General features: G+C 36.6%; 1 protein-coding gene and 1 pseudogene across 1 annotated transcript; both read left to right on the top strand.

Annotated features, from left to right (window-relative positions):
- The first annotated feature begins 26,465 nt into the window (after positions 1 to 26,465).
- Positions 26,466 to 26,987, top strand: LOC124077988 (M-phase phosphoprotein 6-like; annotated as a pseudogene).
- Positions 26,988 to 39,831: 12,844 nt separating this feature from the next.
- Sdhaf3 (succinate dehydrogenase complex assembly factor 3) lies at positions 39,832 to 117,617 on the top strand. The gene is made up of 2 exons (XM_046422596.2): positions 39,832 to 40,066; positions 115,382 to 117,617. The coding sequence occupies exons 1-2, from the start codon at positions 39,893 to 39,895 to the stop codon at positions 115,583 to 115,585; spliced, it is 378 nt and encodes a 125-aa protein (XP_046278552.1). The 5' UTR covers positions 39,832 to 39,892; the 3' UTR covers positions 115,586 to 117,617.
- Positions 117,618 to 144,179: the final 26,562 nt, after the last annotated feature.

Raw genomic sequence — 144,179 nt, 5'->3', positions numbered from 1 at the left:
TGTGTTTGAGACCCTTCTAAACCAAACCCTATGTACCCCTCTGGTTATTCATTTATGTCCCTTACAAATTCCTTTGTAATAAGAAGGAAAGTGTGAATGGAGTGTTTCCCTGACTTCTGTGAGCTTTCCTAGTAGATTATGAACTCAAGGAAGGTGGGTCATGGGACCTCTGATTTGTGGCCCATCTGTGAGAAGCACAGGTTACAAACTGGGATTAGAGATTGTCTTCTGAAGTATGTGCAGTTTTGTGGGACTGAGTCTTCACCTGTGGGATTTGATGCTATCTCTATGTAGATAGTGTCGGAACTGAAATGAGTCACAGGACACCCAGTTGGTGTCTAGTGGAGAATTGCTTAGGGTGTGGGGGAAGCCCTATCCATCTGGTGGCAGAAGTGTTCTGTATTGTGAGGTTGTGAAGGAATAGGGTGTAGGTGTTCACCAGCCTCTGTTGCAGAGAGAGCAGCTTTTCTCTTGGGGACAAGAAATAGTCATTCACTTATTACATGAACATATGGAGCCCTCTGGAGTCTCAGGCCTGACTGATGAGCTTTAAAAGAATGAAAATCTCAAAGGTAGGATTTTCAGCTGTTTTGTCACACTCAGAGTCCAGAATTGTGTCTGGCAAGTTGGTAAGTTTGTTGGGTGAATGAATGAATATTTCTCACACGTTGGGCTTCCATCAAAGACACTTTGGTATTCAGGATCCTTCTGATAGTACAGTGAGTAGGGCAATCCTTAGGAATGAGTATGATCTTCATTACTTGTTCAGCACCAAAGTGAAGAATCAGAAGCCTATACTTTCCACTGCTATGGAAAATTTGATTAGGCTTTAAACATATATAGCCTGCAATGTAATTTTAATGCTAACCACCTGGAACTGGTACATCACCCATAGGTTAAATTGCATGGTCCATAATGTGACTGTCCCCATCTCTGAAGCCAGCTACAAGTGGAGTTCTCAGGTCACCTGCGTTCTGAAACAAACTGCAGATTTGGGGGTTCCTACAAGTGTCCTCAAATAATTTGCTCAAAACATTTACAGAATTAGGCAAGTGATATAATTTGAACTGAAGTTTTATCATAAAAGGATACTAATCAGGAATAGTCAGGTAAAGATGGAACATGAGGCAAGGTTTGGCAGGTTCTGAATGCAGAGCTTCTGTGCCCTGCCCAGCTCAAAGCTCCAGCCTTCTAACATATGACTGATCAATCTGCTGACTATCCCTGATGCTGAGCCATATCATGTCTTAACATAGACTCAGGTGTGAGCCAAGTGGCTCACCAATACCAAAAACACTCCAACTACTTGGAAAATTCCAAGGAGTTAGTCCTTTTCAGGAGCCAGGGACAAAGGCCAGTCAAATTCTTTTTTATACAATAAGTGTCTGGTTTTAGAATAGAATCTTAGTTAAAAAGTCTGGGAAGAAACAAAATTTGGTCTCTGATTGAACAAAACTTAGTCAGGCCCCTAAAATTTCTGCTAAGCCAATATGTGAATTTCCTTGCAAAATGCACTTTTAGAAAGAAGTGCTAAAAGATCTGCTAGATCAATTTAGCAAGAACCCCAATTCTCTATATCTGATCACCCTCACTATCTGATTAGGTTTCTCATCTTCCAACATCTCCCTTGATGTCTGATCATCCTTCAGCAAGAATACTATTAAATCAGTTCAGCTGGAAGCCCGCTTACCTTTGATTTCCCTCTTAATAACTTTCCATCTACTAATCCACCCTTCTCTTTGACTATACATTATCATTAGTTCTTCTTATATTGTAATTAAACCCAATATCCATCCCTTACTGCAGAAATCCATTGCACTGGGCCCTATATGTTGCAATGGTCTTAAAGTCTCCCTTACCATGCTTTAACAAGTGTCATTGAATAAGTCCTGGTGTTCTATTGCACAGTAGGATGAATACAGTTAACAATAATGTATGAAATATTATTATATATTTAAAATAGGCAGAAGAGAGGGTCTTAAATGTTCTTACCACATATATATGTGTCAGATAAAAAGTAAAATGTTAAAAAAAATTTAAAGAATTTTTTCTTTAACAGAAACACTCAGATAATTGAGTGTTAAATAGACAAAAACTTAAAGGTTTATTTGACCAAGTCCAAGGTCAGAAGAATTGTCTTGGCATAAGGGAGCCTTTGTTTGTCAGTTTTAATTTCATAAGCAATTGATTCTAAATTGAATCTATAACATGTAAAATAAATGTTTATTTGATTTTAATTAAAAAAAATATATATATAGTTATAGAGGTCACAATGTCTTTATTTTGTTTACTTGTTTTTATGTGGTGCTGAGGATTGAACCCAAGTCTCACACATGCAAGGCAAGCGCTCTACCACTGAGCCACAACCCCAGCCCTTGATTTTAATTTTTTTAAAAAAGGATAATTTCAGTAATATAGGTGGAAGCAATTAGAGGACAGCTCTTTAGGTCATTGATAACAGGATAAATAAGCTTGAAAATTTTTAGTCTTTGTTACTCCAGATTCAGGCCTATGATTGGCCTACTCTGAATGACAGGCTCATTTCCTTAATTTAAGTCCACTCATGGTCATAGCCAATGGGTGAGGCATGGCTCTCCAAAAAACAAGTAATAGATGCTTAGTAGGCAAAAACAACAGATGTGTGCTTTCCCAAAGCATTTTCTTATACAAAAAATATGAAGTGTAGCATAAGTAGCACTCTTGTTGCACTATACACAGTGATTTTTTTTTCCCAGTGCCAGAGATCAAAGTCAGAGTCTTGTATATGCTACGTGAGTGCTCTACCACTAAATTCCACCTCAGCCCACAGTGACTCTTGAACTTGACATTTTGATTAAGATTCATGGATATGACACTGTGATATTCAGGGCTCTTTTATCCATCAGAATTTCATTCTAGATTCTAATTAATATGATCTAGAAATGCAGAGCACCCAAAGAGGCACTTCTTAAGCAGACAATAGTGTTAAATAAATAAACAGGTGACATGTTTACCTCTAAAATCAGAAAAAGATAAAATGGTCTTCCAGAGTCGCATGCTAAATCTTCCAAAAATATGAAGCACATTTTTTTTTCAAATTATGTATGAATTTGCACATGGGAACTATAATCATTTCGTAACTTGGAGGCTCTGGGGTCAGCCCTGAGCAAGAAGTGAGGCAGAGAGCTGAGACCATAGACAGTTGGAGTGGTCTTGTTGTCAGATCATGTCATTTTAGACTAGGATAGTGACAAAGGAAACAAAGAGAAATATGTAGTGAACAGACACTTTGGAATTCAGTTTTATGGATTCTGCATTGTAAATAATTTTATTTTTTTTTTTAATTTTTTATTGTTGGCTGTTCAAAACATTACATAGTTCTTGATATATCATATTTCACACTTTGATTCAAGTGGGTTATGAGCTCCCATTTTTACCCCATATACAGATTGCAGAATCACATCAGTTATACATCCATTGATTTACATATTGCCATACTAGTATCTGTTGTGTTCTGCTGCCTTTCCTATCCTCTACTATCCCACCTCCCCTCCCCTCCCCTCCCCTCTTCTCTCTCTGCCCCCTCTACTGACATTCATTTGTCCCCCTTGTATTATTTTTCCCTTTCCCCTCACTTCCTCTTGTATGTACTTTTGTATAACTCTGAGGGTCTCCTTCCATTTCCATGCAATTTCCCTTCTCTCTCCCTTTCCCTCCCACCTCTCATCCCTGTTTAATGTTAATCTTCTTCTCATGCTCTTCGACCCTACTCTGTTCTTAGTTACTCTCCTTATATCAAAGAAGACATTTGGCATTTGTTTTTTAGGGATTGGCTAGCTTCACTTAGCATAATCTGCTCTAATGCCATCCATTTCCCTGTAAATTCTATGATTTTGTCATTTTTTAATGCAGAGTAATACTCCATTGTGTATAAATGCCACATTTTTTTTATCCATTCATCTATTGAAGGGCATCTAGGTTAGTTCCACAGTCTTGCTATTGTGAATTGTGCTGCTATGAACATCGATGTAGCAGTGTCCCTGTAGCATGCTCTTTTTAGGTCTTTAGGGAATAGACCGAGAAGGGGAATAGCTGGGTCAAATGGTGGCTCCATTCCCAGCTTTCCAAGAAATCTCCATACTGCTTTCCAAATTGGCTGCACCAATTAAGCAAGACTCTGAAATGACTATAGTAATAATACTAAGCATTTGCTTTAATAATCATCTTACCTAGCAATCACACTTTTCAAAATAAAATAAAATAAACCTAAGTATGAGTAATATTATTTTCCCAATTCTGCCAATACAAAAAAAAAAAAAAAAAAGACCGGCATAAATCTGTGATTAATCCAAGATGAAAAAAAAAATCCTGTCTTTGTGCTGATTCTTAACTTGTTTTATATTGTGTTACAGCATCGGCAGCATCTCATTTTTCTGCATTTTTCTTAACTATAGGTTTTCAAGACATGTCCAGGTACCCTGCTATCTTAAAACATGTGTTCATCCATCTGCCATCTGCCTAAAAGCCCTCCCTCACTTGATGATGTTCGTTTTGGAATGGGTGACAACTGTAATGTGTTTTAAATGAGGGAATGGACAGCATATCACCAAAATCAGGACCTTTTCAAAATCCTGCTTGGAAATTCTACTCCTTTTATATCTATTTTGTCATATTTTGTTTGTTCTGACAGTAGTTAAGATGATGACAATTTTCATGAAAAAATGTTTGTTGGGAAGAAACCAATCATAATTTCTTTTTCCACATCTCTACTATGTGGAGGCTCTACAATTGCAAAAAGACAGATGGCAGAAACCGTGCCTCCTCCACTGAAAACATGAGGTTTCTTAGCATTTGTTTAATTAAATACGGCTGCTTCCACAGCTTCTGAACCAATGTTTTGAAGAAATAAACTCTTGTAAAAGAAAAACTTATTCATTTCACTTTATTTGTACAGTTGATGCCAAGTTTTCCAACCAACTCTCTTTCCAGAGCTATAATAATATCCAGGAGAACTCAGGAAAATATGTGAAAAATGGATTGACTATGGTGTGTTTAGAGCTGGGATTTGGGTTCAGTTCTGGGTGCTCACTAGTTCGTATTTAGCACTTATTGGTGGCATTTACAGTTTGCCTGATTTCTTGCCATTGGAATGCACAACCAGAAAAGTACAAGTGCTGAGGTCTGGTGCTTGTTGGAGAGGCTTAATGGGTTAGACTAGAGGAAACAGGACTTGGTTTCTGGCTCTGTTAGTGATAGTTTGTGTGCCTTCAGACGAGTTACTTAGCATCTTTGTGCATCCTCTCCCTACCCATCCAACATTTTTTTTTCTTCCAACAATGAAAGGGGTGGTGAAAGACAATGGGGAGGAAGATAGTAGTAACCTACTTTTTGGGGTCAACATAAGTAATTAAATGGATGCTTCATGATACTTCATATTTTGTGATCAAAATATAAGAGAGGATAATTAAGAAGACCAGTAAACTAAGAGGTAACCTTATATAACATGCTTCTTTTGTTTACACTTTCAAAGAAATCTTTTATTGTACACTGTCCTGCATTGTTGAACCCCAGGATTTCAAAATTCAATTCAATTGACTTTTCACAGTATTCATCTTTCTGACCCTGATAAAACTGAAAAGAGAGGTTTCCATTATTATTTTTGCAAGTTTTTATTCTATTTTACTCCAGACAAATTTTACTCTGAGGAAAATATAATAATGGCTGATGAGTCAAGATAAAGTATGCTTGGATATGCATTGGAAAAAAGACTTGACATTTTCATAAAATATTGTGCATGATAAACCTCCTCCAATACTTGCCTTTAACAGATGTCTTGTTCTGAAATGGAGCATTCTTTTTTGTATGTGAGCAGTTAAGTAGTTGACAATGAGTTATCTATATGCAAAAGGACATTCTGCCTTGTGCAAATGGTCGCTATGATTATGTGATTCTCAGTTCCCTTTAGTCCACGAGCATAGCCCAATTGAAAGCAAGTAAATCCTACAGGACATGATATGCCTTGATAGTTAGTCTCACTCAGGAACTTGCACTGGACAATGATATTTGTGGATCCAGCTCAGCTGGGGCTCACTTCCTCCCCTGGCATCATGGGTGGACACATGACTCAGGCTTTGAAAGTGAACATCATACTCTCTCCTTTACCCATGACTAATTCAGGAATGTATATGTCATCCTATGCAGGCCAGTCATAGTTTAAGAAAGAGAAATTCTTTTTTCTGGGATTGTTATGCTTGTAGGATATAAAGCCCAGGGATAATATTGCCCATATTTGCCATTATAGCTCATTAATTTTTTTGGCTGAGTAATATTCCATTGTTTATAGCTCATTAATTTTTATAAAGGGGTATAAAAAAGACAGTCTTCTAAGAGGATATTAAAAAATGACTAATAGTCATATTCATAATGATTAATAACAGCCATATTTGTACTAGAAAGAAATGCAAATTAAAATAACAACTTCTTGAGTTGGAAGATGACTAATTGATTAATTAATTGATTGATTAATTAGTGACAAATTTAACTATTGGAAAAGATGCTGAGAAATGCTTGAGTGTGTAGGGGTAGACATTTCCTTAATAGTTTTTGAAAACAATTTAAAAATATTTTACCAATACCTAGGGCCTTGTGCATGCTAGACAATCACTCTACTGCTGAGCTATATCCCCAGCCTTTCCCCCTTATTCTTTACCAATGTCATAGTCTTTGCCTCAATAATTGAAAATTAATTCTAAGGAAGTAATCCTAAATAAGAAGCATTTAGGGCACAAAACCAGAAACAACTAATAGCCAAGATAAGAAAATATTAAGTAAATTATAATAGTCCATTTGAAGTGATATTTGAAGATCAAGTAAAGAAGGTAGATATCAAATATTAACCCCAATAATCTTTTAATGCCATCTATCTTACAAACGATTTGTTATATTTGTCTCTTTGATATTTTCTTTTAAAAATATATTGTACAAAGTCACTGTGGTGAACTTCTCACATCTTTTCCCCATGCCCCAAGTGCTGCTGTACAAGAACTACAGCTCATGAGAACTACTGAGATACATTAGGCCAAGGAGCTCGAGGCTTTCTATCCCCAATAGAGAGCACATGGTACAGCAGTTGCTGTTCATTCTTCTAGGGCCTCTCTGAAATGCAGTTTTTATTCGGTGAACAGTTTGATTCACAGTGGCAGACAAAAGGGGTGCAAGTGTTAGTGGAGCAACTGTTTCCAAGAATCAGATATTAAAACTCAGCTTCTCTGAAGACCTGAGCCTTTAGAGAAATGGTGAGAGAACAAATTAAAGAGTATCAGGAATTAGGTATTGGTCCTTCAAATTTTGAAATTGTATAAAGATAACTGTAAGTTAGGAAAACCTTTTTTTTCCCCTGTGTGTGTGTGTATATGTGTGTGTGGTGCCACGGCTTGAACCCAATATCTTGCACATGTTAGGCAAGTGTTCTAAGTGTTCTGCCACTGAGCTCTGCCCCCAGCTCCAGGAAAGTTTTTAGAATCAGATTGCTCTTTCTGTTTGTCGTGCTAACTTTTAGGGCTCAATGCAAAATAAAAATGTGAAACCCTGGTCTCAAAATCAAGAACAAAAACTGTTTTTAAAGATACATATGAATTTAATTTGCTTCTATCCATGCTCTCTCTCTCTCTCTCTCTTGACCTTGTCATAGTGTTTTTTGTTTGTTATTCAATATCATTCTAAGTAAAGAAAAAGAACTAGATATTAAATGTTTAGGCTGGGCACGGTGGCACACCTGTAATCCCAGTTATTCAGGAGGCTGAGGCAGGAGGATCACGAGTTCAAAGTCAGCCTCAGCAAAAGTGAGGCACTAAACAACTCAGTGAGACCCTGTCTCTAAATAAAATATAAAATAGGGCTGGGGATGTGGCCAGCCTGAGTTCAATCCCCAGTACCACAAAATAAATAAATAAATAAATATTTTACACAAATTTGTACAATATATTTTTAAAAGAAAATATCAAAGAGACAATTTATGTTAAATATTTATTCTTTTATTGTGGTGTAGTTTAAATGCAAATATCAGAGTACAATATTAAAAAGAATGAGAAATTTCCTGCCTCCAGCTGCCAGAAGAGACAAATACAAATCATACTCAAGAAGGATGAAACAAAGGTTGCCCCAAGCATGGCAGTGAGGGCATTTGTGGAGATGAGCACAGACCCCTGAAGCTGCATAAGGGCATATGTGTTTGGGCCTGTCAGTTACTGGGTTTGGCAACTGTTAGGAACTGGAATCCATGCAACTGCAGGTGGGGTCTGGGGAAATTGAGGGTGCCACCACAATCCACAGGAAATGGGTGGTTCCCCGGGATCTTAAAATCTCACTGCAGGAATATACTTAGGATCTGGGTGAAGGTAGGGGAGAAGCTTGTCCTTGCCTAGAGGCAGCCTCTGGCAGGCTGTTCAGCAGATGTGCCATGGTGCAGAATGCTGAGCTTCCCCATGCTTCATCCTGAAATGCTTCAAGAGGACAGAGACATAACTCCTTTCCTCTCTGTGTCATACACAGGGACAGAGGAGAGCAGTTGTTGTGCAGCAGGGAAAGGGGAGATTACCTGGGCTGTGGGGTGATGGGCAGGGGGCAGGGAGCAGCTCAGGAAGAACCAGTCCTGTGGAGATGGAGGAAAGCAAGATGATGTGGGAGCTGAGGCTCCAAGATCCAGGTACATGCTCCATTGTCCATTGGACTTCACTTACCACATCCAAATCCAAAGTTTCCATTATAAAGCATTTCAAGAGTGCAACCACAGAGCATTAAGCCCCAATCTACCTGCGTTACCGCTCTGGTTTCACTGCCTGCCTGTGTGAAGGAGGCACTTAGCCTAGATAATCTCGCTGCAGTCTTCCAGTTTCAGGATATGTACGTGGTACTAGTCTAGGTCACATTTCTCACTCTCTGAAGGCTTATAGAGTTTAAGGATTAGATCACCTAATTTAGTCCGGTTAAAAAGATCACCCAAATATACCAACCAGACACAGATTAGAATATTAGAGTACTCAGCATGCTCAGTACTCTAGTGAACACTACTGCCATTATTGCGGGGAGTGGATTAGTAGTGATGGGAGTAGTTTTGTTATGAAAGTGAGCTCTCTTTTCTTTGTCTTGGGCATGCTTGTTTGCTCTTCTGCCATTTATAATGCATTAAAAAGACCTTTGCCAGTGCCATATTTTGGGACTTCTCAGGCTCCCAAACTGTGAGAAATACTTTTCTTTATAATTTACTCAGTCTGTGGTATTCTATGATAGCCATGGGAAATGGACTGAGACACGTGTATGTTAAGTTTGCTCTCAACAAATGAGACAGTTACCCTCTTTAGAAAAATAGACACCTCAGTGTTGTTCAAGAAATATTTGTGACTTCTTTAAGAAAAGACGTTGAATCACAGATTTTAAACCTGGAAGGGAGAAGGGAGATCACCAGTGCCTTTGTACAACTGCTCCAAAATCAAACAGCTTATTATAGAGAAACTAGAAACCATGTCTCCTAATTCTCAGTTCAAGTGCCCTTTTTAATACACAATACTGCTTCTGCTACAGTTTTATTTAGCAGCCTATTTTGAAACCTCCTATGTATGGTTGTACCATACATAAAGGAGATAAGAGTTAGCTGTATCTGCAAAAAAAGAACAAAATGGTAAGAAAGAGAGTTTGACATGTTAGAATACCATTCATTAGCAACTTGAGCAGGCTAATGAGAAAACAGAAATGGCTGATTCACATGATATGAATGATATTACTGTCTTTATTTTTCTGCTAAGTCTCTAATGAAGTTCATTCTTTGTGGTTTAGAAATAGAAAAATATAAATTCCAAACCAACTTCTACTGTCATTCCCCACCTGGCTGGCAGTCTGCCTTTCCCATCCATATGCTAATATTTACATTAATCTGCTGTTCTAAAAAAATAGATCAGTTAAGTTTCCCTATTCAGAGCAATTTACTCAACACATTTCTGCTGAAAACCTCACATCTTAGACGCTGCAAAGACTATGAAAATAATTAAACAAAGCCAAACAACCCCATTTTCAAGGAGCCAAGAAACAAAAAAAGGGGACAGGAGGTTTTTTTTGTGTGTGTGATTTTGTTTAATCCAGACCACTGCTACCTCTTATTATGACTAATTAAAAACTGAGATGTAATAGAAAAAAAAAAACTAAATACCCCAATGGGGAACCAGGAGACATGGAATCTAGTTCTTGCCTAGCTTTTAATTAGCTGTATGACCTTGGGCGGGTCATTTAATCACACTGGATCCCCATTTTTTTTTTTCATCTCTGAAATGAGAGGTTTGGAAGGGAAGTAATTTGAAAGCTCCCTTCAAAGTCTCAAATCCCAATTTATGATTACAAAACATTTATGTGAACTAAGCAATCATCTAATTTATTCCAGATTATGGCAAAATTAACTTATAATTAACCGATGTTCCCCTCACTTTAATTCAGAACACTGAATAAAATTGAAATTACAAATTGAAATCAAGATGAAACACAGCTTTTAGTGTTGGCAATGTTGGCAAGAAAGTCAGCAAAGTTCAAGTGACTATTATATAGTCTTTTTGTTTAATTTTTGCCTAATCCATAGTTGTTGTATGGGGAAACTCTGTTGTTTCATGTCTTTTCATTCTGATTTAAAGTATAAAGCTGAGCACACACACACAAATCTTATTTAAGGATGAAGGAAGGTACAAGAAGGTATTTTGACCCAGGGCTCACAATTCATCTACTCTTTGCACCAAATAAGAGTTTCCTCTTTCAGGCTGTGGTTAGTCCTGATATTTTTGTGGTGCATTGGGAAGGCTGGTACATATGCACATACAACTTAGCCACAGATCATGCTCAGAACCCCTAGCAGCTAAAAACTGTACATAGGTGGTCTTGATCTTCAGGACCCAGATTTGACAGGGTACAGTATAGAAGAACTCACATTCTTATAAGTGTCCTCAAGGTTTTTTTTTTTTTTTTCTTAATATATTTTAGCATATCTTTGCTTTCCTTTGATTCCTTTGAGGTTTAAGGGTGGTCACTGGCAGAATTACACAAATAGAGTGTTCACAGCTCAGCAGTTCTTGGATCCACATTTGGGCTCTACGTGGGTGGCACAGGAGTACATGCCAATAAGAAGCCAGGACAGATCTGTTAACAGAAATTAAATGACTCAGGATAGAGCCCTGAAAGCTTCCATTAAATATGAAAGACTTAAAAATCGTAATAGTAGAAAAAATGTTGATTTAAAAATTACTAGTAGTTTGAGTGTATTAATGTTTTCAAAAACATGTCTCTTTTCATATGTCCCTAAATTAGTATTTTTTAATGCTTCTAAAGTTATAAGTCATGGTAGCCTTTAGACTTGAGTTTTACTTCACATTAGAATTTTTAAAATTGAAGAGAGCCTACACAAGCCAGAAACAAAGTATATTTGTGTTCCTACTTTGGCAAAAACTGGTGAAAAATTGGAAGATAAGGAAAATATCACTTAAAACATAGCTTATGAAATACCACTCATGCTTCTCAATTTACATCTTCCTATGGGATCTTATCAGTTATCTTGATGAAATCAAAATCAATTTCACTAAACTCAACCTAGATATTTAATTAAATTTCCAGATTCCTAATTAGGGTAGTTCAATGATCTGTGTCCATCTCTCTGTTCTTTGAAAATATTGAGCTTTGTTGGCCTTACTATTAATAAATAGCCCACTCAAGGTTTTCACTCAAAATTCACAATTCATACTACACACATGAAAAAGCATATACTTTCTTTGAACAAAATGTTTTTGATTCTAGTCTTCAGGATAGCAGCTATTTCAGATTCTGCTTCTGTTTGGTTAGAGGTAGGATAAATGTCTGCATAGACAGTAAAATAATTTTCAGTATTTTCTTCTTACTGTTGAACATTGGAAGTAACCTAGGTCAAGAACTGTCCCTCCAGTTACTTCCCACCTGGTTGTCAGGCCACCCATGTTGAGCAGCCACAGAGTCCAATTTCTATACCAAGGCAATATTTTCCTTTAGTAGTCACCATACTGTACTAGAATTGGCATTCAATGAGGACCTCAGACATTGCTTTCCTGGGACATAGTTATGTGTTCTTCCCTTCTTTATTGCCAGGATGATTATTCTTGGGGAAAAGCTATTTCCAAAGGGATTGTAAGAGAGTTGCTGACTGCCAAAGGAGGGATTTTGAAAACGGCTGTGGTGCTGGAAGAAATGATCCTGACCACATGTGTTCCCTGAGATTGCACGGAGAGTAAAGCTCATAAAAGGAGGGCTTTTGGAGAGAGAAGAACTTTTCTCCTGTTTCTCCTTTTGCAAAGTGACAGGGATTGGCCCTATGGAGATAAAGAATAGAGATTTAGGATGGAAAGTAGCATTCTCCACAAATCTCTGAGAGGCCAGTACTTTGCATTTGTAATTTAACAAGCCAGAGGATAACTGAGATGTTTTGGAGTCTGTATTGGATCTTCTGGGGTTGTGCTAGAATAGTCAGTTAGTGAGTTATTATCCATTTCATGCAGCTTCAGGTCTTATAAGACCTTCATGAAGAAGGGCAGGAATGAGGAAATTAAGGCACAGGCTATGTTTACCAAATATCTTCTTTGGGAGGACTGTTCCCACTGTGTCCTCTTGACTTCCCAGCTTTCCTAAGAGTCACATAGGAAACAAGAACTGTATATTTTACTTTGTAGAAATACCCCCTTTCGGCATTTCTGTACATCATTGATAAATCCTCTGAAAGAGAAACTAGGAAAACTACCTCATTTTACAATAGCCTCAAAAAAAAATACTTGGGAATCAACTTAATGAAAAAGTTGAAAGACCTCTATAATGAAAACTACAGAACACTAAAGAAAGAAATTAAAGAAGACCTTAGAAAATGGAAATATCTACCTTGTTATTTGGATAGGCAGAATTAATATTGTCAAAATGAACATACTACCAAAAGCACTATACAGATTTAATGCAATTCCAATCAAAATCCCAATGAAATTTCTCATAGAAATAGAAAAAGCAGTCATGAAATTTACCTGGAAAAATAAGAGACCCAGAATAGCCACAGCAATACTTAGCCAAAAGAGTGAAGCAGGTGGCATCACTATACCAGACCTTAAACTATACTACAGAGCAATAGTAACAAAAACAGCATAGTATTGACATCAAAATAGACCTGTAAACCAATGGTACAGAATAGAGGACCTAGCGACAAACCCAAATAAATACAGTTATCTCATACTAGACGAAGGTGCCAAAAACATATATTGGAAAAAAAGATAACCTCTTCAACAAATGGTGCTGGGAAAACTGGAAATCTATATTCAGCAAAATGAAATTAAGCCCTATCTCTCATTATGCACAAAACTCAGTTCAAAGTGGATCAAGGACCTAGGAATTAGACCAGAGACCCTGTGCCTAATAGAGGAAAAAGTAGGTCCAAATCTTCATCATGTGGGGTTAGGCCCTCTATTACCTTGACAAGATTCCTATAGCACAAGAATTAAAATCAATAAATGGGATGGATTCAAACTAAAAAGCTTCTTCTTAACAAAAGAAACAATCAGTGAGATGAATTGAGAGCCTACAGAATGGGAGCAATTTTTTGCCACATGCACACCGGATAGAGCACTAATCTCTAGGATATATAAAGTACCCCCAAAACTTAACACCAAAAAGACAAATAACCCCAACAATAAATGGGCCAAAGAACTGAATAGACACTTCTCAGAAGATGATATATAATCAATCAACAAATATACAAAAAAAGATCAACATCTCTAGCAATTAGAGAAATGCAAATCAAAACTACTCTAAGATTTCATCTCACTCCAGTCAGAATGGCAGCTATTAAGAACACAAACAACAATAAGTGCTGGCGATGAAGTGGGGGAAAAGGCACACTCATACATTGCTGGTGGGACTGCAAATTGGTGCATCCAATCTGGAAAGCAGTATGGATATTCTTTGGAAAACTTGGAATGGAACCACCACTTGACCCAGCTATCCCACTCTTTGGTTTATAACCAAAGGTATTAAAAACAGCATACTATGGTGATGCAGCCACATCAATGTTTATAGCAGCACAATTCATAATAGCTAAATTGTGGAACCAACCTAGATGCCCTTCAACAGATGAATGGATAAAGAAACTGTGATATATATATATACACAATGAAATATTACTCAGCATTAAAAGAGAATAAAATCATGGCATTTGCAGGTAAATGAATGGAGTTGGAGAATATTGTGCTAAGCGAAGTAAGCCAATCCCCAAAAACTAAAGGCCAAATGTTTTCTCTAATATGTGAATGCTGATCCATAATGGGGAGGGGGGAGCATGGGAAGAATGGAGGAACTTTATTTTTTTTTATTTTTTTTTTTTTTAATTTTTTATTGTGGGTTGTTCAAAACATTACAAATTTCTTGACATATCATATTCCACACTTTGATTCTAGTGGGTTATGAACTCCCACCTTCACCCCATACACAGATTGCAGATTCACATCAGTTACACATCCATTGATTTACAAATTGCCATACTAGTGTCTGTTGTGCTCCGCTGCCTTTCCCATCATCCACCCTCCCCCCTCCCCACCTCTCCCCTCCCCTCCCCTCCTCTCTCTCTACCCCCTCCACTGTATAACCCTGAGGGTCTCCTTCCATTACCGTGCAATTTACCTTCTCTCTCCCTTTCCCTCCCACCTCTCATCCCTGTTAAATGTTAATCTTCTTCTCCTGTTCTTCGTCCCTACTCTGTTCTTAGTTACTTTCCTTATATCAAAGAAGACATTTGGCATTTGTTTTTTAGGGATTGGCTAGCTTCACTTAGCATAATCTGCTCTAATGCCATCCATTTCCCTGTAAATTCTATGATTTTGTCATTTTTTAATGCAGAGTAATACTCCATTGTGTATAAATGCCACATTTTTTTTATCCATTCGTCTATTGAAGGGCATCTAGGTTGGTTCCACAGTCTTGCTATTGTGAACTGTGCTGCTATGAACATCGATGTAGCAGTGTCCCTGTAGCATGCTCTTTTTAGGTCTTTAGGGAATAGACCAAGAAGGGGAATAGCTGGGTCAAATGGTGGCTCCATTCCCAGCTTTCCAAGAAATCTCCATACTGCTTTCCAAATTGGCTGCACCAATCTGCAGTCCCACCAGCAATGTACAAGTGTACCCTTTTCCCCACATCCTCGCCAGCGCTTGTTGTTGTTTGACTTCCTAATGGCTGCCAATCTTACTGGAGTGAGATGGTATCTTAGGGTGGTTTTGATTTGCATTTCTCTGACAGCTAGAGATGTTGAGCATTTTTTCATGTACTTGTTGATTGACTGTATGTCCTCCTCTGTGAAGTGTCTGTTCAGGTCCTTGGCCCATTTGTTGATTGGGTTGTTTGTTCTCTTATTGTCTAATTTTTTGAGTTCTTTGTATACTCTGGATATTAGGGCTCTATCTGAAGTGTGAGGAGTAAAGATTTGTTCCCAGGATGTAGGCTCCCTATTTACCTCTCTTATTGTTTCTTTTGCTGAGAAAAAACTTCTTAGTTTGAGTAAGTCCCATTTGTTGATTCTAGTTATTAACTTTTGTGCTATGGGTGTCCTATTGAGGAATTTGGAGCCCCACCCCACCGACTGTAGATCGTAGCCAACTTTTTCTTCTATCAGACGGCGCGTCTCTGATTTGATATCAAGTTCCTTGATCCATTTTGAATTCACTTTTGTGCATGGCGAGAGAAAGGGATTCAGTTTCATTTTGTTGCATATGGATTTCCAGTTTTCCCAGCACCATTTGTTGAAGATGCTATCCTTCCTCCATTGCATGCTTTTAGCCCCTTTATCAAATATAAGATAGTTGTAGTTTTGTGGATTGGTTTCTGTGTCCATGGAGGAACTTTAAATAGGGAAGATGGGAGGGAAGGAAAGGGAGGGGGCACGGGGATGAAAAGATGGTGGAATGAGATGGATATCATTACCCTAAGTATAGGTATGAAGACACAAATGGTGTGACTCTACTCTATGTACAACCAGAGACATGAAAAATTGTGCTTTATATGTGTACTATGAATTGAAATGCATTCTGATATTATGTATAACAAATTAGAATAAATAAATTTTAAAAAAAGAAAAAAGAAATACCCATTTTTTGATACACTTATACATTGCAGGTGGGACAGCAAATTGGTGCAACCACTCTGGAAAGAACTGTGGAGCTTCCTCAAAAAGGTAGGAATAGAACTACCATTTGATTTGGTTTTATTGCTCCTTGGTATATATATCCAAAGGAGTTAAAAAGAGCATACTATACTGACACAGCCACATCAATGTTTATAGCAGCTTAATTCACAACAGTTAAGCTATAGAACCAACCTAGATACCCCTTCAAAAGATGAATGGATAAAGAAAATATGGCATATACCCACAATGAAATATTACTCAGTCATAAAAAGAATAACTTTATGACATTTACCAGTAAATGGATGGAACTGGTAACTACCATGCTAAGTGAAATAAGCCAATCCCCCAAAACAAAGATTGAATATTCTCTTTGATATGTGGATACTGACACAAAACAAGGGGGAGAGGTAAGGGGAAGAACAGAAGTTCAGTGGATTAGACAAAGGGAAATAAAGGGAAAGGAATAAGAAGGACCGTGGAATGAATGGGACAAAACTTTCCTGTGCTCACATATGAATATACCACAATGAATCTTCACATCATGTAAAACCCAAAGACTGGGATCATAATTAGAATAAGATGTACTCCATATTTGTATAAAATGTCAAAATATACTCTACTGTCATGTATAACTAAAGAGAAAAAAATTAAAAAGAAATATCCCTTTTCCTTCATGTTCCAGGAAAAAATTGGGTAGTGGGTTACTTACTTTTGATAACTCTTCTGGTTATCTGTGCTGTGTAACAAACTACTCCAAAACTTAGTAGCTTAAAATAATATAGATCTTTTTTAAGCTTTTATGGTTTTTATGGATATATATATATATATATATATATATATATATATATATATATATATTTTTCTTTTTGTATCACAGATTTTATTGTGGTAAAATGTACATTTTGTTCATTTGTTCATCTATCAATGTTTGAGTTGCCACCTTTTGGATCTTGTGAACAATGGATGCAATTTAAGAAGGGCTCAGCTAGGCTGTTCTGGCTCTGGCATTTCTCATCTGATTATAGTCAGTGGTTAGATCTAGAATAGGAGGAGGCTAGAAGCGCAGGGAGCTGACCCGACATCTCTCTCTTTATTCAGGTATGGACCTTTTTATGTGGACACTCTGTGGGACTTCCTTTGGGCTTTGTTACAGCAAGTCAGACTCAGGGTGAGAGTTCTTTTTAAGGTGGCATCCTTGGGTTGTGCAGAAATGTTTCAGCAAACAGGTGGAAGTGTGCTGAGGCTGGAACCTCAAATATATGCAGCTTTGGCTTCACTGATTGGAAAGATTCTCTGCAGAATCCAGATAATCCCCTTCTACTCCCATTTTAAAAGACTTTATTCTTCAGAGTAGTTTTAGGTTCATAATAAAATAGAGGAGGAAATGCAGACAGTTCTCATATATTCTTCACTCCTATGCATATTTACTCTTCTCCCACCCCCAATCAAAATCCTAAACCATAGTGACAAATTTGCTATAATCAATGAACCAATATTGATACAACATTATCATTTAAAGTCCATTGTTTATGTTGGGGCTCTCTCTTGGTGTTGTACATTCTGTGGGTTTTAACAAATGAATAATGACACATTTTCATCACTATTGTACCACACAGAGAGTTTCATGGCCCTAAATATCCTCTGTACTCCATTTAGGTTTCCTTTCCTCCCCTCCAACTCCTAGAAACTGCTGATTTTTTTTTTTACTATCTCTACAGTTTTGCCTTCTCCAGAATGTCATATAGCTGGGATCATACAGAATTTAGGCATTTCAGATTAGTTTCTTCCACTTAGTAGTCTGCGTTCACTTTTCTTACATTTATTTCCATGGTTTCATAGCTCATGTATTTTTATTTAAGCATTAAAAACAAATGTATTTGACAAACAATATATAAGATGTCATAATTACTTTAAATTATGTTTCTAAGTGGAAAAATAAAGAAATGACAGACAATTTTCAAAAATTGAGAATGGATAACAATGTATAGCAAACGTTGCTTGACCATATCAACCAAAACAATATAAATACACAGCAGTTGCAATTTTGTTCACCTGACCAGGGGATAGCTCATTTTCTTTTTAGCACTAATTGATATTCCATTGTTTGGATATACCACGGTTTACTTATTCATTTATCTACTGAAGTACACATTGGTTTCTTCCAAGTTTTGGCAATTATAAATAAAAGCTTCTATGAGCATGCATGTGCATATTTTTAAAATTTAATTTTATTTTTTCTTTTTAGATATATACATGTATATTTTTATGTGGAAATGAGCATTGAATTAATTTGGGTAAATATTAAGTATGCAGTTGTTGGATTGTAGGAATATATTTAATTTTATAAGAAACTACCTTACTGTCTTCCAAAGTGGCTATACCATTTTGTATTCCCACTAGCCATAAATGAGATTTTCTGTTATTCCATATTCTTTCCCACAGTAGGTGTTGACAGTGTTCTGGATTTTGGCCATTCTAAATAGGTATGAAGTGATATATATCATTGTTATTTTAATTCGCATGGTCCTTAATGACATATTATGTGGATCATCTTTTCATATGCGTATTTGACATCTCTGTGTGTCTAGCGCCTCTGGAAATTTTAAAATTTGTTTAAAATTTGTTTTTTGTTGTTTTAAGAGTTTTTTAAAAAATATTTTGGGTAAGTCCTTTATCACATATGTCTTTTGCAAAAAATTTTCCCCTCTCTTATGACTTGTCTTTTCATTCCCTTGATAGTGTCTTTTCCAGAGCAGATATTTTAAATTGTAATGAAGTTCAGTTTATCAATTGTGTCTTCCAAAGATCACACCTTTTATGTTGTGGCCCAGGTTTTAGACATGATATGTTTTTGGAGAACATATCATATGGTAGACCAGTAAACAAAAATTGATGTCATCAGCTATTGGGTCATTGGTGAAAAGCAGAGAATATATGCATTCATCTGGAAAAAAGTGACATTTATATCTGTGTTTGACAAAAATAAACACAAAGTGTGAAAGGACAAAGTTTTGCAGTCAGTGCTTATCTTGTAGAAACTACAACTTGTAACTCAAACACTAGTTGGTCAGGGTGGTATTCCATGTCCATATTGTTAGTATATCCTTAAGCATTTACTGAAATAAATCCGACAGAAACCATGTCTGTTGCATATGCTTCCTGAAGAGAAAAGAATGTGATATAATCTAAGGTCAGAAATTGTGCTTCAGGAGTCTTTTTATTTTTAATATATTTATTTATTTATTTTTATGCGGCGCTGAGAATGGAACTCAGTGCCTCACATGTGTGAGGCAAGCACTCTACTACTGGACTACAGCCCCAGCGCCAGGAGTCTTATTTATCTATAAAATATCTGTATTAATTACAGGCTAAGTTACTTTCATAAATAAAGCTGAAAATGTGAGGGTTCAAATGGAATAGAATTTTTATCTTCCTCCTATAACAGTCCAGAATTAATGAATGATACAGACCATAAAGGTGGTTCTGCTACACAAAGTAATTCAGGGATTTGGGTTCCTTCTGTCTTGTTGCCATGTCATTCTCTAGGGTATTTTCATTTTTGAAGTTTTGTGGTGTGCTAATTTTGTGCTGTGCATTTGAATTTGGAACAAGGAAGAGGGGCGGGTGGGCAGGGGAGAGGGATAGAGGAGATATAGAAAAAAAGTGCAAGTAAATTTCCCTTAAAAGGATTTGACGAAGAACTTTCACACTTTTATTCCTACTCCATTAGGTGGAATTTAGTGATATGTTTCTGCCTAGATACAGGGAAGGCTGGAAAATGTAGCCTCTAGCTTGGCAGCCATATATTGGATCTATAAGTAGAAGAAGTGATGATAGTAACAGTGGACAATAAATAGTCTTTGTCACAAAGCTACCATGGAGTTTCAGGTTCTACTTAGAATTATCGGTAGAGGGATGAAGCTGATGAAGTTGCCATGATTTCCTTGCTCTCCCTCTTCTCACATGAGCCATTGCAACCACATCCGGTGTGGGTATCACTGGAGAACACCCAGAATATAGAAAGGGTCTGGCTGAGTGTCCAAAAGGGTAAGGAGCTGAAAAGCTGACCAGCTCCAGATACATATATATAATTTTTTTTTCTTTTGCTTGGAGCTACTTCTATGAAAACACTTCATTATTGTTAGGGTTGAATAAATATGAATCAATAAACACACATTTATTGAGCACCTAACATGTGCAAATCTTTGCCTTGCAAACTCTGAGGCATTAAAAAAAGTATAAAATGATCCTTGTTTCCAAAAAGCACAAAGCCAACTTTGGTACACTCAGTTATGAGAAGTTAAAGAGCAATGAGATCACAAAGTAATGACTTAACATTTAATTACCCATTATGTGCTCTGCAACATAAGAGGGCCCTATGTCCAATTACTTATTGAAGCTCTTTATTATATGGGCTGTCTTATGCAAAAGACAGAAGAGCCAAAGCAACAGTACTGAATGGCAAGGAGTCCTAAGAGCATACAGACTAGAGATTGATAACCGCAGTCAGTTATCTACCTCTGAATACCCCCATTCACGGCCCAATGAGTTCTATAGAGAGTACAATGGAGTTCAAAGATGGAGGACATTCTGGGGGTTGAAATCATTTTAGGGAGTTTTTGATGAAGTGAATTCCACCTGTCACTAAAGGATGGATAAAGTGGAGAAAAGATAGTAGGGATTAGTAGCAAGAGGGAAAAAAAAAGAGGTATTTCCTAGGACTGACTACTTATGCCACATGACTGAACTAAAAGGTTATGCAGGAATAAAATAGGAGGAACAAGGGCTGGGATCAAATCATAAAGGACTCTGAATACACATCAAGAGACCTTCTGAATGTGCTGGCTATTGTGGGAAAGGACAGGGTGAACCTGGCTACAAATGTTTTTAAATAACACACTATACCTAGACAATGAAGAAACACCATTTTACAACGTTAGAATTTAAATGTTAAATGGAAGTTGCTAATCACAGTGGTTTCTTCTAAAACCTGGGGCATCCACAAAAGTTCCATTTGAAGATCTATAGTTAGCTAGCTAAGCATTTTTATAGACTTTGGTCTTTTGAGTGTTTGATCAGTTTTTGTTTATTCTGTCTGATGAGGCTGGTCTCACACAGCCCTCCTTGGTGTCTTCAGAAGGGAAAGAGTCATTACTCATTGCTGCCTCCCCAGTCCTGTCCCTGCCTCAGAGGAGTGTGGGAGCTGCTCTACTAGTGCCAGTACTGGGAACAAAGTTCTGAAAAGATGGGCACAAAGCTTATATATTTATGTTTTTATGGCTGAAGGCAGTTGCCCCTAAGTTATTAGGTGACATTTCTTTCACTGAAGATCATAGCAAACTGATAAAAGTGCCTATTTAGAGCCAAGTGCTTGCCTGTAATCCCAGTAACTTGGGAGGCTGAGGTAGAAGGATCACCAGGTTGAAGCTAGCCTGAGCAACTTAGTGAGACTGCCTCAAAATTAGTTGGGGGTTGGTGGGGAAAGGGCTGGGGGTGTAGCACATTTGCCTAGCTTGTGCCAGGCCATGGATTCAAACCCCAGTACCACGAGAAACCTGCATTACTAGCACCCTTCCTTAGGTCAATAGAGAGCATTTAGTGAGATATTTGTTTAATAAAAACCTGTGATGCATGTTAGCAGAACATTCCCAAGACCAAGCACAGTACTTGGTACAGAGATGATTCTTACTAAATTATGTCAAATGATTGAACTAAGTAATCTATGCAAAGTAGTTCTGAAACAAATGCCAACAAGAATAATCTTTAATATACTTCTGCTTATAATCTAGTCTTTTCATTTGTTTGAAAAGACTCAGAAAAATTGTAAGGGCTGAGGGTAAAAAGAAAAGTATAAAGAAAACATAAAAAAAAACCCACATACAATTTTACTTTCCAGTGAACATTAAAGTGTATTTCTTCCAATCGTTCTTTCTATTTCTGTCTTAGTTCATGCATGAATTTTAATGTATTTATACCAAGTACATAACTGGGAGAGTAGAAGCATAAATTAAAGAATGCTACATGGGTTTTCTGAGTTTTCTTCTCTGCTATATAAATAGAGAGATGCAAATATATAACTATATCTTATGTGATTATGAGTTTAATTACACACATTGGGAGCTGGTTGTACCAACTCACATGCTTCATATTATGCATATACTCCTTTTGCTCTCAATTGAGCAGCATACAATTAAGATCTCATTAATACTAAAGTAAAACAAAACAAAATCCAAAAGGTAGATAAAAACACAAATTTCTGAAACCATTTGGCATCCTCATTTACACAGATGTATTTGCCACTTGTCAACCCTAGCTTTCTTCTCTGAGGCTTTCACAAAAGGAAGAGAAAAATTTAGGATTTATATGTTGCCTCTTGTTGGTTATTTTGCTAGCACAGGATTTCAGCAGCCACTGAAATTGGCTTATAGAGGAGCCTCCAGTCCAGAGATCTATGGTGAAGATAGCACTTGAGCCAGAAAAATATTTTAATACACTGGCATTACATAATTGGACACTATCCTTGTTTTTCATAAGCCTTGGAAAGCTGTCCACACACTTGGAGAAGTTGTTTAGAGTAACCCTCCACAACCTGTCAATGTTAGGTAAAATAATGGGCTTTTCTTCAACATGATATTAGGGGATTTGTATGAAGGGCCTCTATTGTGCAGTTGAGATGTTTTCCTCTTCTGTTTATTCTACTTTCCTATCTAGCTGCACAGGAGGTACAGTTAGGAGGAAAGGGGGAGGCTGGTATGTGTTCTGTCAACCCTTCACCACAAACCCAACTGCCAAAGCTGAAGCAGCCACACAGAGAGCTAAGGAAACTTAAAAAACTTAATTAAGGGGAAAAAAGCAAACAAAATAATACTATAGTGAATTTACTCAGTGCTGTAGCTTTGCCAGGGAAACCACAGAGTCTGCATTTATATGTTTCTTATATAAGACATATCTAATTAAAACAGGAGACGGGACAACAAGCTTTCTTCTAAGTTCATTTAAATACATGTTTATGTTGTGTTTAAATTCCCTGTGGGGTAATGTAATGACAATCCAAAGGCATAAAAGCAATTTGATTAGGCAGCTAGACCCTTCAAGAATACTTTTAGCCTTAAGTACTTAAGATTCAATCACCCTGCTATATCCAATACAAAAGTTATCTCTCCAGGTTGAGCAAGCCCCCAGACCTGAAGACCTAGTTCCCAAGCCTGGGCTGATTGACTTTCACCTTTGCAGTCTCTTTTCTCTACTGCCTTAGTGTTGTAATTAAAAGACTATTCTTGAGCTTTATTTTTGGTCCACTCTTCAATGATTTTAAATGAAGCTTCAATGGGCAAAATTTTGGTTACTTAAAAATCACCTAAAACCTCCACATTATATACATATAAATAATATGAAGGTAAAGTTGGGGGAAGCAACATGTCACTCTGTTAGTTTATCTATGGATTATGTTTTAGAACTATCCTTATTAAAAAGTGATCTACAGTTCTGAAGTATCAGCATCACCTAGGAGCTGGTTAGAAATGCAGGATCTCAGGCCCCCTCCTGGACTAATTGAAGCTGCACTTGTATTTTAACAAGATAATCAGATGACTAGTGAGCTTGTTAAAACATCAATTTAGGATAAAGGCCTTCTGGACAAATCATTCTTCCATCAGGCCCATCTTAAGATATTCTGATATATTAAGATATTCCAATAGGAGCACTATGGGAATCATTCCATGTGCTCAGGTTAGTTTTTTTTCCCCCTTGGAATTCTGATTTCCCTTTATGATCTGATAAATACCTTAGGAGATTGGTAAGTAGAATAAAAACAATCACAGCATAAATTTTTAAGCCTCTTCTTTATGTCTAAGTTTAACTTATAATGGTTATGGACTATGACTAGGTATATTTAAAAGTGAGTTAATTTTATACTATGTACATATTTTATGTATTTAAATGGATATAAATGAACAAAAACTTTCTTTAATAATGTGTACCTTTACATGGCAACATAGATAGATTCTCTACAGAAAGTTTCTTCTGCCAGAGTAATTGAAAGGGTTGTAATTCCATTCTATGTTCATAAAGGAAGAATGCACCTGTCTTCTTCCCCACTTTTTTTTTTTAACATAGATCCTATTTGACCTAACTTTGAAATGTATTTTCCATCACTGGCTGCATATGTTATGACATTCTTACATTTTAAAACAGTCTCAAAAAGAACTTTATTGTACTACCCACAAGTTCATTTCAAATCCAGTTAAATAAAATTATTAAATTAAAATTATTTTGTGATATTTTTCCCTAAAATTCAAAGACCTTATGTGCTAATATGTTTGTGAAGAAATCCTATAACCATTCGTTGCCAGAGTCTTATTTATAGAGGGAGAATAAATACTTATTTGTTACTTTTAGTGCAGCCCTACAAATAATTTTTAAGAAGTTACTCTTTCAGAATAATGTAGTTTCTAGGCCTATTCAGGCCCTACTCTTTATTTCATAAGTAAATAATCTCCTTTTCTTATCATCTTGTCTACAGAATAGTACAGAGAAACTAAATACCATTTTTTTTCACTTGTCAGTCATATTCAGTCTAATTCAGTAGGAGTAATAGTAATTTAAAGGCTTTCACAGGACAAGTCCAAGACAAAAAAAAGTTACATGATTGATGCTGAGAGTCTATCAGATACTACAGGATGTATCTTGAATCAGTAAGCTCAGCATGGATTTACAAGAGATTATTATTTTAAGAACAACTCTTGCTGGGCACATTGCCGCAGTCTGGCTGGGCACAATTCAGGAGCCACTTGTCAAAAGAAACGAACTTTATTTTTAGAACACACATACCACACCACACACCTCCTCAGGAAAAACCCTCAGAGCCCAACTGCCACCACCCGCTTCCCACAAGCCTCTCAACCTCCCCCACTCCTCCTGCTCTTGAGGCTGATTGGCTGGGTTGCGTGGGCAGAGCCAAAAAAAGTCACCCAATGAACAGCTCCGTGGTCTGAAAGGGCGGGGAAACAGCCCAATGAGCATCGCCGCAGAGGAGCCAATCAGTTGGCAGCTAGAAGTTTGCTGGGGCCGCTGTGAGCCAATCATCAGCTGGCAGCTGGAAGTTTGCTGGCAGCTGGAAGTTTGCTGGGGCCCCTTCAGCTGTGGCTCTCAACAGCACATGCCTGTAATACCAATGACTTGGGAGGCTGAAGCAGGAGGATTAAAAGTTTAAAGCTAGCCCCAGCAATTTAGTGAGGCCCTAAGCAACATAGTAAAAACTTGTCTCAAAATAAAAAATAAAAGGGCTAAGATGTGGCTCAGTGGTTAAGCATCCCTTGGTTTAATCCCTGGTACATAACAAAAATAACAACAACAAAAATCCCCAACCAACCAACCAAACAAATAAACAAAAAACCTTTTCTTGTTACTCAAAGGGAAACCTTCATGCTTTTGTATAGTAGGGGGCTTGGGTATAATCTCTGACTTAAGAATATAGATAGTTAAGTGACATCAGTAACATGGTAGAATAGGAGCTTTCCATAGTCATCTCCCTGGAGAAGCATTAAAATTTAACAACTACTCATGAATGAAATTATCTTTGTTGGAACCTGGAATAGCAGAGAAGTTCCAGAACATTATTGAGGCAAAAACAAAAACAACAAAACAAACAACCCCCCCCCAAGAAAATAAAAACAAGAATAGGCATAAAGAAAGAGTTAAAAGAACAGTTTCACTTTATCTATGTCACTTTGCCACCAAGGTGCCAATGCCTTGGTCCATGATTCCTCCCATAGAAGAAAGGGAGAGTACAAGAAGTACCCAGCTTCCCCAGCCATGTGGGATGCTGTCAAGGACCCACTTTTTTCTCACCATACTCAGAAAATTGAAGTGATAGGCACTGCTGAGTGGTTGGACAAGGCTGGAAATAGAAAAGAAAGACTGTGGATTCTACTAACCACTCTGTGGACTCCATTGCAGAGACTGCCAGTGAGCCACTGGGATGTTTTGTTTGTGGAACTCCCTCCCTAATTGGCCCATGGGTACCCCCCAAATGATCAATGCACCTTACTTTCTTCCAGTCTGGCTGCTGAACACCCCTCATAGATAGTGAGTGCAAGTACCCTGTAAGATAGCTAGTTCCACTCTGTGTGACTAGGAGAAGACACATGAACTTGAGCAGTTTAGGACACTTCCCTCAGGAAAGCAAGCAGGAGACTCTAAACACCTGGCCTGTCTTTTCAAGATCAAGAGAAGGCATACAATCTTAAGAATTCTCCCCAGGCTTGCGGCTGGAGCCAGCATGGTGGCCGAGCGCAAGACCAAGTTGTCCAAGAACCTGCTACACATGAAGTTCATGCAGAGGGGACTGTACTCGGAAACCAAGAAAAAACTAGAAAAAGAAGAAAAGAAGATCATTAGTGAAGAGCACTGGTACTTGGATTTGCCAAAGCTCAAAGAGAAAGAGAGTGCCATAATAGAGGAGCAGAGCTTCTTGTTATGTGAAGATCTTCTGTATGGAAGAATGTAATTCAGAGGATTTAATTCTGAAGTTGAGAAATTGATGCTTCAGATGAATGCTAAGAACAAAGCAGAAGATGAAGATGAAGATGAAATAGTAGAGTTTCATGTGTCAGATGAGGAAATGGCTAGAAGATATGAGACCTTGGTGGGAACAACTGGAAAAAAGTTTGCCAAGAAAAGAGACCGTGCCAATTATGGAGAAGATGAAAATGGAGACATAAAACCAGTTAAAGCAAAGAAGATGTTCTTAAAGCCCACGATTAAAAATGATGCCTTAAAATATGTCTTGGGGTGGCCATAAAAACAGACTTTGGAGCCCATCCTAGTGGCATCTTTTAGCTATTAATACTTGATATTTATTTGTAAAGAGATGTGTAATTTTAGAAATAGACTGTGTTTGAAACAGATGTGTAATGGATGTTATACATCCTTTTCCGAATCAGATTCATCAAAAGCAGAAGTTGAGCCTGAATCTTACAGATGTACATAGGCACAACATAGCTTCCTAAAGATTTTACCTCAGTTCTTTTTATATAGCTCTCCAGTCACTGACCTTGAATGGACTCCTATATATTAATGCAAGTGTTTAAATTGCCTTTAAGATTATATTTTACTTTAAATTGTTAGTCATATAATCATGTCCAGCCAATTCATACATTCATTTTGGAGTCAAATGTCATAGGAATTTATTATATGTACATTCACCAAGAGCAAACACGCCTCTCCAACCTGAAGTATTTTCATGCTACCAGGTCTATCAATTTATGGTATTGTTTTTTATTTAAGGCATTTAATTTTTAAAAAATATTCTGTAATAAACATCTGTTTACACACACACACACACAATAAATAAATAAAAGAATTCTCCCCAGAAGAGAACAAGAGGTGTGGAGCAAGTACATACATAAAAAAGGTCTTAGAGAGCCTTAGAATTCCTAGTCAGGCTGTTTGGTGAAGACATTTCTGTCCCAAAGCAAATCAATAAGAACTGGTGTGGGTGACTGTTTCTTCAAATGTAAAAATATTAGACTACAAGGAACATGAAATATTAGAAATATTAGACTACAAAGAACATGAAAAGCCTGAAACATGAAACCCTGAAAAAAACACAATGATATTCAAGGACTTGACTTCAAATAAATGAAGATAAATTCATTATCTAAAAAAGAATTCAAAATAATTGTTTAAAGGATTCTCAGGAAGCTACAAGAGAACACAGATAACACAATGAAATTAGAAAAAACAATACATAAACAAGTTTTGAAGTACAATAAAGAGATAGGATAAAAAAGAACCAAACAAAAGTTCTATAGCTAAAGAATATGATGAATGAAATGAAAATGAAATACAGATCACCAACAGAGGTTTGATCAAGCAGAAGAATCTGAAATTAAAGACAAGTCATTTTAAAATACCCTGTAAGAAAAAAAAAGTATAATGAAGATGAAAGAAGAAAGCCCACAGGAGTTTTGAGACACTATCAAGAGAGCTAATATTTGTTTTATGGGAATTCCAGAAGAGAGAAGGGAAGGCAAGGGACAGAGAGCTGATTTAGAAAAATAATGGCTGAAAACTTGCCAAAATTAAAGAGAGATATAAGCATGTAGGTACATAAAATTAAAAAATCTCTAATCAGGTTCAATCCAAAGAAAACTTTACCAAGACATATTATAATTAAACTGTCAAAAATCAAAGACAAAGAATTTTGAAAGTAGCAAGAGCAAAGAGGTTTATTGCACACCAGGCAATAAGGCCATCAACATGATTTCTCAGCAAATGCTGCAGTTTAGAAGACTGGGTTGATGTATTCAAATACTGGGGAAAAAATAAATTGCTAACCAGGAGTATTTTATCAAGAAAAACTGTCCTTCAGAAATTACTTATAGAAATAAAATCTTTCCCAAAAGAAAAATGGAGGGAGTTCATCATCACTAGACTTGCCTTGCAAGAAATGATAAAGGGAGTTATTTAAACTGAAATGAAAGAATGTTAGTTAAAAACATGAAACCATATGAAAGCATAAAATTTAATGGTAAAGGTAAGTATGTAGTCAAATTATTCAACACTGGAATAAAGGTATATAAATTATTTATGAATCTTATAAAGGTTACAAGACAAAAATATTAAAAATAAATATAACAGAGTAATTTATTCTTAGTTATACAGTATAAAAAAGATGTAAATTGTGACCTCAAAAACATAAATTATGGGAATATAAAATTGTAGTTTTTTATATACAATCAAGGTGAAGTTGCTATTGATTTAAAATAGACCATTGTTATGGTTTGGACATGAAGTGTCCCCTCAAAGCTCATGTGTGAGACAATGCATGAAGGTTTGGAGGACAAATGATTGGGTTATAGCCTTAACCTAATCAGTGAATTAATCCCTGATGGGATGACTGGAGGCAGGTGGGATGTGGTTGGAAGAAGTGGCTCATTGGGGGCATGGCTATGGGGTATATATTTTGTATCTGGAGAATGGAGTCTTTCTCTCTCTGCTTTCTGATCTTAATGTGAGCTGCTTTCCTCTGCCACACTCTTCCACCATGATGTTCTGCCTCACCTCCAGGCCCAAGGAATGGAGCCAGCCTTCTGTGGGCTAAGACCTCTGAAACCATGAGCCTTCAAATAAACTTTTCTTCCCTAAAATTATTCTGGCCAGATATTATAGTCACAGCAGCAAAAAAGGCTAACTAAAACAACCATTATAATTATAACATGTTTTACATAACATTAGGGTAACTATAAAGCAAAAACTTATAGCAAATACACAAAGATAAGGAGAAAGGAAGAAAAGCATACTACCATAAAAAATCATCAAATCACAAAGGTAGATAGCAAAGGAGGAAAGAAAAAATAAATCTATATAACAGCTAGAAAATAACAAAATGGCAATAGTAAGCCTTTGTCTACCAATCATTACCTTGAATTAAATGAATTGAGTTATCCAATAAAAAGACAGAGAGTAAATGGGTGGATAAAACCATAAGAACCAACTAGCTGCCTAGAGGAGGCTCACTTCAGCTTTAAATATGCATATGGGCAGAGAGGTGAAGGGATGGCAAGACATTCTATACTAATAGAAACAAAAGCTAGAAGAGGCAGATATACATGTAATCAGATAAAACAGACTTCAAGACAAACACTATAACAATAATCAAAGAAGGTGACTATGTAATAATAAAAGTGACAATTCATCAAGAGGATATAACAATTATAAATATATATGCACCCAATAACAGAGCACCTAAGTATATAAAGCAAGTATTAACCAAAGGGAGAAAAATACAGTGATACAACAATAAAGGAGACATTAATATCTCACTTTCAATAATAAATAGATCATTCAATAAAGAATTTTTTTTGCAGTATCAAGGATTGAACCCAGGGGCACTCTACCACTGATCTACAAATCCCAGTCCCTTTTATTTTTTATTTTGAGATAGGGTCTCACTATGTTGCTAAGGCTGGCCTTGAATTTAAGATTCTCATGCTTCATTCTCACAAGTAGCTGGGATTATAGGCACACACCATTCCATGCTAACAAAATATTGGTCTTGAATAACACTGTAGGATATAACAGACATAATGGAACATTCTATTTAGCAACAAGAGAATACATATTATTTAGGCTGGGGTTGTGGCTCAGTGTAGAATGCTTTCCTAGCATGTGTGAATCATCGGGTTCGAGCCTCAGCACGAATATAAATAAATTAAATAAAGGTATTGTGCCCATCTACAACTAAAAATATTTTTTTAAAAAGAATACATATTATTTGCAAGTACACATAGAACATTGTACAAGATAGATTATATATTAGGCCACAAAACAAGACTAACAAATTTATGAAAATTGAAATCATACCAGGGATCTTTTCTAACCACAATTTTTGAAACTTAAAATCAATAACAGAAGGAAAATTGGAAAATTCACAAATGTGTAGAAATTAAAAAACACACTTCTGAACAGCCAATGGGTAAAATAAAAATTTTAAAGGAAAATTAAAAAACATCTTCATACAAATAAAATTGGAAACAACATATCAAAACTTATGAGATATAGGAAAAGTACTTCTAAGAGAAAACTTTATATGGAGAAGTAATTACATAAGAAAAACAGATACATCTCAAATAAACAATCTAACTTTAGCTCCTAAGACAGTGGGAAAAGCAGAAAAAAATATTACTAACCCAAAGTGAGTAGAAATAAAATAAAAAATAAAATAGAGAATAGAAAAACAATAGAAAAGATAAGATCACATGTTGTTCTTTTTTCTTTTACTTTTCCCTTTATTTTTGCAGTGCTGAGGATCAAAACCAGGTCTTCATGCATGGTAGACCAGTTTTCTACTACTGAGCTATACCCCAATGCAGAAGTCAGTTTTTGAAAGAAATAAAATTGACAAACACTTAGCTAGACAAACTAGGAAAAGTAAAGAAGTCTGAAATCAATAAAATCAGAAATGAAAGAGAAGACATTAGAACTGATATCACTGAAATACAAAAGCTCATGAGTAGATATTATAAATAATTACATGCCAAATATGGATAAACTAGAAGAAAGAGATAAATTCTTAGAACAAACTACCATCACTGAATCATGAAAAAATGGAAATCTGAACAGACCAATAATGAGCAGGGAGATCAAATCAGAAATACAAAACTTCCCAAGAAAGAAAAGCCCAAGACCTGATGGTTTCACTAATAAATTTTACCATCTAATGAAGAACTAATACCAGTATCTCTAAAATTCTCCCCAAAAAGTTGTAGATGAAGGAATGCTTCCCAATGTGTTGTATGAGGCCAACATTGCCTTGTACCTCAGCCAAACAAGAGTACCACCACATGAAAAGGAAACTATAGGCTGATATACATTTTTTAATATTTATTTTTTAGTTGTAGTTGGACATAATACCTTTATTTTATTTATTTGTTTTTATGTGGTGCTGAGGATTGAACCCAGGGCCTTGTATGTGCTAGGTGAGTGCTCTACTGCTGAGCCACAACCCCAGCCCCTCAAGCTGATATCTTTTATGATTATCGATGCAATTTTCCTCAACAAATGGATAGCAAAGTGAATTGAAGAGCACATTAAAAGGGTCATACACCATGGTCAGATGAGATTTATTTTTTATATATGAAATCAATAAATGTGATTAACCACATTAATAGAATGGAGGATAAAATCATATGATCATCTCAATAGATTTAAAAAAGCATTTGACACAATTCAATATCCTTTTATGAAAAACTCAACGAATTATATAAGGAATGTATTTCAACACCATGATCACATGTGACATGCCCATAGTTAATGCCATTCTCAAGGATGAAAACTTGAAAACTTTTCTAAGATCAAAAGTAAGACAATGATGCCCACTGTTGCCATTTTTTAAAAAATTAAATACTAGAAGTTCTAGCCAGAGCACTCAGGCAAGATAAAGAAACAGAAGGCATCCAAATAGGAATGGAAAAAATAAAATTGTATGCAGGAGACATAATCTTACATCTTATAAACCCTAAAGTCTCCACAAAACAATCATTAGAACTAATAAACAAATTGAAAAAAGTCAAGATATAAAAACTAGTTGTGTTTTATGCACTAACAACAAACCATTCAAAAAAGGAAAATAACAAATAAAATTCTTAGGAATAAACTTTTGAGGAAATAAATAAATCTTATCCGCTGAAAACTATAGAACACTGATCAGAAAATTGAAGAAGGCACAAATAAATGGAAAGATAACCTATATTAATTGATTAGAAGAATCACTATTGTTCATACTACCGAAAGCAATCTACAGGATCAATGTAATCCCTATCAAAATTCCAATGGCACTTTCCAAAGAGATAGAAAAAAATTTCTAAAATTTGTATGAAACCATAAAATACCATAACACCTCAAACAATCTTGAACAAAAAGAACAAAGCTGGAGACATCACACCTCCTGATTCAGATTATATTACACAGCTATGGTAATCAAAACAGTGTAGAACTGGAGTAAAAACAGACATACAGATTGATGGAACAGAATAGAAACCCAGAAATTAATTGAAACATATGGTCAGCTGATTCTGGAATATTTGCACTGTGGACACCATGTGGGAAAACTGGACATTGACAGGAAAAGAGAAAGGAAGAAAAAAGGAAGGAAGGAAGGAGGGAAGAAAAGAAGGAAGACGGGCGTCTTTTCTTATACCACACACAAAAGTCAACTTAAATAGGTTGAAGATTCAAGAATGAGACCTGGCAGCATAACTACTGTCATGTGAAACTAGAAAAAGCTTCATGACCTTGGTCTTGACAATGATTTTTTGGATATGATATCAAAAGCACAGAAAACAAAACCAAAAATAAACAAATAGGACTATAGAAAACTAAAATATTCCCACACAGCAAAGGGAACAACCAACAAAATAAAAAGGCAACCTTCAAAATGGGGGAAAATATTTGCAAATCTTGTATCACGTAAGACGTTATTATATCCACACTACCTAAGGAACTCATACAATTCAGTAGTAAACCACAATAAAGGTGGGGAAGGGAAGAAGATAAGTTCAGTAGATTAGACAACATGGAACAAAAGGAATAGAGTGGGGATAGGAATAGGAAAGACACTAGAATAAGTCTAACATGATTTTCTTATGTATACATATGAAAATACCTAAGTGAATCCCACCATTGTGCCCATCCACAAGAATAGTGTCCTAATTAGAATAAGATATATTCCATGCTTGTATAATTTTATCAAAATGGATTCTACTATCATGTGTAAGTAAGAAGAACCAATAAAAAAAAAAGTATGGTTAATTGTCTATTATAGTAACTTGCTTCTGGGGAAGAAAAAATTGTGTGGGAAAGAAAACAGTTTTCTTGGGATGATGTAAATATTCTGTGCTTAAAAGCAGTGAAGGTTTTTATTTGTATTTGTCAAAACTGTACAGTCAATATTTGTGCCATTCAATACATGTACATATGACCATACCAAAAAATAAATATGTAAGGAGTGGGGCTGGTCTAGGTTGGGAAATAGGTAGAAGCATATAAGAAATAAAATGGCATGTAATAAGCAGATGTTGAATGTAGATAACTGGTATATTGTAATATTCACTTTACATACATTTACAATTATGTAATAAAACATTTGTATAAAAAACCCAGCCAAGTAAAAAATAGGCAAATGATCTAACTATACATTTTCCAAAGAAAATAAGCTGTTCAAAATCAAAACCATAATGTTAGGATGGCTGTTATTAATAAAAGGCAAATGTCAAAAATCGTTGACAAGGATGTGGAAAAAAGGGAACCTTTGTACATTGTTGGTAGGAACGTAAATTAACATACCCATTATAGAACAGGATGAATATGCTTCAAAAATTTGAAAATAGAACTACCATATGCTCTAGAAATTTTACTTATGGGCATATGTCTTTTAGTGTCATGTTGCTGTGACAAAATATCTAAGAAAATCAACTTAGAGGATAACACATATTTTCGCTCACAATTTTAGAGTCTTCCGTCCATGGTCACTTGGCCTGGTGGCTTTTGGACCTATTGTGAGGCAGTCTATTGTGGTAGAAGAAAGCTGCTCAGCTCTTGGTAACCAGGAAATAAAAGAGAGAGGAAGGGCCCAGGGACCCAACATACCATCAAAGGTTTGCCTGGGGGACCTTCCTCCCACCTCCTAATTGTACCACATGTTGGCAACCAAGCCTTTAACACATGATCTTTGAGGGACATTTCAGATCCAAGCCATACCAATATTCAAAAGATATAAATCACTAAGTTGGAAATACAGCTCCACTCCACGTCCATTGCGGTATTATACACAATAGCCAAGATATAAAAAATAACCTGTGGCCTTTAACAGATGAATGGATAAGGAAAGTATACCATATAATTTTATGCATATATCAATTGAGAAACATTATTCAGCCCTAAAATGGAAATTCCTGCCACTTGTGCTAATATGGGTGAATCTGGAGGATGTTATGCTAGTGAAATAGGATAGGTGAGGAAAGACAAATCCTTCACCATCTCACTTATATGTGGATTCTTCAAGTCAAACTCACAGAAACAAATAGTAGAAGAATGGTAACCAAAAGTCAGGGTGTGGAGGCAATGGGGAAAATCAGTCCAAGGATGCAAACTTTCGGTTATAAGTTCTGAAATTATATGGAACATGGTGATTGCAGTTAATAATAATGTCGTGTGTACGTGAAATTTTCTGAGAGTAGATACTAACCATTCTTAACACACACAAGTAATTATGTAAAATGATAGATATTTTAGTTTTGTTAATACTTTCATAATGTACACACCTACCAAAACCTCACATTGTACACCTTGAATATATATAATTTTTATTTGTGAACTGTACCTCAATAGAATTGGAAAAATGACCCTTAAAAATAAAAAGGATTTAAATTGTCTGATTCTATTACTTATGTATCATAGATCTATTATTATGTTTTAAAGTGAGAATTAAGTTAAAAATCATGTTTCTTAGAACAGAGTGCAGTTTCTACTATCAACTTACATTCTCTCCCCCTCCTTCTCCTCCTCTTCATCATCATAACTAATTCTAATTGTCACTTCTTGTGTTCCAGGCATCAACTAGTGTAAATACTTTTTACATATTAAATCACTAAGTTGTATAAGAAGCTTTTGAGGTACATAATATCATTCTTATTTTAAGAGGAAAAAATTAAGGTCTGGAGTTGTCAAATGAGAAGTCACAGAGTTTAAAAGGGGGTTAAATGAAGAAAAAAAAAGCTGTCAGAGATGCCACCCATTTTTAAAAAAATATTTAGTTTTTAGTTATAGGTGGACACAATATCTTTATTTTACACTTATGTGGTGCTAAGGATTCAACCCCGTGCCTCACACATGCCAGGCGAGTGCTCTACCTCTGAGCCACAACCCCAGCCCCTTCCACTTTTAAAAAATTTGTTCTAATCAGTTTTTTTTTTTGTTGTTGTTGTTGTTGTTATTGTTGTTCTAATCAGTTAACATGCTTTGAATCTAGGTAGGTTGAATAATGGTGGAGGAAAAAGTCTTTGAAAAAAATAATGAATTTAGTTTGGATCAGGGATTCTGAAGGAATGACAGACCCTGGGATTTAGACTAATCCAATGGTTACAAAGGAAAGCTGAAACTGTGGAGAGATCAGAGGTGTGAAAGATCTGGAGGTATTCAGGGTTCAGTGAAGGCCTATGAAGTGATTAGGGTGGGCTTGGCCAGGTGGGGGCAGCAGAGCATCACCAATTGCTGAAGATGGCAGAGCACTGAGAGTCTCTTTAGGAGATAGAGGAAGTGGGCCCCTGGAGGTGGGACGACCCGCACAGCAGCAATGTATCCATGATGCAAAGGTTTCTAGAAAACCTTTGAGTTGGTAGGCATGTGAGCAGATGCAGGTAACTAGTGATTTTGGAAAAAAGTGATTTTAGAAGAGTAGCGATATCAGCATCAGATTAAAAGGATTAAATGGGGGAATGGGTATGGAGATAGGAAAAGTAGGAATATGTATTTTTGAATCTGCCAATGAAAAGAAGCAGAGTAATAGGATGGTAGTTTAAGGTGAAGGCAGACTAGATGGGGAGATTTTTTTGTAACTTGAAGTATTCTTATGAAAAGTTTATGAGATCACTGGAATAATATCATGAAGAGAGTAATTGAAGATGACAAAGAGGGAAAGATGCTTCTCATAATAGTTAGGATATAATCAAGGGTACTAGTAGGTGAAGTTTTCTGTTTGAGGAGAGCAGGAAGAGAGAAGATACAGACGATAGAGATTTTATGGATCTTTACTAAGAGTGCCAACCTTATATAATTAGGCTGTTTTCTAATAGTCATCAGTTATTTGGAAATCTTAAATCATTTTTCCATTATCTACTTTCCCTTACTATTGCATTTTAATAAATAGAAATTTCAGGTACCATGTAAAGATGTTTAAAAAATTCCTTGTTTCTTACATTGGTCACTTCAGTGCAGTCATGTACCTAAATTTTACGGTGGGAAATGAGGGACCATTTCTGATGTCTACTGGGATGAGTATAAGCAGTTATCATGAATGGATCAGGCTTGTTCATCTCTGTAGACCTCTAAGCAAGTGAAGGTTATTTGGATCAAAGATGTATCTTGTCCTAGAGTTTTCATTATTCACCATGATTTAGAATTTGAAATTCGAATGGGCTTAATTCACAACTGAGCCACTTGTGTAATCAAATCCAAGTCTGTGAATGCATTGCTTCCTGATCCAGTGACATAAAGAAGTTTCCAAATCTTTGACCACCAGCCTCTCCTAGCCCCCAATGCTTTTCACTTCTGTTGTAAAGGAAAATGCTCCAAGGTTATTTGCAAGTGACTTACTTTCCACAGTGTAAGGTGAAAACTAGATATAACACAAAGTAGCAGAATGTCATGCAGATGTTCTCTTTCTCCTTTCAGTTTATTTTTTCTTGTTCAGCATTGCTAACACTTTTGATCTGAAAATCTCTCTCTGCTTGTTAAAAACCTTCTCTAGCTGCCTCTACCATCTCTATGGATATGTGTGGTTCTTCTATTTTGTGTATAGTGAAGGGCTCCTGTAATGTATTCCTCATGCAGTCTTGTTTCTTCTTCAACAGAGACATTTTCAAAGTAATTATTTCAGAGTGGGTATGTGTCCTTTTTTACTTTACAAAAAAAAAAAAAAAAAAGAATTGGAGGAAATATGGGAGAAGTCATGATTAGTAAAGCTGGAAGAGAATTAGTGAGAATTAGCCAATCTCACATGTGACAAAATCAAAGCACAGAGGGGTTAAATGATTTGCTTGATAACACACAGAAAAAGAAACAGATGGAGGAAGAACAAAAAACCTGCATAAAGTGTAGTAATATGGATTAGTTGCCAAGAATTCAAACTCAGTGTTTGTTTTTTCAGTTTATGGCTATTTTGACCATGAGAGGAAAACTAAATTGGAAGGTTAGGGAAACAGAAAGTTTTGTCTTCAAAAGTTAACTAACTGTCCAGCCCATCTTAAGAAAAAAATATGGTTCATCTGTCATTTCCCTCACTGTTATTGCTTGATTCCTTTTCACAAGGCCTAACCACTTCACCATGTCTTGGATTCTTTCCGGCCCATCAACTCCATTTCTTAGCATTGATTTTTTTCAATGCTTTGCAGACCTTTTCTGTTCCCTTTAGACTGAATTAATTCTTTCATTTATTTTTTTATTAATTCATTGGCAGAATGTTTTTCCACATTTTTATGAGAGCTTTGGCTCTGAAAGAAGTATTTATTATACATGTACTTTAACCCCAAAGGAAACCAGAAAAGAAGGAAACTGGAACAAGAAATTAATATTCAATTTATGGGGATATTAACAGATGAAATATGGTTAGAAAAAATTTCCTGAAATAAAATAACCACACTGCCCTTCAATCCTTGCCATCAGTGTGGTTTGTCACAATACCAAATTAAATCCATTTTTAAAAAATGTTCTGTTATTTTAAACAAATATTTTCCTTAAATTTAAGCAAAAGGAAAAACTCCATTCAGGCAATAAATATTGGAGTGCTTACTATTTGTAAAGCACTGTGGTGGGCCCTCAAGAGCATAGTGAAATAAGTAAGTCTCTGTGGGATACTTACTTTTTTTGAATTTCAAAAGCCTTTGCATAGATAGAAATCTGGGGTCTGTTAAAGAATCATACACGTTTTCACACTCTTGTCTTTTTCCCACCAAGTCTATGCAGCACTTGACACCGCTGAACTTTTCCCATTGATTCAACAAATATTTACGGCATTCTTAATTATTGGTCTGGTGTAGGTCACTGATATATGGCAACAACGGTGAAAAGAATCACAAAATTCTTTTTTTTTTTTTTTTTTTTTTTCAGAGTGGAAAGTAGAGGCTTTATTAAAGGACAGCAGAAAAGACTTCTCCCGGAGGAAGAAGGGGACCCAAGAGATGGAATCCCAAGAATCACAAAATTCTTGCTCCTGCAGAATTTGTACTCTAGTGAGGGGAGAAACAGAATATATAACTAGGTAAAATATCACGTATAAGTACTATAGAGGGGGCTAAAAAAGCAGAGTAAGAGCATTGGAAGTTTTTGGACTGGTGATGTTGCAATTTCAAAGGTTTCCAACAGGGTTTCCAGGGAGGGTCTCATTAGGACTTTAAGGGGTAGGGGAGACTTTGGGTTTTATTCTGATGAAAAGTTACTGGAGTATTTTCTTGGACAGATGATCTGATTTGTAATTTTGGTGGACCATGAATGAAATTGGTCATGTCCTGAAGCAGGAATATAGATAAGGGAATTACTATAAAACCCAGTAGAGATATAATTGTAGTAGAGTGCGTGGAGGAAACTGGTAGATTTCTGCATATATTTTGTTGGTGGAATCAACAGAATCTGCTGAAGAACTAAAGATGAGATGGGGAAGAATGAGGACAAGGAGCTACCAGCTTTGGAAACTCAGTATCACCTTTGTAAAAGGTGGAACTTTTTAAACCTCTTGATTCCAGTTTTCACCCCAGATTCTTTAGCCAGAATCACCAGGACGTTGGAAACACTACCTTTAAAACTCCTCCCAAGATTCTTCCACAGCCAACTTGGGCTAACAAAACTTGCGGACTTAATATGTAACCTGTTGGTTACATATGACGAGCTCAAGCACAGCACTGTGCAGTGCGCGTGGGCCGTTGGGCTAGTGGAGGAAAAGATTAATCCTACTTTAATTCAGGAATACCCTTAAGAAACCTTAAGTGGGTTGGGTTAACCACGGTACGGGAGGGCTTTTTGGAGTAGCCTGATTTTACAAAGTTTTTCTCAGACCTTTAAAAAGAAGGAGAGAACAAACATGAAAGAAAAAAATAGTGGGGTGGTACGGAGAGAGAGGTGACAATTGCACACTCCAGATTCTGGTTCCTCGCCTCTCTCCGCGCGACACAACACGGGAGAACTAACCCTGAGGCGCAGACGCCACTACAAGAAAGTTACGCCTCTACCAGAAAGGGGCCGGCCCGTTTTCCGGACGCAGCAAAGCTCGAGTTTCCGGAAGGACAGGATTCGGGAGCGGACCAAACCGGATGGAGGTCGCGCGCGCCCGCCTTTTCCCGCCCTCTTTCTGGTTCACCCAGAGGCAATTTCTCAGGGGGGCGGGGTCGCGACGACCTTTTGCGCAGGCGCAGTCCGCGGTCCACGCGTGGTGAAATGCCTGGAAAGCACGTTTCTCGTGTCCGTAGCTTATATAGGCGGATCTTGCAACTACACCGGGTTCTGCCCCCGGACCTTAAATCTCTGGGTGACCAGTACGTGAAGGACGAATTTAGGAGACATAAGACCGTTGGTTCTGACGAGGCCCAGCGTTTCTTGCAGGAATGGGAGGCAAGTGACGCCCCCTTTTCTTGGGGTTTCTTTAAGTGGTGTTCCCGGTTTGTCCCTTTCAGAGTTCGCCTGTCCCAGCTCGTGCCCAGTAACTCATACAGATTAAACAGGGGCATTCTACACTTGATAAATCTGCATCCTGAGTCCCTCAGTTTCTCCCACCAGGTCCTGGCTGGAGCAGATCCAGTGTGTCTAACTCAGTTCAGCCTTTTGAGCTCTTGCAGATACTAGTCGTCCAAGAGGTGAGGGTGGGGGTCACAAAATTGACTAAATCACTGTCAAACGCTCAGAGGGCTTGCCGGCTTCGGTCCGCTCCACTGCCTTTGCAGGTAGCAAACGCCTGTTAATAAGTTAATGGTTATTTCATAACAGTCTCCACACCTAGAGGTTTGTTTTCCTGATCTATTACTTTTTAAATCTCAGGGTCTTAGTGAATTTCTTACTCGATACAGAAATCAGATAAAGGACTGTTAAGGATTACTAGTGGTGAAGGAGGAAAATGCTGGTCGGAGTTAAGCAAGGTGGAAGTTGGTTTCTTTAGGCTCTGCAGTCATGAGTCACGTGGCTTTGTTACTTTACCCTTCGCTCTTGTGCCCAGTCTTGAGCAGACAAATGCATTAGGGATTAGTGACTTTATTTTTTGAACGAAGGAAAAAAAAATATTTACAATTTTTCGTGGGTTGTGGGCCCTGCAGGATTTCCTCTTCTTATTGGTAAATATTAAGAAATGAATGGATTTGTAGATTAGAGTACGTCTCAGGTATTTGAAAGCATGGTAGAGGTGAGTTTTAATGTCTAAAAAGTTGATGGCTGAAGAGATGACTGAATTGGGCTTTAAAAAAATATCATAGAGGTTATACTAGGGTAGACCTGGAACTTCTTCACTGAATTCCAGAATTGATTGTTGAACCATTGAAGTTTTAAAGACAGACATTTAGAATAATGGTGACATTTAGAAAGTTCATAAAAATCATGGTGTAGTCGATATAATTTGCTTGCCTGAAACCAGGGAAGTTTAATATTTTAAGTGCAGACCACTTTATTTTAATAAGGTAATTTGGTCTTGGAGCCAGAACTAGATTCAGATTCGGGCTTGGATATTATTAAAGGTCAGGTCACTTAATTTTTCTAGTCTTTTATCCCTCACCTGTAAAGTAATAGTATTTATAGTATGCATCTGAAAATTAGTGTATGTTCCACTAAGAATGTATTCCACTAAGCTACATCCTACCCTTGTTGCAGACTTTTAATTATTTAAAAAGTATTTAAAAGCGCATAGAATATTATTAATTACATTGAAATTATTATATATTTAAGGTGTTTGTTAAGTGACCTCTTTTAAGTGAGTTCTGTTTGTGGATAGACAGGAGAGTTTGGTTCTGTGCTGGGAAGAAATGAGGTTACTTTTAGAAGTCATAGTTGGAAATTTTTAGGGGAAATGTAGGAAAAAGTGGGGACTTAGAATAAATTGTTACAAGCTGAGGGAAGAGAGGGTGTAAGAAAAGAACTAAGTAAATTGTTGAACAACCTAGGAAGCTTGGTAGGAATTTAGCTTTTTTGTTTTCAACTCTTTTGGAATAATTTTAAACGAGTTACAGAGATAGTAAGGAGTTCCCATACATCTGTACCCTGTTTCCTTTTCTGGTAACATATCACCAAGGTACGTTTATCAAAACTAAGAAATTTAACAGTATTATAATATTATTAACTATACATATTTTGCCAAGATTTCCATGAATGTTTTTATTCTGTCCAGGGTTCACTCTGGATCCATGTTGCATTTAGTCATCTTTTCTCCTTAATCTCATCCAATCTGTGACAGTTGATCATTTTTTCCCTATCTTTCACTACCTCAACACTCTTTTGAAAAAAGTACTAGCTTTTTACTTTGTAGAATGTTTCTCATTTTGGGTTTTTTTTTTTTTTTGATGTTTATTCATGATCATGGGATTGATGTTATCCATTATTGAGAATACTATAGGAATGAAGTATCCTCAACACTTAAGAAGGTACATATCAACATGACATTATTGATAACAGTGATTAACTTGGTTAAGATGGTATCTGCCAGGTGTTCCGCTGTTAATACTGTGGTTTGGATAAGGTTTGAGTGTGTCCTCTAAAGGTTCATATGCTTAATGCTTGGTCCCCACTGTGGTGATGTGTAGAGGTTCTAGAACCTTGAAGAGGTGGGGCCTAGTGGGAAGTAATTAGCTCACTAGGAGCATCACCCTTGAAAATGATTAATATAGTTTTTTTTTTTTTTTTTTGGTACTTGGATTAAACTCAGGGGCATTCAACTGCTGAGCCACATCCCCAACCCTATTTTTGTATTTTATTTAGAGACATGGTCTCACTGAGTTGCTAAGCACCTCGCCATTGCTGAGACTGGCTTTGAACTTGGGATCTTACTGACTCAGCCTCCTGAGCTGCTGGTATTACAGGTGTGCACCACCTTGCCCAGCTTCATTCATATTAATACAATTCTTGTTAGGACACTGGCTAGTTCCTGTGAGAGTGGGTTGTTATACAAAGAGTGAACCTGGCTCTTAAATCTTTCTTGTGTCCTGTCTGCTTGTGATCTCACACATTCTTCCACTATGATGCTATCTGCCATGTTGTGATATAGTCAGAAGACCCTCACGAGGGCCAAGCAGATACCAGTACCATATTCTTGGACTTCCAAAACACTGAGCTAAATAAATCTCTTTTTTCTTTATACATTACCCAGCATTAGGTATTTTATTATAGTAACAAAAAATGGATTAAGACTGTTTGTATTTTTTTTTTTTTTGTAATTAACACATAGTTTAGGGCAGAGACTCGGAGACTGAGTTCTCCTTAAACTTGGCCAGCTATTTTTAGTGTTCATTGAAGAATTTTGCCTGTGTGTTTCACTAAGCTATGTCCTATCCCTGTTGCAGACTTTTAACTATGCTGTGTGTAATTTGGCCTCTAGGATTCTTTCATATACTTCTAAAATTAATTTTGGACCTGAATGAATTCTGAATTTGTTTTGTATCATGAGCAAAGTTTGGGTATGACTACCACTGGATAAAAGAAAAGGGGAAGGATCAAGAGTGCTAGAGAAGTTTTCTAATTCCCCTCGTTTGGGATCATGGAAAACAGGCATATCTCAGAAAGAATTCAGCTGGAGAAGTTTCTGTTTCAGGACCACTGGGAGGAAAGTGAAAGTATTTTAGTTCATATTAAGAGTAAACATGTAAATGTGTATTTACAGATAAAATTCTGAATTTATATAATTTCTTAAGAGAAAAAAATTGCAAATTTAGGAAGAGATGTTTGTGATTTGTTAAGATAATGTTTGATAACTGGTTTATAAAATGTTCATTATAATCTTATTCCCAAGTCTTTTAGGAGGCAAGAAGTAGAATTGTGTTGGTAGATCAGGGTCTTACGGCATTTTAAAGTTCTGACTCTGTTCATTTTATGAAAAATAGCTGGTTTAGATAATGCTTTTAATTTTTCTGTCTACCACTTATTTTCTAGGGACTCAGAATAAGAGTTAAGATTAAATAGTAAATAAAATATGTTGGTGAGAGAATGTGAGACAGCAAAAAGTAGTGTGCTTTCTATAGCTATTCGAGAGCCATATGTTTAATTTTCCTTTTTCTACCCCATTTATTTATGCAGATTGCCTTCTTGCCTGGCTTCTCTTGCTTTTCCTAAATATTTCCCTTGCACAGTGTCTGGTGGGGAATGTTTATAAGTAGAAATTCTGTTTCTGGAAAAAAGTAAAAAGGCTTAAGCATTCTGCAAAAGTGTTAATCACTTTCTATCGCCAGGAATGTGGTAGGCATATTATGGGGCACAAAAATAAACAGTTAATATATTTTACTTTCACAGTGTTCAAAGTTTTGTAGTGTAGAATAGGCAGTTATAACACAGTATCAAAGAATGTCTGTTAAATGCTATGGGGGCAAGGAGGAATGAAGATGAAGGCAACATAGATGATTGAGCTGAGCACTGAGTCAAGAATAGGACTTTAATATTAGAGCTGGCTGCCATGCCTGTAATTTCAGAAGCCTGGGAGGTGGAGGCAGGAGGATTACAAAGGTTGAGGCCAGCCTGGAGAAACTTGGCCAGAACTTCAGGAAAAAGAAAAAAACAACAGGACTTTCTAGAAAAAGGAATAACATGTGAAGCATTGAAGTAAGAAGCAATGTGACTTTTCACAGCATTGCTATGTTTGGAATTTAGTTTCTTATGAAAGATTAGGAAGAGATAAAGCTGAGAAGAGACAAGCTATTCTAAAGATTTTAGGGTTTTATTTTGAATAGAAAGATTGTAAGCAGTGGTGGAAATGATTTAAATTATATTTTAGAAATATCATTTTAGCAGCAGTATAGAAAGAGCCAGATTGAAGGTAGAGAGAATTATAGACGATGATACAGTAATCTCAAATATATACATGCCTGAACCAAGACAGAGGTGTTGAAAACGGAGGGTACAGATTTATGAGTTATTCTTTCAAGGCAAAATGGGACTTGACTTATGGTTTAGGTATGAGGGTAAAAGCTCCTGTTAGTATGCGGAGGTGAGATGATTAGATTATGAGACCTGCAAACCAATCTGTCCATCCTAGTTTGAATGGAATGGGTGGTAACTGTAGTCAGGTGGGGTGTGGCTGGAGGAGGTGGGTCACTGGGACATGCCCTGGAAAGATGCATCTTCCCTGTGGCTCCTTCCTCTTTCTCTTTGTCTACTTTCTGACCCCACTCAGAGTGAAGAAAGGCCCAGAGCAATCAAGTTGGCAATCTATGGACTGAGATCTCTGAAACTATGAGCCCTAGATAAACTTTTCCTCCTCTAAGTTGTTCTTGTCAGATATTTTGGTCACAGTGATACAAAATACTGACTAAAACGGTGACCAACATAGGCTTAGCATGGGAGGAAGAAATAGAATAGGATAACCGTCAGGTTTTAGAATAGGGTACTAATAAACACAATAGGTACATAGGAGGAACAGGTGGGAGAATAAGTTGAATTTGGTACATTTTGTGTTAATAATTCCAGTGGAACAGTTAAGTACAGATATTCTAAGACATGTATTGGTCTGATACTGAGTAGACAGATTATGCCTGGAGATAGAAATTTGGAATTCATTATCTGTAGTTGATGGTCCAGAAGTGTGGATGAAAGTGCCCAGATTAGGTGATCAAAGATAGACGACTAACATTTAGGGGAAGGTAGCTAACATTTAGGAGTCAGGAGAATGAGTAGATGGTAGTGTAGTGCTAGAACCATTCTCTTTTGTTTAAAATTGTATTTAATTGTTCCTAGTCACTTTGCAAAGAAACATTCTTCCTTATTATATCTAATTCTTCAGACTTGTGTGATAGTTTAGATATTGTAATATGGCATTTGCTTTTTCATTTGGTGCGTTTGTTTTAGAGATAAGGAAATGCTGCTGAGTCATGTAGCCATACATTTGTAACTCATTTGGGATATATTTTCTTATTTATGACTTTGAAGTGTATCGTTAGATAAAACGTGTGATTAAGTTGCATGTCACATATATTTAGAGTTTCTTTAACTTAGTATAATTAGAGTTGGATGGGTACTTTGCTAATTTTTGTAATTGTATACCTCTTATACCTAATTTGGGGACCTCATTTTGTTGATTTTGAACATTCTGATTTAAAGTTTGTATTTTAGCTTGTGGGATAAAAGGAATGAATTACCTCTCTGTTTAGTAAATTGATTCTATGTTTGGAGAATATATTTACTTAGCATGAGTGGGTCACTTGAGTACCTCTTAGTTGTATTGTTTATTCTGTATGTTACTTGCAGCTTTTTGTTTGTTTGTTTTAGTTTATTGAATGGTGATGGTTTATTGAATGGATCTGTCACACACATATTTTCCATATCAAAGTATGTCTTTAAAAAGTTTTTAGACCTATTGTGGTGCTTAATTAATGGCCTAAAAAGGAATAAAATGATAATAGGGAAGATATGAAATAGTATATTCTTGCAACATAAATGTGTTTTAGTCTTTTTGTTGTTATAATGAAATACCTAGGGGTGGGTAACTTTATAAAGAAAAGAGGTTTATCTAGATCAATGTACTATGCCAGCATTGACCGGTGTCTGGTAAGGACTTCATGGTGGATGAAATTACAGTGGTGGGAACATGTTTGGGAGGGAGAGATCACATCGATACAGGAAGCCAGAGAAGTCAGGGTTTGGAGTTACTCTCGTAACAACTAGCTCTTACAAGAACCAACTCAACTTCCAAGGGCAGTGCCCCCCAGTGACCTGAGAACCTTCCAGTAGGACTCATCTCTTAAAGGTCCTGCCACCTTTTATAGAAACATCTATATTTGTGTATGTATATATATACAACATGCAGTCTTACACATTTGAAGTTTTTGTTCAGAATTTGTACAGAATAATAATATTAATTTTACTTGTTCAACTATTTTATGTAACATAGTTTATGGCTGCTTAATGTGAATGAGAAATACACCGGAAGTTTTATATCAGAAATATTAGAATTGATTGAAAGGTAGGTTCATTTTACTCTGTTAAACTCTTTTTCTTTTCTTTTTTTGTTTTTCAGTTTATATACACTTCAAATTTTTTTCTCCCTAGTACTGGAGATTTAACCCAGAGCCTCATGCATACTAGGCAAGTTTTCTAATACTGAACTATATTTCCATTCCCATCAACTTTTTGTAAAAAATCAATAATTTGTGCATATGGTTTAAAAATTAGTGTAGAAGAGCTTATAATACAGAGCAGTATATTCTTTTCTGAATTTTAATTTATCTCTTGTAGGGACATTCTTTATTTTAGTCTTGTTTCAGATGTCTTGTGAATTTTGGTTATCTGTTCATATTTATTTTTTATTATTTGTTTTAATTAGTTACACATGACAGTACAATGACCTTGACATATCATACATTTGAATCAGATGGGATATAATATCTCATTTTTCTGAGTTTACAGGTTGCAGAATCACATTGCTCATGCATTCACATATATACACACAGTAATAATAATGTCTGTTTCATTCTACTATCTTTCCTATCTTTCCAATCCCTCCCCTCCTCTCCTATCACTTCTCTCTACTTAGTCTAGAGTAACGCTATTCTTTTTTTTTCTTACATCTTCATACATGTATTTTGTATAACAACAAGGGTCTTCTTTTACCATCCATGCAATTCCATTTCTCCCTCCCTTTCCCTCCCACCCCTCTTCCCTATGTAGAGGTAATCTTCTTCCCATGCTCTTCCTCTCTTCTCCATTTTGTGTCACCCTCCCCTTATATAAGAGAAGACATTCGGCATTTGTTTTTTTGGGATTGGCTAACTTCACTTAGCATAATCTGCTGTAATGCCATCCATTTCCCTGCAAATGTCATGATCTTATTATTTTTTAGTGCTGAGTAATATTCCATTGTGGATGTATGCCACATTTTTTTTTATCCATTCATCCATTGAAGGGCATCTAGGTTGGCTCCACAGTCTAGCTATTGTGAATTGTGCTGCTATAAACATTGATGTGGCTGTGTCCCTGTAGTATGCTGTAACAAAATGAAATTGAATCCCTATCTCTCACCATGCACAAAAGTTAACTCAAAATGGATCAAGGATCTAGGAATTAAAACAGAGACTCTGCGTCTAATAGAAGAAAAAGTAAGCCCTAATTTCCATCACGTGGGGCTAGGCCCCAATTTCCTTAATAAGACACCTATAGCACAAGAATTAAAACCAAAAGTCAACAAATGGGATGAATTCAAACTAAAAAGTTTTTTTCTCAGCAAGAGAAATAAAATGTGAGGTGAATTGCCGCAGTCCGGCTGGCTGGGCAAAATAACCAGGGGGTGACGAACGACTTGTGTAGATTGATACAGCAGGAGTGGGAGCCATTTATTGCAGGACAGAGCAGTATTTATACATTCCACACAGCTTATCTAATTAACATAAACTAGATACAGCTGAAAGAATTCCCCACACAAAGACACTTCGCCAGGAGAATTCCAATTTTATTGCAAAAAGCAGTGTGCTTATATAGAACTAAGGGGGAGATGGTAGGGTTTAGATAAATGGCAGGCAACCCGTTTATTGGCAAGTTCTTTCAGATATCAGCTCTGGAGCCCAGGAATTAGTTCTCATTGGGGTTAAGGTTCCCCGCCAGCGAGATTTGAAATTGGCGCCGGCGGGAGAGTTCACACGGGCGGGAACTTTTCGCGCCACTGCAGAAAAGAAGAAGGTAGGAAGAAAAGGTGCTTAGGCGCCATGTTGGGGTTTTTTCTCTGGGGTATGGCTGCCGTTTATACTTTTCCCAACATTCCTCCCTTTTTGTTTTCTTAGGAAGTGGGACGTTGTTGGTCAGATCCGGCTGCTTCCTGCTGTGTGGGGGCGCTGTGGGGCCTAGAAAGGGAAGTGGAGGAATGCTCGGGGGGCAGGTCTGGGGATATCATGGCAGCCAGAAATAAAACCCAGCGGCTATAGACAGCTACTTCCGTAGGGGTGAAGTCTGTGAAAGTTCCCTGAAGCCACAGGTTGTCGATGGCATCGAACCAGTCCTGGATGGAGGAGATTGTTGGTATCAGCCACTGGTCCTGTAACAGAGACTCTAGGAAATACTGGAAGCGTTGCCTGGACATGGCGTCACCAGCACCTGAAGAAGATCAGAGCGAATAAAAACATAATGAAGATAAAAATTAAAGCAAAGGTCAATTTTTGGCAGAAGTTCCATGTTGGGGGACTGACAGAGAAGAGGCCAAGGGCCATGAGGAAGCTTAGAAGGACATAAAGACTCATGAATCCAGGATGGCAGATTAAGAGGTTCTCCGAGCTCGTTGTCTCCCGCTGTCTGATGTCCGTTGCATTCCATCGTGCCTGGTAGTGAGCTTCAGCACTGAGTGAACTGTTCTCTTGGAGATGTTGGGGGTTCATCGGTCATCAGAGGCTGGTAGTGCCTAAGCAAAAGCTGGTTGAAAGTTTGATTAGAAATTTTTTGCAATTGGGTTTGAAGGAACTTCATTATACAGGGCAAGAGAGCACAAAAAAGGAGCATCCCAATAAGGGGCCCCAAGATAGGTAGTAAGTACGTGGCAAGAGAGGATTGGAAGAACCCCGTTATGGGATTAGAGGAGGTGGGTTTGAGCAGTTGGGTCGATAATTCCTGCAATTTAACAACATTTTTTTCTATTAGCCCAGACTCATTAACATAGTAGCAACATTCCTCTCTGAGGAACAGGCATGTACCCCCTTTTTCTGCAGTGAGAAGATCAATCGCCCTTCGGTTTTGTAAAGCCACTTGTGCCAATGAAGTAACCTGCTGCTGCAAGGAGCCCAGAGACTCAGCAGTGGTATCGAGTGCTTCCTGCAGTTTTTGTTGCAGGTCATTGGATGCCCATAGAGCATGACCTATAGCTCCACCAGAGAGTCCGAAACTTGCCACTGAGGTTGTTAAAGTGAGGCCTACCAGAACCAGCAGAAAGACTGCCCTACGGGTGCGGGAAGGTAGGGCCAGCTGCTGGAATTCGGTGGGAGTATACAAAGACAGCTGAGGAACTACAGTAACCAAGAAACAGGTGCCAGAGACATTGATTGTTGAGGTACTTAAAGACCCGTTATAACAGAGGAAATGTCCAGGTTGCATAAACGCAGGGCTCAATGGGGTGCTATAGCTCAAGGAACAAATGGGTAAAGGATTCATTGTTGGCAGGTGGAAACAGATGAAAGGAAATGAAGTATTGGTGGAATAACTTTCCCACAGTGGGATACGTGTCACATGTAGGGGTTGTCCTTTCTTAGAGAAATTGTAGGTTTTTGCTGAAATATTTCCTGCCGCTAATGGGACTGCTGCTAGAAGTGGACGACTAAGTGAAGCACAGAGAAAGCACTGAGAAGTAGGCACAGAAAGAGGGGTGGAGTTTAATAATCGAAGAGTTTGGTGTAGCAAATTGAGCCATGTGGGAGGGGGGCCTAAGGGGGTTGAAGGCTCTGAATCTTCTTTGGATGGGCTATGGATAAGATCTCGAAGTTTTGATTCTGACTCCTTGATGTGTTCGACTACTTGGATGGTTGCTTTAGGTGGCGTAATCAGGGTGCGGCCAACAGTCATCCACCCCGTGGGTCTGGCTGAGGTTGTCCGAGCATAGACAGCAAACTCAACGTAGTCCCAAGGTTTGGCCTTGGGGTCAAGTATATCTAAAGTATACCATCCATTGTTATCGGATGAAGAGCCTTTATGCCACTTTAGGTAACTAGAAGTCCACCCTTCAGGGTAACCAAGTGAGTGGTAAGAATAGCTACCACGTTCATCATGGAACCTGCATGACCAATAGGGGCACCCATTATATATCTCAGGCCACCAATGACAATAGTCTTTGGTTTGATCAAAAAGGAAGCAAGTGAAAGGCCAGTTCCAGCTACCAGGGACGAAGGTCCTTGAAGGTGACAATTTTAGGGAAATAGAGGTGCAGTTGTGGATGAAGCAAGTAGTTGCATCCACTGCGCGGACCTTCTGCATGCCATGTTCTGAGTATCGTTCCCGAAGAGTGAATAAATACATGGTAGGAGAGGAGGGTAAAGGCCAGTCCTGACAGAGCACAGAAAATAAGCAGAGCACAAAAAACAAGCAGAGAGAGAAGACTAGGGTGTTGGGAGAGCTCATTGTGCCTTCTTTAAGAGGAATTGGGCTGAGGAGAACACCGTGTGAGCCGCAACTTAAAGGGGTGAGATGGGTGTGGAGAGCAGGAGTAAAGGGGAGGTTCAGGAGGTGATTCTTGGAGTTCCTCTGGGGTGGTCCTGTCGTCAGCAGGTGGGGCCTCCTGGTGATATGGCTTCAACCTAGAAATGTGAATCCAGGGAGTGAGACGGTTGTCTGATAAGGAGAGTTTGGCGGCGGTGGGGGTACAGAGAATGACAGGATAGGGGCCTTCCCATTTTGGGGAAAGAGGCCCTTTCTCCTCTGGGGTGTTATAATAGACTAGACTCCCAGGTGTTAAGGGAGGAGTGTTTGGAGAGGAGACTGGGTCCGGAAGAAGCCAGTCCTGATATTTCCAGAGTTCCGAGCAGAGATGAAACAGGAGAGGCAAAGACAAATCTCGGGTGAGAGGTCCTTGTGAAACGACCAGCCCAGGGGGTATAAGAGGTCTTCCATACATTATCTCAAAGGGAGACAGTAAAGATGGTTTCTTAGGGAGAACTCTGATTCGAAGCAAAGCCAAGGGAAGGAGTTTGACCCAGTCTAAGTTTAATTCCATTGTCAATTTGGTAAGGACTTCCTTTAGAGTACGATTTACCCTTTCCACTTTCCCTGAAGCCTGGGGGCGATATGGACAGTGGAAATGCCACTTGAAGGAGAGGGCTTGAGAGACCTTTTGTGTGATCCTAGAAATAAACTCAGGGCCATTGTCAGATTGTAAGGAAGTGGGCATACCAAACCTGGGGATAATGTCTGTCAGTAAGATTGAAGCTACAGTGGAAGCCTTTTTATTGGAAGTGGGAAATGCCTCAACCCAACCAGAGAAAGTGTCCACAAAGACAAGGAGGTATTTAGTGCGCCGTACTGTGGGCATGTTGGTGAAGTCTACCTGCCAGTCAGCAGCGGGAATGTGTCCCCGGGCTTGGTGGGAAGGGAAAGGTTTGGGCCTTAAAGGAGTATGAGGGTTGGTCCGCTGACAGATCTGACAATTAGAAGCTATATTTTGGAGCATGGCTTTGTCAGAGGGGGTGAGGGAGAAGAAGCTCTGTAAAAAGAGGGTTAAAGACTGAGAATTGGAATGGAATAGAGTATGAAGGAACTTGAAAAGATCCTTGTTCTTACTGGAAGAAGTAGGGACTTCAGATGAGCTGTCTAAAGTGGCCATTATATGTCCCCCAGGGGGGCCATAATTGGAAGTGGTAGCAGCCATTCGTGCTGCCTGGTCAGCTTTGGCATTGCCCTCAGTGATGAGAGAGCCGTCCTTCTGATGGGACCTACAATGGACAACTCCCAACTGGGTGGGTAAGTGGGAGGCCTCTATCAGATTGGTTATAAGAGCCGAATTAGTGATCGCATTACCTTTGGTGGTAAGTAGGCCTCTCTCCTTCCATATTGCAGCATGGGATAATAAGATATGGAAGACATATTTTGAGTCAGTATAAAGGGTGAGGGATTTGCCTTGTGCTAGAAGGCAGGCACGAGTGGCTGCTATAAGTTCAGCCTGCTGGTTGGTAGTTCCTGAAGGCAGAGCTTTGGCCTCTATAATCTCAGTGGCTGAAACTACAGCGTATCCAGAGTAATGAGTGCCATTCTGCCTAAAGGAACTGCCGTCAGTGAACCAGATAAGGTCAGGCTTGGTGAGTGGTTCCTCAGAAATGGAAGAATGACAGGGGAGGAAATCATCTAAGGTTTCCAAGCAATTATGAGTTGGTGTGTTAGACGTGGGAGTCATTGGGAGCAGTGAGGCAGGGTTCAGTGCAGAGCAGGGGAGGAAAGTAATATTAGGGTTTTCCAGAAAGGAAGTGAGGAGCGACAGAACTCTGGATGGAGAAAGGGTTTGAAGGCCCTTATAAACTAAAAGATCCTTCAAGTGATGTGGGGAGTGGGTAGTTAAAGGGGCCCCAAAAGTCAGCTTAGAGGCTTCTTTGTGTAAAATTTGTCCAGCAGCCAGAGCTCTTAAGCAAGGGGCCCACCCACGGATGGTAGGGTCTAGTTGTTTGGACAAATATGCCACAGGTGCAAATGTAGGCCCATAGTTTTGACCTAAGACCCCAAGTGCTTGTCCCCCTTTTTCATGGACATATAGATGAAATGGTCTTGAAAGATCAGGAAGGTGAAGGGCGGGTGCCTTTAGGAGGAGTTGCTGAAGCCTGTGGAAGTGGTAGTTGGGGGAGGAGGCAAGAGATTCACTAGGGGGTCCCTTTGCTAGGTCATACAGGGGTTTGGCTAGAAGAGAATAATTTGGGATCCAGGCCCCAAAATAACCTGCTAGTCCTAGGAATGATAGTATTTCGGCTTTCGTATGGGGCACTGGAAGATTAGAGAGGAGTTGCCTCCTATCCAGTGTTATTTCCTTTTTCCCAGGTGTGAGACGAAAACCAAGATAGGTGACAGAAGACTGGGAAACCTGGGCCTTGTGGGGAGACACCCTATATCCCTTATCTGCTAGGAAATTGAGAAGCTGGGCGGTGTGGGATTGAGAGTGTTCCCAAGAGGGACTACATAGAAGAAGGTCATCGACATATTGAAGGAGAGTAGAGTCAGGACAGGTGGGGTGAAAGGATGTGAGGTCCTGGGCAAGAACTTGGCCAAAGAGATGGGGGCTATCCCTGAATCGCTGTGGGAGGACAGTCCAGGTAAGCTGACGAGAATGGCGGGTGTGAGGGTCAGTCCACGTAAAAGCAAAGATATCCTGAGATTCTGAGGACAAGGGAATAGAAAAGAATGCATCTTTTAAATCTAGGACCGAGAAGTGGGTAGTAGTGGCAGGGATCTGAGAGAGGAGGGTGTAAGGGTTGGGCACTAGCGGGTGGATGGGGACCACAGAGGAGTTGACAAGGCGAAGGTCTTGAACCAGCCTGTAGGACCCGTTAGGTTTCTTAACTGCCAGAATGGGGGTGTTGAAAGGAGAGTGTGTAGGCCTAAGATACCCCTTTCGTAATAAATCCTGGATGATGGGTTCTAATCCGAGGAGGGCTGTGGTTGTGAGTGGATATTGTGGTTGACTAATATATCTTGAAGGGTCCCGTAAGACAATATGAATAGGACTGCATTTAGCCATAGAGGGTGTAGTTGTGTCCCAAACCTCAGGGTTAACTGGTTTAGATAGTTGTGGAAGAGTGCGTGAAGGAGGTGTATCTGCCCCTAGGAACATCATGAGGAAATGAGAGGTAGGAGAGGTGTGGGGTGATATGTGAATGGTGACTTTCAATAGTGAGAGTTTGTCCCTTCCCAGAAGGGGAATGGGGCAATGGCTCATAACGAGAAAGGAGTGTGTGAAGGACAAAAGGGATCCCTGCATATAACATGATAAGGGGGGGGGGTTTCGAGGGAAAATCTGTTTACGTCCTACCCCGACAATAGGAGTTTTTGAGGGTGTGGTAGGACCACAATACTCCCTCAAGACCGAAAAAGCGGCACCAGTATCCAAGAGGAAGGTAATGAAGCGTCCATCCACCAGGAAGGTGACCCTAGGCTCTTGCTTCTTGATGGTAATAGTCGGGAGGGAAGGCCCAGGGCTCCGTCAATCCTCCTCTGCCAAGCCCAGGAGAGGCTGGGGTTGCCGGGCAGCTGACCAACCTCCCTTCCGGGTTGTTGGGCAGTCTGCCCCCCAGTGTCCCCTTTGATGGCATTTTGGGCAGGGGTTGGAGGGTGTCCTCGGCGAAGGACAATCCCTGGCCCAATGTCCCTCCTTACCACATTTGAAGCAAGCTCCAGGGGGTGTCTTATTAGGACGGCGTGGTGATGACCTTTTCTGAATGACCTGGGCCAACATTTGGAATTTGGCATTTTCAGCCCTCTGCCTACGGCGTTCAATTTCATCTTCTCTACCATGAAATACCTTGAAAGCGACAGCGAGGATTTCGGTCTGAGGAGTAGCAGGGCCCTGTTCAAGATTTTTAAGCTTGGCTTTAATGTCAGGGTAGCTTTGGGCCAGAAAATATGTCATTAAGACATGACGGCCATCAGGGGTTTCTGGGTCGAGGTTTGTGTACTGTTGAAGGGCCTTGGTTAGTCTATCCAGGAATTCTGAAGGTGTTTCCTCCTTTCTTTGAATGACCTCCTGCACCTTTTGAAAGTTAACAGCCTTGCGGGTGGCCTTTTTTAGGCCCGCCAAGAGGCAGGATGTAAAAAGGTGTCGAGACTGTAAGCCTTCAGGGGTGTTGTAATCCCATAGGGGATCCTGCTCTGGGACAGCATGAGGGCCTGTGGGGTGGTTAGGATTGGTCCTATGATTTTCATCAGCATGGGCTTGGGCTAGCTCCCAGACCCGTCGCCTTTCCTCGGGGAGAAGTGTATTGGCCAAGAGCATGTAGATGTCATGATGAGTGAGGCTATATGCTTGTAGGACCCATTGAAACTCCCGAATGTAAGTGGTGGGGTCAGTGGTGAATGAGCCTAACTTCCTCTCTAGCTGAGTAATGTCCGACATGGAGAAGGGCACGTGGACTCTGATGACACCCTCGGGACCAGCTACCTCATGAAGGGGTGCGATTGTCTTGGGGGTGGGAAGGAGTCCCTTAGACCTGGTAACAGGAGGACTGAAAGAGGCGGGCGGCGGACAGGAAGGAGAGGGAGTGGAAGGGAGTGTCTCTGTGGAGGAGGAGGAGGTGGAGCAGGCAGAATAGGGCGGAGAGGAGGGGCATGAAACGGAAGGCTGAGGATCTGTGGAATCAGGCAGAGGAAGAGGAGGGTATAGTGGGAGAGAAGGGGCAGATGGGGCTGGGGGATAAGGTGGGGGTTCATCTGCTGGGTCAAATGAGGAAGAATCTGCGAAGTCAGGAGTAGAAGTAGGGGAAGAGAGGGGTTTGAAAGCAAGGAGGACATGAGAGGGAGGGCAGGAGGAGCAGAGAGCAGGGTGCTGTGCGAGAAGGCTAAAACCTTCAACGCAGGGAATCTCCTTCCACTTTTTCAGACGCTGGCAATAGTTAAAAAGGTCCCGGAGGAGGTTTGGATCTAAGGAGCCTTCTGGAGGCCAATGATTGCCATTATCCAGTGGATATGTAGGCCAATCTTGGGTACAGAATTTGATTAGAAGTTTGGGCTTGATGTCTAGTGTGAGGGAGAGTGTGGCCAGATTTTTTATTAAACATTTGAGAGGTGAGGCTTCAGGTATAGACGAAGAGGTGCCCATAGTCACAGGGAAAGATGGAAGAGAGAGAATAAGAGTAAGCAAGAGAGACAAAGAGAAAACCCGGGATGGACCAGCTTCCAGGAAGCCCAGGGCGAACGGGGGTCAGGTGGGCGTCCCCAAAATGACCAGCCGTCGCGAGGAAATACAGAGGGCACTACCTGGTAGTCACCAGTGAAGTGCGATCTGTGAGACCCAATGGGGTCGGAGCCATGGGCAACCTGACGTCAGGAAAGTTTTCGACCGCAGTGGAAGAAGTCAGTAATGAAAACAGAACTCCGGCTCCGGCAGAATGCAGTTCCAGGCCGAGAGTTCAGTTTTCCCCGAGCAGAGAGGCAGCTTCAGCCAGACACAGCAGCCCCGCAGGAAATAGCAACTCTTAGCCGGCAGCAGCAGCGGAGGAGGGAAAAAACCACAGAGCCTCTCGTGTAAACTCAGAAGCCTCACGCCCCAAAGGGAAACGGATTACCAGAGGGTCCACTTCAACCAGTAAAGGTCTTAGTGGGGTGGATTCCCTCCCCCCACCGGGCATCTGGAGTGTGCCGGATGATCACGGTCACAAATCCAGCGATAGCCCGAAGGGAGTTGGCGAGCCGGGGTCAGGGGATCCTCACCACGCCAGATCAGTGGTGAATGCAGGCAGCCGGAGTCTGAAAAGAGCAGACCAGGGCGGAGTGTCTCAGCGGAGCGGGGGACGGGGCTCTTGTTGGAAAGAGCTCACCGGTATCCGAGTCACGGCACCAGAATGAAAGAATTCCCCACACAAAGACACTTCGCCGGGAGAATTCCAATTTTATTGCAAAAAGCAGTGTGCTTATATAGAACTAAGGGGGAGATGGTAGGGTTTAGATAAATGGCAGGCAACCCGTTTATTGGCAAGTTCTTTCAGATATCAGCTCTGGAGCCCAGGAATTAGTTCTCATTGGGGCTAAGGTTCCCCGCCAGCGAGATTTGAAATTGGGGCTGGCAGGAGAGTTCACACAGGCGGGAACTTTTCGCACCACTGCAGAAAAGAAGAAGGTAGGAAGAAGAGGTGCTTAGGCGCCATGTTGGGGTTTTTTCTCTGGGGTATGGCTGCCGTTTATACTTTTCCCAACAACAGCAGTCAACCAATCAGGAATCTCCACACTTAATGGCTCGCTTTTGTTACTTCTCAAACCACTCCCTCTGGCATTTTGCCAGGCACCATCCAGACTTGTTTACGAACTCTAACATTCCCCTGGCAAAATGCCAGGTGTTATTTTGACTTGTTTACAGACTCTAACATTTCCCCCTTTTGTTTAATTTAAATAACAACCATAGTGGTTTTGACAGAAACACCATAAATAACATGCTACAAACAGAAAGGGAGGATACAAAATGCCACAATACCAAGCCAATTGATGGCTCCATGCAAGAAGCCCTTGGAAAAATTATATCAGCAATGACACCATTTGCAAAGATACTGAGTTACAATTTGTTGTAGATTACAGTTTGTTGTCTCAGTCCAGGTAAAGCAGTGTCTCAATAGATTAACAAACAGTCCAGGTAAGTTCTGCAGGCAGCTAGCTTAAATCACAGTCCAGGTAACTTCTGCAGGCAGCTAGCTTGATCCGAAGTCTCCTCCGGTTCTCAGCAACACTGGAAATTCTTCCACCTTGGTCTTTACAGGCACTGGGACGAAGGCAGGAACTCCAGCAATGATGCTAAAGAAAATCCTGTAGTATTCCAGCAGGCACTAAGAAAACAACCTTTTGAACAATTTAGTATATTATCTCAAGGTTTTTTACATTTGAAATAGGCCTTAATGGCGCTCATTACTCATTAGCTTCAAGGTGTGGGAGAACCATTGTAGTTACTGGCCTTGGAAATGACCAAACATCAGGGATGCCGGTAGCGTCTTTTGCTGGCTGTAGGGTCCTGGGCAGCCCCAGATGGCCCTGGGGAGTGTCCTGCACTCAAACTGCTTCTGGGCACAGGGAGCAAGAGCCTGCGAGACTGTGCCTCCAGGTCAGGTCTAGATTTGGGCTCGAGGTAGTGGAAGAGCCAGCTCCCCAGCCAGGAGGCGGGGAAGGGCCAGTCGCCGCCGCCTCTTGGAAAATCCTTGCTGCGCTGTGACCGGCTTGCACACTCAGCAGCCGCCTCTCCGCTTCATGCACCCTCCGGTAACGAAAAGTATTTAGTAATAGCCTTTTGCTGCAACTTTTTTCCTGATAATCCTTCTTCTTTTGAACTTTCTTTTTCTTTCTGACTAGAGTTCCTGGGCTTCTATCAACACATGCCCTAACTATTCTTGGTTCACAAAGACAATACAATACACTGAGACAAAACAAGACACAAACATACTGTATCAATCTTCTCCATTTTCTCGAAATGGTCATTTTTCCTCTCGCCCTATCTAGGGACGGGCAGATTTGCTCCCGTCCTATCTATGGACGGGCAGCTTTTTTCGTCACTTACCCCCAAGTGTCCCGGGGCTCCCCGTAACGGGCCACCATCTGCCGCAGTCCGGCAGCAGCAAAATAACCGGGGGGTGACGAACAACTTGTGTAGATTGATACAGCAGGAGTGGGAGCCGTTTATTGCAGGACAGGAGCAGTATTTATACATTCCACACAGCTTATCTAATTAACATAAACTAGATACAGCAGTCAACCAATCAGGAATCTCCACACTTAATGGCTCGCTTTTGTTACTTCTCAAACCACTCCCTCTGGCATTTTGCCAGGCGCCATCCAGACTTGTTTACAAACTCTAACATTCCCCTGGCAAAATGCCAGGTGTTATTTTGACTTGTTTACAGATTCTAACAGTGAATAGGGAGCCTACATCCTAGGAACAAATTTTTACTCCTCACACATCAGATAGAGTTCTAATCTCTAAGGTATACAAAGAACTCAAAAAGCTAAACACCAAAAAAACAAATAACCCAATCAACAAATGGGCCAAGGACCTGAACAGACACTTCTCAGAAGAGGATATACAATCAATCAACAAATATACAAAAAAATGCTCATCATCTCTAGCAATCAGAGAAATGCATATTAAAACTACTCTAAGATACCATCTTACTCCAGTCAGAATGGCAGCCATGATGAAGACAAACAACAACAACTGCTGGTGAGGATGTGGGAAAAAGGTACACTCATACACTGCTGGTGGGACTGCAAATTGGTTCAGCCAATTTGGAAAGCAGTTTGGAGATTCCTTGGAAAGCTGTGAATGGAACCACCATTTGACCAGCTATTCCTCTTCTCAGACTAAACCCAAAAGACCTAAAAACATCTGTTCATATTTATGAATGCAGCAATAGGAAATGAAAACTCCCCACATAGGTAGGCGTGGTTGATTAGAAAGCTACTTTTGGGTTACATAATTTCAATTAACTTAATTTCTGTTTGCTTTTCTCTTCGGAGTCCCTTATTTATCTGGTGTTCCTTCAGTTGGTTCTGGTGGTTTGTCTTTCTCTTCAGCTATATTTTCCTTTATATCCTTGTGCTGTAGCTTCCTGTGTCTACCTGCTTCATTACTTATATTCTTTTGTCTGCTTTTTATCTTCAGACATTTTCTGAAGTCTCTTCGCTGCTAATGGCCCTGTTCTTGTTTTTTTAGTCATTATGGATTACTCCTTTTAAAAATTCCTTCCCACCAGTGTAGTGGAGTTTTAGAAGAGAGAGCTGATAAGAAATAGACTCAATCACAGAATTTCTCCAGTCTGCCATTCTTTACCTAAAAACTCTAAGTTCTTTTAAAGTTGAAAAGTTCTATTGAAAAGAAGATGACGGTGGCTTATAGAAGTAAAATGACAGATAGCTTCTTAGGACAAAAAAGCTTGTGTTTCTACTTCATGATAGGCTACTTAAGATTTTGGAAATTAATGTTTCAAACAAACAAACTTTTGCAGTGTAAAATGATTGCATACTTTGTTTTGAATCTTGCTTCTTTACCAATTTGTCTATTTGATTCTTCATTTTTATAATTGTTCCTGAGGGAAAGGGAAGCTTCTTAATGGTCTTTTTAATTTTCTTTACTTCTAGTGTAGTGTCTTACAAACAATGTTTAAAAATTATTTTATGTTTATTAGCATAAGGTGCTACTTGCCTTTCATTTCTATTTCAAAGTTCTTTTTTTTTCTAGCAACAAAAGGAGAATGGAAATTGCTGGGATATAACTGTTAGACTTTCCTATTAATTAGGTACATATTTATTTTCTGTGTAATTTTCTGAAAGGTTTTCTTGGGCTTTAGTTGTCTTAGTAGAGAAAATAATATATTGCCCCTGAAATTACAGATGGATCAAAAAAGGTTTTACCCCTAAGATATGATTACATTGTGAGATTGTTTAACCTGTTGAATCAAATGGCTTAACCTACTTTACACTTTTTATTGACACCCTGAGTTTCCCCTTTAATCTTTTCTGTTAGTTGTATGGGTATGTTAGTATAGCAATAGAATTGGTAAAAAATAAAAACAGTGTATTTCATTTGTCTTTGAAATATAGTCATACATAATATAGCATTTACTACCTCCTGAATTTAAAAATAGTTAAAATATAAAGGCAAATGGAATATATTTGTGGCTAGTAGAATATATGATTGATAGCCTTAATAATATAAAGAGAGCTCATTTAGCTTGGTAGGGAAACACTAATAGCTTAAAAGAATGGACAAAAGGGCATCTACTAGGACTTTCTGTGATTTAGGTACAAAAATGTTAATTGCTATGCTGTGTGGATATAGTAAAAGTAAGAAAGTTAAAGCACTGTAGATATCCATTTATCGAAGAATGAAATTATAACAAAACCATATAATGGACAGGTTGTAGGCAGCTATTGGAAGTGCTATTTTAGAAGAATGAATGACACATAACACTGCTCATGATATAATTAAATGTAAACACTATAAATCTTTGGGTGATAAGTTGAAGAATGATTTTAATTTTCTTCATTATAATTCAAGGTTTTCAGATTCTCTACAAAGATTACATGTTACTTTAGTAATTATAAGAAAGCCAGTAGAGTTATTTTTAAAATGCAGTTGGGCTAGGTTCAGTGGTATATATCTGTAATCCCAGCTACTTGGGAGGCTAAGGTAGGAGGATTGCTGGTTCAAGGCCAGCCTGGTCAACTTAGCCAGACTCTATTGCAAAAACAATAACAACAATAGCAGAAAACCAAAAAAACACAGAAAGGGCTGGGGATATATATAGTTCAGTGGCAGAATAACCATCTGTTTATTCCTTGGTACTGAAAAAAAAAAATCACAGTTTTGTACACTCAGTATTTTTGTTGCCAGTCTTGTTTCACATAGAACTTGAAGCAGATACATTCAGAGCTAAATACTAGCACCTTATTAATATATACCATGGGAGGCTGAAGCAGGAGGATTGCAAGTTCAAGGTCAGCCTGGGCAATTTAGCCAGATCCTGTCTCAAAATAAAAAAAAAGTAGAAAGGGCTGGGATTGTAGCTCAGTAACAGAGCACCCTCCTGTTCAATCCTTGGGACTGAAAAAATTGCAGTCGGATATACTGAATATTTTTGTCACCAGTCTTATCTCACAAAGGACTTAAGGGAAACATATTTAGAATCACATATCAGCAACCTTATTCATTTATTTCCTAATTTTCCCTTTACGTTTTATATTTTAGACTTGGTCTTTTGCATGTTTCATGAATGTTAGTGTCAGTTATATATTTTGTGTGCTCTTACTTAATTTTTTAAGTGAAAGGAAAGAAAATGAAAACATGTATAGGATCAAAGTTAAACTTTACCTTACCATTAGTAAAAACATTTAGAATCCTAAGGATTCTAAACTAAGATTAGAAGAGAACTATGGTCATCTGGTGTCATCAAGGTCATTTTTCTGGTATAAGGTCTTTTTAAGTAGTATGGGGAATCTTCTCATGTTTAGTTTCTCAGAGGTCATACACATTCAGTGATTCTCCACTAAATCAGTTTGATAAAGACTTAATTTAAATGCTACTTTATAATTTTATTCTATTCTACTGTAATTGATTTATTTTTTTCATTTAGTTTTTTACCTTTTCTAAGTTATTTTAGATTGAATGAGGATGACTGGTAGAATTGGTAGGGAAGATAAGTTAATTGTTGGTTTATCTTCTAATAGGTTAGTTAGGGAGGATGGAAGACAAGTAAACAGGCTCCTTTTGTGGCTTGGAAACCAGGAGATTTAGGAAAGATTTGAGGTAGATATTTGCCATCCTGGATTCTGGTTACAAGGCCTGGTAATCTTGATTTTGTAAGTCTGCACTTGGACTAACCAACATACCCAAATATGGTCAGATTCTTGCCATAGGACTTATGCTAATTAAATTTATGTAATACTGAAATATAAATCATAATACAAGTTTGTTTTTTTCTTGCTGCTAGGGGAGAGGGAACTGATGAATAGAGCTGGCTTTCCTTTTCTAGCAATCAGATATTTACATTCACTTCCAGGGGCCCTTTTTTCAGATGTGACTCAGAATTCAGTATTTTTTAGATTTTTCCAAAGGTAATGGGTATGTAGTGAATTTTAAGAAACACTCCAGTGGGATCTAAGGTAGTATTCTGTAATTGTTAATATACCTTCAGAAAATATTTGACCATTCACAAGTGAAGATTTCATGTCCATGTAGGTCATGCTTTACTGCCAAGTTTATCTTATTGTAAAAGAGATTTTGCTTTTGAGAACTTTGCAAAACTGCAAATAGTGGTGCACACCTGTAATCCCAGCATCTTGGGAGGCTGAGACAGGAGGATCACGACTTCAAAGCCAGCCTCAGCAATGGTGAGGCGGTAAGCAACTCAGTAAGACCCTGTCTCTTAAAAAAAAAAAAAAGAGAGAGAGAGATTGTGGATCTCTGTGAAGCTTTCAAGGAGACGGAGGAGTTAGTGCTTAGAAGTTTGCCTGGTAAACATGAGTTAGTGCTTAGAAGTTTGCCTGGTAAACATGGAATTAAAATAATGACAAGTGGGTGGGCTTGAGAAAGTTTTCTTTAGGCCTCCCTGTGTCTGCAGAAGAAAACATCCCGTTAGTAATCATTTTTGTAAGTCCTCTATGTTATTTTTTTTCTGGACAGTGCTGAGCACATATTAGCAAGTTTCTCCCCAATCCTTTATTTATGTTAACCACCTTCTTTCTCTTGAGACATCATCATCATCATCATCATTATTCCTGTTAATAGATTAAGCTAAGTCTTCTGGGCCTAAGAGATTTCAGATTCATCTTATTGTGTACAAATTTAATTACCTTAATTCCCAAGGTAGGACTGTAATGCTTTATTTATAATTTTTTGCTCTTCTTGTATTCTATACCACTATAACTTGAAGCATTTCTAAAGTATGTTTGTTTTCTAAGCTCTAAAACACAAAAATATTCACACTTTATTTGAATAATTCTTAATGGTATGACTTATTTCCCTAAAAAACACTTCATCGTTATAAACATACAGAACAAAACCAGAATATGATGTTTAAATACCAAATGTTTCTGAGCTTTGATACAGTGACTTCACTTTGCTGTTGCTGAACAGGTCTGTCTTTAAAAACCCATCTCACTTAACTAAAAAAAAAAAAAAAAAAAAAAAAAAAAGAAGAGCTCCCTGGAAGTGAATGTAAATATCTGACTTCTAGAAAAGGAAAACCAGCCCTCTTCATCAGTTCCCTCTCCCCTTATCCCTTGCTGAGGTGCTCAGGCTGACCAAACTTGTGATTCTTCTGCCTAACTTGTGATTGTTTCTGCCTAATCAAAAAAAAAAAAATCATATACCTTTTCATATGACCTTTCCAAAGCTAAGATTGGTGGTAGGTGGCATAGCAGATACACATATACAAAAACAGCAGGAATCACATGAATGAGACAGATACTATGGTCACAGCAGACACTGTGGACTGTGACTCCTACAGAAGGCATCATACTTACTGCTTCACACTTCACACTTCCAAACTTGGTCCTTGCGGTTTGTCTGTGTTGCTTAATTTATTTTATAATTTATAGATACAGATATAAAATTAATAACTTTAGCTGGGAATATGGCTCAATTGGTAGAGTGATTGCCTTGCATGCACAAGGCCTTGTGTTCAATCCCCAGCACCAAAAATAAATAAAGAAAATTAATAACTTTAGGATTTCTGGCCAATAACCATAGTTATACCACTTTAAAAGAAAAATCTGAGATCTTTAAATGCCTTTATAAGACTAAATGAAAGATATGGAGTGAGAACTTATTATTATAGGATATCTAGAGTTATAGAAAACATTAATATAGTTTCAAGATGCCAAAACACCCTGGAATACCTCATGCAAATACCTGATATTTCTAGAGCACTTTTAGAAACTGCAGTATGATCATTCTGATTTTGTAATTCACTCTTTTTATTTATTTAGGTACTGAGGACTGAACCCAAGGGTGCTTTACCACTGAGCTACATCACCAGTGCTTTTTATTTTTTATTTTTTATTTTGAGACAGGGTCTTCCTAAATTGCTCAGGCTAGTGTTGAACCTGTGATCCTCCTGTCTCAGGGTCTTAAGTCTTCAGGATTACAGGCATGTAGCACTGCACCAGCTTTAAGGAAATCTAACACCATCTCCTCAGAGATGTACTGTGGTATTTTCTCTACTTTGTGGAATTCACATGGCAACAGATGCTCAGTTTTATTTCTTCATTATATCTTCTTTTCCAAACTCCTCTTTCTCCTTCCTTCCTCCCCCTCCCTCTCCCCTCCCCCTCCTCCTCCACCTCCTCCTCCTCTTCTTTTTTCAGGCAACTTTGCTATCCCTTTTGCACCATCAAGTTTTTGTGAAGTGGCTACATCTTTGTCATATTTCTTTCAGTTTACCATGTTATTATTGTAAGGCTGTTTTTTGCTATCACTCACGTTACTCCACATCTCACCCAGTTTGGGGGTCTTCAGTTGAAATGCCAGTGTTTGTGAATTTGTTCTTTAGATGGCACTCTAAACAGAACAAGAAGAAGTGAACCAGTATTGGTAGTTTAGGGCATTAGGATCCTTCTACCTGCTTCTTTTAGCTTGTCTAAAAGCTTCATTTCTGGATCATTGCATATGTATTTTCTTTTCCTAGGCATTGTCTTCCTCCTCACAGGGTTTTCTTAGAAAATTGCAACAAATGGGGAATCTCTGGATTTTAATTTTTCCTGTACTTCTTGCTTGCATGTACAAAGAAGGCAAAGTAGCTTAGATTTCTTGGAGTCACTTTTATTCATATTAACTCTATTGTTTTCCAGTCACTGAAAAATATTTTTAGGACCAGGGATTGAACCCAGAGGCACTCTGCTACTGAGCTACATCCCCAACATTAGTATATTATATTATATATTATATTATTTTTGAGACAGGATCTTACTGAGGTGCTCAGGCCGACTGAACTTGTGATTCTTCTGCCTAAGTATCTGAGTAACTGGGATTATAGAAGTGAGCCACCACACCTACCTCCTGAATATATTTTAAAATAATTTAGTAGGTTGGTGATTATGAGAATAGTTATATTAAATATACATTTCAATGCCATTTTCAGCTATTGTATTTTAATCCATTAGTTTGATTTATTATATTTGTCAAGATTTTAGGACAAAGACTAATAATAGGAATTCTTGGAAGATTGGTATCCTTTTAACTAACTTTATACTTGAGTATCTTTCTGAAAATTTGTTTATAAACTGATTTTTTAAAAAATGTAATTATGTTTTAAGCATACTGGCAAACTTACTATTTAAAGGAATTCTCTTTTGGATCCTTTGTAAAGTGAATAATCAGCCCATAATTTGTTTCTTTGTGTAAAACTGCATTTGCATACCTCAAATTTGTTTTAAATAGGCTATGTCTACAAATGTTGATGCATGTGTCCAAAAAGAAGAAAATTTAATTTCTGTTTGATGTGAAGTACAAATTCACTTTTGATAAGTGAGACATACCAGATTATTTTATCTTCATTCTTTTTAACTAAATGCCATCAAAATGTATTTAACACCCTAAATTAAAGGAGTGGCAAGACTTCGTATATTTAGATTGAGCCATGGTATATTTTTGTAATTTATCTTCTTAAATAGTAGCAGGGTTAGTGTGAAGTTATGAAAAGTTTGAAAAGTTATTTAGTGGTTTTATCTTTTCTTTTTAAAAGCATAACTGGAATTCCAAATGTTAATTGCTTTATTTTCTTTAAAAGTTTTGCTTTATCCTAGCCTGTGTATGTATGTGGTGCTTTTAAATAGGTTTGTTGGCTTACTTTTTGCAGTAGTTTGATTATACCCATCAGTTTATTGCTCTGTTTAATATTTGGAAGATACTAATGATAATTCATCCTCCTCTTAGTTTTAATACTAAAATGCTAACTAGAATTAACCAAAAACAGCTATTTAGTTCTTAATATAGTAAAACATGGTAGTTTTATAATGAAAAGATGAGATAAAAAATGATTGCCATTCTGAAGATTGTACTGCACTGTTGGTTAAATAGAGTTTTTTTTTTGTGTGTGTGTATGTGTGTGTGTGTGTGTGTGCGTTGTTGTTGTTGTTGTTTTGCTTTTGCAAGACTCTGTGGAAGCCTTGAACAAAACTTGGGGTTAAGAGAGTTTAGGAGAGTTAACAAGTACAGTAAGAAATCTGCGTATAACTTTTCAATCCTCCAAAACTTAATTACTAATAGTCTATTATTGACTGTAAGCCTTATAATATCATAATTAACATATTTGAGTATTATATGTATTGTATAAGTGAAAAATAGAGGAGAAATGCCAAAGAGCACTTTTTGCTACAAACATTTTTACTGTTTCTTTTTCATGTGAAGATGGATGCTATCAATATGATCTCACTGTGATAGCAATAGGAGGTGGGTGTGAAATTATTACAGTTGTATATGTGTATTACAGTTAATTTTATGGAGTTAGAGTTTAATACTGCATCTTTACATTTGTTTGCATTTTTCTTCTCTGCTGGGAGCCATTAGCCAAGTAGGTATGACAATTTCCTTGCCAGCGTACCCCATGTTGCTGACATGTTGCAGTGACATTGAATGTAAGTGACCTTGCTCAAGGACCAAGGCAGATTAGGGTGTTCCCAGTTTTAAGATAATCTTGTTTAGGGCGTTCCCAGTTTAGGTTCCAGGTTTAAGGTTTAAGATTATTCCTGCTGGGAATAGGGCGTATCCTGCTGCCTGAGTTCCCCTTGAGTTCTCACGGGATTTAGACAGTATATTTTGGAGATAGAAGCCCAGTGGAAGTGGATTTGGGCAGAGAACGCGGATTTGGGAGAGAACGTGGATTTCCCCAGAACGTGATTGTAGACGGCTGGTGTGAGTTCGGGAATAAAGAGTTGCTGTTTGAATCTACAAGCTGTGTGGTGGCTCGTGATTGTGTGCCCAGCCAGACTGCGGCATTTGTGCCCAGCCAGACTGCGGCACTTCTCTGCAAATGGTGTCATATATGTTCTATAAGTGTTGGTGTGTAAGTTTTGATAAATTTAATTTTTAAAATTTGTGTATATTTTATGGGAATAAATTGTATATTATCTAAATATATTTTATGCATTCACAACATTCTTTTCAATTTTCGATATTTCTAGGTTATTCATTTAATTTGAGAGTTTTTTCAAATGGTTGCTGATCTCAAAAATAGTCTGCATATAGTGGACTTGTGCAGTCAAACCCATGTTATTCAAAGGTTGTACAGGTTAAAGCTAAGAGCATTGGGAACTTGTACACATCTCTCAGATCTTCTACACAGCCAACTAGATTGTTTATCAAAAGAGAAGCCTTCTCACTATCAAACATGGATTCTGTTAGATTCCATGGAAAGTCAATTTCTGTTAGTGGGTCACAAAACTCTTGGTAATTAATTTCCTGGGATTTAGGAGAAATACTTCTAAAATGAGGCCATTTATCTTTGTCTGCTGCTTTAACAAGTTGAATGTCAGGAATTATCCATAGGGCATTATTAAGTTCAAAACTGAGAAGGAGACAAAGGATCAGGAGCAGAGGTTTTGAGATTGAGATCAGGGTGGGACATGGAGAAATTACTCAAAATGTTTGAACAATGTGAGGGTGTTGGTCACACAGTGCCATGAAGTCTAGACAGAAGCAGTCCAACAGAGTTCATTTGTTTACTCATTCACTCATTTCCTACTGTTTTTTAGGGGAGAGGCATATTAATATATAGTTAGTGACTTCAAGGAATTTATGCGTCTGTTTATAAATCTGTATATGATAGAATGAAACTCATTGTACCTTTAAGAATAGTGGTTGAGAATATTGGTTTTTTGATAGCAGGACAAACAGATTTGGAGTATGAATACAGGAGGAAAAACTTCTTTTTCTTTTAGCCAGTAGATTTATGATTAGGCAATTCCCTTCCCAATATGTCTGCCCTGTATCTTGCCATTCCTACATATGGCTCTATTCCATTGTATTTTGAAGATATTTCTGTCTTTTGAGTTTCTATTAAAAATACACTTAACCTTTGAGAGATTCCATTTTAAATTTATTGTCGGCTAATACATGAATAAGTATCTAACCATTTTGCCACTTACTGAGTGACGTTGGCTTATTTGATTAACTATCCCAAGCCTCAGTTTCCTTATCGGTAAACTGGGTATGCCAGCAGTACTTAATTCTAAGATTAAGGATTAAATAAGATAGTGTATGCATAGTAGTTGCCCAAGAGTCTTGCACATAGTAACTGTTCAATAAACATTAGCTATTTTAGCTCTAGTGTGGGGTAGGAAGGAGCTTAATAATGAGAAGGTGAAAATTTTTGGTGTTTTTTGAGGGTGCTAAAAACAAATTATGTAATTTTCATTTTAAAAAATGAACTTCTCTCTTATCCTCCACATACAATTAGTTGCCAAATCCTACTGATTTGATTTCCTTTTAGAGTATTAGAACGTTGATCTATCACTTCCATTCCAATTGTCATTACAGGTGTTTGTGATAACTTCATAAGTAATTTTTACCTTTAGTCTATTAGTTGTTGTCTTACAAGACACAAATTTGATTGTTTTATTACTTTTATGAAAATTCATCTGTTTTTCCATTAACTTCTCTTTAACAGAGTAAAAAAGTGTGCAAAATCTAAGCCAGGCACGGTAGCACACACCTGTAATCCAGCTGAGGTGGGAGGATTATGAGTTCAAAGCCAGCCTCAGCAACTTAGCAAGGTGCAAAGCAACAACTCAGTGAGACCCTCTCTCTTAAAAAAGAAAGAAAGAGGGAGAGAGAGAGAGAGAGAGAGAGAGAGAGAGAGAGAGAGAGAGAGAGAGAAGAAAAGAAAAGAAAGAAAGAGTGTCTCTGAAAGTAGCCATTCATTTGGATAAATCTTTTTATTTTCCCACAAGGCCAAACCCTAAAATGTCTTTCAAAACAACACCAATCCTTTTCTCTTTTTCTTTTTTTTTAACTTATATATGACAGAAGAATGCATTACAATTCATATTACACATATAGAACACAAATTTTTCATATATCTCTGGTTGTATACAAAGTATATTCACACCAATTTGTGTCTTCATACGTGTACTTTGGATAATGATGTCCATCACATTCCACCATCATTTCTAACCCCATGCCCCCTCCTTCCCCTCCCTACCCCCTCTTCCCTATCCAGAGTTTGTCTATTCCTCCCATGCTCCCCTTTCCTACCCCACTATGAATCAGCCTCCTTATATTAGAGAAAACATTTGGCATTTTTTTTTGGGATTGGCTAACTTCACTTAGCATGATCTTCTCTACCCCATCCCTTTACCTGCAAATGCCATGATTTTATTGCATCTAGGTTGGTTCCACAGTTTAGCTATTATGAATTGTACTGCTTAAACATTGATGTGGCTGTGTCCCTGTAGTATCCTGTTTTTAAGTCCTTTGGTGTAGACTGAGGAGAGGGATAGCTGGGTCAAATGGTGGTTCCATTCCCAATTTTCCATGGAATCTCCATACTGCTTTCCATATTGGCTGCACCAATTTGCAGTCCCACTGGCAGTATATGAGTGTACCTTTTTCCCCACATCCTCACCAACACTTATTGTTGTTTGTCTTCATAATAGCTGCCATTCTGACTTGAGTGAGATGGTATCTTAGAGTGGTTTTGATTTGCATTTCTCTAATTGCTAGAGATGATGAACATTTTTTCACGTATTTGTTGATTGATTGAACATCCTCTTCTGAGAAGTGTCTGTTCAGGTCCTTGGCCCATTGTAGATTGGGTTATTTGTTTTTTTGGTGTTTAGCTTTTTGAGTTCTTTACCTTTTCTCTCTTTCTTAATTAAGTCTTCCAGTGAAAAGCAAATCTCAATGTTTTCTAATTTTCCAAGACATTATTTTTCTATTTTTGTTTTGGTTCTCACTACTTTATTCATCATGTTATGAGTACATGCACCTTTTTTCCACTGGTACATGTAAATTCATTGAGGATAAAAATGATGTTTTACTTATTTTGGTGTACTTTAAAATTACTAAGACAGTATTTTATGTATAAAAGATGCTCAGTAAATCATCTCCCCCAAAGAAAAATGAGTGATTATCTTAATGTTTATATCTCAATAAAGAGTTAAACAAATTTGTGAACAGTAGTCGTCATAAAGATTAGTAGTTTAAGCAAAGGCTTAAATTCTTAAAATTGTATTTCATTAGTACAAGAGAATTCATTGTTATAGTTCACTGGACACTTGGCTTATTCCAAGCACTCTACTTCATATTTTGGTCTAGATGTGTAGTTAATGGGCATGTGACTGTATGGATAGTTGGTTCAGTTTTTAATTATGAAACTAGTATCAGACCTCTTTGGTTCCAATTTATTCAGAACAAGTTAATGTAGCTTGATTCTGTTTCTTTTTTCTATTCAGTACAGTATTTTAAGTGACTGAGGTAGGGGAGAGTAAAGGAGACAGTCGTTAAAGGATTTAGGATCATGAACTGGAAGAAACCTAGAAGAAGTATAACTGCTACAGATCTTAGTAACAAATGTAGTAGTGTCTTCTATTCAGTTCCTTTATGGTGCAAGCAAACACCATCTTTTCTCAGGAAGAAGTGGAGCCTTGTGCACAAACATTTTCACTAAATTTTAGTAATAGTTAACTTCAAAGTTACAATTGGATTCATCTTTTCAAATGTGGGAAACTAGGGGTAAACTAATACTCTAGTGATATACAGTAGTTTTTTAAATGCATGTGTAATTTCAAAAATTTCCACATGATGGCAGAAGATCCTTGTGTCTAGAAAGATGGATAAAATTAAGGAAACTTTATATTTCAATTTCAGTCTGCAATATTTGTCTTTTCATATTCCAACTAACAATTTTCATGTTTGTATTATATAATATAAATATGCTGTTTCCATTTTTAATGTTTTAATTCACTGATTTTACAATGAAGTAAATAATTTTTCTATTTCTTATATACATCCATTTTTGAAGATTTCATGTATTCTCCTGAATAGCATTTTAAATTGAGTAATTATCTTTTTTCTTAGTCAGTTTAGGAGAAATTGAGGGCAGATATTTACTCTTTAAAGGTAAAAATATCAGACCTAATATGTGAAATTTTATTTAACTCTACTTTAGAAATTAAGGAATTGATTTAATCTGTATTCTTCTATGTTAACCAAGAATTTTGAATGACAATCTCATGGTATCTTTACTGTTTTGTTTCTTGCCTCATTCTCTGTCACTGTTTCTCTTAATTTTTCTTTCTTTCTTTTTTAATGGTGCTGAGAATAAACTTAGGGTCTAATGCATGCTGGGCAAGAGCTCCAACACGGAGCCACCACATCCTCAACCCTTCTGGTCTTAATTTAAGAAATTCACTGATTCAGTACATTTTTATTAAATGCCTACCATATTTCAGAAACTGCCCTACTGATTCATAGGTTAAAAGAAGAAGAGGAAGAAAAAAAACTCACACAAAAAAACCTTTGTTTTGCAAGGTAGATAGCCACCAAATACTGTGTTTTAGCTAATGTTTGTGATTCATAAGACAATAGATTTTTCATGAAATTTCAAACAATATACAGCTTTTTTACATGGGTACAGATTAATTGCCAAAGTGTGATTTTTTAATTATATGCTGTATTTTAAGTCCTTTGGGTATAGACCTAAGGAGTAGGATAGCTGGGTCAAATGGTGGTTCTAATCCCAGTTTTCCAAGGAATCTCCATACTGCTTTCCAGATTGCTTGCACCAATTTGCAGTCCCAGCAGCAATGTATGAGTGTGCCCTTTTCCCCACATCCAACATTTTTTGTTGTTTGTATTCTTAATAGCTGCCATTCTGACTGGAGTGAGATGAAATATTAGAGTAGTTTTTATTTGCATTTCTCTAATTGCTAGAGATGTTGAACATTTTTCTATATGTTGATTGATTGTATATCCTCTTCTGAGAAGTGTCTGTTCAGTTCCTTGGCCCATTTATTGATTGGGTTATTTATCTTTTTGGTGTTAAGTTTTTGAGTACTTTATATGTCCTAGAGATTAGTGATCTATCTGATGTGCTTGTAGTAAATCTTTGCTTCCATTCTGTAGGCTCTCTATTCGCCTCACTGATTGTTTCTTTTGCTGAGAAGCTTTTCAGTTTGAATCCATCCCATTTATTGATTCTTGGTTTTAATTCTTGAGCTCTAGGAGTCTTATTAAGAAAGTTGGGGCCTAATCTGACATGATGGAGATTTGGGCCTATTTTTTGTCTATTAGGTGCAAGCTCTCTGGTTTAATTCCTAGGTCCTTGATGTTACTAGATTTAATTTTTTTTTTTATATAGAGCTTTTGGTATCACTGATATGAAGCTAATATTTAACTTTTTGCCACGTGGTTCTTTTGCTAACAGTTTAGCAACTATTGATTTACTTACATGTGCACAAAATATTTAGGATAAAAATGAGTGAAATTGATTTAGGTAAATAGCTATTTGATCTCACTAGAAATAATCATGGTTCTCAGCATAATATGTAAATATACTATCTGTAGCTATATGTGTAGTCTTGTACAGTTTTAAAATAATTCAGAATTTTAAAGTAAATACTGATGCTGAGTAGATTGTATCTTGGTTTTTATGTGGTCAGTGTAAAGGTCTGTGTGTTTAATGTTTATTTTGAGAAGTGGAAATTCCACACTGGCTTTTTTATTCATGATAAACATTTTTGTTAGTTGACTGGTGCCAAAAAGAGTTAGCAAGTAAATAGTTGTAGATTTGTACCACATATTAAATGACAAAAACAGTATTGTTGGAACAAACTCTATTGTATTTGCTCTCTATATTCTCTATTTCCCCTATGTATTTTACCTAACCTTTTATTATGGTTTGGATGAGTGGTTCCCCCCAAAAGTTCATGTGTGAGATAAAACAAGAATTTTCAGAGGTGAAATGGTTAGATTATGAGAGGTGTAAACTAATGAGTGGATTAATCCACTGGTAGGGATTAACTAGGTGGTAACCATAGTCAGGGTGTGGCTGGAGGAAGGTAAATCACTGGGGGCATGACTTTGGGGTTTATATCTTTTCGCTGATGAGTGGAACTTAGAGTGGAACTCTCTCTGCTTCCTGGTGGCCATGTCCTGAGCTGTTTTCCTCTACCATGCTCTCCCACCATGGTGTTCTGCCTCACTTTGGACCCATACTATGGAGTTGGCCATCTATGGACTGAACCTCTGAAACTGTGAGCCAAAATAAACTTTTCTTCCTCTATGTTGTTCTTGTCAGTTCTTTAGGTTGCAGCATGAAAAAGCTGACTAAATTCCTATGATTTTCTTGTCCCTACTCAGCTTGCTTAATGGAAGTTTTGTGTACTAGTCTGAAATATGGCCTAGTCTAAGTAGTTGGTAGGGCAATAGGGTCAAATACTTATGTGACTATTCTGTGCTATACCAGAGGAGGCACTTGTGTTTGAGTACATTAACTTTATTAACCAGATCTTCTGCACTGTCCATAAAAGAAAGGTGTTGTTACATTGAGTCAGAAAAGAATTGGGAAAGAGATGGGTTCATTGGGTATCTTCCAGATTTAATCATTTGTTAAATCAAGAATTTGTTAGTTGCATCTTAAACAATGCTAGACTAGTCTGTGGTAGAATGTAAAAGTACAAAGTAGAAGGTATACCAATTCTAATGAAACCATTAATACTTTAGTAAAAATGAAAAAATTCAGGAGGCTGGAGGTGTGGCTCAGTGATGGAGTGAGCTCTAGCATGTGTGAGAACCTGGGTTTGAACTGCAGCACTACCAAAAAAAAAAAAAAAGACAAATTTAGGGCACAGTTTAAACTGTGTTATAAAAAAAAAGTTTTTTAAAAAATATTTACTTTTCAGTTGCAGTTGGATACGATACCTTTATTTTATTTATTTATTTTTATGTGGTGCTGAGGATCGAATCCGGGGCCTTGCACATACGAGGTCAGTGCTCTACTGCTGAGCCACAACACCAGCCTGGCATGCTTTAGTTTTATAAATAAAATATTGGATTTAGTCAAGTTTTTCATCTTTGCAGTACTGGGGATGGAACCCATGGCCTTGTACATGCTAGGCAAGTATTCTACCACCGAACAAGAATTTAAGTCACCTAGTGGCTTGGGAGGCTGAGGCAGGAGGATTGCAAATTCAAAGCCAGCCTCAGCAATGGTCAGGCACTAAGCAACTGAGTGAGACCCTGTCTCTAAAAAAAATACAAAATAGGGCTGAGAATGTGGCTTAGTGGTTGAGTGTCCTTGAGTTTAATTCCCAGTACCTCACCCCTTCCAAAAACAAAAAACAAACAAAAAAACCAAACTCTGCCATAACTGGTCACAATATAAACTCAGATCCTACTGAAAGTTTGTTAAATTTTTGTTTTTGTTGTTGTTGGATGTGTAATTCAGATTTCAGGTGACTGATTTTATTTTTTTAAGACGGTTTTTTAAAGGGTAGTTTTAAGATCACAGCAACTTTAAGAGTAAGGTATAGAGATATCTTTTGTATCCCCTGCTCCTACACATGCATAGCTTCCTGCATTTTCACCATTCTCCACCACAGTGGTATGCTTGTTGCCATTGATGGATCTACATTGACACATCATAATCACCCAGAGCCCTGTATCTTACATTAGGGTTTCCTCTTGGTGTTAAATTCTGTGGATTTAGATAAATAATGGCCTATATCTCAATATGGTATCATATAGAGTATTTTCATTGTCTTAAAAAAATCCTCTGTTCTCTATTAATCTTTCTCACCAACCTTTTGTAACCACTGTTCTTTTTACTGTCTCCATAGTTTTTTTTTTCTTTTCTAACATGTCATATAATTGAAATCATACAGAATGTAGCCTTTCAAATTGGTTTCTTCCTTTTTTTTTCCCCCTTTCTACTTTAGCAGTTCCGAGGAGCAAACCCATGCTTTGTGCATGCTTGACAGTCTTTTTTTTTTTTCTTTGTCTTATACGCTTCACAGTTTGGTTGTAATGTGTCATGGTAAAAGTCTCTGGTTATGTCTATTTGGGGTCTTACGGGGTTTCTTTATATGGGTGTTTATATCTTCTTTAAGAGTGTGGATGTTTTTTGCTGTATTATATGTTTTCTATGCACTTAACCTTTTTTTCCCCCTTCTCTTTGGGTTCTCCAAAAATGTGAATGTTTGTTTAATGGTATCCCACAGATATTGAACACTGTCTTCACTCTTTCTTATTTTTGCCTCTGGCCACTCCCCTGAATATTTTGAAAGACCCGTCCTCAGGGTCACTATAGTATAGTTTCCCTATAGCTTCTTTGGCTATAATTAATGACTTTGGGCACGATGAGTCAGAGATACTGCTCTTACTTCACAGCTCTGTTTTTGTTTTCTGTTTTTGTTACTGGGGATTGAATTCAGGGACACTTGACCACTGAGCCACATCCCCAGCCCAATTTTGTATTTTATTTAGAGACAGGGTCTTACGAATTGTTGAGTGCCTCCCTAAATTGCTGAGGTTGACTTTGAACTTGCTGTCCTCCTGCCTATGCCTCCCAAAACTGCTGGGATTACAGGCATGCACCACTTTGTTTTTGTGTTTTAAAGCACCAATTGCTGGTCCATTCCCCATATGTTACACAGCTACTTATCTATTCACCTACTGAAGAAAATCTTGGTTTCTTCCAGGTTTGGGCAATTTTGACTAAAACTCTTGTAAACCTTTGGACATAGATTTTTGTGTGGACATAAGTTTGCTACCCTTTGGGGCAAATACCAAATCATATGATTGTTGGATCTTACCATAAGTATGTTTATTTCTGTAAAAAACCACCAAACTGTTTTCTAGGGTGGCTGTTCCATTTTGAATTTTCCATTTGAAATGAGAATTCTTTTTTAAAATATTTTGTTTTAGTTGTAGTTGGACACATACCTTTATTTTATTTTTATGTGGTGTTGAACGCAGTGCCCTGCACGTGCTAGGTGAGCGCTCTACTGCTGAGCCACACAACCCCAGCCCCAAGAAATGAGAATTCCTTTAGCACATGTTCTTGCCAGTTCTTGGAGGTTTCCATGCTCTGGATCATTCTAATAGGTTTGTAATTTTATCTTATTGTGTTTATATATTTTTATAGTTAACGTAAGGAAGTTTAAAATTTCCCTTTGAATATTTGTCATTTGAGTCTGCTAAAATGAACTGACAGTACAAAGTTTAGCAGGATAAAAAAATACGAATTTACTAGTATGCATAAGCTAGGAGTCATCAAAAATATGAAAATACAAAGAAGGACCTAGATGATTGATACTTAAATACCCTTATCATGGGGGAGAGGTCAGTAGGCAATTTTAGAGGGGTACTAAATTATTTTTAAGGACAAATTTCCTCTAGACTCTAGGTATGGTGGTTGATTTAATGTTTGGTTAACGAAATTTTTAGGAAAATTGAAGACAGTCATGTTGCCCTTCCGTGGATCTATTTTTTGAATTTTGATTTTTAAACTTTGGAGACCAAGTTAGGGAGAATTGATGTTCTTTACTATGCTAAATTACTTCAGTTTTAAAATTTAGAATTCAGTTCCTCAATCATTCTCAGGAATCATTAGTTTAAGTGTTCAGTAGACATTTTGGCTTATGACTAACTACTATGTTGGACAAGGTAGCTCTCAACAACAATATATACTGGTCTCTGTGAAACTCTTCCTTTTATTTAACCGATCAACTTTTCCTTTTATAATCAGCATAGACGTCACCTCTTCCTGGAGACCTTTTCTGTTTCATTCCTCATTTCTCATCCCACCAATTGAACTCTACATTGATTTCTATTTATATCAATTATTATATTCTCATTCCTCTTCATTATTACACTGTGTTGTAATTGCCTTTTTACTTGTCTGCTTCATAACTGAAGTATAAGCTACTTTGAATCAGAAGTTGTGAGATCTTTGTATCCCTAACACTTGACATTTAGGGTGTATACAATGAATAATTGGTTATGTATGAATAATAGTTTCACATTCATTTATTTTTATAGTGACTAACATTCTTTAGAATTATGTTCTCCAGACTTTTGAAGCATGTATCTTTCATGTGAATATAAATTTAATATAAATTCTAATATGCCTTGACATTAGTTAATATCTCTTAATATATGACACTTAGAAGGGAATGTTCATTAACAAAATGTATCATGAATGTAAATTTTCATTCTAAGTAGTCTTGATATTTTTAAAAATTTGGGGCTGAGTTTTTTGGATCTTGTTGAGAGCCACAGTGGAAGGGGCCCCAGCAAACTTCCAGCTGCCAGCTGATGATTGGCTCACAGCGGCCCCCAGCAACTTCTAGCTGATTGGCTCCTCTGCGGTGATGCTCATTGGGCTGTTTCCCCGTCCTTTCAGACTACGGAGCTGCTCATTGGGGGACTTTTTTTTGGCTCTGCCCATGGGAGCCAGCCAATCGGCCTCAAGAGCAGGAGGAGGGGGGGAGGTTGAGAGGCTTGTGGGAAGCCGGTTGTGGCAGTTGGGCTCTGAGGGTTTTCCTGAGGAGCTGTTTTGTTTGGCGTGTGTAGTTCTAAAAATAAAGTTAGTTTCTTTTGACAAGTGGCTCCTGAATTGTGCCCAGCCAGACTGTGGCAGATCTGACTACATTGCCATTTTAAAATAGTACAGTATGTTTGTAGCAACTAATGAACCAATATTAAAACATCATTATGAGCTACAATTCATTTTTTATTTACATTTGCCTGGTTTTTACTTAGTGACCTTTTCCACTCCAGGATTCTGTCCAGGAAGCCACATTATATTTAGTCATCATGTCTCTTGAGCCTTCTCTAAACTGTGATAGTTTCTCACACATTCCTCATGTTTGATGACCTGGCAGTACTAATTAGGAATTTTGTAGTTTGTCCTTAAACTGGAGTTATGGATTTTTGAGAGGAAGACCACAGAGGGTATACTGTTGCCATCATTTTTACTTCATTAATTGTGGCTGATGAGCTTGCATTCATAGTTGGAGAAGTATCCATCATCTTATTGTCATCTTTTACTTGTGTTTGTATTAATCTTACTGTCTTCAGAAGATTCTTTAGAGACATCTTTTAAAGCATCTTGTCCATTTTATAGGTTTATTTAATTAGCTTAATTAAACTTGATAATATGAATTATAAATCCATTTAAATGGCATATCAAATTATGGCATATTCAAATAGCGTATGTCAATGGCAAATGCAATGGTGGTGAGGGGGTCCATTGGTGGCATTGGGAACACCTATTCTTCCCTTATATTGTTTATTGCTTGTATACTACATAGCTTAGACTGTATGTTGTAGTCATGAGGATGTTGGGGACAGTCTGTAATTTAGTGAATCTGGAGACTAATGGTCTAATAGAGTACTAAAATAATTTTAAAGATTATTTTACTAGCTTCCTAAATTAATTCTTTTCTATATTCTCCAGACTTCCTCAAATTTTTATTCCTTTGTATGATGTCCTCATTTTGAGAATTCTATTTTCTGACAAAAAAAGATGGGAGGGGGACTACTTCTGTTTTTTAAAGTTTTTTTATTTTAATTTGTTATATATGAGCAGAATGCATTACAATTCATATTACACAAATGGAGCACAATTTTTCATAACTCTGGTTGTATACAAAGTATATTCACATCATTCATGTCTTCATACATGTACTTTGGGTAAGGATGTCCATCTCATTCCACTGTCATTTCTAACCCTATGCCCCCTCCTTTTCCCTAGTTCTGGTTTTTATTGGCAATTTATTGCTTTTACAGATTTAGCATTTAGTATTATTTAATGTGTGGTCAAATTTCTGAATGCTAAAGTAAGTCCATAAATGCTGAAATAAGTAATGGTAACATAAAAATGGAATGTATCATAGCCTAAATGCATATAGTATTTGTTTTCCTTGAAAAGATCATAGGTAACCATCTGCCTCCAACAACAACAAAATCCTGGACCTGAATTCATATAAATAAATAATCATTACATATCTGAAGAGTTTATTGTTCAGAGTATATTGCTTTATAATTACATGCTGAACCTGGGAATCCTTATTGAAATCCAGTCATTGCTAGATTACCTGTCTTAAAAATTTTCTTTTGGGGGTAGGTTAATTGGGAGGGCACTTACAGGAGGCTGGCATTTATATTCTCTAGCAATACAGAATATGAATGCTTTCACCCTTTTGTCTTTTGTTTGTTTTTAAATCTTCATTTCTTCTCAACTCATAAACACCTTCCCAGTATCTCTAGTTTATGACAATTTCTTTGGAATGGGAACATACACAAGCTGTATCATTGGAAAAAATAATTTACAAATAATATAGTCTAGGGTCACTTTAAAAAAACCCAGAATACAAAACATAAACTTATGACTGTGATTAATTAGGACTAATTATTTCCAAAGAAATTAACTTTTACAAATTCATAAAATAAAATGGTTATAAAACCATAAAAGTTTTATAAAACCATAAAAGTTTTAAACTATTTGTAGTTTTACTTCAACTTGTAGAAATCTGATTCATAGAATCTTCTCAAAATTGTAAATTGAGGGAGATATCTCTAAGCATTTTGACAGATTACTAATATGAACTTGTTATAATTAATAGATCTTCTATAAAGCATGTTTGAACAGTATACTATTCAGATATGTAATGATTACAACATGAATTCACTGTAGGATTTTGTCATTGGCAATGGGTGTGTAGCTATGAACTTTTCAAGGAAAACATGTAATATATGCATTTAGACTATAATGCATTCCATTTTTTGTGTTACCTTTACTTATTTCAGCATTGCTGGGCTTATTTTAAAATTTGGAAATCTGAACATACATTAAATAATACTAAATTGCTAAGAACAGTAAATTGCAAATGTAGTAACTGGCATTTTGATGCTACCATGAGATGAATAAATATGATATTTTATAGCATGGCATGTGGCAACATGTTCAAGGAAGTTCATATTTTATGTTTGGCATATTGTGAGATGTTGCTTCCTGAATTCATATTTTTTGTGCTATATGTTTTAGCACATTTTGTGAAGCTATTGTTATTGTGATGTTTAAAATATATATTAAGAATGAATGCAGGCTCAAGGCTTTGATCTTTTCAGTTAAACTTTTTTTTAAAAAACACATATTTGTCTATTATTTTACCATTCTTTTGTTTTAAATGAATCTTTTTATTATTCAGGGCTGTTCTTTTGTCAGATATTCCTCATCTGAGGCATTATCCTTCAGAAGAATAACTGCATGGATCTGAATATAATTTGAATAGATTATCTTCATACATGTACTTTGTATTCATTTTTAGCTTAAAACTTGTCCATAATTATTCTTTCTATATTACTATTCCCAGGTGTTAATACTAAAACTCTTTGACTCAGGTGAAATTTATTTTTTAAAATGAATGTATTCTAGCAGACTTAAATTTGAATATATATGATTCACTTTCTAAGTGAAATTTAAGATTTGATGGAGGTTGGCCAGTATGTACTGCTCAAAATAATTTATTGAAAAATGTGTCTACCTACATAAAGTTCATTTTTGTGTTTTCTTCTTTTTAAATGTTTTTATTAGTAATTCAGTATAAAGATAATGTACTTGCTGAGAGATCCTAATTGAACATCATATAAAGAAACCACTCATTTTTCTTTAAACAAGTTCTTATTTTCTAGCAAAGTAGAATGCATGTAGGTTTCCTAGATTCTTGGTCTCTATTGTTCATGCAATTAATGCCAGTTTGTAACAAATAATCCCAAAATTTGGGTGTCTTAATATGATAAAAATTTGTTAAACTCTTAGGAAATACATTGTAGATGTTCTTGTTCAGGCTGCTGAACAGGAGCACTTCTTAGAGGCAATCTCCTCTAAAAAGTGACACTGGAATCTAAACTTCAACATTTTAGATGTGTGGATATGGGTGTGATCTTTGAGATTCCCAGAAATATGTGGGTGCTTTTCAAAGCCCTTACTCCCCAAAGCTTCTCATTCAGCTGCCTTTCATGCCAAGACATTTAGTTAGTCTGCCCCCACTTCAATCTTGTAGGTAGCAGGAACTAGTAGTACATTCAGTTCCTTTGCCTCTCTTTCATAAATGGCCCCCTGGTGCTTCTTTCAGCATTGGAAGAGTAAAGCAAGATAAAGGCAATTCCTTTGAGCCTGTCATCCAGGCAGTCACCAAACAAGTCACAAGAAACAACTCCAGTTCTTTGAGAGTAAGTTCCATTCTAGTTTTCCTGGTACTGGCTGGGTACCTGTGCCTGGAATGTGGGCTGATTTTTTTTTTTTTTTTTTTTTGAGAGAGAGAGAGAGAGAGAAATGAATTTCAATATTTATTTTTCAGTTTTCGGCAGACACAACATCTTTGTTTGTATGTGGTGCCTCATGAGGATCGAACTCGGGCTGCACGCATGCCAGGCGAGCGCGCTACTGCTTGAGCCACATCCCCAGCCCCTAGGGCTGATGTTTTAAAGGCCATTGCCTACCTGGGGAGCATAGAAAGGGATCAGAGTGAGTTAAAATGCCACAAAGGTGTCTTACCAAGATTCAGCTTTTTTTGTCTTGAGTAAATGCTTATGTGATTTCTGTAAGCTTTCCATTTTAGAGTTTGGAGAAAGTGTAGTCTGCCATTTTTTTGACAGTTTATTTGTTGCTTTGTGGAGGGATAGCTCACTGGAGATCCATACTCTGCCATTTTTGCTGACTTTTGTTTGAGAATTTGAGAATGGTTCTATCCTGATGACATTGGGAAAGGAAAGGTGATGACAAGGATGTGTTAAAAATAGGCTAATGGCAGCTGCAGTGGCACAAGCCTCTAATCCCGGAGGTTTGGAAGGCTGAGACAGGAGGATTGCAAGTTCAAAACTAGCCTCAGCAATTTAGTGAGGCCCTAATAAGCAACTTCATGAGAACTTATCTCAAAATGAAAAAAAAAAAAAAAAAAAGACGGGGATGTGGCTCAATGGTTAAGCACCCCTGGGTTCAATCCCTGGTGCCCAAAACAAACAAAAAAATACAAGAGCAGCAGCAAAACAAAGGCTATTGGAAAAAAATAGCAGTTGTAAATATGGGATTGTAGTGAACGGTACAGCTGTCCGAGTTTGATATTAGGCTTTTGAATTTGGCAATGCTGAACTTTGGAACTTGAAAATGAATTTGTGGAAAGAATAGCAAAAGGTGGTGTGCAAAGTGTGGAGACCAAATATGGTCAATGTATAGAAACCTGTAAAAACAGTGAAATAGGACTTTCTTTTTTCTAAGTGGGAAAGCTATATGTGGAATTTAGTATGCATTAACATTAATTTATACTTGCTACTACTTATTCTGGTTTCTTTGTTCTTTTTTTTTTGGCGGGGGGGGGGTGATATAGGGGTTGGAATGCTAGGCAATCATTCTACCACTGATCTGTATTCCTAGCTGGAATTTGTCATTTCTTTTTAAAAAAACCCAAAAAAAGGGTGTCATCTGTGAGACTTTACTTCACAGTTTGGATTGGTTGGGATTAAAGGGAAGAATAATTAAAACAGCAATGTTTCTCTGCTTAGACTTTATCAAAGAATCATTAACTTGTAATAAAAGAAATGAGAAAGACCGAAGTACATTCATGTAGCATATTACAACGTTTCGGTCAGCGAAGGACTACATACAATAATGATCCCATTAGATTATGTCACCTAGTGATGTTGTGCCATCTTAATTTGTGTGAGCATACTCTGTAGTCTTTGCGCTGGGCTCTTATTTAAATCTACTGAGAGTTGCCTGTGTATATGATTGACCATTATGTCCTCCACAGATAACAAATTTTGAGATATTTCTCATAATGTTCTATCACTGAATGATGCATGACTCTACTCAGTGTTGCCTTTATTTTTTGTTATGCTTTTCTTTCCCTTTGCCCAGTCCTACCCTTCTCCAAATTCAGGCAGCTTAGTTTCTAGTCACTATAAGAGCAGAGCTTTTTAATCTCTGTTGAATTGACTTGAACAACCATTTTAACAAGTATGTTCTACTATCTAATCTTCAAGTATATTCAAATTGATCTTATCCCATTCTCCATTTCTTCTTCTCCTTTCAGCCTTTGCTTTTTCATATTTAACACTGTATGTATCGGCCTACAGACATTCTAGGAAAAGCAATAAGATGAAATTAATAAAAAGTTACAATGTACCTCCACAGTGGAATTGTAGAGGCTTTAATTATTTGGTACTACAAAAAATACCACTAAATTTCAAAAGTGTGTTTTAAAATAGACGGAATCTCTATCCCCTGAGACTGTCAAAGTAACTTCTCTCTAGTGATCTGTAAATTATTCTTCTTTTAAAAAGTCAATCCATAATTAGACTGGAGAAGGAAGGATATGATCATGGTAGTTTTAATTGCTCCCTAAGTGTATTTTACCAAAGTAATACATTTTTTTTTAAATTGGAAAAGGAGGACAGTATGTTACAGACTATATTATTGAAAGTAGAGAAACCAAAAGCATTTCTTATGGCATATTGTTTTAAGTAATGTTAATAATTTGTCTACTAATGAAGTATAGAGATTTTAAGGAAATTCTATTTAGAGTTGAATACTTGATTTTTTTGAATATGTATCTTTAGAAATATTCTTCCTCTATTTTCTGAATATCAGTGTACCAGGGAGACTATGATGATGACTATTAGGAGGATAATACAAAAAGAATAAGTCAAGGACCCCATGAACCAAATAAATGAAAATCAGAGAAATCAAAGATGAGCTGAAAAAGGAATGTTTTGTTTTAATCAAAGTGCCCATTTGTCAATTTCTTGTGATTTGAGTTTCTACAGTACTAAATTTGTTTATCTGTGCAGCAGGAGGTGTTAGCTATTGCACACTTCCCCCTGTTGAGCCAACATACTGTTAAGGGCAGTCATGTTATCCAAAACACTTATCCAAAGCAAGTTTAGAGAAGTTTGTTGGACAGCTATGGATAGCCTTTGCAGTCAAGTCAGCTGTAGGAGTTAATGTTTGAGAAATTTTTAATAATAACCTCATTTACATTTGTGCCATGCCAGGAAAGGAGTATGGTATGCCAAGATGTATATTTAAAGGAATTTGTTCCTGCAGCCAATTTTCTGTTTATTCTGTAGGTCAGAAATAATAGGTGTAGACAAGTGTTCATGTTTCACTTGGTTATGGAGTGACAATGGTGGTGTTGTAAAATCCCTAATTCACACTGGGCTCTTATTTCAATCTGTTGAGAGTTGCCTGTGTATATGATTGACCATTATTATGTCCTCCACAGATAACAAATTTTGATGGGGGACAGCACCAGTTTCCTGTGAGTCACCTTATAGAGTAGGAGTCATAAGCAGAGAAGCAGTGGTAGAATTTCTTCAAGCTCTACTACTGCATTATTGCATGATTGAAAGGCTACTAACAGAACTAGAACTACTGAATTTTTTTTTTTTTTTGCTTTGGTTTTCTTATTCAGTTTCTAGCATAATTTAACTTGAAAACCTTTACTATATGTTTTGACTACTGGTGTTTTAAAGCAAGGAATCCAAATACTAAGATCTAAAAGCCTAATCCTTTAGAAAGAGTTAGATTATAATTTGAACAGTGGTTCATACCTTGAATGTCCATGAAATTGAAATTTGTTTATAGTGTCAAATAGAGGTTATAGATAAGATTATGTAGGGATTTAGGTTTAACATGATGTATCCAGTATTCATTTAAACTATCTGTTGAAGATATCAACTGTGAAAATCTGATTATAGCTTTTTCTTGTTGTGCATCCATAGAAGGTACAGGAAAGGAAGGACAGAGGTTTCATGACAAAAGAAATCTTGATTTATTACCTTGAGAAAGCTGCTTATGTCTAGCATGTCATCTGCTTCTGGGGAGAAACCTCCCTTGTGAATTTTACTTTGATGTCCCCTATGTTGTAGAGTCCCAAGAATCTTAAATCCACAGCTTCCAACTTAAGAAGGACCCCTTAAGTCTCAAGATGTGAAGTTTTGCTGCAGTGTAGGGAGTGAGAAGGGTGTGGTCCCTTCTAATAGGGCTCACAGGTAGCCTTTCTCTAGTTTTATTTCCAACAGACCCAAGTCTTTGGGTTCTAGATTGGTGAAAAGTCAGGTAGTCATTAGTTGGTGGATCATGGAAGGTTTATTTTATTTGGTGAGAATACTCTTTGGGATAATATGGTTAAAGCCTGTAATACTGAGTTACTTTAGAGTTTATATGAGCAAGAGATATGAGACTTTTATTAGTAGCATGGGTTACTCAGTTGCTATTTCATAAGAGGTTAATTTGTGTTATCCAGTAGGGGTGGATCTAATTGTCATCATAGCCAATGGCAATACCTTTGGCCAAGCAGTTTAGTTAATCCAGTTAACTTTGCCAATTTCACTTTTAAAATGCAATTCATCCTTTTAACATTCCTAGAAGATTGAGGATGATAGGGACAATGGTAGTGTCATTCTATTTGTAATACTTGGTTTCATTACTTATCTAGTGAAATGAGTACTTCTATTCCTGGAAGTTTCTTCAGGAATGCTCTATAAAGGAAACACATTTTCTAGTAACTTTTTAGCTACTGCAGCATTGACCTACCTGCATAAGAAAGCTTTTCAACTGGAGAACGTACAATTACAAGAGAATTTTGCTATCTATGGCAGATGGCAATGAAATCTGTAAGTGGTCCTGTGATCCAGCAGGTGATAGAAATGTACCCTAAGGTTTTTATTGTCCTCCTAGGGTTATAGGTTTGACAAATCAAGCATTAATTATAAAACCTTTTCTGAAGTTCTAAAAGTCATTATACTATTTTTTTCATAATTTATATAATTTTCTCTACTTCATGATAAGTTTTTAAAATGAAAACTACAAGGACCAAGTAGCCATCCATGAGTCTTTGCTTAAAATTAAATGTTTATTTTTTCAGATACCAATTTTGTTTTCCCAAATCAGGCATATAGCACTGTTTATTAAATAGGTTATTGTTGGTGATTAGACTTGGATCATAGGTATTTTTTTGAAACTATATATACTGACAGGTTTATTAGTAGCTGACTGAGCATGAAAATCTGTCTGAGGATTTCCTTTTTATATTTAAACACTTCTTGTTTTGCTTAAAGTTGGTTTAGCAGTGTTTTAGTCAGCTTTTTCACTGCTGTGACTAAAAGACCCGATCAGAACAACTGTAGAGGAGAAAAGTTTTATTTGAGGGCTCATGCTTTCAGAGGTCTTAGTCCATAGAAGGCCAGCTCCATTCCTTGGGGCTGAAGGTGAGGCTGAACTTCATGGTGGGAGAGTGTGACATGATCAGAAGGCAGAGAGAGAGACTCGCTCTCTAGAGGCTAAATATATATCCCATGGTCACGCCTCCAATAAACCACTTCTTCCAGCCACACTCCACCTATTTCCTGCTACTACTCAGTTAATTCCTTCAGAGATCAACTCGACGATTAGGTTAAGACTATAATCCAATCATTTCTCCTCCAAACCTTCTTGCATTGTCTCGTATGTGAGCTTTTGGGGGATACCACATCTAAACTGTAACAAGAAATTTTATGAACCAGTTTCTTTTTTCTTTTCTTTCTTTCTTTTTAACAGCTTGTAAACTTTCTTTATTATAGGTTCATCTAAGTCTCCTTCATATACACTGGACTAGTTGGTGACCTAGAGATGTTACGAAAGGGAAAAAATAAATCCTTCAGTAACTGGAAAAAACACAAGTCTAACCCATATCATTTAAAAAGATGAAATTAAGTATAAGTCTGTTTTAGAAAAATTAAAACCAATTTTAAAATTAATTTTAAATAATAATTTTTAAGAGTTACTCAAAATTCAGTAGGCAACTCCATTTCCTGAATTTCCAGTCAACCTAGAGTTGACTAGAGTTCTAGGAATTCTTACCAGTCCAATTGCATGAGCTTAATCTTATCAGGAACCTGTACCTATCAGAGTTATTTCCATGAATCCCTTTAAAGGTAAAATTCTTCCAGTTTATAGTTGCTCCCAATTCTTTTAGCATAGTGCCTGTTTACTAGAGTAGAGCAATTGTCTGCCATGACAAAACTTAAAATAGACTTTCTTAAAGATCTGAGGAGAAATAAATAGATCTTAATGTCTCTAAGCCATAATTGGGCACCTTTCTGTGGAACAAAGGAAGGAGCACTAGATTTGTAGAGACGAGAGAGTAACTGTATATCCCTGTGATTAGAAATGAATGAAGCAATAGACAGAGTTGAAAGGTCCAAAAGTCAAAAAGAAACTCAAATTTGAAAATGTTGATTGAAAAGTAATTATGCAACAAAAAATATTTTTTAAAACCTTAGGTCTATTTCTCTTGCTATTATGATATGCACTGCCCTATGTTTTCAAATTCTTTAAAATATTAATATAATAAAACAGTTTCCTTACTATCATTAATATCCATTATTAGAGCTCTTTATGAATACTTATAATGGATTTTGTGTGAGATTTTTCTGCCATACAATGTATGTGAGTAGGGCTGGGGCTGAAGCTCAGTGGGAGAGTACTTGCCTCGCACATGTGAGGCACTGGGTTCAAGCGTTGGCACCACATTAAAAAAAATGTGAGTGATTGACAGTCTTTCGGGGTATGCCGTCACAAGTGGAAATTGTAGTTATTTAAAGTGGTTTGTAAAATAATATAGCCATGATTATAAAGAATTTTTTTGGTGAAATTTCTTTTTTCCTTTTCTGTCTCATTTTGTTATTGATTTCTTTTTAAACGTATTTGTTCTTTCTAGATATACATGGCAGTAGAGTGTATTTTGACATATTATACATACATAAAATAGGTATAATTTGTTTCAATTAGGATCCCATTATTATGGTTGTGTGTGATGTGGAGTTACATTAGTTGTATATTCATATATAAGAATAGGAAAGATATGTCAGATTCATTCTACTGTCTTTCCTCTTCCCATCCTCCCTCTCTTCCCTTCATTTCCCTTTTTCTGCTAATCTTCTCCTCCCTTGTGGATTAGCATCCACATATCAGAGAGAACATTCTTCCTTTGGTTTTTGGGGACTGGCTTCTTTCACTTAGCATGATAGTCTCCAATTTCATCCATTTACTGGCAAATGCCATAATTTCATTCTTCTTTATGGATGAGTAATATTCCACTGTGTATATATACCACATTTTCTTTATCCATTCATCTGTTGAAGGGCACCTAGGTTGGTTCCATATCTTGGCTTTTGTGAATTGAACTGCTATAAATATTGATGTGGCTCCATCACTATAGTACGCTGATTTTAAGTCCTTTGGGTATGAACTGAGGAATTAGGATAGCTAGGTCAAATGGTGGTTCCATTCCAAGTTTTCTGGGGAATCTCCATACTGCTTTCCAGAGTGTTTGCACCAATATCCAGCCTCACCAGCAATATATAAATGAACCTTTCCCCCCACATCCTTGCCACATTGATTGTTACTTTATGTTTGATAATTGCCATTATGACTGGAGTGAGATGGAATCTCAGTGTAGTTTTGATTTGCATTTCTCTAATTTCCAGAGATGTTAAACATTTTTTCATATAATTTTGGCCATTCATATTTTTTTCTGTGTAGTGCCTGTTCAGTTTCTTAGCCCATTTATTGATTGGGTTTTTTGTTTTGTTTTGTTTTTGGTGTTAAAAAAAAAAAAAAACTTTTTTTTTTTTTTTTTCAAAATAACAACAGGCTGTCTTTTATTTTTTTATTTTTATTTTTTTCCTTTCTTCCTTTAGTTTTCTTTATTTTTTTTTTAATGTTTATTGTTGGTTATTCAAAACATTACATAGTTCTTGATATATCATATTTCACACTTTGATTCAAGTGGGTTATGAACTCCCATTTTTACCCCGTATACAGATTGCAGAATCACATCAGTTACATATCCATTGATTTACATATTGCCATACTAGTGTCTGTTGTATTCTGCTGCCTTTCCAATCCTCTACTATCCCCCCTCCCCTCCCCTCCCCTCCCCTCTTCTCTCTCTACCCCGTCTACTGTCATTCATTTCTCCCCCTTGTATTTTTTTCCCTTTCCCCTCACTTCCTCTTGTATGTACTTTTGTATAACCCTGAGGGTCTCCTTCCATTTCCCTGCAATTTCCCTTCTCTCTCCCTTTCCCCCCCACCTCTCATCCCTGTTTAATGTTAATCTTCTTCTCATGCTCTTCCTCCCTACTCTGTTCTTAGTTACTCTCCTTATATCAAAGAAGACATTTGGCATTTGTTTTTTAGGGATTGGCTAGCTTCACTTAGCATAATCTGCTCTAATGCCATCCATTTGCCTGCAAATTCTATGATTTTGTCATTTTTTAATGCAGAGTAATACTCCATTGTGTATAAATGCCACATGTTTTTTATCCATTCGTCTATTGAAGGGCATCTAGGTTGGTTCCACAGCCTTGCTATTGTGAATTGTGCTGCTATGAACATCGATGTAGCAGTGTCCCTGTAGCATGCTCTTTTTAGGTCTTTAGGAAATAGACCGAGAAGGGGAATAGCTGCGTCAAATGGTGGTTCCATTCCCAGCTTTCAAAGAAATCTCCATACTGCTTTCCAAATTGGCTGCACCAATTTGCAGTCCCACCAGCAATGTACAAGTGTACCCTTTTCCCCACATCCTCGCCAGCACTTGTTGTTGTTTGACTTCATAATGGCTGCCAATCTTACTGGAGTGAGATGGTATCTTAGGGTGGTTTTGATTTGCATTTCTCTGACAGCTAGAGATGGTGAGCATTTTTTCATGTACTTGTTGATTGATTGTATGTCATCCTCTGAGAAGTGTCTGTTCAGGTCCTTGGCCCATTTGTTGATTGGGTTATTTGTTATCTTATTGTCTAATTTTTTGAGTTCTTTGTATACTCTGGATATTAGGGCTCTATCTGAAGTGTGAGGAGTAAAGATTTGTTCCCAGGATGTAGGCTCCCTATTTACCTCTCTTATTGTTTCTTTTGCTGAGAAAAAACTTTTTAGTTTGAGTAAGTCCAATTTGTTGATTTTAATTATTAACTCTTGTGCTATGGGTGTCCTATTGAGGAATTTGGAGCCCAACCCCACAGTATGTTGATCGTAGCCAACTTTTTCTTCTATCAGACGCAGTGTCTCTGATTTGATATCTAGGTCCTTGATCCATTTTGAGTTAACTTTTGTGCATGGCGAGAGAAAGGGATTCAGTTTCATTTTGTTGCATATGGATTTCCAGTTTTCCCAGCACCATTTGTTGAAGATGCTATCCTTCCTCCATTGCATGCTTTTAGCCCCTTTATCAAATATAAGATAGTTGTAGTTTTGTGGATTGGTTTCTGTGTCCTCTATTCTGTACCATTGGTGCACCCGCCTGTTTTGGTACCAGTACCATGCTGTTTTTGTTACTATTGCTCTGTAGTATAGTTTGAAGTCTGGTATCGCTATACCGCCTGATTCACACTTCCTGCTTAGCATTGTTTTTGCTATTCTGGGTCTTTTATTTTTCCATATGAATTTCATGATTGCTTTCTCTATTTCTACAAGAAATGCTGTTGGGATTTTGATTGGCATTGCATTAAACCTATAGAGAACTTTTGGTAATATCGCCATTTTGATGATGTTAGTTCTGCCTATCCATGAACAGGGTATATTTTTCCATCTTCTAAGATCTTCTATTTCTCTCTTTAGGGTTCTGTAGTTTTCATTGTATAAGTCTTTCACCTCTTTTGTTAGGTTGATTCCCAAGTATTTTATTTTTTTTGAGGATATTGTGAATGGGGTGGTTGTCCTCATTTCCATTTCAGAGGATTTGTCGCTGATATACAGGAATGCCTTTGATTTATGCGTGTTGATTTTATATCCTGCCACTTTGCTGAATTCATTTATTAGCTCTAATAGTTTCTTTGTAGAGCCTTTTGGGTCTGCTAGGTATAGAATCATATCATCTGCAAATAGTGATAATTTAAGTTCTTCTTTTCCTATTTTGATGCCTTTAATTTCTTTCGTCTGTCTAATTGCTCTGGCCAGTGTTTCGAGAACTATGTTGAACAGAAGTGGAGAGAGAGGGCATCCCTGTCTTGTGCCAGATTTTAGAGGGAGTGCCTTCAGTTTTTCTCCATTCAGAATGATGCTAGCCTGAGGCTTAGCATAGATTGCTTTTACAATATTGAGGTATGTTCCTGTTATCCCTAGTTTTTCTAGAGTTTTGAACATAAAGGGATGCTGTACTTTGTCGAATGCTTTTTCCGCATCTATCGAGATGATCATATGGTTCTTATTTTTAAGTCTATTGATGTGGTGAATAACATTTATTGATTTCCGTATATTGAACCAGCCTTGCATCCCAGGGATGAATCCTACTTGATCATGGTGCACAATTTTTTTGATATGTTTTTGTATCCGATTCGCCAGAATTTTATTGAGGATTTTTGCATCTAGGTTCATTAGAGATATTGGTCTGTAGTTTTCTTTCTTTGAAGTGTCTTTGTCTGATTTAGGAATCAGGGTGATGTTGGCCTCGTAGAATGAATTTGGAAGTTCTCCCTCTTTTTCTATTTCCTGAAATAGCTTGAAAAGTATTGGTATTAGTTCCTCTTTAAAGGTTTTGTAAAACTCTGCTGTATACCCATCCGGTCCTGGTCTTTTCTTAATTGGTAGTCTTTTGATGGTTTCTTCTATTTCCTCAATTGATATTGGTCTGTTTAGGTTGTCTATAACCTCCTGACTCAATCTGGGCAGATCCTATGACTTAAGAAATTTATCGATGCCTTCACTATCTTCTATTTTATTGGAGTATAAGGATTCAAAATAATTTCTGATTATCTTCTGTATTTCTGAAGTGTCTGTTGTGATATTGCCTTTTTCATCCCATATGCTAGTAATTTGAGTTCTCTCTCTTCTCTTCGTTAGCATGGCTAAGGGTCTGTCGATTTTATTTATTTTTTCAAAGAACCAACTTTTAGTTTTGTCAATTTTTTCAATTGTTTCTTTTGTTTCGATTTCATTAATTTCAGCTCTGATTTTAATTATTTCTTGCCTTCTACTTCTTTTGCTGTTGTTTTGCTCTTCTTTTTCAAGAATTTTGAGATGAAGTATGAGATCATTTATTTGTTGGTTTTTTTCTTTTTTTAACGAATGAACTCCAAGCAATGAATTTTCCTCTTAGAACTGCTTTCAATGTGTCGCATAGATTCCGATATGTTGTGTCTGTGTTTTCATTTATCTCTAAGAATTTTTTAATTTCCTCCTTGATGTCTTCTATAACCCATTGATCATTCAGTAACCTATTGTTCATTCTCCAAGTGATGCATGATTTTTCCTTCCTTCTTTTATCGTTGATTTTCAGTTTCATTCCATTATGATCAGATAAGATGCATGGTATTATCTCTACTCCTTTATATTGTCTAAAAGTTGCCCTGTGACATAATATATGATGTATTTTTGAGAAGGATCCATGTGCTGCTGAGAAAAAAGTGTAACTGCTTGATGTTGGGTGGTATATTCTATATATGTCAATTAAGTCTAGGTTATTAATTATGTTATTGAGTTCTATAGTTTCCTTATTCAACTTTGTTTGGAAGATCTGTCCAGTGGCGAGAGAGGTGTGTTGAAGTCTCCCATGATTATTGTATGGTGGTCTATTAGACTCTTGAACTTGAGAAGAGTTTGCTTGATGAACATAGCTGCACCATTGTTTGGGGCATATATATTTATGATTGTTATGTCTTGTTGTTGTATGGTTCCCTTGAGCAGTATGTAATGTCCCTCTTTATCCCTTTTGATTAACTTTGGCTTGAAATCTATTTTATTTGATATGAGTATGGACACTCCTGCTTGCTTCCAAAGTCCATATGAGTGATATGATTTTTCCCAACCTTTCACCTTCAGTCTGTGTATGTCTTTTCTTATCAAATGCGTCTCCTGTAGGCAGCATATTGTTGGGTCTGGTTTTGTGATCCATTCTACTAGCCTGTGTGTCTTAATTGGTGAGTTTAAGCCATTAACATTTAGGGTTATTATTGATATATGGGTTGTTCTTCCAGCCATATTTGTTTATTTCTGTTACTAAACATGGTTTGTTTTCCTCTTTGATTATTTTTCCCCCTTTACTGTCGTACCTCCCACTGTTGGTTTTCATTGTTATTTTCCATTTCCTCTTCCTGTAATGTTTTGCCGAGGATGTTTTGAAGAGATGGTTTTCTGGCTGCAAATTCTTTTACCTTTTGTTTATCGTGGAAGGTTTTAATTTCCTCTTCCATCCTGAAGCTTAATTTCACTGGATACACAATTCTTGGTTGGAACCCAAGAATTGGGTTTTCTTTCAGTGTTTGAAATATGTTATTCCAGGATCTTCTAGCTTTCAGAGTCTGTGTTGAAAGATCAGCTGTTATCCTGATTGGCTTACCCTTAAATGTAATCTGCTTCCTTTCTCTTGTAGCTTTTAAAATTCTCTCCTTATTCTGTATGTTGGGCATCTTCATTATAATGTGTCTAGGTGTGGATCTCTTATGATTTTGCACGTTCGGCGTCCTGTAGGCTTCTAGGATTTGGGATTCTGTCTCATTCTTCAAGTCTGGGAAGTTTTCTCGTATTATTTCATTGAATAGATTGCTCATTCCTTTGTTTTGGACCTCTGTACCTTCCTGTATCCCAATGACTCTTAAGTTTGGTCTCTTTATGTTATCCCATATTTCTTGGATGTTCTGCTCATGGTTTCTTAAGAGTCTCACTGAGCTGTCTATTTTCTTTTCAAGTTGAAATACTTTGTCTTCATTGTCTGATGTTCTATCTTCTAAGTGTTCTACTCTGCTGGTAGTATTATCAATTGAGTTTTTAAGTTGGTTTATTGCTTCCTGCATTTCTAGGATTTCTATTTTTTTTGTTTGTTTTTTATAACCTCTATCTCCCTGTGTAGTTGATCTTTTGCTTCTTGGATTTGTTTATGTAATTCATTGTCGAAGTTATCTTTTATTGTCTGATTTTGCTGTCTAATGTCTTCCTTGATACTCCAGATCATCTGAAGCATGTATATCCTGAATTCTTTATCTGACATTCCATCTGCTGCAGCTATTACCTCTTCTAAAGTTGAGTTGACCTGCATTGCTTGTGGTCCTTTCTTTCCTTGTCTTTTCATACTGCTCGCGTTTCTTTCTGCTTGGTGAAACTGTTGTGTTATTGAAATTTTCCCCCTATATATTTATATTGCTCTTGTATAGTTGAAAAGTCTCCCTTGCAGGGGCGGGCAGCGGCTGTGCTCCTCCTCCAATTGGGGTGATCTGTCTACCACGCTGACGGGCCGCTGGGCCTTTTCTGCTGGTTGGCCGCAGGTCTGCCTACCTTGCAGGCGCGGGTGGTGGCTCTACTCTGCCCCTCCTCCAATTGGTGTGACGTGTCTACCACGCCTGCGGTGCGCTGGGCCTGTTCTTCCAGTCGGTCGCAGATCTGCCTACCTTGCAGGCACGGGCGACAGCTCTGCTCTGCCCCTACTCCAATTGGGGTGATGTGACTACCACGCCTGCAGGTCGCTGGGCCTGTTCTGGGTGTGGGCGGCGGCTCTGCTCTGCCCCTACTCCAATTGGGGTGACGTGTCTGCCACGCCGGCAGGCCGCTCGTGTTAAGTTTTTTGAATCTTTGTATATCCTGGAGATTAATGCTCTATCTGAGGTGCTAGTGGTAAAGATTTTCTGCCATTCTGTAGGCACTCTGTTCACATTCTTGATTGTTTCCTTTGCTGTGAAGAAGTTTTTTAGTTTGATACCACCCCATTTATTGATTTTTTAATTTTACGCCTTGAACTTAGGAGTCTTATTGAGGAAGTTGGTTCCTAAGCCAACATGATGGAGAATTGGGCCTACATGTTCTTCTAGTCAGCACAGGGTCTGTGGTCTAATGCCTAGGTCCTTGATCCACTTTGAGTTGAATTTTGCGCAGGGTGAGAGATAGACATTCAATTTCATTCTACCATATATGGATTTCTAGTTTTCCCAGCACCTGTTTGGAAGGAAGGAAGGAAGGAAGGAAATCAAAGTACCATAAAAAAAAGACAATGGAATAAAATGCCTTCAAAACTCACTTGAAGAGCCTATACGACCAACAAACTTTCACTGAGACAACTATAAAGGAACATGATTAACAAAGTATAGCACAAACCATAAAGGCAACACTGAGCTTAAGAAGGAATCATAGGCAGAGAAGGTTATAGACATTGGAAATCTAAACACATATTTACTCTAAAACAGTGTGAGCAATCATGTATAATTATTGGGGTTAAAACACAAAGAAGAAGCTGAAAACCCTAAACAACAATAGGAAATAAGATGGGCTGAGCACAATGATGAGAATTAAAAAAAAAAAAAAAAAGAACAAACTATAAGGAACAAGTGCAAATTTATTTAACATATATTCTGTAATTGCACTTTATTATGATAAGTCCTAGCAGCAATTACTATTAAATCTTTGAATTTAGTAGGAGAGCTTCTTGCTTGTCTCAGCAAATAAAGTAGCCAAGAATTCAAATTAATGATGATGAGATGCAGATTAAACATAAACAAATATGACTTTAACAACATCTAATAAATGCTTTTATACCCATATAGTAATTGGTATATTAATATTTGCTATTCATCTTCCCTTTCCTCATCACAAAGAATAATGACTTCATCAGAAGCACCCATACAAATGTTATTTTTTTTCAAAATTTCTGTATTGTTACAACAGGCTCTTAACTGATATCATTGCATTTGCCCTTGCTCCTTATTATGGTCAGAATGTTTATGCCTCCCACAAATTCATATCTTGAAACCCAATCCCCAAGGTGATTAATCCCCAAGGTAATTACCTTCGGAAGGTAATTAGGGCATGAGAACAGGGTCCCCTGAATGGTTTAGCTCCAGAGAGTTGCATTAACCCTTCTTCTAACATTGAAGGTGCAACCAGAAGATGCTATGTGAACCAGGAAGGCAACTCTCACCAGATAAAGAATTTGCCTACTCCTTGATCTTCCCAGCCTCTAGAACTATAAAAAATAAATTTCTATTTATAAACTTAAATTAAAAAGGCGTGAGGAGAGTTCATTATAATACAGTTGATATTGGAGTTTTATATCTGTGACATACAGAAATATTTCTGTATTTTAAGATAATGACCAACTATGAATAATAACATTATACCAGGATTATCAGATTTCTAGGAATTTCATTCCTCTTCTGAAACATATTAATACCACATTTATACAATATGACTTGAAGAATGTTCAGCATTACTCACTATTTGAAAATGCTTTCTATGCAATTTATCACATCAAATAACCCTAATTAGCTTAACATTTCTCTTTTTATAAGGATTAAAACAAATTCTTTTGAGATATTCCAGGGGCCCATCCAGGTCAAAAGGACTTATTTTAGAATTTGATTTTTGGAAGTTCTCAAAAGTATCAAAAGGTTAAAACAGTTGGTTAAATAGGATCACAGCTTTGGAGAATACTTGGTTATTTAACAAGAGTGATAATTAAAAGACTTCAGAGGCATGTGGGGAAAGTTACATGGCAAACTAGTACTCCTAAGAGAACCTTATTTTTAACAGAATTCTAGTTTTGCTACTTTGTTATATCCATTGAATTTTTGTCCTGTACTTTTCCTATTTTTCACTGTAGAAAAAACAGTAATTTTTACTTTAGAACAAAAATTACTCTGCATTTTAACAAAACATACTCATATTTCTTATAGTTTTGTCAAAAATCATCTTTATAATAAACTTGCATGTATTGCTGTTTCTCTTATAATTTCTAGTTATTTTTAGTGATAATATTAATTTGAATTTTTTTTACCCTGAGTAACCTTAATATCTAGAGAGAACTAGGATGTAAGCAATTGTGACTATTCTGTCACACTAGTGTTCTATAGATTGGTAAATCTATGAATCATGATTTATAGAATGTTTTCTCAAGAATGTTAAAATCATCTAGTATATAGTGAGACCATCTTTCACATGAAAATTTTATTTACCTATATTTGTTTAACTCATTTTTTAAAGAACAATTATTTTTGGATTGCTCACATGAGATACTAAACAGCTACCCATTATCCCAAGTAATTTTTTTTGCTGACAGATTTTGTAATATAGGGAGAACCTACACATATTTACTAATAAATGTAGGTAGGAAAAGTTGTGCTTCTATATTATATTTAATACTGACAATTCTGAATACATGCATATTGTAATAAAACCAGGGAACTTTAACTAGCTTATATTTACTGAAGATTTTTCTCCCAAATCACATGAACTTGAATAAAATGTACCGTTAGTTTCCACCTAAGAGTTTAAGGAATGTATACTTCATGTATAAGCACTAATTTTTCTTTAAGCCAATTAAATCATAAATTAGCTTTGTCAATATCATCTTGATGTAGAAAAGTATGTATGTAGATATGTATACACACGTAGAGATAGAAGTGAGTTATTTTTTAATGGTCAGGTTTAAAGTTATTTTAATTGTACATATTTATGGTGTATGATAATTTGATACATAAGTATAATGCATAATTATCAAATCAGGGTAGTTCCTTAAGTACCATGTCCTTAAACATTTTAAAAAACTTTTTGATTAATATGCAATAATTGTACATAATATGTGTGAAGTGTGTGTGTGTGTATGAAGTATATACTGACCAAATCAATGTCATTAACATTTCCATCTCCTTATAAGTTTGTATATGAAGTCTTTGAACTCCTTTATTTTACTTATTTGTAAAATACATAATAGACTGTTGTGAACTATAGATACTCACTATGCCCTAGAATATTAGGACTTATCCACTCTCTCTCAAGTTTCCTTTGCCTGTTCCCAACCTCTAAATAATCACTATTCTAAACTCAGATTGGCTTTTCTTAGCATCCGTATATGAGAAATGTGATATTTGTCTTTCTCTGTCTGACTTATTTGAGTTAACACAATGTTCTCCAGTTCTTCCATTTTTTTTGTGGCTAATTTTCATTCCACTGTATAGATATTACACATTTGCTTTATCCGTTCATCTGTTGATGGTCATCTCTGTTGATTCCATATCTTAGCTACTGTGAATAGTGAATAGTGTTGGAATAAACATAGGTGTAGGTATTTTTTTTTATATGGTATCATTTCCTTTATATGTATAACCAGAAGTGATATAGATAGATCATCTGATAGATCTTTTAGTTTTTAGCAGCCTATATACTATCCTTCATTGTGATTGTACCAATTTACATTCCTACCAACAATGTATAATAATTCCCTTCCTCTACATCCTTACCTACATTTACTTTTTTTGTCCTTTTGATAATAGCTGTTCTATTTGGGGTGAGTTATTTTCTCACTGTGGTTCTAATTTGCATTTCCCTGATGGTTGGTGGTGTTGGATATTTTTTCAAAAATATTTTGGCTATTTGAATTTAATATTTTGAGAAGTGTCTATTCATATCCTTTGCCCATGCTTTTAGTTATATTATTTTTGTTGGTGAATTTTTGAGAGTTCCTTTTTTTTTCCTGGATAGTAATCATTTATCTGATGAATAGTTTGCAGGTTTCCCCCCCCCCCCCTTTATTATGTAGGTTGTTTCTGTACTATTTGATTGTTTCCTTAACCTGTGCAGAACTTTTTAGTTTACTATAATACCATCTATTTTTTTTTTCCTAAGCTTTTGGGATCTTATTAAAAAAAATTGTTTCCTTTTCCAGTTTTTTCAACCCATTTTCTTCTAGTAGTTTCAGATCTTACACTTAGGTCTTTGATCCATTTTGTGTTAGGGTCTGTAAACACGTCAAGATGGTGCCTGGCATTTTGCCAGAGGGAGTGGTTTGTGAAGTAACCCCAGCGAGCCATTAAGTGTGGAGATTCCTTATTGGTTGACTGCTGTATCTAGTTTATGTTAATTAAGATAAGCTGTGTGTAATGTATATGTACCCCTCCTGTCCTACAATAAACGGCTCCCATTCCTGCTGTATCAATGTACACAAGGTCCTCGTCACCCCCCGGTTAGTTTGCTGCAGCCGACCGCGGCAATTTTGAATTGATTTTTTTTTAATAGGGAGAGAGATAGGAGTCAAGTTTCAGTCTTCTGCATCTCCTCAATATCTGATTTCCCCAGTACTATTTACTGAAGAAGCTATCTGCCTGTGATTGGCTGAAGTTTGGCTGTTTCTGATTGGCTGCCCTTGACTCTTACAAAATATATACTGTTTTGGTTAGGTAGAAAGTCAAAATGTGAAGAAAGCCTCAGGCTGAAAGCCTCCAGTTTATTTAGTTTAGCAGAATATATACTGGCAAGATAATTATTATCTCAGAAAAAAAAAAAACAAAGAAGTGTTGATTCATGGTACTGTCTTTCATATATCTATGACATTTTTTGCCACTAGTCACCTTGGTGAATTGTTGGTTAGTTCACAGTGAATAACTAGAAGTGACAATTTGAAATGAAATCATTCTACAAATTTGGGGGATAGTGGGAGAATAGGACAAACTAACATTTCTCATAATTTGCTAGGCATTAAAACAACATTATCATGTAATTACATAGTGTGTTGAAACTATAGGAAAGATGTATAAATATATTTGAGCACATAGTTTGAAACAATGTGTCATGGCTATAAGGAGACTAATGGAAAATAGTATAGCTTAGAGTTTTTTGATCATAACTCACTTATAAGATTAAATCATAGATACTTAGAAAACTGTTAAGCAATCTTTAGATTTATTATCATTTGAGAAAATTTTTATGTATATAAAATAGTTGCATTTTATACTTTTAATCAAAATAAAAGTTAAAGAAAATTGATGTGATTTACTCTAAAGATTATTGATTTTAGTAATATAGGTTTTACATTATATAGGAGAAAGAATAGAAGAAGGTATGGAAATTCTTAGAACTCCTTTTTAATTGAATTTTTTATTTGTGTGTTTTGGAGATTGGACCCAGGATTGCTTAACTACAGAGCCATATCCCCAGCCCTTTTATTTTTAATTTTGAGACAGGGTCTCCCTTAGTTGTTTAGGGCCTCATTAAATTGCTGAGGCTGGCTTTGTACTTTGGATCCTCCTGCCTCAGCCTCCTGAGCTGCTGGTATTACAGGCATGCACCACCAAACCTGGCTTTGATTTAGTTTTTTAAGAGACCAGATTGCACTTGTTTTAATGTAGAAAAATAAGTTTGACTTAAAATTAGGGTATCTGAAAGTGATTTTCCTTGTTTCATTTGTTGCTTATTTGGCTACCAGTTAGCATTCCGTTTAGTTCTCTTTAATCCCATTTTTGGAAGTCGACTTTCAAAGATGCGATTAAGAAGGACTTTGTTGCCTTTTTATATTATGTTTTTCTGATTAAAATATTAAAATGACTTTAGGGAAGATTTTGTACAACAGTATAAAGGAGAAGTAAATATCATCTCCAAATCATGTTTTAGTAGTCTTTACTATCTTCATTTACTAGGATGAATCAGGGTCTGAATTCTGGTAGATCTCAAATTCACTCATTGAAATGGTCAAGTTATCTGTTTTTGTAAAATTGAAGAGATTAATATACAGATTGCAGTCCTAAATTGATAGTTTCTTTTGTGAAACAATGTTAGGTGAACTGAAACATGGATCTTGATTGTTCACACATTTTATATATTTGATTCTCTTTCCTGATAACATGTTCACACCTGGTATTGCCAGACATTGAAGGCATTGTGAATGTCTTGGCATGATCTTTTGCTTTCAGAACTTTGTTTTTGAAGTCTAATGTAAGTAATTTCTACAATAAGAAGTATGCTTATAAAGAATATATGCACTGATTGCCAGAGTCCCATGAAACCCTATTATGGCAAAAGTGATGCTTGAGATAAGTCTTAAAGTCTGATTCTGTGAAGTAAATAAGTATATTCCAAATAGAAGGAATATATGTTGACTGATGCACAGACAAGCATGGAATATTTGGGAACTATTGGCGGTTTGTAATGAGGCTGTTGAAATAAGGAGCCAGATGGTGAAGGATCTTGTAGTAAAAATAATAATCACTCTGTTTTTGCAATTTGAAGAATCACATGCATATCTGGAAGTTATTAAACATAGCCAATGATATATAAGGAATTTTATGACTATGTACCTTTCTCCACTACAGTGTCTTATTTAAGGGGATCCAAATTCTCATTTGCCTGATTGCTCTCACTTGGAAATACTTAGTAACAGTTTATAACATTCAGTACTTTTTTTCTTGCCAAGGTGATTAAAGAGGGGTATACTGAGGAGGATATACCCGTTAGCTTTGTGCTTTTCTTGTATCCTTTTTTAAACCTTTTTAAAATGCCACTCAATAAACTAATTTTTTGTTCCCCGTGTTTCCCATTTGTTCTATTTTTAAATTATGAGTAAATGTCCAAAATTAGGTTAAAATATGTTTAATCATAGTCGTTAGTGAATGAGTTATTATTTTTTTTTAGCTTGATCATACTTATATGGTTTCTGGGTAATTTGAAATATGATTGTGATAATGCTAATGTGTCTCTTTTGGTTCATTAGATTAAAATCTGAATATAGAGAATAACTTTTAACAAATTTTGTTAAAATTTGTCTTTCAAAACAAAGTATCAGAATGTAATAATAATTTGCTTTGGATCATGGCATGTAATCCCAGATTGGAGGGTAACATGTCAACTTCATGTGTGATTTTTTTCCCCCTTTTTTTGTAATACTGGGAATTGAGTTTAGGCCCTCCTGCAGGATAGGCAGATGCTCTACCACTGAGCCATATCCCCAGCCTCTCACCAGTTCTTTTTATTTTGAGATAGGGTCTTTTGCCTGTGTTGGCCTCAAACTTGTGATCTTATTCCCTGAGCCTCCCAAGTAGCTGGGATTATACACATGTGCCACTGTACCCAGTGTCTGTGGGATTTTTAAAAGATACTTAGTTTTATGTAGTAACTCACTTGATCTTTTAATAGATTGCTTTAGAGAATGTCTGAGAATTATGTAGATTGCTGTGGATTTTTTTGATGACAGCCAGAATATAAATTAATAATTTGTTAGAAAATATACTGCTCATTTTATTTTCTTGATAATCCTTTGAAGATTTTCTAAACTCATTGTATCAAAGCATAATTTGAATGTATCTTTTTTGTTTTATATAATTTGTTTTTTCCTTTTTTAAAATTTGGAATTATCCTGCATTTAGATAAATGGGCAGAAAAACCTGCTTATCAGTGATTTTAGCTTTTTTAAAGGCAGTATTTGTAATCTGTATATATGGAGTATTTACTTTTTGCTATTTGTAGTAGCTATATTCTCCAGCATTGCTGTTTCTTTCCTTTTCCTTCTAGAATGACAACATTTTCTCCTTGTCTCTATCTGTCTACAACCTTTCTTAGAAAGTCTCACAAGCTCTGCTAAATAATAGTGGGCATGTTATTTCCTTCCTGGTCAGAGATAGTGGAATGTGGAACACATGCCTAGTATAAGCTTCAACTATGAGAATTTGGAAGTGGGAATGGAGGACCTGGCTTGTTAGCCCTAACTCTTTGACTTGTTAGGTGTTATAAATAGGGGTGGAGGTCAATAATTTGGAGACAGGTAAACAATGAGCAACTAAAGTAAACTCTAATACCAGAAGTAATCCCTATCTCACACTTAATCTTTCATTTTTTTTCATTGTAATTGCATTGAAACCCTTATTAAGAATTTAATCTCTATATATAGATATATAGTGTTTCTAACTCTTCATTCTATTGAATAGATTCTAAAATTTGTCAACATTTTCAATTTTTTTTCATGTAGTGCAATTAATTTTGGTACTAATTTTACTGAACAGCTCCCTTATTTTAACATTTTTAGTGAATCTTTAGGTTTTCTTGATTAATTTTATACAAATAATCATTATTCCTCTTTTCAATAGTTTGATCTCATTAATTTGATATCTTACTCATTTGCTTCATTGTTTCATGTTAACCACCTCTTTTCACACTTTGAAAGAAATCACATAAATAATGGTTTTGCTCTTAGAGTTTTTGTTCAATTCTTATAGAAGTTAGATGATTGGTGTTGAGAGTAAGCATTTGAAAATGCAGAGTCAATGAATTGACTCTTCAGTGATGTAAATTGAAATCTTCTAAAAGTGAAATTTCTAAAGTGTTTTCTCAATTGTATGCTTTGAAAAATTTCTTCATTAATGTCAAGGATGAAATATAGTATATAGTATTTTCCACACACACCTAAATAAAAAGGTTATATTTTCATAAGGAAGAACACTTATTGATATTAGAGCTCCCTAAAAAATACTTTGGAAAAGTTGTGTTCTAGAATTGCAACTGATATGCAAACCCAGCAGTGGATAAAACTGCTGATACCTGTGCCTAAGTTGAGGCTATGTGTTAGAGGTATAGTCAGTAGTAGAGTGCTTGTTACTTATCATACGTTAGACCCTGGGTTTGAGCTCCAGCCCCCAAAACAAACACAAAAAAACCCCAAAAGTACAATAAATGGACTGTAGCAGCAGTTATTGTATTCATCATTGCTTTGCACTTACAGTTTTAAAAAGGACAATATTGTTTAAGAGCATCCTTCATGAAGTAATACACATCAATTTTATTAAACATGGACCTTTGAGTATGTGTCTAAAATTCTATGAGAAGTGGGAAGTACTAAGAAAGTACTTCTGCCTTTTACCGATATGTGATGCTTATTTGAGTAAAAACACTCATGCAAATATTTAAGTAGCAAGCTAAATTAGACACTTTTTTTTTTCATTTTACACCCTTTTAACCTGAGAGAAAAAAACTGTCAATTGTTATTCAGATTTGGGTATTTGCAGACATTTTCTCTAAAATTAATGGAGTGATTCTGTCACTTCAAGTAAAACAACTATTTCTGGGCAGAGGTAAAATTTTCACTTGAAAGCTCAGATTAGAGCTTTGTAAAATTTCTATCTACCACTGTAAAATCTATTAAGTTGTGGATCCTTATAAAAATCTAGACGATTAACCATTTTACACGATAGCTTTCAGTTTAACATTATGCCTTTACCTCCTTAGGAGTGGTTTTTGGTAAATGTTTTGTAATATTAATTTATTAACCATTAGAATTATAATTACTGAGCACTGTCTTTGTTTCCAACTACTATGCTAGATAAAGGAAATTTGGTAATGAAGAAAATGTATGTTTAGTTTTTCATGGACTTTCTAGTGGGGAAACAAAATGATGTCTGATTAAAGTAAGTACTAGGCAGGAAATCTAAATACTGAGAAAGAGTAGTAGGACTAAATAGATGAATTAGGAAGGCCTCTCCAGGGAAGAGACATTTAAACTGAGACCTGAGAGGTAAACAGCAGCCAACCATGAGAAGAACATTCCAGGCAAGGGGAAGAGTATTCATAACGACATTATAAATGCAAGGAGAATTAGAACTCCATGGTATTATGGCATGGATTCAAGTACCTTTTAAAATTACCAACAGTTTATACTTTAATTCTAACCTTAACCCTAGGTAGGCAGTACAGAGCTCATTGTTGTACTGTAAATGTTTGGTAGTTTTAATAAAGATGTCCTGATAATTAGAATGCTGGATAACAGCTTTTATCATTTTTTAATACCTGTGTGAATGCATCATTGTATTATAGGCTTAATATTTATAGTATAACGAATTTTATGAAACTTACGCAAATCATATCTTTAGAGAAAAATTGAAGGTACTATATAAAGCATCAGTGTATGGTTCGTTTATCTCAATGGTTTTTGAAATGAGCAGGAAAATGTATTTTTTTTTAAATGTTTGCCACAATGCTGGCTAGAACAGTGGTTTTTTTTTTTTTTTTTTTTTTAAGAGAGAGAGAATTTTTTTTTAAATTTTTTTTTATTGGTTGTTCAAAACATTACAAAGCTCATGACATATCATCTTTCATACATTTGATTCAAGTGAGTTATGAACTCCCCTTTTTACCCCAAATACAGATTGCAGAATCACATCAGTTATACATTCACAATTTTTACATAATGCCATATTAGTGATTGTTGTATTCTGCTGCCTTTCCTATCCCCTACTATCCCCCCACCCCTCCCCTCCCATCTTCCCTCTCTACCTCATCTGCTGTTGTTCAATTCTCTCCCTTGTTCCCCCCCCCTTCCCCTCACAACCTCTTATATGTAATTTTGTGTTACATTGAGGGTCTCCTACCATTTCCATATGCTTTCCCTTCTCTCTCCCTTTCTCTCCCCCCACTCGTCTCTGTTTAATGTTAATATTTTCCTCATGCTCTTCCTCCCTGTTCTGTTCTTAGTTGCTCTCTTTATATCAAAGAAGACATTTGGCATTTGTTTTTTAAGGATTGGCTAGCTTCGCTTAGCATAATCTGTTCTAATGCCATCCATTTCCCTGCAAATTCTATGATTTTGTCATTTTTTAGTGCTGCGTAATACTCCATTGTGTATAGATGCCACATTTTTTTTTATCCATTCATCTATTGAAGGGCATCTGGGTTGATTCCACAGTCTAGCTATTGTGAATTGTGCTGCTATGAACATCTATGTGGCAGTATCCCTGTAGTATGCTCTTTTAAGGTCTTCAGGGAATAGTCCGAGAAGGGCAATAGCTGGGTCAAATGGTGGTTCCATTCCCAGCTTTCCCAGGAATCTCCATACTGCTTTCCAAATTGGCCTCACCAATTTGCAGTCCCACCAGCAGTGTACAAGTGTACCCTTTTCCCCACATCCTCTCCAACACTTATTGTTGTTTGACTTCATAATGGCTGCCACTCTTACTGGAGTGAGATGGTATCTTAGGGTGGTTTTAATTTGCATTTCTCTGACTGCTAGAGATGGTGAGCATTTTTTCATGTACTTATTGATTGATTGTATGTCCTCCTCTGTGAAGTGTCTGTTCAGGTCCTTGGCCCATTTGTTGATTGGGTTATTTGTTATCTTATTGTTTAATTTTTTGAGTTCTTTGTATAATCTGGATATTAGGGCTCTATCTGAAGTGTGAGGGGTAAAAATTTGTTCCCAGGATGTAGGCTCTCTATTTACCTCTCTTATTGTTTCTCTTGCTGAGGAAAAACTTTTAGTTTAAGTAAGTCCCATTTGTTTATTCTTGTATTTAACTCTTGGGCTATGGGCGTCCTATTAAGGAATTTGGAGCCCGACCCCACAGTATGTAGATCGTAGCCAACTTTTTCTTCTATCAGACGCAGTGTCTCTGATTTGATATCTAGGTCCTTGATCCATTTTGAGTTAACTTTTGTGCATGGCGAGAGAAAGGGATTCAGTTTCATTTTATTGCATATGGATTTCCAATTTTCCCAGCACCATTTGTTGAAGATGCTATCGTTCCTCCATTGTATGCTTTTAGCCCCTTTATCAAATATAAGAAAGTTGTACTTTTGTGGATTGGTTTCAGTGTCCTCTATTCTGTACCATTGGTCCACCTGCCTGTTTTGGTACCAGTACCATGCTGTTTTTGTTACTATTGCTTTGTAGTACAGTTTGAACTCTGGTATCGCTATACCTCCAGATTCACACTTCCTGCTTAGAATTGCTTTTGCTATTCTGGGTCTTTTGTTTTTCCATATGAATTTCATGATTGCTTTCTCTATTTCTACAAGAAATGCCGTTGGGATTTTGATTGGCATCACATTAAACCTGTAGAGAACTTTGGGTAATATCGCCATTTTGATGATGTTAGTTCTGCCTATCCATGAACAGGGTACATTTTTCCATCTTCTAAGATCTTCTTCTATCCGAGAGAGAGAATTTTAATATTTATTTATTAGTTTTCGGCAGACACAACATCTTTGTATGTGGTGCTGAGGATCGAACCTGGGTCGCATGCATGTCAGGCAAGCGCACTACCGCTTGAGCCACATCCCCAGCCCCAAGGAAAATGTATTTTTAAAATCACTTTTATGCCAGGCAGCAGTGGTACACTCTTGTAATCCCAGCAACTCAGGAGGCTGAGGCAGGAGCATTGCATATTCAAAGCCAGCCTCAACAACTTAGGGAGACCCTATAATAAAATAAAAAGGGCTGTGGATGTGACTCAGTGGTTAAGTTACTGTGGATTCAATTTCTGGTACCATAAAAATAAAATAAATTTACAATTATATATAATATTTATACATTATATATAATATGTAATATTAAGCTTCTAGGAATTTCTAGATGAATTTCATAAATAAGAATGTACTTATTTGCACTGACTTCTTATTTTTGACATTAAGGCATATTTCATTTGCTAGTGACAAAGACATACAGAAATCATAATAGACAAGGAAAGAATATTTGAGAGTCATTCTTCTCTAACATTTACTTACTCTGTTTCCTTAGCCAAGAGCTTTCCAAGTTCTTGGTTTTATTCTTTTTTTCCCCCCTTATGCTTTAAGTAGCTACTAGCACCTTTCTTGCTCAACGTTAGAGTCACAGATGAAGCCTGAGTTTGGTTTTACTGCAGTGGGCAGAGAAACCACGGGAACTTGACTACAGAGAAGCCCAGCTTCATGGTCACCCGAGAAATACACGTAATGGTAGCACCTGTATTATTTTCTATCCTGTTTGTATTTTATGGATCAATGTGATTTAAGTGTCTAGGGGTTGAGAAATAACATTTATTTTGCTATCTGTGCTGTAAAAATGGAGAATCTATCCTTACTGACTTGAAAATCATAAAACCTAGTCAAAAAAGAGCCAAGAAGTCAAATTTATTTCATCGCAACAATTCATTTTTTTCTAGAATATGAGTATTCTGTATTAATGACTTGAGAAGATGTATTTCAAATACCCAAAGTGTCTTTGACATTAGTTATTGTAATTTAGGTAACCTTTGGCTTTCTTGTGGAGGAGGGTGTTTTTGTTGTTTTAGCTCTGCAAGGAGGCCTGACATTTTAAATCAGTTCTCTAGGGAAAGTTTGATTAAATGCTGCAAATTTAAATTTATTGGTTCAGGGTTGCTAAGTAGAATCTTACAATAATTGAATAAAATTGGGAAAAAGGTATTTGTTTCTTTCTAGATCTAATAGTTGTCCTTCTGTTTGGGAGTTTACATTCAAGGGCTTCAAATAATTCATCAAATCTATGAAAACAATTACTACTATTATAGCTTTCTAGTGAATTGTGAGAAGGGCAACACATGCTTTAATCTTTTTTATTCTTTTAGGAAAATTGGCAATGAAATTATGTAATTTAAAAGAAAGATAGGTTTCTTTAGACAAATTCCGATTATATGTAGAAAATTTGGGGTAGCATTTTTAATGACCTAGTCCGAAATGTAACAAAATGTCAGGTTTTTAAATGGAACAGGTGGTACATAGAACTTGTCTTGAATTATATTCTCTACAGTTGATATTTTAAAAATGCCTTGTTTATAAAAGATTTAAAACCATTGGTTTTGTTGGGTTAGATACCTTTCCATGGTATTAGAAAATATCTGGAATAAATAACTTAAAGGAGGAAAGATTTATCTTGACTCATAGTTTCAGAGGTTTTTATCCTTGGTCAGCTGGCTTTATTGTTTGAGGGTCTGTGGTGAGGCAAAACACCATGGCACAAGGGCATGGCAGAGCAGAACAGCTCATATATGGCAGCTGGGTAACAGAGAGAGAGGAAGGATCTAGGGACAAGGTAAAGTTCCCAAGGGCATGCCCCCAGTGATCCATTTCCTTCAACTAGGTCCCCTTTCCTATAGTTTCTACTACCTTCTACAAGTCCATTCCAACTCTGAATCCATCAATGGACTAATCCATGGATGAGGTCAGAACCCTTATGATCTAGTCACTTCTCAAAAGCTCCACCTCTCAATATAAGCTACATTGGGAATCAGACATTCAACACATGTACCTTTGGGGGACATTCCAGATCCAAACCATAACAACTATTAAAAGGAGGTCTGTGAAAAAATGTTTTTCTAAATATGAATTTGTGTGTGAAGCAACTATCCAAAACTTTTATTTACCCAGTTTGTCAGTTCGTATGTTGTGATTTCACAATTAAAATGTTTATTTTGGGGTGATTGCATTGCAGTTCTGTTTTCAAGAAACCAAGAAAAGCAAATACGAGATGTGATTTAAAAAATTGAAACTTGAGTTTTGTTGTTTCTTATGGTTAAATTAATTAATTTTACTTAGACAAATTAATTTGATCTCTGTTATTAGGACAAATCATGAAAAACCAGAGCTTCAACTTATTCATTTCAAAGTTTCTCCTATAGTTTCTCTTCTTCCAGCTTTCTCTTCCATTTAATTATGTTAGTCTTTATTATTTAAAAATTTAGAATAGCACAAAGGTAAAGGTGTTCAGGACAAAATGTGAAAGATCACCCACCCAAATTTTGTAGACATTCTTACAGCCTACTTTCACATAAGTATGCTATTACATATATAAATTTGCACATATTTTAAAACCCAAAAACGCATTGTATTTATGTAATATCCTGTAAGTTGATTTTCTAATTTGTTTTGGGAGCTTCTATCAATATATTCTTGATTTTACTCTTTTTAACTGTCACATACTATTCCATAATATAGATGTAAAAAAAATTGATCAAATTAACTATGATACATCTTTCTATATGGATAACTTTAAGATATGAATGGAGCCAGTAGCTTTTCTTTCCTGATATTCCTTTTATTTATACCTGGAAGCTCAATTTTCTGAAATACATGAATTTATTTTCTATGACATTTTTGTTTTCTATATCTCTATCACTATCCCACATTCAAATCCTATTCTCTTTTTGCCATCTCTCTTCCTTATTGGCAACTGGAGAATTCATGGCACAGATTAGTTCTTTAAAAACAGTCTCAATTTTTGTGTGAAGTTGTATAAGGAATTTTATGCCTCTTTGATTCTAGCCTGTGAGGAAAATAGCACAAATCTAGCAACTTACATTATGAATACAAATGCTAATTTTATGGCACACAAACTGAACTAAATCGAGGTTCATTATGTTATAGAGTGATAATTCTGAAATCTTATTCTTTTACTGAGGAAATTCCCACAAAACCTATTTAAAATTATTTGGCTATGTCTTATATACATAAGGGAAAATGCTAGGGAATATAAGAAGAACTGCTGGTAAATTTCGACTTTATTAAAGAACCTTAATCTTAATATGTTTTCTAATGAACACTTTAAAAGTGGCAGAAGAAACAGTGAAATGGTTAATTGGAAATAGGAGAGAATGAAAATCAAAGAGGATTAATTAAGAACAAGATTAATTAAGAACCTGCTTATAGTGGAAAAAGCAGGTGATCATTATAACTTCATTATTCTATAATAGTTTTGAGATTACCTTTGCTCAGTCGTGATACTAACTGGTTTATTCTTTGAACCCTGATGAATCCACAAACACAAAATTTTTAGTTGTATTTTAGAAGTTGAGATTATAAAGAATAGAACATATTTGAATCTGAAGAAACAGTTTGCTTTTTTCCTTTGCTAATTCACAAGAATAAAATTTTACTTTGAAGATGCTTTGTATTCCTTACTGAAACAAATAATTAAAAATTGTGATTTTAAGGTTGATAAAGCAATATCATTAAAGAGTTACATGCATGTGGTTAGACAGGTGAAGGTTAGCTCTTCAGGACTTAGTAAGTTTTTTAGATGAGAAATTTCAAACCCACAGTTGGGATTTAGAAGTGATTGAAATAGTTTTAGATTAGTATTTATACATAGTTAATTCTATTGATTTTTTTATTTTTTATTTTAATGTTCAGGTGTGTGTGTGTGTGTGTATATATATATATATATATATATATATATATATATATATATATATATATATACTTTTAAAAAACTAATGGGAAAAATTTCAAACATATACACATGTTCAGTGAACACAATGAACCATGAACCATTCATACATCACTTGACTTCAGTATTTATCGGTTCATGGCCAGTCTTCTTGTATCTGTACCCCTGTACCTTTTCTCTAGATTATCTATCTATTCTAATCAGTTATACATGACAGCAGAATGCTCTTTGGTTCATTGTACACAAATGGAGTACAATTTTTCACTTCTCTGGTTGTACACAAAGTAGGGACACACCATTCATGCAATCATAAATGTACCTAGTGTAATGATGACCATCTCATTTCACCATCTTTCCTATCTCCATGTCCCGTTCCCTCCCTCCCCTTCCCTCTCCTTTGCTCTATCCAAAGTACCTCCACTTATATACCCCCTCCACCCCCCACAAATTATGGATTAACATCCACTTATCAAACATTTGGACTTTGGTTTTTTGGGATTGGCTTACTTTGCTTAGCATGATGGTCTTAATTCATCCATTTACCTGCAAATGCCATAATTTTATTCTCTTATTGCTGAGTAATATTCCATTGTGTATATATACCACTCCAGATTATTTTAAAGCAAATCAGAAACTTAATTTTATTTACAGATGCTTCAGTATCTATCCCTAACAAGAGACTCTTTTAAAAAGTTAACTATAATACCATTACAAGTCAAATATCCCTTATGTGAAATACTTGGGCCCAGAAGTGTTTTAATGTTTTTTTTCTCATGTTTGGTTTGCATAGACTTTGCTGGTTGAGCATCCCTAACTTGAATTTTAAAATGCTCTAAGACCTGAAACTTTTGAGCATTTTGGGTTTTCAGGTTGGGGATGCTTAGTATGTATTAGGACTTCAAAATTAATTTCTTTTGTTTTTGGCAGTACTGGGGATTGAACCCAGAATCTTGCCACCTCTAAGGCAAGTTCTCTTCCATTGAGCTGCAAACTTAGCCTAATAATAATTCTTAAAGTTTTTGATTGAATAAAAATTAAATTGATACATTGTAATTCATTGAACTCTCGAAATTAACATTGATACATTACTTTAAACTAGAAAATATATTTAGTTTCCACAGTTTTGCACTATGCTCTTTTGCTGTTCCAAGTTAATTCAATATCCCATATCATGTTTAGTAGTCAAATTGCCTGTTTGCTCTAAACTGAGAAAGTTACTTAAACCACAAAGGTGATACACCCTCTTCATTGCCTAATGATCAGGGGCTTATGATGGCAATAAAACTTACTAATGGTGATATTTACCTTGATCATCTGATTGAGGTGTATCCTTTAGGTTTTTTCATTGTAATATTGCTATTTTTCCTTTATTACTTATATAGTTTTAAAAATTTCCTTTGAAACTTAGTTTTCCATAATCTGAATTTTGCTGGTTGCACTCCCACAGTTGTGTATAGTACTTTAATAGGAAATACAGAAGGCAGAATAATTAACGGAGTAGATGCTCACTAGGTGCAGGTTTATTTTTGGTATAGGTAAAATATACTTCACTCAGGAGTCACATAATATCTGGTTGTTTCTCCTTTTATGTTATTCATTGAAACGGTTTAGTTTTATTAATTACAAGTGCTAAAAAAAACAACTTTTATTCTTAAAATCTATACAACAGAAATTAGTTTGCTAATGATTTTTCCAAATAAAATTTAAATTGATAATTTAAGTAATCATTTTCCTAAATAATTTAACTATTAAACTGACAGTTTTTGTCTTTTATGTACGTTAAATCACATTCTGATAGATTCAAGCAGTTTGACTCCATCTGGAGCATGCGTAGTTTAGGAGATAACCAGAAATTTTTGCAGAGTTTATTTGCAGAATTTAAGGCTCCCTTTAAGTAGCTTTCTTCCCTGGCACCCCCCCCCCCCTTTTATTGGTTCTTTTTAGTTATACAGGACAGTAGAATCCATTTTGATGTAATCATAAAAGCATGGAATATATCATATTCTAGTTCACACTCCAATACCTCTCCTTCACCTTCTCTTTCCCTACCTCCTGCTCCCTTTCCTCTATTGATCTTTCTGCCATTTACCCATAGTTGCATTTTCCGTTTTCATTTTCCAACTGCTGTGGGTATTCCAAACTGTCCTCTGATTGCTCCTTAGTGACACTGCAGGCCACTATCCAAGTTCTAGTCTCCTCTCAGCACCAAATGGGATCTTTCTTCAGACAAAAACACAAAAATGAGAATCTAACCTAATGTCCTCTGCTGTCCTTCAAAGAGTTGATTCCTTTCTAATTTCTGTTCAACTTGTGTCTTTGTATTATTGGTTTATTGGTTTTTTAATTATTGGTTTTGATTTGTGTTTCCTTGATTACAAATAATGTTGGATATCTGAAAAAATATTTATGGTAGTTCTTTGCCATTTGTAATTGGGTTATCTTGTTGATAAGTTTTATATTCAGAATACATAAACAATTGTAACTTAAGAAATATACAATTTGAAAATTACATTTTCATTCTTTGTTGTTTTACATTGATATCTTTGCACAAAATTTTTTAATTTTGATGACAAACACTTTATTTATTGTTATGTTGCTCAGACTTTGTCATTTGTTAGAATCAGTTGCCAAATCAAACATCACAAATATTTACCAGTACTATTTTTCCTAGAAGTTTTATAATTTTACCTCATATTTAAGCCTTTGATCCATTTTGACTTAATTTTTTATATGGGGGAAAGAATTCAACTTTATTCACCCTTTTGCATGAGGAAATGCAATTTTTCTGTTACCACTTGTTAAAGAGACTGCATTTCCCCTGTTAAGTAGCCTTGACACCCTTGTTAAAAATTAATGGAGCTATATATTTTATAGGTTTATTTCTGGATTCTTGGCTCAATTCTCTTGCTGTTTGTTGTATGTCTATCCTAATGCCCATTCCACACTGTTTTGAAATTTCGAAGTGGGACTCTTCCAATTTTGTTTTTGTTAAAGATTGTTTTGTCTAGCCCTTTTATATTTGTGAATTTGAGAATTGACCTTATTTCTATAAATGAATAACGTAAGTTTGCTTTTCTAAGATTCATCCATGTTGATATGAAGATATTTATTTCAGTTGCTGTTACTTCTTGGTAGTCCATTATTTGAGTAAACTTCAGGGTATGTGTCCTTTGTCCTCTTGAAGTATGGATAGATTATTAAAGCAAAATACTAAAAACAAACAATGCTCCATTGAACATTTTTATGCATGGCACTTGTTCACAAATTTGAAAACCGCTTTAGTATAGTTCTCAAATCAGGGGTGATTTTGCCTTCCAAGGAACATTGGCAATGTTTGGGGCCTTTCTCATGATAAAGATAAGGGGAGGGATGCTACTGTCATCTAGTGGTTAGAGAACAAGAGATCCTGTGAAATACAGTATGAAAGAAAAAGCTCCCACCCACTCCACAACAAAGAATATCCAAATTATCCAAAAATCTTAGTAGTGCCAAGATTAAGACATGCTGCTCTGAAGCATATACTTGGAAGAGGAAATGGTAAACCTTATGGTATATACAATATTGTTATTTTATGAAGTGGATTTCTGGAAAGCATGAAGAAATTATGACTTTCCATACAAGCAAAAGTTTGGAATTAGAATTAAAACTGCTTCAATGACACTAGCAATCTAGTGTTTGTAAACAATTTAGATGTCTTAAACCAGACTGGGTAGTAGCATTATTCAGAATAAACTCAGCATATGCATATAATCTTTAACCTAATGAAATACATGGGTACTTCCTGCTCGATTAAAAGGTTAATTTTGAGCGAGTGTCTGTTTCAAACGAGTTACTGAAAACAATGGTAGTTGGAATATTAGGTTGAATATGTTAAGACCAAAATGACAACATGAAAAATACAGATTTCTTTTCCTGACATAGATGATTGTTAAATATTGAAGGCTGAAAGGATAAAAAGTTTCTTTCTCTAACATTTTAAATCTTTAATTGAAGGTAGGTAAATAGACAATTTGGGGACCTACTTTTAAGCCTATAAGATTCATGGACCCTGTTTGAAATTCTCATGAAAGCTATGGTCCCAGAAGTATGTGCATACTTGTGTATCTACAGTTTACGGTTTTGGCTGGTACATGCATGCTTCTAATGCCCCTCCATGGGATCTCATCCAACACACACGCACCATTAATTTATAACTGAAGAATTTTTCTAAAAGCCTGTGCTGAAAATAAGCTATATTTGAAATTATCACTGAATAATAAAGCTATGACTATATTGTTTATATCTTCTTAGGCAAATGCAGAAAATTTAGTGATGGAGAAAAATAGGTAACTTGGAATTGGAATTCATTAAGTCCTCCATGATTAAATAAGTGAACATCAATCATTTTTCTTTTTCTTCTTCTTAGGTGTATGCATCAGTGTTATGGGAACAAGCTAATGAATACAGACAAAATTCAACTGAAAGAGCATATTTTGGCACCTCCCTCCCAGAAGAAAAACTTAATGACTTTCGTGATGAGCAAATTGGACAATTACAGGAACTGATGCGAGAAACTACTAAACCCAACAGGCAATTTAGTATCACGGAGTCTACAAAACCAAAATTTTAGTAAATACAGTAAAATTTGACAAAATATAAAATTTAGAACCTTTTAACTATCATTGGTTTTTTAAAGTTATTATTTCATCCTTACGTATTATTTTGTTTTTGGTTTTTATGAATGCAGTATGTGGACCAGGATCACCAGAAGACAACTGGAAAACTTTAGGACATTGTTGGAATAGCAGTATTTACTGAATGGAATTTGATTTTGTGCATTAAATAAGGAAGCCTCCAAAATGAAATATTGAGAATTTTTTGTATACAAGTTTGTTTTAAATGCTGATGTTCAAGCATTAGAGATTTTCTTTTGCTACATCAGTTAAGTATATCATAATGACAAATGTAGAATTTCAACAAGTTTATTAGATTGTCATTCTGAAAGTATCATTTCCACTTTAATAATTGCATACATGATTATTCTGCATGTCTCCTTCTGACTCATTGTTTATTCACAATGAAATGTTAAAGAGAAGCTTTAATATTCAGAATTATCGTTTGCATAGTAGATTGTACAAAGTATAATAATGTTTCTACAGTATTTATAACAAATGACCCTTCAAATAATTTTTAGTTACTTTGAGAGTCTCATTTATTGCCTAATGTTTGGGGAGTATAAAAACACAAATTTTTCTCATAGTTAGATTGATTTATAAATTTTTAAAAGGACACATTAAAATCTTGCATATGCCAAGATCATTTGATATACAGGGGATCAGTAGTTATCAAAGACAAAAAGTCTACTCCCATGCCATGGATTTGCTCAAAAGAATGGTGTGGTGATATTATGCAAATTTAGCTTCTAGGCCTCAGAGCCTGGCATAGCTCCACTGGAACTATTGGAAACCTGTCCAACTGCCATGTTAAGCCTGAGCTGACCCTCCAGAGTATCAGATTAGGTTTTGGGAAACATTGTAAACTACATTACCCAAAGCAATCCTGGATCAGCTGGCTTTCAGCCAACAGCAAACACATGAGTGAACCCAGATAAACTTAGGTTTATAAGGAATTTTAAAGGACATTGGAAATTTTCTAATATTGATAATTGAGAATATGTAGAAATTTTACAAAATGCTAGATTTCTTTTTTAGTAAGGTGGCAGACTACGTTCATCTGAGCAGTGCTAAAACTAAAAACTTTCAGGTAAAATAGAAAAAAGCATTTTTAGATGCATCTGGGAGTTGGCAGTGTTCTAAAAGATTAAGTAATCCCAAGGCTAGTATTACTAAATGAAACTGCTGCAACCCTTTTGCCCTGAGGTTGAATTTCAGATTTGGTTTTGATTGTCCTTAGGAAAACTGTGGGCAAAAAAACAGAACTTAGAGTCCAGTTGAAGTAGATTCATAAAATACATTTTTCCCACAAAGCCAGGACCCTAAGGAATACCATCAGAGAACGCCAAAAGCAAACCTGCTCTAGTACTTGTGCAGAGTTTCAGAGCATCCCAAATCAAGTCATCTGTGTACTCAAACAACAAGTTATGAATCCATATAAAATGGTCCCAGAATAAGTACCTGAAAGATTTAAACAAATTTTTGGAGGATACTGAGATCACAGTTTCCTCAAGTTTAAATAAACTCCACAAGGAAAATTAGCACAGCAACTAAGGCAATAGAGATAGGCCACCAGAAAACTCAGAAATTAGAACATGTTTTATAATTGTTACGGTTTAAATATTAGGTGTCCCTCAAAAGCTCTGTGAAATGATGCAAAAAAGCTTAGAGGTAAAATGATTGGGTTGTGAGAATCTTAACCTAATCTGTGCATTAATCCCCTGATAAGGATTAACTGGATGGTAACTGTAAACAGGTACGGTGTGGCTCAAGGAGGTGAGTCCCTAGGGGCGTATCTTTGAGTACATATTTTGTCTGTGGTGAGGAGAGTCTCTGTCTGCTTCCTGGTGATGTTCCCAGCTGCATTCCTCTACCATACCCTTCTTTCATGATGTTCTGCCTCACCTTACACCCCAAAGAATGGAGTCAGCTGTTAATGGACTAGGACTTCTGAAACCCTGAGCCCCCAAATAAACTTTCTTCCTCTAATTGTTCTTGTCCAGTCTTTTGGTCACAGCTGCAAAAAAAGCTGACTAAAACAATATTACACATGTGCTAAGAAGAAAGATTGTTTAGAAGGTCTCCAGGAAACAGGGCATTTACTATAAAAGATGACTATCATATTTGAGAAAAGAAAAAACAACTTTTCCAAGTGGAAAGTAGAATAAAAAAATAAACTTCAATGAACAGGTTTAACAGATTAAATGGAATTGAAAAGAGAATTAGTGACTGTAATGGACAGAAGAAATTGTGCAGGATGCTGAGTAGAAAAGCAGCTTGAAAATGTGAGAATACAGGAAAAAGAATAAAAATCAAATGTATAACTAATAGTCTCAAATAGGTAATGGGGACAGAAGCAATATTTGAAGAATTAATTGCTGAGAAACTTTCAAATAAAAAACACCAGTCCACAGATTTAGCCTCAGCAGAATAGATATGAAGTCCTCACTTACACACATCATAGTAAAAGATAGAATGCCAAAGACAAAAACTGGTTAAAGTAGCCAAAATAGAAGTCACAATTAACCTTCAAAGGAAATCACCTAGAGCAGGACAAGTCCCTAGTAGTCTTGGTGACCCAGCTCTTCCCAGCTTTCTTGTTGGTAGTTCCTTAGGGAAAAAAAATGTGCTCAGAATATGCTGGTAATGCAAGATCATGAGATAAAGAGGGAATGTCTAGAACACCGTGATTTGTGTTTCTATCCCTCTTAAACTGGCATGACCTTCAACACTATAACTCGGCATATGAGGTTACCACCAGGATGTAAAACCCAAGTGGAGTGCCTTCCAGGGACCCTCAGTTACAGTGTAGTTGGGGCATATGCAGATGAGACTCCTGGCCTGAACAGCTTTCCTGACCCTTGGAGGAAAGGCTTGTCATGAATCCTAGGCTATTGTTGTCCTTGCTGCCTATCTCTAAGTAACAGACATACTTCATGTGATGTGTGAATGTTCTGTCTCATCACTTTTAGAAATAGAAATTGTGGACTGGGGTTGTGGCTCAGTGGTAGAGTGCTTGCCTAGCACGTGCGGGGCCCTGGGTTCGATCCTCAGCACCACATACAATAAATAAAATAAAGGTATTGTGCCCGACTACAACTAAAAAATAAATATTGAAAAAAAAAAGAATAGAAATTGTAGTGCAAGATGCAGAGGGCTGAAGTGGTAACCAGTACACAATGAATCTTCCGTACAGTTAGATCTTTAACTGACTTCTAAGGATCAATAATGGAAACCAGAAACCAGTTGTATGACTAAGAGAAAAATAACTTCCAACTTAAAATTCTATACCTCAAAAATATATTTCAGGAATGATGGTTGAATAAAGTCGGTTTTGGACAACAAAATGAGCAAGTTTGCCACCTAAGTATTCTTAAATTCTAAAAGATATGCTTTATATAGTAGGAAGGTGATTGAAGATGGACTAAAAGACCGAAGGTTGTGAATAATGGATGAATCTTAAAAAAGCATTTGCTATATGAAACAATAATGCCGTTTCATGGAGTTCAAAATTATATTTAAAATACCTTTCAACTGAAATATATAAGTTGATAGGGTAGTGACTGGAATAAGTCCTCTAAATTTGTATGGTCTGAGAGAATAAAGGTATTGGTTAGCTTTAACATTAAGTATAAATATGATTTCTAGTATAACCACTTAAAATGATGGTTACACAGAAATTAGTATATCGTTTCTGAGGTAATAGAAGGTAAAAATAGGAAAATAATCATAAAATAGAAAAAGAAGCATAGAAGGGGCAGGAATAGGGGAAAAAAACAGGTGGTAGATAGTGGTTTGCCTCTTCTGAAACTGTTGGGACTTTCATCCCTGCTCTGAGTTATTAAGAGAGAGTGGAAAACAATCTGACTATAGTGTTTAAAGGAGAGGTCTTTGGGAGGTGACTTGGACTTTTCTGGCTTGAGACTGTTCTCACAAGGCCATCACTGTATGCAGCCCCATCCTTTGACCAGAATTGAGCCAAAGTAAACCTCTATAACTTAACCAATCTGTGATATATTATTATAGTAGTACTAAATAGTCTTAGGGATGTAACCCAGTAATTACAAGAAATGTAAATGGACTAAGTTATTTTGTTAAACACAAATTGTTACCTAGTTAAAACATGAAATCAATTATATGCCATTATAAAAGATGACACCTAAAGAACAATACATAGAAAGTTTTAAAGTAAAATGATGATTAAAGTTATACAAACCAAAAGAAAGTCAATATAGATAATATTAGCATCTGAAAAAATGTTAAAGCAGAAACATTGCTAGGGATAAAAAGAATCAGTTCATATAATGAAAGGTTCAATTTATTAGGAAGAGAATGCTAAATTGGCATTTACCTGTAAGTAAATGGTTAAGCAGCCCCATATTTGGAGAAATTAACATGATTCTAAATAACGCATAAATGAAAGAAGAAACTCTAGTGGACTCTGGAATATAAGTACAACTAGACAGTGATGAAAATGCATAATGAAATTATGGGTTGCATCGAAAAGAGCCCTTGAATGAAGTTGATAGACTTCAGTGAGTCTAGCAGAAGCAAAGAAAGGTTGAATATTACTGAGAAGAGCTATCTTAATAAAAGAATACCACAATATGTTCAAAGAAAATAGAAGGAAATAAAAATTAGAGCAGAAAAGTTTTAAAAATCAAAGTTTATTATTTGAAAAAGATTCAGAGACCTCCCAGCAAAGTTAATCAAGAAAAACCAGGCACACATAACGTCTAAAGAACAAAATAGGACAAAAATTTCTGTTGTATCATTAAATAGATATATGAACAACTTAAAGCCAATAAATGTATAACCTGTGGAAGAAATGGACAACTTTTTTTAATTTTTTTTTTTTTTTGGTACCAGGGATTGAACTTGGGGACACTCGACTACTGAGCCACATCCCTCACCCTATTTTGTATTGGGGTCTCACTGAGTTGCTTAGCTCCTCGGCATTGCTGAGGCTGGATGTGAACTCTCATCCTTCTATTACCTCGGTTCTCCTGCCTCAGCCTCCTAAATCACTGGGATTACAGGCGTGTACTACTGAGCCCGGCAAAATGGACAAATTTTTTGGAAGAGGAAGCTGACAAAAATAATCAAAAGAATGTTTCAGTAGCCATGAAATTATTGAATCAATGGTTTAAAATATTCCCAGAAAGAAAATTTCAAGCCTAAATAACACCTTTGATGAGTACTGCCAAATAGTATGAAGTACATAATTCCAAACTTAAGCCTTTCCGGATAGAAAAAGAGGGATACTCCCTAATCCATTTTTATGAGACCAACAAATACCTATAAAATGAAGTGGAAAAGGAAAATTACTGACCAATTTTACTTAGGAACATAGATATAAAATCCTAAACTTAATATTAGTAAGGCAAATCCAGCAAATGATGATTCATTGTGATCTGGTCATGTTTATGCCAGGAATCCAAAGTTCTTTTACTTTAGAAAATAAATTACTATCGTCTACCACATAATCAAATTAAAGGAGATTTAGTAGTGATCATCTCAAGAGGTGAAGAAAAAGTGTTTGCTAAACATTCAATATCTATTCATGATAAAAATGCTCTTGAACTAGGTATGAAGGGTACTTCAGTCTAATTAGAGGATTTCTACCAAACACGTGCAGCAAACATGAATTGTTGAAAGCTTTCTCTTTGAGACTGGGAAAAAGGAAAGGATGTCTGTCAGTACTTCTTTGAGTCAAAACTGATATTCTAAAATAATATTATTGTATATGTGGAAGATATAAAAGAGCCTACAAATTATGAGAATAAGAATTTAATAGTTTTCTAGATGCAAACATTGCTACACAAAATTAAAATCAGTTGTGCGCCTGCATAATGGTAACAGCATGAAAATCTTCAAAGATATTTTGTCAACAAATATTAAATACTTACAAACCAGTTTACTAAAAGATGTTCAAAATTCTCAGAAGGAAGTTGTAAAATTTTACTTTCAGAATGCTAAAGAAACTTAAAGGCACTTTATGTTCAAAGATTGAAAGACTTAATATTGTAAAGGTCTGTCATTGCAATACAATGTTCATCAAAATTCCAAATATTTTTTTTAATTGACAAGCATTTTTTAGTATGCAGTGCCAAGAGTCAAGAATAACCAAGGCATTTTTAAGAACAACATTTTGAAAGATCTTACCATACCAGACATCCAAATAGTATCGCTTTAGTTAGTAAAATAGTGTGGCATTTCATCACACAGGGACTTGATTTCTGGCAGTCATGTGTTACACTCCATGGAGCAAGGACTGCTTGTCAGTAAATGGTTCTGGTTCCTTGACAGTTGACTTTTTTTTAAGGGAAAAAAAAAGAAAGAAAACTTTGGTGTTTAGAATTGTTTGGTTTCTGTTTTTATTTTTAATTTTTTAGATGTTGATATGCCTTTATTTTATTCATTTATTTTTATGTGGTGCTGAGAATTGAACCCAGTGCCTCACACATGCTAGGCAAGCACTCTACCACTGAGCCACAACCCCAGACCCATAGAATTGTGGTTTCTTAAAGATAAAAATATGAAAGGCAAATTTTTTATATCATTATTTTATTTATTTGTTTTTTAGTTAGTGCTGAGGATCAAACCCAGGTCCTTGCACATTCAAGGCAAGCACTCTACCGCTGAGCCACAACCCCAGCCCCCCCGAAAGGCAAAATTATAACCCTTCAAGAAAATAAGATAAGGAATATCTTCAAAATATTGGAGTAGGAAGGGACTTTAGACAAAATAAAACTACATATATAGAAAAAAAAAGGTATGAATACAGTAACATGGTACTTCTTTCGTCAAAAGCAGTTAAGTTTGCAAAAGAATACAAACATAAGCCTCTGAGTATAAAGAGTTGCAATACATACAATGGCCCATGGGCATAGTATACAGAATGTCTGAGGAACTTCTATCTACCATTAAAATTCAATAGAAAATTAGCAAAAATCTTGAATAAAAAATTTGCAAATAAGGAAATTCATGTGGTCAGTAAATAGAAAAAGTATCTTTGGCCTCAATTGAAATAAACGTATGCAAATATAAATCATAACTTTTTTTGGAAAAGTTTGACATTCCTTAGTAAATTTAAAGATGCTTATACTGAATATTATTATGGTATTAATGCATTAATACTATTTCATTATTGTGTTTGAGTACAGATACTGCTGTCAAGTTCATGGATTTGAGTTCTGACCTTTCACGTGGGACTTGATATATAAAAAGTAAAGTTTTATCTTGGTTTTCCTCTCCCTCAAGAACCAGATTTTGCCCTTCTAGTGTTGGTAAGATTAATTAATTAATCCATGTGAAATATTCAGAACAGTACTTAGAACATAATAAATACTATAAAGCGTTCAGTATCATTGTTATTAATATTACTTTGCAACCCACAAAACCAGTCCTACACAATCTTGTGCAGGTGTGGAGAACATTCTGTACAAGAAGGTTCATATAAGAATTATTTTAGCAACTCTACACCATAAGCAATACTAATATTTCTCAACAGGAGATAAAGTTGTGGTATGGTCATATAGCAATGAGTCTTAATGAACTATTACTTTCATAAATACAATACTGACTGGAAGATGCTAAATATAAATACAGTAAATGAATTCATTTGTACCAAGTAGGACATCAGGCAATAAAAAAATTAAAAAACTTGTGAGAAATTCAGATATTAGTGGTAAAACTATAAAGAAAGGTAAATGACAGTCACAAAAATTAGAAGAGTGGTTAACTCCAGAGGGGTGAGCAAGGTTGTGACTGGAAATGGGTGCATGGAATCTTCTGGGGTCCTGGGTGGGAATGTTTTATATTTGGGTGATATTTATGTGTGTCATTCTTCAAATTATATGTGCAACTAACTCGTTTGACCTACATTTTAAGCTAGTAAAAATTTGTGGAGTGGGAAAGAATTTGTTTAAAATAAGGGCATGGACAGAGAGAGTGTAATCTCTAAATGGACTATGCACAGGGCTTTTGGGAGACCATCAGAATGGGTCTGATAGGGAACTACTGCTACCACCCAGTGTGAGGTACTCTGCAGTTTATTAAAGAGGAGTGGTCCAACATTGGATACATTAGATTTAAGTACCAGGCACCGAATCTTAAAGATTCTATATAGCCTAGGGCCTAGGCATTTTTAGTTTAAAAAAGCTTTCTAGGAAATTCTGAGGAGTTTTTAGGCTTGAATTCTACCGTTGTATTAAAAAATAAAACAAAACAAAAAAACACTAACCAAAACCTTGACTGAATAAAACTAATAAAGTAGAAATTATTTTATTTCAAGTAAGGAGAAACTACAAGATTTTTTTTTCATTTACCATAATTAATTATCTTCTTTAAAAACATAATCCAACACCCCAATTTTGAAATTATTCATAAGCTTGTTTAATATACAATTTGTAAAAATTTGTCTATTTTAAGAGGGAAAACAATTATGTTTACTTTTATTTTTAAAAATAAGATAAACAAGCACAAAACTATTTTCTAGCCTTTGGCACTGTTTTATGTTGTTGTGTTTCGAAAACCTTTCTTCAGTGAACAACTCTTAAGGATTGTTTGCATTTTCCCTTTGGTACCTAATTGATTCTTTTGGTGGAAGACCTGATAAAGGAAATACTCAAAGACCTTTTTCATATAATTAGATTCTCATAAAAGTATTGAATTAAAGAGGCTGATAAGTTCATCTAGGCTAACCACATTTTTCACCTACCCCCTCATCTGTCTCAAGATCGGTGAATTTGGAACACAGATTCACTTACTCCAACTGATTTTATGTTTGGACATCTCTAAAACTGACCTATAGAAACATGCAGAAATACTGAGACGAATTGGCAGTTATGGGCTTTAGGAAGTGTTTTAATTTTATATAAATTATAACATTAACTTGTGCTGTTTTAGCAAAGAAACAATAGCATTCAACCTGAAATAGTATACCCGTTTCAGGTTTTTCAATTAGTGCAAAAGCTGAAAGGGGCTGAATGTTGAATAATTGTTGCTAAGCAACTTTAAGAAAATAACTATCTGCAGAGTAATGGCATATCCAGTGGATGCTGACACTCAAATTACATAACTGGAAGGAGAATTAAGCACTAGGCCACAAGAATAGTAAAACTTTACAAGTTCATTATGATATACATTTTACATGTAAGATAAGCTCATGCAAAAGCAATTTGATTTAAAAAGTATGACTAAAAAGATTATGGGTAAAAATGTCTGAACTGGTTTTGAACTAATTGATATTTTATTTTTAATATATTTTTTGTTAGTTGTAGTTGGACACAATACCTTTATTTTATTTATATATTTTTATGTGTTGCTGAGGATCGAACCCAGCGCCTTGCATGTGCTAGGCAAGCACTCTACCGCTAAGCCATGACCCCAGCCCCAAATTAATTGATATTTTAAACCTACTTTTCTAGAACGGAAAAAAAAAATGTTTGATCGATCTCAAAAGCTTAGCCTTCTGACATGTGAGGGGGTACCTTCTGTCTTCTGTAGTCCAAAGAGACATCTCACATTATTTTAACTGCTTCCCAATCTCAGTTTTCTTATCAAAAATACATGTTCCATCAGGGCAGGAATTTTTGTTCACTATTGTTTCATCATTATTTGTAATAGTGTCAAGCACATCATAGGAACTCAATAAATATTTGAATAAAATAATGTCTGAAAACAGTGTATCAGGGTTCATTCTAGAGACAAAACTGATTAATTGGAATGAGAAAAGTTTAATATAAAAGTAGTACTTAATATGGGGAGTAACTATAAAGATGTAAAGAGATATTTTTTGGGCAGGGGGGGATTACTGGGGACTGAACCCAGAGGTGCTTTACCCTTTATATTTTTTGAGTCCCACCCATTGCTGAGGCTGGCCTTGAACTTGCGATTCCCTGCCTCAACCTCCCAAAGCCCTGAGGTTATAGATGTGTGCCACCATATCCAGATAAAGGATATACAAGGAGATAGTTCTGAGAGAGTACCCAAGGATGAACAAAGTTGGAAGGAAAGGTGCTTCTCAAGGCTGAGATTCAGAGCTCTGGAGGAGGTTGGTGTGGTAGCTGTAGCCTATTGGATAGCAGAGACATTTGTCCTGTTGTCCAGGCTGCTGCTCTTCTCCCTGCTGAGAAGGCAGGAAGCTGCTCTCTGGTAGATACAGTGATACTAGCAGATAGGCTTACAGAGGAAGTTGGGCTCTTGGTATCCTGCTTACTGGTAAGCAGACAAGTGTTTGCAGTGTGCACATCTGGAGTGCCTTAAGAAACAGTCTTGTGTAGTATAGCCAGGCTGAGACTGGTGGCAAAGTATTTGAACCGTGGTCTCTATAGTATTGAACCTCAGGAAATGAGTGGTTTCCGTATATGGTATCCATATCTGGAGGGACACAAGAAGTGTCTTGGGGGTGCAGACAAAGAAGTGAGCATTGGGACATGGGTAGGGTACTATGAAACTTGGGATGATCAGTGTCCATATCATGAGGGACATATGAGGTGGTCCTAGTTCAGGCCAGGCTACAAGCATATCAAGAGATTATATATCCTGGGCTGGGATGTGGCTCAGGTGGTAGCGCGTTCGCCTGGCATATGCGGGACACTGGGTTCAATCCTCGACACCACATAAAAATAAAATAAAGATATTGTGTCCACCTAAAACTAAAAATAAATAAATAAGATTTTAAAAATCCTAATTGTGTAACTAGGGCAGAGTATCACTGGATGTTCCCACACAGGTACTGCTGCCCACTGGGCAGCAAGAGCAAAGAATAAACCAAGATGGCAGTATACTGGAATCAGAGAAATACTTGTTTTTACAATGATCCTCCAGCACTTCATGGACAGAGCTTAATCTTGTGCTCACTGCAAAAGTGAAACATTGAAATCTCCATAATAATAGCTAGTGATGGAGAATGAGTGTAGAGAAGAGGCAACAAACTGATATCTAGCACATATAGCTAATAGAACACTTACATACACCAGGCACCAGGATTCCTATAGATTATTACAAAGATTATATATAATAGTTACCAATTCACTACATAGATTATTTTAAATAGGTATTTAAACTTCCCAGAGTTGGGTTGCTATTACTTCATCTTATAAATGAATGATATGAAGCTTAGAACAATGAAATAACTGGTTAGAGGTCCAGGAGTTAGGATTTCAACCCTTTTAGTTGGTGTGGCATTTATGGCTTCAACCCTGATACCATTATACTTTCTCTCAAAGGAAAATATAATAGAATTGGTAAAGATGATCTGCTGGATTAGCACCTATTGGCTGTGTTCTCATCAAGTGGCCCTTTAGATTTTTGCTTTCCAGTGGTCTTATCCACTCAGAGGTGCTGATGTTGTTCATGGCCTCCTCACCATTCCTTTCAGTACATCTGTACCAAATCTTCATAGGGTACCTCTTGCCTGCCACCTAGTAATGATCCAACAAATAGGGTAGTCTGCGCTAGAGTTCTTTGGGCAGGGAGACATGGCAGACTTGATAGTGAACATTAGGTAATGGCAAGTCTTCCTAAAGAAGATTATGAGGTTAATTTCCTAAGGTCCTGATATCACATAGGCTCTAAATCTGGAAAGAGATGATATCAGCATTCCATGTAGGAATGAAGAGAAATATATCTGTTTACTCAAGGAATTACACCAAATACCCCCACATTGTGTTCTTAGGATTTTGTTCATAGACCTCTTGTCACTCTATTCCCTTTCTGGGTACTCCATCAGCAACTTTGGCTCCCTGTACTATGTAGTTTGATGATCCCCAGGTCTCCTCCTTGTGAGCTCCATAACCTATGAAACTAACCATCCACTAGAACCCAAGACCACAGCTCAAACCTCAGTTCAATCGGTTGCCCTAAAACTGATCACCCTCCAGAGTATGTCTGCTCTTTATGAATTGAATCACCAAGCTATAATTACCAGAGACTGTCATCCTTGATATGTACCTCTTCCTCACTTCCACATGAAATAAGGCCTTTTCCCTCCTTCATTTAACATCACCGAATCCTTAAGAATAATTGCATTCCATTTTTAAATTTTTTTTTGCAGTACTGGAGATTGAACCCAGGGTGTTGTGCCACTAATCTATATCTCCAGCATCTCTGACTACTTTGTTTTTGTTTTTGTTTTTGAGACAGTGTCTCGCTTAGTTGTCTAGGCTGGCCTCAAGCTTACAGTCCTCCTGTCAGCTTCCTGAGTAGCTGTACTTGTAGCACATACCTGAGGAGACATGTGCTTGGGTATCTGTCTTCATTCAGTTTTTTTCTATCCATACTTTCATCTCTTTAGTTCAAGCCACTGTTTCATCTGGATTTCTACAAGACTTTATTAATTGCCTCTTTGTATTGACCCTGCTAGTCTATTCTCCAAAGGCAGTAAAGGTAACTTTCCCACAAATCCAAACCTGGTTATGTCACTTTCTTGCTTTAAAAATCCTTTAATCTTATCTTATTTGGGATAATTCCAAACTCCTTAATTGCTTACTTGCAGGCTTTATATCACCTTCTTATATCACCAGGAGTCTAGTCAGGAGATGGAACTATACCAATTATTTCATTGAGAGAATTTAAGATGAAAAATTGAAGAACAAATAATGCAAAAAAAGAACCCTGATATTATACAGGATCAGCAATTGCAGGAAGAAGCTTAGGAAATTAGGGGAAGAGGTTGCAATTTTTACACTTTAGAAGATTAAAGGTTGTTCCCTGTACAGCCGAAACTTGGACTTCTGACGAGGAGAGCAGTGGACAGTTTGCACTGGTCTCTAAGATGGAGCATGATGAGGCTGGGTGATTTTTGCAGGTATTGGAAATGGCAAGCTTGCTTCAACTGCTACCACTGAAATGGGCTGTTGTTTCTAGAATGAAGAAATGAGGCTGGGTGATGCTGAGGGAAAAAGGAATAAGGAGCAAACAAAGTGACAGGAAGGAGCAAGCTCTTCCTCCTCCAATGTAGAAGTTTTTCTCTAGCATCCCCTGTTAGCAGAGCAGAAATGTGATCTATAGAGTCCCACCCCCAGCATCAAAAAGAGGAGCATAGAAGTGTGGGTGAAGTTGAGAGAAAACTGGCAAAATTCGTCTCCTTTTGTTCCTTAGCGCACACACAGGCTTCTACATATAGTTGTCTTCAAAACAATGAAAACAATTCTGTATGCTCAACTAGAAACGCAACTGCCCTGGTACAAATAAGGATGTAGTTAGCTTTTTCTCAAAGTCCCGATCATAAATGCAGTTTATAAGTAGTCACACTGTTTTTCTCTGAGTATATTATTTCCCAAATTCCATACAGTTTTATCTCAATACTTAAACACCTAAACACCAAATTGCAAACCTCACTGATAACAAATTTGTATAATAAAGGAAAGGATGTGAGAGAAGAATTTATATTTACATACAAGAAATTCATATCCATTTACATAAGCAGAAAAGAAAATATATTTAGGTGCTGTGTCATCATTTTCATAACTATTTCCATAACTAGTCATGAGGTCAGTTTATAATTTCCTTCTTCCATAACTAATGATGTGTTCCCTTTGTTCCCAGCCATGGCTTAAGCAAGTCAAAGAATTATACCTGGTTGGACATTCTAAACCTTTGTTCATTAGGGGTCTGCGTTTTCAGTGGATCTGCCTTTTTTGGGCAGAGAAATTCCTGGGTTCTGAACCTCTACTCCTGAGTGAACTTTTTTTTCCTGTTTTCCAGAGTCCTCGTTGCCCTGAATTTGACAATAGTCCAATTTTCTCCTGATAATCAGGATCAGTTATCACAGCCATTTCCTCTATTCTTTGTTCAGCCCATTTTCCAGCAGTTTAGAGGGCCTTTTCCTCACCCTCATTTTTGAAATCCCTCCTCCTCCTCCCCCTCCCCCTCCCCCTCCTCCCCCTCCTCCCCCTCTTCTTCTTCTTCTTCTTCTTCTTCATTTTTGCAATGTTTCAATACATAGATATATGTGTTGGCCCACAAGCATACCTTGGCCAATTGTATGACTGAAACGTGAAGGCCAGGCCTTGCTCATATGATAAGTGATGGCCAGCAAGAGTCAAAGCAAAGCATTTTCACCTTGGTCAGGTGGAGAGGGACTGCTTCATTGCACTGGTTTCCCTGCCTTCTCTGTTGTGTGAACAAGGTGGGCTTTTGGTGAAACATTTTATACCAAAGATTCCTTATTTTGGGTTTTTGTTTTAATGTTAATGAGTCCAGAGAAGCCTCCCAAATTATTTAAAATTCAGGGTCATGGGGGCCTAAACAGAAGTTAACCATGGGTCTCAGTTTCATTTCCTTTTCAAGTGATTGTCTAACTCTCAGACTCAAAACCACAAGTGGGTGGTTAAGAAATCATAAACAAGTTGTAGGCACCTCTGCAGAACTTGTGATTTCAGGAAAAAACAAATCCTATGCTGTATAGCATGTGGGTGGGATGACTTTAATTCAGATCAGGGTTTCCATAGGCATTAAGACCAAGCTAAAGTAAATTGCTCAGAATAATCACTTCAAAGCAAAAGAGAAAAGCTCTAACTCTATTGATTAAAGTTCTTAATTGCAAAAGAATCTCCCCCTACATAAAACAAAGGCGTAAATAAAGGGGTTGATTGGCTCACAGAATGTACTTAGCCAGAAGCAAAGAGTTGGGATGCATCCCACCAGGCCTGTGTTGGTTATAATGGGAAAAATTTCCCTGCTGCTGTAGCTTGTATAAGCTACATCTATGATGCTAGAGGTTGGACACTAGAGTCTAGAGTTACCCCCAGAAAATCCAAAACACTTCTGCCAAGGATTCAATGACTTTGCCCATGAGCATGCAACCAGGTGCTCACTTCTGTCTCATGCAGGTGGATATATTGGTAAAGCTAGGTTGTAAGGTCACTAGAGTGGGCTTCCAGTTTGGATTATCAATCCAACTTTCAAAGCACAACAAGTTTACTCAGCACAATGTGGACCTAGCTTCTAAGAAAGGATAAAGAAGAGACAGCATCTATAATAACAGCATCACTGAGACCTTGGATGAAAGTTCTGATGTCCCCTATCATGTGCTGGGGTATATTTTGGTGCAAGAAATGACAGGAAGCTGAAGCAAGCATAGATCACTCAGCATAGGAAAGTCATAGGGTTTGGGATTTCTGGACTTAAACACTCTGCCAATCACTGAAAATACCAAAGGTGGGGTATCAAGTTCCCATTCTTCAGTAAAGCTATAACCATACGTTATATGTTACAATAAATGATCGTGACAACTAAGTACAACATACCTAGCAACATCTTTGAATTTTTCCTTTCACTAAAGTGGACATTTCAAGAAGTCTGACAAGCACCCCGGAGGCTGGAGTAAGACTGACAGTTTGGCAGCCAATTTTTTCCTTTCATATATAGAAACCTGGCTGAAAGGGAGCCTGGGAACTGCAGCAGTGAGCTTTTCTTGGCATCCATAATCCAGGAAACTAAAGAAGGTGATTAGAATGATGTTGTATGGGCCAGAATGGAGTATGTCTGGCTAGTTAAAAGCACAAATGAGTTAATCTTAAAAAATCCCTGGCCTAGGAATCTAGAGAAAGGCCTCTAATGCTATCTGCTATAGATTGTGACTTTGGACAAATTACATGTTCACTTTGGCTTTCAGCTTCCTCAGCTTCCGCAAGAGAGATCTGTATTGTGATAGCCGTTACTCTAGCTGTAACATTATATAATTCCATAATTTGGGGTGAATCTATTCCAAATCACTGAGCTTCAGCACCACAGGGGACACATGACTAGATAGGTTGAAAGTAACGGATGTCTTTGAATTAAAAACCCATCCTACGTCAAAACCTGAGCTCCTATACGTCTTTGTGCTATTTTCAGATTTAGGAAGTATTTTTCCTGCTCTTAGGATAATGTGACTTGTATAAAAGTCAGTTGGCTTTAACTCACAATCATAACATTTCATTTTAGAAGATTAAAATCACTAAGCATATTTTAAATTATTTTGGACACAATTTAATTTCCAAAATATATATTTTATCAAGAAAGTCGTACTACATAGATATAAAAAAAGATAGGCGTTTCATGAATTTTTGAGGCAAAAGTGAAACTACATTAGTTTGCCATAACGGAGTACCTGTTAACAGAGTAAAAGTTGTTTTCTAAAAACAACAAATTTATTTTCTTGGTTCTAGAAGCTAGAAGTTAAAAAAAAAAAAAAGGTTCTAAAGGCTAGAAGTTGCCAGCACCTTTATGTCATTTAACTTTAATTATGTATCCAAAGGTGAAGATACATCTCCACCTGGAAAGGATTCAAACAGCCACCTTGGGGATTAGGACTTGACATGAATTTTGGAAGGGGCACAATTCATTACTCAGCACTGCCTCAGTGGATATTAAAGTCCTGGTGAAGAGAAGAGTCAGTTATCAATCCCTGAGTCAAAAATCCCTAAAGAAACTTTGGTAATAATAAAATGATTGATTGAATGAATGATATATACATGTGACCATTTACTTGCTACTTTGAGATTTTTCTGTCTGACTTAGAAAACAAATTTGTGAGAAAGCTAAGTCCTCAAAATGGTAAAGGATTAATTTCATTACCTCTTTATAATGACAAAATCTTTAGAAAGACAACGAAGGGGTGAATACAGAAGGAGAATTGAGAAAGATGCTTTGATAAATTTAGAAATAAAAAAAAATTCTCTTACTGACAGGTACTATTCAACTCACTACAATAATTACCAAGTAACTCCAGTCAGTTAAGCACATTTTAACAAATTTAATGGACCAAAACTTAATTGTGACAAGTAATTTAGTCCTGGTTACAGGGATAACTAAGAGAAGATTAAAAATTTATATATTCAAAAGAATCTGCCAAGTATATTTATCAGGGGTAGTTTAGATTTTTTTGGGGGGGTGGGTTTAATATTCAAAAACAATCATGTCTGGCAAATATAGTAGACGATTAATCTGATAGAGTACATAGCTTATTATGTGAAATGCTAATGATGAATGCCTGACTTCCTGTGCAGTTGAAAACCAGTTCTATTGAAGACGACACTCAGTTGATAAAACTACCTTCTTCAAGTTTTGTGGCAGAGCACTTGCCTCTCATGTATGAGGCACAGGGTTTGATCCTCAGCACCACATAAAAAAATAAACAAAATAAAGATATTGTGTCCATCTACAACTAAAAAAGAAATTCTTAAAAAAAGTTTTGTGTTTGGAAAAGTTCTTTTCAAAGTTCTTCATGTGCCACATTAGTTACCCGCTCTGTTTTGAAACTAATAAACTAGTTATAGATCTTGAATTATTTTGTTCTCAAAGATGACCCTTAGCTTCTTTGGCTCTTTCCTCTTAATTTTGTGGAAGTGCTACAAACCAAAACATACTCTTACCTGAAAACATTTGAGAGCCTTTATTGACCGGGGAATGGAGAGAGTGTGGGGAGGTCAGAAGAACCAGGGCTCAGGAGAACAATTTGAAAGCTTACTGACTTCTGGGAAAATAATTATAAAATAAAGCTCTTTATTTGTTGACTTCAGTGACATGAAGACATATCACCAAGCCTTTCTGAGGTCCACAGGTCTGTTCCTTTTACACTTAGTACTCAAAGATCCAGTCAGGTGTGGTGGCACATGCCTGTAATTCCAGTGACTCAGGAGGCTAAGGCAGGAGATTTCAAGTTTGAGGCCAGTATGGCAATTTATTGAGACCCTCAGCAACTCAGCAAGACCCTGTCTCAAAATAAAAAAGGCTGGGGCTGTAGTTCAGTGGCAAAGTGCCCCTAGGTTCAACTCCTGGTACAAGGAAGGAAGGAAAAACTCAATGATCCACCACTGATGACTTCCTAAAGTCCAGGACTGAGCAAATATCTCACATTTTATGATTTTGGCTCAAAAATGTTTTAATGCAAAATGACTGCAGGTATAAAAGATGGCAGGTTTATAACTATGTAGCATCTTCTTCCTAAGGAAGTAAAGACTGAAAGAGGCAGTTTTGGGATTGGATAAAATAAAAACACTAGGATGAGCAACATAAAACTCAAATGACAAACTAAAAAAAGATGGGGAAAGACTTTAAGGTACAGACTAAAACCTCGAGATGGTACGTGGGAGAATGGTAGTATGAAGAAACCATGCATGGAAAGAATATACCTTTGCTAATTCATTTCTGTTTAAGAATTGTCCTGATATTTTTCTTGCTAAGGGAGAAAAACAGAGGAATGAAAACTAGTAGAGAGGTCTGTTATTGCTAATATGTCAGGAAAAAGTAATCAAAATTAACTCAAGATCATGGGCTCATTTGGAAGAACACTGAGCAGGTCCTAACAAAAGATGAAATAGTTTTGGGGGTGATATTTGAGCAGATAAGAAGATATCTTAGAGATGGAGTTTCCAGATCTAATAAAAAACAGTAAAAACTAAGACACTCAGTTAAATTTGAATTGTAGTTAAACAAAAAATTATGTGTGTATAGTAATTTTAGTATGTCCTATTGGAACCATTGGGATTTAAGTGAGTGCACACTTATATACACCCCCCAATAAATGTGCTAAATCCAGTGACCATATCTATTACTATATGGGTGACTTTGAGCAATTAGCTTTTTTCCATTTCATCTCTAAAATGGAATGGAAACAATATTACTTCCCTCATTTTGGTTATTTTGAAATTTAAATAAAATAATGCCTATAAAGCACTTAGCAGAATACCTAACACATAGTAAATGCTCATTATGGGGGATAAGGAAGAATTGGATCATGGGCAAATTTGCTTCAATTACAACAGTTCAGTTCATAAATATTTTACACATTATAATCGTATTATATTTCCCATGGAATATGAGCTTATCAAGCAGCTTTATTCATAATTCATAAATCTTGAAGAAAAAAAGATTTTCATCCACAGATGAATATGTAAACAAACTATGGTATGTTTATTTTTCTATGAGAAAAAGAGCTATCAAGCTATGTAAAGAAGTGCAGAAAATGTGCTTGTAGGTTGCAAGTAAAAGAAGTCAGTCTTTCAGGCTGTCTACTGTATAATTCTAACTATATGACATATTTTAAATGACAAGTTATAGAATCAAGAAAAAGAGTGGCTAGCAGGGATGCAGGGGATCCCTGGGAGTTGGGTGGGTAGAGGTAGGCAGTGAGACATGAAATGGCAGAGTAAAGAGGAATAGAAACTATTCTAAAATTTAAATCAAACAGGCAATTCTGCCATTAATCTTAAATCTTAGTATTTGAAAACTGGGATTCTTTTTCTCTTGCAAGAAGAGATCATTTTGCCAGTAAATAGCCTAGACTTTCTACTCAAAAGGACACCACTGCCTGGCATTAACTGGAGCCTGTTGGAGATGCAGACTCTCAGGCCCCCACTGAGGCATACTGAATCAACATTTGCATTTTAGCCAGACTTCAGGTGGTTCTCATGAACATCAAGTTTAAGGCACACTATTCTAATAGTCAGGAATGTGGATTTTGAAGTCAGATTTTTTTTTCAGTCCCATCATACTCCTTCTCCTAACTGTGCCATTGTAGGTAAAGTTACATTAATATCACTAAGTCACAATTTTCCTATTTGCAATACAACACAAGTGAGAATACCTACCTCAAAGAGTTATTAGGAGTACTTATTGAGATAAGGCTTGTAAAGTTGTTAGCCTGGGACTTGGCAAATAAAAAGTAGTCAATAAGTGTTACAGATTGATGTCCCTAACAATATCAATGATATCAGAGACCCAGGAATAATTTGAACTTCTTGTGTTAGAGTTTTATCTTTTTAACTTGCAAAATACTTCTCTCTAAGGAATGAGGGAAGGGAAAGAGGGAGGAACAAAGGTAGGGGAAAGAAATAGGCATGCTAAAGTTACTCCTGGATGGATTGTTCCTTTCTATTTGTGGAAATAATTGGTATTCTTTCTCGGAGCTCTGCATAAGAACCAAATGAATAAATCTGTTACAGATTGACACCACATAAATGAACTAATTTTGTTCTTATTTAGCCCAAATTACTGTTTCTAGTCAGAAACTCCTTCTGACAGAAAGAAATGTGAGGGTCCTCTTCCAGTTCTATTATTCATAAGAATGTCAGCGTGCCACAGCCCTGGAACTGGGTGCCTGGCACTGGTGTCTGTTTTGAATCTCTCTGTTTTCAGAAGATATTTAATGCTAAAATCACTCTTTAAGGTAAGGACTTTAGCAAATAGAATTGCATCTTATCTAAACTGGACTTGATCAGAAAGGCATTTTTGATGTAATTATCAATATATTGAGAATCTTTTAACTTAGTTGTCTTTAGATTTTTCCTTTATAGGATTAATTATTGATACCAAAATAAAATCACTTAATTTTAATTCAGGCTAACAACAAAAAAAGGGCATTTTTAAAGGTTTCTTTCATTTTACCACAGAGTTACCTATCCTGAGAAATCAAGCCAATGGATACTTCAGGGTGACTCCTGTAATAGCAGAAGTCCGAGTCTATATGGCTTGTTTTCACAATGCCAGTATAGAAAGTAATATCTGAGAATCTGCATGTAGATAATCATCCAACTGGCCATGCCAGCAAAATATTGTGGTCAGTTCCTTTCCTAATGCTATTCCCCTTGTCTTAATAGCCCTTGTCCCTTCTACTTCTACAGAATTCCTACTTGTCCTTAAGATCCATCTTAAATGTCACCTCTGTGAAGCTTTCTCAATTATCTAAAACATAGTTCATGTGTTTGCTCTTATAATGTTTGGTTCTTACCTAGGTTTTACATCAGGCATCTTTCTGGTTAGTGTTGGCTGTTGATGTGTCTGTCTCCTATTCCCCTTCCCTGGTGTTTTTAGTCAGCTCTTTTACTGCCATGACCAAAAGACCTGACAAGAACAATTTTACAGGAAGAAAAGTTTATTTGGGGGCTCACAGTTTCAGAAGTCTCAGTCCATAGGTGGCGGATTCCATTCTTTAGAGCCCAAGGTGAAACAGAATATCATGGTGGGAGGATGCAACAGAGGAAGGTGGCTCCAGAAATGGTATCAGGAATCAGAAAGAACTCTGTTCAACAGGACAAAATATATACCCCAAATGCACACCCTCAGGAACCTACCTCCACTAGTCAAATCCTGCCTGCCTGCAGTTACCACTCAATTAAACCCTATCAGGGGATTAATGCACTGGTTAGGTTAATTTCTCATAATCTAATCATTTCAACTCTAAACTTTCTTGCATTGTCTCATACATGAGCTTTTAGGGGTACCTAGCATCTAAACCATAGTATCTGGTAATGTGATTTCCTGGGAACAGTGGGACCATGGAATTCATTTCTGTGTTCCTAGTACTCAGCCTTAAGAGCCAGCAGTAGGTCATAATTTTGGGTGCACTCTACCTAATAAGTCTTGTTGACTACTTCAACCACTGAATTACTGGTAGAGTTCTTTCTTGGATTATGTATAGTTCCCTAGGGTTGCCATAACTGAGTACTATAAACTGAGTGGCTTAATCAATAGGAATATATATTCTCTTATAGTTCTAAAGGCCAGAAGTCTGAAATGCTATTAGGGCTGTGCTTCATCCAAAGTCTCTAGGGAAAGAGCCATCCTTTCCTTTTTCAACTTCCAGTAGTGCCAGGTGTTCTTGTGGCAGCAAAACTCTGATTTTTACCTCAGTCTTTACATAGCCCTCTTTGCTTTCTCTGTCCAAATTTTCCTCTTCACATATTGACACAAGTCATGTTGTTAAATGGCAAAGGTCTGTCAGGGAGCCAAAGCAGTCCTTTCTTACTGGTTCTTGTGATCACAATCATGCCAGAAAGATTTCAGACATGTCACTCAGAGTAGAAGACATGAGTTTATTAGAAAGGATAGGGAAAGGGAGAAGGGGACACTCAAGGGAGACAGTGGATCCTTCTCAGAGAGAAGGAGGATGGTATGTCCCTCATTACTCGTTTTAAAATTTTACTTGTTTTAAAAGAAAATTTTGTTAAGTATTTCATATGTGATTGAGCTGATAAATTTATGTGTCTTTGTGGAGGCTAAATATATATCAGAGATACATTAGGATTATTATAGAAATCATGTTTTTTGGTTGATAGCTATTATATGAACTGAATATGTTTTTGTTTTTGTTAATTCTCTTTTGTATTTTCCTTGCAGAATTTTATAACTGCTGTCTGTACTTTAGTGTTTTGCAAAGTTACTACTTCTAACAAAACAACCCAAATTAATTTAAAATAATGAGCCATCATCACTTATGGGACAGATAAGATAAATGTTGAATTTTAGTACCAATACTGACTCTAATTATGGAAAGGGTAACTGTAAAATTATAGGCATTAAGATAAAACCATTACTCCCACTTCAAGACTGGTGAAAATGTTCTGGTGGATGTTTAAAATTGAAACTTGGCAATCAAGGCTAAGGAAGTCAAAGGTCTAAGGAAAAAGCAGCCAATATTTTGGCCCTCTAAAGTCATCCAGGACCCAGGGGATGATGGAACCCCTCTAAGGCCCTGCAACTCCAGTGAGTGAGCAACCTCCCAATCCAGGTGATCATGAGGATCCTAGAGAACAGGAAACCAATCAGATATAATATGAAAAGAGAAGGATCCTTAAGAGGGAAATGCTTCCAAGGGAAGTCACATGTGACCAGCACAACCTTGACACATCCTGGTAGAGGAAAAGCTAAAGGAGCCAACAAGCTTCTCACAAGTTCTCAAAAGTGACTCCTGAGGAATCTTAGCTGATCCTAAGAGTAGATAGGAGCAAGGTCCATTTTGACCCACTTGGTCTTAAACACCTAATAGAAAAGTATAACCAAAGGCAGACATACTATTATTTGAATGGAACTTGAGATATACATGTGATCAGCTGTGCCAAAATTAAGTAAAGCCAAGAGGCTATAAAGGAAGAGCTCTTATATAGGAGTTCCTGATAATAACTATCAAGAAAGACTCTGATAGTGTTGCAAATTTGTCCCCAATAAACTTGAGCTTGATCTTACAGACCTACAAATCTTCCTAATCCCTATGTAGGCTGACTTGATCTGGGATGTGGGTGTTTTTTTTTTTTGGTTGTTGTTGTTTTTTTGGTGGTATGATTATATGAATTATACAATCCTGATATTTATCCCTCAAATTGGTCTAAAAGATATAATGTGGCACATGAAAGCCTTAACTAACCCTACAAAATAGAGCTCTAAATGACACAATAAAAGGGATTCCCTATCAGAGATACCACTATTGAAAAAGCTATTTTACAGAAATTAGATGACATTAGCTATCTTAACTATAGCTTAAAGGGGTGCCTGCATATATGTATGTAGACCATATATACATACATTTTTTATGACAACTCTACTAATGTTTCTAAAGCCTTAAATAGCCTCCACTCATAAATCAAATGCCATGTTGAACCCCACCTTAAGCTTTAATGAGTTACAATGTTCATGCTTTTCAAAGGCTACCTGATAATGCTTATTACTTTTGTGAGTTTATGAAAAATAATACTTTGCTGTCTTTTTTATTGTTATGCTAGCATGATCCTATGTATGCCTGCCTCATCTATCCACCACCAACTGCCATCAAGAACCTCTAAATTGCCTTTATGCTAAATTCCCTTAACTGTCCATGTCCCACTTATTAGAGAACCAGACTTTGGGTCACTCTCCCTAACTTTTTCCTCTCTCAACAGGAAACTGCCAGATAGAATCAACACCCAGATACCCTAAAAGAATTTAGGGACATAAAGTCCTTGAAGGGGGAAATGATAGGTAATAGATGGATGTAAGTGGTTGGGAACACGAGGTTAAGGGATTAATTCTATAAACTGGGCCCACTGTACTGACTCTCATATGCTTTCTTTTAAAAAGCAATTCACCTAAAGTCATACCAGGTTTAAGTCAATAGGATATGTTACATTCCTCAGCAAATGACCTGTTATCTGCAGGAGAAATGCAGGCCGGAAATGCCAAGAAGAAGAACCCTGAAGGGGATCTTTTGTGACCTTTACACAGACCAGGTTCCAGAACTCAGGGAGATGAGGACAATTCCCCCTTAATCATAAAGTTGGTAATAATGAGTTCCAATTAGAACTGATAGGCAAGGCCCAAAGTGACCTATAGTTGTCCTTAACTTTTACCATGCACAGTGAGGACTTAAAAGTGATGTTATCCTGCTGTCACTCAAAAGTTAAGAGGTGGACTTGAGCAGGACTCTCTGGAAATTTATCTATGAGTCCCCCCCAGTAAAACTAGAGGGCTGAAGAAGGGCACCATCCTCCTGCTCTTGGAGTAGATCCACTCTCTCCTTTGAGAGTGTCTTCTTTTCCAATTTCCTGTCCCTTCTAATAAACTCATGCCTAGTACTCTGACTGACATATCTGAAATATTTTTAAAAATATATATTTTAGTTGTTAATGAATCTTTAATTAATTAATTAATTAAATTAGTTAATTAATATGTGGTACTGAGAATCGAACCCAGTGCCTCACATATGCTAGGCAAGCTCTACCACTGAGCTGCCCCATGTCTGAAATTTTTAACTCCTGTTTGCAAAAAACATTGAGGAAGGGCTACCATGCCTGCCTCAATTCCCCAGCAGGCTCTTGCCCTATAACAATATTTGACTAAGGGCTCACTCTATTTTACAGTGACCCAATTCCCAAATTAGGTCCCATTTGAAATACTAGGGGTCAGGCCTTTAATATCTTTCTGGAGGGCACAATTCAAATCATGTCAGACAGTAAGAATCACAGGGGAAATATGATGGTGGGCATGGTCTCTATCTTTGTACAAATGAATCCAAATTTAGAAATTAAAATCACAGGCAGTTTTGATAAATAGCAGCCAGAACTGAACATTAAAGGTGAAATTATTGTAGCTGAAAATACATTAATCTGTTAAATTGTGTGAAACACTACTCACCTAGAGCTTGCTAATATTTAAGTGAATGAAAATTATTAAATAGAAGTCTTCGAAACTGTCAGTGGAATGAAATACTATTTATTCCTTATATAGGTCTAAACCTGATATTAGAATCATCAATATTTACCATTATTTCACATTACTCAAACTTTCTTTGATACATTACAAAACTATTGGCAACTTACATTTGAATAAACTTTAGTCATTAATAAGAGAAAAGCAAGTTAATTAACTCTTGAGGAAAGCCATGGGGATATATTGAAGAGGATGATGAGATGTTGAAAGCCTAAGATGTTAACAGCATGGGTGTTGGCATCAATGGCAGATGAGGCTGCTTGGGCAGACATCAGCCTCTTTGATGTTTGTCATTGGCAGCCTAGTCTTGTGTAGGAGAAATGGAGGCTCTTGCAGACCCTGGTAATACACCTGCCACTGGGCTTCCAGCAGTGGTAGAAAGCAACACTATTGTAAACTGGGACAGCAGAGAAAGAAATTGCAGATACCAACAGTTAGCAAAGAGGCTTTGCAATAGCACCAAATGGATTCAGGTTACAGAATCCATTTGGGAGGAATTAGATGAAAGAGGCATTCTGGAATTTTGCCAGAATACTGTGAGGCTGAGGTGGACTGTTAAGGGGTGGTGACATTCATGAAGACCTTATATTACCTCCAGACTTGAGTAGCTCCAAGTTCATGATTCTACAAAGAAAGCAAGTAACAAAGATCACCAGAAGCCTGAGGGAGGCAAAACTAATGAACAGTACAATGGCAAGAGGGAGAAGTCGAGGGAAGATGACAGAAGAAGCAAAGGAAAGAGAAGTTCTCAGGGAAATTGGGAAGACCAAATGACTAATCAGGGATGAGCTGAATAGCAGTTTAGACAGGGTGACCCTGAGAAGTGCGAGGGGAAGACATTTTAAGGCCGCCTGTCTAAAAAGCATGATAGAGAGATGGTGAAAATATACTTTTTGTCTAGAAAATGAGAAGGGGAATATCTAGTGTGGCTTTAAGAGGCTAGGGAGCTAGGAGAGGGCCTGGGGGACTAGGGTAGCTGGGTAGAGAAGGGAATGACCAGTGAAGCTTACAAAGATGTGGCAGGAGGACGGCTGGCACACTGACCCAAATGTCCATGTGGCCCAGAGGCAGAACATTACGTAGAAGGGGCTGCACTAGGACAGTTGGCTGAGCAGGTGCATTGGGGGATCTGGACCTAGTCTTTATGACTCACACTAAGCTTTGGACCCTGGCTCAAGATAGAGGCTTTTAAAAATCCACAAAGAACCACATGGGTTAGAATAGCCTTGGCCAAGAGCATTTCTTCTGATCTTTTTTTTTTTTTTTTGAACCTGAACCATTAACACTTTCTTCTTCACCTCTCATATTTGAAAATGGCTGTCTTCTCCCTTGCCCACTCTGTAAAATCTAGAGCCTATCTTTATTTTCACAAGCAGTTCTGATGGAGGTATATCACACAAACTTAGGAAATCTTTTATATTGTGTCTCTGTCTCAAGCTTATCAGTTACTTCCGGAAACTTTTCCTACCTAACACCCAGACCATGTCTTCTCCATTAACTAGAATCTTCACAGTGTAAACTCAGATGTGCATCGCTTGGTCCTTGTTCTCAGCAAGCCCTGCAGAACATTCCCCCACAGCTGGCTTCCATGATGCTTGAAATCCTTCTCTTTGCCTTAGGCTAAGGCTTTCTCTTTTGGGTCTTGGAGTATTTGTGAAGGTACAAATCTATTTCTCCACAAAAATGCACACAACTTTAAGTGTATGTTCAGTAGTTTCTAGGGTCTGTAAAACTTGTTCATAACCCTCAGAAGTTAAGTCCCAGCTCTAGAGACCATTGAAAGCAGCTATATACTCCTGTATATTGTAATTAATTTTCATTTTGTAGAACTCATGACCTCAAATGCAAACACACATGTGATGTAACCACATGTCTGATACCCAGCGTGCTTTTTGTCAGTGCTTTGAGAATCCTAATCTATGATTTCTATCTTCTGGTCACCACTACTCCCTGAATTCAGGACACAGTTGTTCTTATTTTGTAGCTGTTTATTGAACCTAGGGGCTAGTGCATGCTAAGTATGCCCTCTACCATTGAGTTACACCTCCAACTTGGCCTTAATTATTTTAATTTGTTTGTTACAAATGGCCTCTTCATTTTTTATCCTGATTCACATGTTCCACTCTGGGTTTCAGAATGATCTTGGTAAAATAAAATTAAAATGTCTTCCCTTTGCTCACAGCTATTCAAGGACTCCCTACTGCTTATAGTTGTTGAGAATATATACTTGTGACTACTAATTCTTAATAGGTCAATGTATTAGAACTTTGATCCACAGTAAAATATATTTTTGTTGTAATTAAGACTGGGTGATGGGGTCTACCAGAGAGAACATGGGGCTGAGTGGGTCATGGAATCAGGGTAATTTGGGACAATAACAATAAACTTGGACTAAAGCAAGATTGTATGTTTTCTGAACTGTAGAGCCATCATCTCTCTAGAGTGGAAGAACACTCTAGAGAGAAAGTGGCAAGTAATTCTACCCAAAGAGCAACACAGTACTGATGGATGACCATATTTATGCTCTGATAATTTTATAGGGTTCTTTTTTTTCCATATCTCTGAAAGTTTGGGATTCTTAAATCTTATAATCTATAATCTTAGAATATACGAAACAAAGAAATATTTATTTCATTGAACATAAAATGAGATGAAGATTTTTTTTCCTAACATTTCTAAAGAACCCAGAGTAGATTAACGTGCTAGATTTTGAGATAAGGATTTGGGCACAAGAACATATGTGGCAGGTGATCAGCAGAAGCATGGTGAGAGGATGGAGAATGGAGACAGGAAAGGAAGGAAAAGAGCAGCCAAAAGGTGTATTGATGAGAGTTTTGTGCCGCTGAACTCTCTTCTGGGACCTCCAAAAGAAGGTGAAGAGAAAATCCCTAGAATTGTCTTCTATAGGCTTAGGAAGCAGAAATGTTTTCTTACTTCTTCCCTTTGTTGTCTGAGGGGCACCTCCAGGTGCTGCTAGATATTTCTACCCTGTTCCTTATGCAGGCTGAAAAAATGTTTTTGCTACCAGAAGGTCCTCAGAGAAACAAAAAGAAGACATTGGGGGCATAAGGGAGCTGTCTAAAGGTAGCCTTCTGAATGGGTGGAGGCATAAGAGCCAACAGAGGCATACTCACTTTAAATTAAACTTATAATTGTGGATTTTGAGTAATTATAGTACTTCATTTTACTTCTACAAAATGCATACTTAAGTGCACAATGTTGTACATTATATATGTATTTTCTAGATTTATTGAGGTGTGGTTGGCAAATAAAAACATTACATACTTACAGAATGTAACTTGATATTTTGACATATGTATGTTATGAAATGGTTACAACAATCAAGATGACTATCACCACCTCAGGTACCCATCACTTTTTTTTTTGAGGGGATAAGAACATTTTAAGAATCTACTCTCTTAGCAATTATCAAGCATAAAATATAACATTAACTATAGCCATCCTGCTGTACCATAGATCTCCAGAACTTTCTAAATAAATATGCTTTCAAATATGATTCCTTTTCTACTTTTATGACTTCATCCTTCAAAGCCCTTCCTATTATGTCTTCTGTATAGTCTTCCTTAGATGTTTAATTCC

This window comes from Marmota monax, unplaced genomic scaffold (genome assembly GCF_021218885.2).
Source record: "Marmota monax isolate L192 unplaced genomic scaffold, Marmota_monax_Labrador192_F-V1.1 WCK01_AAM20220418_F8-fsc00144, whole genome shotgun sequence".
NCBI classification, from domain to species: Eukaryota; Metazoa; Chordata; class Mammalia; order Rodentia; family Sciuridae; genus Marmota; species Marmota monax.
This window is presented reverse-complemented; position numbering and strand designations above follow the sequence as displayed.

Bases quoted from the DNA above. Each gene is read 5' to 3' on its own strand.
- Sdhaf3 (XM_046422596.2), top strand. From the start codon at position 39,893: ATGCCTGGAAAGCACGTTTCTCGTGTCCGTAGCTTATATAGGCGGATC. The intron at 40,067-115,381 runs GCAAGTGACGCC...TCTTCTTCTTAG, and splicing joins GTTTCTTGCAGGAATGGGAG to GTGTATGCATCAGTGTTATG.